Source organism: Centropristis striata, chromosome 16, assembly GCF_030273125.1.
Source record: "Centropristis striata isolate RG_2023a ecotype Rhode Island chromosome 16, C.striata_1.0, whole genome shotgun sequence".
Classification (NCBI taxonomy): domain Eukaryota; kingdom Metazoa; phylum Chordata; class Actinopteri; order Perciformes; family Serranidae; genus Centropristis; species Centropristis striata.
The window spans coordinates 31,928,957-32,041,968 of record NC_081532.1 but is presented as its reverse complement, the minus strand read 5'-3'; the positions used below and the strand labels follow the sequence as shown (position 1 = coordinate 32,041,968).

Here is a 113,012-nt window from a genome sequence, read left to right as displayed (position 1 = left end):
ATGACCACTTTGTACCACATGATGCTCTTGTTTTGTATCACATTTGATGTGTCACTTGTTGTTCTGTGGCTTGAGCACTTTTCCATCACAAATCTGTATTTTTTATGCAATCATGTACTTTAACAACCTTATTGGAAACATCCAGTCTGTTTGCTGCTTTTCTAAAAACCTCTGTACCATAGTGTGTGTGTGATCGGATTGTGTGTGTGTGCGCGCCTGTGTGTGTGTGTGTGAGAGAGAGAGAGAGCTCCTAGCTTTAACCGTAGATTCAACAAGTCCTGGAGCAGGTACATTGCGATCCAGCTGAACCGGACTCCTTACAAATTCACTGTTTGCAGTAGTTCTGGGTTTCTGTCAGCGTAAAAAGACCCAGAGAGTACAGTGAAGCTAGAGCTGATAAGGAAACTTGTCCTGTAGCTGTCAGAGATTAAACTTCATCTCACTTCTCACCTCTTGTGTGTAATGTTCTTCTATCTTTGAATCACGTCATCTTCCACAGACACGAGGTCATCAACCTTTTATTATTCCTCTCCTTCCTCCTTTTGTTTGGTCGAAAAAGGTTTATTTAATGTATTTTCCCCTCTGGCCCTATTACCAATTTATAAAAGAAACATTATCTTGAATCATTTAATTCGGGGCAATTAAATTTTGAAATGCTCCATTTATAATTCATGGGTCTCTAAGATAAAAACCCCTTTAATCCTTGAATATATTATAATAATGGGCAACGGGGTGGGCAGCGGAGAGCGAGGCATGTCCAGTATTGTTAGTAGTCACTGTGTCAGTGCTAGGAGCAGGCCTGGGACCAGCACTCCCAAGTAATCCTGTTCCATGAATTATAAACTGCCATCAATATTAATATGCAATGGCAGCAGCTATGGATGGGCCCGGCTCATTGTGGGACAGCACCTTTGCCATTCAAGTGTTTACTGGTGTTAAACTGGCCCTGCTGAACATTATTAGCATTTTAGAAGAGTTGGTGTTGAGTTCTACAATTCTACAATGTCATTTAGCTGACACTTTTATCCAAAGTGATGTACATTTTAGAGTTAATACAACACAAGCAAAGATGAAGTCAAGATACAATACAAGAGGAAGTGCAGTGGGTTAAGTTTGTGCTAACCTTAGTGCCAGCAGTTAGTCTTTTTGTTTTTTAAATTTCTTGTTCTCATCTGTGTAGATCAAGTGTGACGGTGCTCAGTAAAGAGCTGGGTCTGTTAGAGCGTAAAGCTTTTACAGCTTCTACCTCTCACCCGGGTTCTTTTTTCTAAACTTGGTCTTACAAAACAGAACACTCAGAACAAATGAATAAATTTAACCATTTATTGAAAGAATCATAGCCAAATGCAATGCTCAGCGCTGGACTCTGCCATGTGACCCCGATGGCACCACAGGACAGAGTGATTACAAAAAACCTTGATGTTACACACAGCTTCTTGGATTTTGGCGAAATCCCGTACAATGGGTGGGCTCTTTAACGCAATTGGTCAATTTGTAAATGATATACATTGGTTACCACCCCTTAACCAAGCATCTGGAGATTCAACATCTCACTGATCTTTCAAACTTTATGTGCGTGTCTGTTGTTGTTTGCTGAAGCTTCACATCCTATCCTCTGCTCCCCCATGCATACCTTTCCCTGAACTCTGACCTCTCCTAACCGTAAATGACCAGTCCTGTCAGTGAATAACCCAGGTCAGAATTTGAAGTCTCAGGCAACCTGAGTATCCCCCGCTCCCACAGGTCTTAAGTCTCTTTTTAAAGATTGATAAGGACTCAGCAGATCGGATGGAGTCTGGGAGTTCGTTCGGAGGCCTTCAGCGGCGGAGGAGCCAGGCGCCTTTCACTATAAGAGCATAGTGGGTAGGAGGGTTTGTGGAACTGAACAAGGGAGTTCAGATTTGAAGGGGGTTTGTCCGTTACTATTTTGTAGGCAAGAGACAAGGTTTTGAAGTTGAAGATGGACAGAAAAATGCATCGTTACCTGTTTTTCAACCAACTGTAGGTCCCCAACACTTCTATCAGGAAAAAAGAGATAACCACTTTCTAAAAGAAAAAGACAAAGTCTAAAAACTCCACTGGAGCCAGTCAGAGTTAAAAGAAAAAAGTTTCTTCTTGAACGGAATAGAACCTGAGCTGCTCCCAAAAGCCATCAGCCGGCTGTACACCTGCTTATGAATTGGTATGACATAATACTGCCTCCCATTTTCTGTTAAACCCCAACCCAAGATCATAAAAGTCCCTCTTTCTGCCCTGCTACAAGGTGTAATATTGTCTGAACTTAGTAAGCTCAGTCTACATGACTTTATGGGGGCTGGTTCTATTGAAAACTGAAATTCAACTCAAGAGCACAGACAGATCTCCCTCTGTCTAACAAATACAACATACAGAACTATTTCACTGTGGTTAGTACCATGGTTATTTCAGAGAAAGTGACTCCAACATAAAGTTTTGTCTTAGTATTGTTTAGGTTATTTATTCTGGTACTTTGTACTTTTAACTTACGGTCAAGAAATTCATTGTTACCTTGTAAAAAACCTAATCTGGCAAAGTAGAATGATGTTCTTTTAACTGTTGGAAACATGTACAGTATATAATTGAGTGCGAAGAGCCACTGTTTTGTCATATGTTTTGAGAAAAAAAAGTTGTATTTTTCAGGTAAAAGTAATATTTTATGTATATATATATATATATATATATATACAAAATAAAAGGAAATGCATTTTGAGAAAAGGCATAACCAGAAAAGGCATAACCATACTGCAAGAGTGTACTATGACTATACATACTATGAATACTATGACTGTACTATTTTTTTCTACAATTTTAAATTGAGATTTGAGTTACATTATTTATCCTATACAGGTAATGCTGGATAGACTCACCTTATTACGCTGCCGTGTGTTTCCAGAGTTATGCACCTACAGTCCTTCAGACAGTCTGTAAGTCAAAGACATTTCCTGCTGTTTTTATACTGATATCATCCTACAGCAGAGACTGACTGAAAAACTACAGACTCGTGCTTTTTCTCCTTATAAAATATGAAAGTTAGCCTCATGACCACTTTGAATTATGCTAATTATGTTTTATTTGGCCCCAAGTCCATTCCACAATGCTGGGTTACAGCTGAAAGAATAGGACAAATTTTGTCACATACACCATAAGAATAAACAAACACCACCCCTTTCATGAGAACACACTCATAACTAAGTTTTCTTGTGAGTTGATAACCAGTGTCGCTTAGCCTGATTGGGGTTGTTCGGTTGAGAGAAGAAACATAACAAAAGATACCCTGGGTATGTTGAACTTACTTTGTAGTAGGCTACAGGTTATTGCAAGGCTAGTGACAGAGCTCAGATTGGAAATGTTTTATTGTTTATTTTACTCCGCCCGGGGTTTGTTAAAATACAGGAGATTTACCGGAAATGATTAATACGGGAGGACGGCGAGAAAGAAGGCGAAAATACGGGACTTTCACATCCTAAACGGGATACTTGACAGGTATGGATTAGTACATCTTATCATGATTGAGCCACCTATGATGAGATCTTACAGTAGACTACACACAGACCAACTGTGCAGTTACTGTAGGGTGGTAATGGAAAAAACACAAACAAACAAACAAACTGGTAACAAAGAGATGGGTGCTATCATATTCAAGCCTGGCTTATGGATTGATAAACTGTTTTTCTCTATTGTTTTGTTGGGGATATAATGGACACCCTTCAGAGAACCTTGAACATAAAAGCTTATTTTCAGTCATTTTTTGGTTTGGCGTGGCTGTTTGGAACAGACTGTAACCCTCTTTGTTAGTACCATAAAAAGTCTTTAAAATATTGTAATGAAACCACTCAGGAAGGCAGTTTTAGCAATCGGTGAATAGGTACATGTATATTAACACAGAGCTTTACTTTAACTCTGTCACCCGTCTGTACTTCTGAAAAGACACACAGTAAGTTCACTGTAACCACACGTACAGTGCGTTTATGACTGTGGTTTAGCACCTAGCGCTTGTATAAAAGGCCCAGCTGTCAACAAATGGGAAGTGTTAGCATTAAGGTTAACAGACGAAGTTGCACATTTGTTTCAGAATGGCCTATGTGGTTTAAACCTCAGCTAATGGCCATCTCTATTGAAGAACTGTACATACTCAGGGGAGACAGTCAGGTCAGCTGCATATAGCATTTGTCTGTTTTAGCTTCTGTCCATGTCTATAAGAAAAGTGCAGGTAGTGATACTGTTCTGGTCATATTTAATCTTTCAGTTAACTGCCTTGCAAGGCCTTTTCTTAGACCCTTGAGCAGTGGTGGTTCTACACAGGGGCCTACAGGGGCCACTGCCCCTGTGAAGAAGCCTTTGGCCCCTGCTGTGGCCCCTGTGTCAAATTAATAATAAAATGTTCAATTTTTTACAATGAACCACAGAGCAATTCTTAGCTATTTTTTGTTCAAACAATGTCATTGTACACAGAAGGAACCCAGAATGTGCATATGTACATTGTACAATAGTTTAATTGTGCAATAAAAGCTTATGTAAATAAATAAAAAAGATCATTCTCACTGGACTGCACTTTCAAAATAAAAAAGTAATTGTGCACAAAAATGAGAAATGTCATTGTCATACAAAAATAACTGTTATTATTGGTTAGTCTCATTGTTTCAATCAATGTTTTTGTGTCTTCCAAATATACTTAAATTACATTTTTTGAATTACAGTTTTGAATGCTTAAAAATCATCTTTGCCGTTTTTAATGTGCCACTCTGATTAAACACTGGCCCCTCCTTGGCCCCCACAGTAAAACTGGTCTAGAACCGCCACTGCCCTTGAGGTTTCTCAAGGTTTTTGTAACTTCCAAAAACTCCCCATAAATTGTACAAATATCCCATGCATGGGTATTCATGCTAGTGGCACTAGCATGTTAGCTTGACTTCTCTGCAGAAATGCCCCAATGCTAACTGTCCCCATCTTTCCAGAGCATGACTGACTATGATTCAGTGCTCTAAGCAGTTCATAATGGAAACATCCATTTATTATTGAATGGGTGGGTGGGTGGGTGGGAGGGAGATGGAGGAGTCTCTGTTTTGGCGTGAGAGGTCTTCATCACAGAGGAAATGGGGAATGAAGTGACAAAAGATGACTGGCAGAGAATACAGAGGGAACAGAGACAGAGAAAATGACTCAAGGAGAAGGAGGAGGAGCACGGCCTTCTCCTTCAACAAACTCCTCAAGTGAGTGCTATGGTTATGAAGTGGGCAGCTGGCATTGGTTGCTTTTTTTTTTTTTTTTCCATTTATATTTTTTTCCCCCTTTTAGAACACCCCCCCCCCCCCCCCCCCCCCCCCCCCCCCCCCCCCTATCACTACTATTTATTGCAAAAAACAATAAATAGTAATGATAATGAGAAAATACAACTCTCTCCCCCTCAAAGAAAAACAGGAGGGGTAAACGGTAGCCAAATAAACAATAATAAAAAAAAAATGAAAAATAAAAGTAAAAATATACATATATACATACATACATATACATACACTTAAAACCAAACAAATAATAATAATACTAAATAAATAAATACAATAAAAAGGGACATTTAGAGGAGATATACAGAATGCTGTAACAAACAAACAAAATAGCTATAACAATTTGTATATGTTGTGCCTAGAGTTTGACCACCAAATCAGTATACTAAAAACAATTACTGGCCATTTAAAAGTTATATCAATTTATCTTAATTAGAACCATCTATGTTAATCATCTAACTCATAGACTCAATTAGGGAAAGAATGGGATTCCAAGTTTTATAAAAGTTGTCGGAGCACCCCCTAATACTGTACTTGATTTTTTCTAAGTGTAGAAATGACATTAGATCCTTTAGCCAAGAGTTAGGGGAGGGAGGATTCTTATCCTTCCAATGAAGTAAGATATGTCTGTGGGCTACCAGAGATGCAAAAGCAATTGAGTTGTTTTCCCTGTTGGTGAAGTGGGTGAGTTGCTTTTTAACTATCTAAACAGGAGAAATGATACATACAACCGCAGCAGCACTTCCAGAGGAAGGTAAAAGCACTAGGTTACTGGGGAAAGACAAGCAGAAGTTCAATGATTCACTTTATAGTGATAGCTGAGATAGTTCAGACTGGGTGCTACGAGACAGAACAAGCACAACTTTGCTTGTTCAATCAGCATCGAGCGCTGCAGTTGTCATTGCCTGCTGTGAACCATTTTAATAGACACCCGAATGAGCAGCTGACTGTGTGATACGTCTCCCTGCCAATGGTCTCATGCTATTCCTGATCAACAGTTGGTAGAAGAAATGTGCCAAGAAATGTGGCAATAGGCCAGCAAAGAAAAAGAAAACTACCAGCTTGCAAACATGAATGTGTCTTTCTAATCACATTTTAAACTCATATAATTGTAACATTTTAACCTTATTCTATCTAATTCTAACTCTCATCCTGAACTATCTTAAATCTCGGCTGTTAAAAACCAACACTTTGAAGAAGTGCGGAGCATGTTCAACACACATGAACATATACCGCAGTGCTGCATCCCAGCCCCCCAATCCAGGCTGAATCTGATCTTTCCCCTCTACAAGAAATATTTCATTTTTAATCAACTACTGGAACTAGTATTTTGCAACAGTGCAACTGCTGCATGTATAATGCATGCTGCTGTCTTGCTAATGCACAGGCAGCATAGCAGCAAAGTGACTTGATGGGGTCAGAGGTTGAAAATCAGCCCAGTAGACACAGAATTATTCTGATGTTGGTTTAGTGGAGAAAACATTGCATTATGCACATATGTTAAAGTCTGTAAATAACATGATAAGACAGGAGAGACAAGCACAAATAGAGATGATAGTACCTGAGTAGAACACACTGAACACAGATGCAAATGGCATGCTGATACAGGCACATAAAGCCTGTATATCAATGTGTGTGTGTTCTACCTAAGTGACCCCCCCACACACACACACACTCACACACTCACACACGTGCTCTCAGACCTTTATATTTAGCACACTATCTATGAACACATGAACCAGGATTTCATGCTACTATTTTGATACTTGTCCCCCTTTCTTGTCCTTTTTCTCTTCTCTTGTAATCTGACCTGTGAAGAAAAGATGGATGGAGGAAAAAAAGAGGGGAACACAGAAATGGAAAGAAGGGGAGACTGACCAGCATTATTGCCCTATCTCCATCTGATTTAAATCTTTCTTTCTTTCTTTCTTTCTTTCTTTCTTTCTTTCTTTCTTTCTTTCTTTCTTTCTTTCTTTCTTTCTTTCTTTCCCTCCATCTCTTCTCAGGGAGAGGGAACATCATTCTCTATTCTCCAGGTCAGAGAGGGAACAATTAAGTGTGGAGGGCGCTGGGAGTCGCCGACAGGTGATGAATGGCTGGGTCGGCTGCAACTGACAATATGCAGACAAGCCAGACCATTTGCAAATGGATGCGGGGAGATGGAGGATGGATAGGGTGTGTGTGTGTGTGTGTGTGTGTGTGTTGTGAAGGGGGGGGGGGGGACAAAGTCGGGGGCAGCCAAAGTGGAAGAGGAGAGTGGAGGAGAGTGAGACAGGGGTTTGAGGGGGAGGGGTTTAACCCTTTCCAGGATCATTTCTCACCAAGGAGACTAGGGGAGAGGTACGGAGATGCAGCCCCCTGCCCGGCAGAGAAGCTCATTTGTTAGAGCTGATGGAGGCTCTCAGACAGCACACTGCCCTGGGGAGTACGCTGCAGCCTGGCTAGCATGGTAGCATCGTCACATCACCGTGTTGACCAACAGCCTTGTACATAATTCACTATGACAGAATCAAAGTCGCTCCTCATGCTCACACTCTTTCAGCTCAGCTTATTATAACACAGCTCTCTTCAATATTGAATATATTGCCATTTAGTCAGTTATAAATTCTAAAACTAAAACATATTATATATTAGGAAAACGTCTGCTTACACTGTGTATGCTCCCGGTAATGTTGTGCTCCTGAGCAATATTTACTCTGGAAATCAATGTCAAAAATCACCTGATATGTGTATCTTTATCTCTGGTTTCTTCATTTTTTGCTCTTTGTACTCTGTGTCCAGTTAAATGAGCAAATGACACTTGTTTATTGAACAGACATCAGAGGAAGCATGTCAAAAGATAGCTGATTTTGTACTTGGCAATATTTACTGCATTTCCTTATTTACTTTTTTCCTTTCTGATGTATCTACTCACACACACACACACACACACACACACACACACACACACACACACACACACACACACACACACACAAACAGGTCAGGTATGCATCGGGCATCTTAAGTCTGTTAAGGCGAAGTAGCAGACAGACAATATTATCTAACCTCCTGATAGAGTCTTATCTCTAGTGATCTGAATATTCATAAAACATAAATAAAACGCTGAATAGGTTTGTAAAATGTACACATTTAGTCTGTCCGCAATTTTTTGCCATGCCGTCTCCTTCACCTTGTTAACAGATCTCTTTAACTTCTTCATAAAGCTCCTTAAGCATGATTTGTTCAGCTACTGAAAAGAACAATGCTCTTTTTTTCTTCTTTTTCAGACATTGTATCCTCTTTTCAATGATCGGCTATTCTTGACTGTGACGTGATCATTTCTCTTTTCATTTCTGTTAAGTTTATTTCTGCATCTATAGATGGACTCAGTCAAATGAATGAGCTGATCGAATGACCCCAGAGCACAAGGAAGGTCAGTTTTCACTACATTTGTGACGATGAAGTCACAGTTTATGTTACATTATTTTGGATGCAGCATCTTATCCTGTCCTTTCTTGTCTTGTCCTTTCTTGGGTTGGCCAATGGCAGGAGCTGTTTGCAGAGACATAAAGTCACAAGACATAAAATGGTTTCTTCACATATTCTGCATGGTCATTGCATCAGAGAACAGATTTGACAAGGCTCTAGTCCAGAGGTTACATGGTCAGTGAGAGGTCTGTTTTAAAGAATCGTCGCAAGAATGGAAATTTCCATCAAACCTTTTTATCTACTCCATGCATGAGCACATGCTCGATTGTCCAATCCTGGTTTGACTTAAGATATTGGCTTAATTGTGTTGATGGAATGGAGCCTTAAGTAAAGTAAAAGTCATTGTTTATTTAAACTGGGCTTTTTCAATTCAGAGTTTTCACTTGCAGCTTTGATGGAATACCCAATGGTAGTTGTAGGGCTGAGTGATGAATAAATCAATTCAGCTTGGACTGTATCATATGTGGCACTGGTCATCCTCCACACACACACACACACACACACACACACACACAGATTTCTTAATTGACCTGAGGCATGGACAGAAGCGCCACTTAGTCACCTGACATGTAGATCAATCATTTACTTGATCTCTAATACCCTTAACAAGGTGTGTCTGTACTGGAGGACATCTGAGTCACTCGCACACATGCACACATACATGCGACCACACACACACGCAAAGGTGGTGTCCTTGTTTTGCATGTGGCAGGTGTTGACTGTCTGCTTGATGGATCTGATGTGCTGCTGGTGAGGGAGGCCAGGAGCAATACTTCTTGTCATGTACTCTGTGTATGTGTGTGTTTATATATATATATATATATATATATAAATATATATCAGCTGGATAATACCAGTATGGGTCCATAGGCAAGACTCTTTATGATAACTGCCTAACTCATGAGTGATATAACCAATGCTTGAGTTACACCAGCTTGGTCGTCGCCCGGGTCAACACGGTCCACATCAGTTGCTAGGGGATCGGGGCACTCTGATGAAAAATGGGCTACTGGTACAAGACATACATGGACAATGGTGGAAAATACGGAATTGTTGTAATGCTACTCTATAAGAAGTCATCACCACCCCCACAATCTGAGAGATAGATCCACAGAGACTCAACACATGGGCAGCTGACCTGAGATGGAAGATCATGAGTAGGATGGAAACCTGAACTTCCGAACTGCCGAAGCTAAGTTGCAAGGTACCTTCAAAAGATCTGCTAGAGGATGTAAATGCTGCACTAACTACAATACCAACTGTAGCCATCACAGGGACCAACAAGCTGATACACAGTACAGCAACAGTAACCCTAGAGATGCTTGGGTACATGATAGAATTTCCAAAGATGCAACACCCTCCATAGAAGAGACGGCTAGAGGCTAACATAAGGCTAGCTAGCTGAGTTGCAGAAAGGCAACATGGTGAAGAAAGGGGCACATTAAATAAACATTAAAGAATAATAAGCCAGGAGAATATACAGAATGTTCTCCACAGAACCATCCAGAACAAATTCTTAATGGTAGAGAAGAACAACCAGGTGCAGCATATAAGGAGATGCTCTGTTCCCACTGCTGTGTTGCATAGGCCTGAACTCCATCACCCAGGTCATCACAAAGACTGGATAAACATACTATATGCCAGAAATGCCAGAAATGGACTCACTGATTCACACCACCAGGATCTATAGCAACGACGTAGGCATGTCATTAGAACAAGAGTGCGGTTAGATGGTAAAGAGAGGAAAGATGATCATGATGACCATCAACTGAAGGGGTGGAGCCACAAGAGGGCAGAGGAGATGTTCAGGACAGTGTAGTTAAAATGTACTAACTCTCTGAGTGTGAAAAGTCGATTAAAGAGCCTTTTAGAGTTCCTTTTAGTTTTCTTTATTATCAAACATCAGAATACACTGCCTAGGTACAGCGGAGGAGAACTTTGTCAAATTCAAGGCTGCTGAAAAAAGGAGGTCCCGAGTCCAGTGGAACCCTCAGTTCTCTCTGGCTTTTCTGTCTGTGTGTAAGATCATTTAATTCGAATGTTCCAGCCCATATGCAACGCAGCAGGAAGGAGCATGCTGCTAAGTCTACTTTTTAACCTTAAAGGGATACAACCTACTTGTTTATATTCAAACCAACCCGTTGTTACAGTTCTGTTCTGAACTAAAGGTCAGACTGTGGCTTCTCTAGTAAAGCAGAACTCTAAAAGTAACATAAAATATACCACTTGTAGCATAAAATATACGACAACAGCTACATATACCTTGGGATCCAACAGGTAAATGGCAATCATGAGGAGGCTACAAGGATATAAACCAAAGTTAAATACCTTCAAACGGTCCGGCAAGTCCTTAAAAGTTCTCACCGGGTACTCCGGATTCCTCCCACATTCCAAAAACATGCAGCTTAGCTTTAATTGGTGACTCTAAATTGCCCGTAGGTGTGAATGAGAGCGTGAATTGTTGTCTGTCTCTATGTGTCAGCCCTGTGATAGTCTGGGACCTGTCCAGGATGTACCCCGCCTCCCAATGTCAGCTGGGATTGGCTCCAGTCCCCTGCGACCTGAGTGCAGATAAGCGGTTAAGGATGATGAATGAATGTTAATCCCCATGGTAGCCATTCCACTAGAGTGAGACCATTTCTTGACCCCACTGTATAAAATTACCTGTTGTGACCTGTAGGATAGAGGCCCCACCCCTCATAAAGCTCATAGCAAAAAAAAGGAAAAATAAGTTGTTGGGGCTCAGGATACCATTCCAGAATCTTAGTTTAATGTAAGAAGAAATGACATCTGTTCTGAATAGTAATGACTTGGTTTATTACCAGGCCATAGAGATGCACAGAGTAATTCCCTCTCCTTCGACCTGCTACTTTCTAACCCCCAACCCCCACCTTCCCACCTCTCTGGTATTTCTCCTGGTTCCAGTGTGATGGCCTGTCAGGAGATGCCGCTGAGAGGGCCGAGAGACGACAAAATCACCTCAGATCAGACCTGATCCCCTCTCACACACATATACACAGACACACACACAGACACACAGGCATTGCGGTGTGCTGACCAGTGAGCGGTGAAGAGGCCCAGTGTCTGTGTCCCACCTCATCTTCATCAGACTTCCCAGCCCTGACCCAGAATCCTCCAGACCTGCCGCCCGGCTCCCTGTGTGTGTGTGTGTGTGTGTGTGTGCTTCCTGACCACATCCATGATTACAGTGATTGTGGCCCTGGTTGCTCAGGTGGACAGTGTGTGTGTGTGACATGATGGCTTTTGGCACAGCGTGCTCCCCTGCCCAGTAGCCTGACTGTCAGGCCAAATATCTGAAGAGAGGAGAAGAATGGAGGGATGGAAAGAAGAAGGAAAGATTGAGGAGAAAGTAAGGGAATAATTATGAGTTCACCATAAAGTCATAGAGGGCATGCTGCTCTTTAGTGTCTAAGCTCCTGGATCAGAGGACCCTGGCAACAAGACTCCTTCTTCTCCTTCATTTGGTTCATTGATGAGCCAACATGATCTCACAGAAATCTGTGGAATAGCCACAGATTCGCTCAAATTTCCGTGAAACTGACACGGATTTCGCTACAATGCAAGTTAATGACAGTCATATCCCGTGGCTATTCCAACATACAAAGTGATTATGTACATTCACTGAGTGAATATTTACAAAATAAAACATATATTTCTCGCTACAAATGTGATCAAAATCCATTTTTATGCAGAAACTAAGTCAAAATATTGATTTTTCACTAAAAATGAGAGAACTGTCCGCCATGTTTTTTGTTCTGACTGCCGGAACCTTGAAAGTCACGTGACTTGGAACAAACCAATAGCCACGGGATATGACCGTCATTAACTTGCATCGTAGCGAAATCTGTGTCAGTTTCACGGAAATTTGAGCGATTCCGTGGCTATTCCACGGATTTTGAGTTAAGCGAAATCTGTGGCTATTTCACGGATTTCTGTGAGACCATTTTGGATGAGCTGATGTGTTGCTGTCTCATGTCACTCTGAGGTTTGACTGATGTCTGTTTGTTTTCACATTCACCTCCTGAAACTCATTTTAATCTCAGTTTAACGTACCTACAGGATTTTGGGAAAACAACTAGTTTAGAAGCCAATCAGGGTCCCAACTGAAGCTTTCACAGGAGTGCCATATAGGAGTCATCAGCCCTGTTGCCAGAAATAAAATGTTGGCATTGTACTTTTTTGCATGGTTCTTTGGTTCCATAGTATAATCAGTGCCACAGTGGATGAATGGGTAGAACAGACACCAGACTTCCTCATTCAGGAGAACACAGTTCATGTAGAGTTTGTGTACCGCGTGAAAGTGAAACTTATGTCACATAATAACACAAACTCAAATCTTTTCATGAACCTAACCAAATAGTGTTTTTTTCATATCCTTGTTTAAAACTGTGACCCAGTTCATCATAAAATAACGCCAAGAGGTTCTGACAAAGCCTCAGTATGAGAATGGCTTGCTAAATGTCAAATTTCAACATATATGTGGTTTTTCAGAAATGTACAATGCCAACATTTTATTCTGGTGACTTGGAAGTCACAGACACTTAGTATGGACTTTGAGGTAGGAGACATTTGGAGTCCAGCTGTTAAACTTTTGAAATGGACAATTGCATATTCATCGATTTCAGAATTTTCCAGTGAAGGAATAAGTGAATTTAAAGAATTGTTAGCAAGGTGATTAAACTTTTTTTTAAATATCAGACACTGATAATTATTTCCATTTGTATGTTCTGAACATGTCTGGAGGGGTTCTTTAAACCTGCAATATGTTGTTTTTGCCATGTGGGAGCATCAGAAACAAGTAGTTGACATCTCATCACCTTTTTAGTTGATACGGTAAACTTATCCTCACTACATTCATTTGGAGTGGCGTAAATGTGATGCGGGTTAATCTAATATTCACTCTCTTTTAACTCTGTTTTTGGTCTCTACCAGCTCCTGAGAGAGCAATCTGCACTGTAAAAAAAACCCCGTTGTTTTTACGGTAAAAAACTGGCAGCTGTGGTTGCCATAACGTTACCGTAATAAATACGGTGCAACTTTTTTCTAATATTACGGTAAAAAGATATTGACACTGTTGATTTCACGTTTAAGATTGCATTTATTCCATTTTTTACCGTATAAATAAAAGGTTTTTCCATCAAAAGATTTGACATATAATTGACAAGAAAATACTTTATAAATGCATGTAAAAGATTTTACCATTAAATATTACAGTACATTTCTGTTAGAGATATGGTGTTTAGTACATTTAACAGTGAGAAAAAGTATTTTTACAAAAAATAAATGCAAAAATTACAGTGATGCTTTTTGTTACAAACACGGTGCCAATGTATTTTACAGTAATAGAGTAATGTTTTTTTTTATTTAAAACTTGTAAAAATACTGTTCTGGCTGATATATACATTTACAGTGTTTAATTGTTACTGAAACTGAATTAACCCATTTTTCATTTTACGGTCTTTTACTGCCATGGTTTAGCATTTTTTCACCGTAAAATCTACAGACATTTTTTACAGTGTGAATGTTTAACTGCTAAATGTTGACCAGCTAGTCTCTCACTGCGTCTGTCTGCTGTGTGCTGCTGAGTAAATAGTGTACAATGGGTTTTAGAGCTGTTTGTCTAAATAAAGATCTGACCACTGTAGCTGAAATCAACACGATGAGAGCAGTGAGAGTGAACCAGAACAAAAAGATAATGCTGGACAGCTAAACAATGAGCTGAAACTAAACCTCCGTAACACAGAAAGAAGGTGCACACTCAGCTGATTATTATATTCATTGCACTTCGTTTGCTCCTTTAACAGAATAAGCAGTGATACAGATATTGCACGGTTGGTTTTCTGACAATGTAACTGTAGACTATAAACAGGTTAAAACAAACTCTGCAAACATTATGCATGCACATGCATTATTTTTATTATTACTAAGCTTAAAGAAAAACTACAGACTAAAAATAATGAATGGAACAATAAAATTTTGTACAAATAGCTTTGTTAATGTAAATAACAATAATAGGAAATAGCAACCATGCAGCAGCAGCATAAAAGTATTATCACTGACAATAACCATTAAACACTAACACCAAACAATTTAGCAGGTAGGTGTTGAGAAATGCATTGAGGAAATCTTTAAAATTAAATTATCTGACTCCAACAGTAAATCCTCTCACCAGTTTCTTTGCGCATATCGTTTGATGGGGAATGATGAGCAGGAGACGTCCAGTTCTCAGTTTAATTCTCTGGAGTCTGAAGCTATTTTGTCCCTTTTTTGAATCCTTTTCATGTCTTTTCTTGTCTTTGTAAGTCATTTTGTGTCTTTTTTGGGGTACTTTTGTGTCTGTTTTTTTGTTATTTCTGTGTTTTTTTTTCTAATTTTGTGTCTTTTTTGGTAATTTGTGTCTTATTTGTGTCTTTTTTGGTCATTTTGCGTCTGTTGTTGTGTCTTTTTTAGCTATTTTGTGTCTTTTTTTTGTCATTTTGTGTCTTTTTTGTCATTTTGTGTCTTCTGTGGGGTTTATTTGGATATTCTGTCTTCTGATTTTGTGCCTTTTTTCATCATTTTGTGTCTTTTTTTTAAAGTCATTTTGTGCCTTTTTGTGTCTTTTTTTGGTCTGCTTTGTTTTCTAGTCTGGATGTGATGAAGAAGCCATGCTTGGGCGATTTCGGAGACTCCAGAGGGTTAACATAATTTTGTTACAATACGTCAAGAAATGTGCAATTACAGATCTCTGGGTTCAAACTACACATCCCTGACATCACATTAGGCGGGTCAGTTGATGGAGATTGGACCCCTTTCTGTCCCTGAAACCCAGTTTTATAACCTAACAATGTTTACTGAGAATGTCAGTAGAACTCTCCAGAAGGTGCGTCCCTCTTGAACCGTTGATTCGTCAGTTTTAATCAATATCAGGACACGTCATGTCACCAAGAAGAGAAGATAGTTACCTCCCCTCCTCAGCACACTGTGTCCATGACCTGGCCTGTTCCCAAAACATTCAACACAACCTCCTGCCTTGTTATGACTTGCAGAGATATTAGTGGAGACACAGATGTTGCAATGTTCACATAAAATACAAAGCATACAATATATCTTTTTGTGATGATAGAATCTTACTAAGTTTAAGCAGATGGAATAAATGTGTTTCGAGTAATCATAGTTTTAAAACAATATTGGCACATGATCATTGTATCAAAAGCATCTTACATGATTAATCTATAAATGCATAGAGAGAGAGCACACACACAGTTAGTGAATTACGCATGCACAGACAGTGACCTAGTCAATCAGATAGTGATCCCCATGCACAGAGACAGAAAATAGAGACAGAATAACAGATTGTTTCTAACAAAGGTTTGGTAGGACACATAAAGAACAGAAAATTTAGCATGTGGAATTGCAGGAGCAGAATAGTGAGGAGACAGGATGATGACAGAGTGACCAGAAGAGGGCAGCGGAGGACAGTTAATGAAGCCCAGCTGCTTAATTAACCCACACTCAGAGAGAGAGAGAGAGAGAGAGGGGGGGGATCTAGATACTCCTTACTCAGATTGTTGAGAACAGTGAATAGGTCCTCACCAATCTTAGCACAAAGCTCTATAAAGTGCTGCATACAGCTCCTGAGCAGAAATCTGCACCTCCAGCTCTGCATTGGCCTCCATAGGGACTTTGGGGGGCCTTCATAAGTCTGTGCCACATCTAGCCGCCTCACTCAATATTCTAATTCTTCAACTCTTGAACAGCTTCTTATAGAAAGCAACTACACTGTAAAAAACTGCAAAACCATGACAGTAAAAGATCGTAAACTGATAAATGGGTTAATTCAGTTTCAGTAACAATGAAACATCGTAAATGTATATAACAGCCAAAACAGTATTTTTTACATTTTTTAAAATACATTAGTCCACTGTAAAATACACTGGCACCGTGTTCGTAGCAAAAAATATACTATAATATATATACAAGCCATCATTTTTTTTGCATTTATTTTTTGTAAAAATAATTTTCCTCACTGTTAAATGTAATAAACACCATATCTCTAACAGAAATATACTGTAATATTTAATGGTAAAATCTTTAATTCATGCAGCATTTATAAAGTATTTTCTTGTCAATTATATGGCAGAACAGCGTTTCTTTTGAAGGAAAAACTTTATTTTTTACGGTAAAATATGGAATAAAAGTTGCACCATATTTATTACGGTAAAGTTCTGGCAACCACAGCTGCCGTTTTTTTACCGTAAAAACAACAGGGTTTTTTTTACAGTGTACACGCTGACAAATCTCTGCAGGCTCTTGCTGTCGGTGCTGCAGAGAATGCATGCACCTTCTCTGCACATTTTTGCAAGAGACAGGGAAACCTTTGATTGGGGACACTAATAGTCCTTGTCTGGCCAGCTCCTCTTCTATTGGGACGATTTTTTAATACATGGGGCATGTTGGAAATTGATAAAGTGTCCTTTTATGCAGCTGATTCCATATTTCTGTATTATCCCAAAATATTGTACATCACTGTTCGTCCTAGAGACAGATCACAGAATATTATAGCCAACGACTGGCTGTCCTGCCGCTCCTCTACTGAGCAACTTCATCGCATGCCAGCGTGTCACAGTTTGTCCAAGAAAAAAAGAAAGAATAAAAAGAGTTACAAAATGTGCATACTCCAACACACACTTTCAGCAGCACTCACTCCCAGCATGCACTCAGAGACAGAGGGAGGGAGAGAGAAGGAAGAGGCAGTAGAATTGGCAGGAAAAAATGTTGCTGCATGTCACAAAGCAAGAATATTTCATTGTAAAACACTTTTTCCTCCTCTTTTATTTAATTTTATGACTTACTTCTGCTGATTATATGTGACTTTTTCGCTTTGACAATACGCTTCACAAAACATCATGTCAATAAAAACAATTAAATTGAAATTGAAAATGAAGAGAGGGAGAGAAGATAGAGACAGAGAGAAGTAGAGAGACAAAGGGAGAGGCAGACAGACAGAGAGAGAGGGAGAAGGAGAGTGATGGATTGTTCTGGCTCAGGAGTTAGCTGTGGTTAAGCCTGATAACAGCCAAACACCAGTGATACACAGTCATGTTACCTCACCTGGACTGCATCTTACAGCTGTGTGTTAAACTGGATGCTTTGCTCACTAACTGACAAATTAATGTCATTAAATTGCATGTTTTCCAAAATTGAACGTCAAAATCATTTAGTGCAGGTGCAAGGGTTTAAACTGTGCTGCTTTCCTCGCCTAAACAGAATCTACGCTGTTATATCTCCTGTCATCTGTCATCTTTGTGAAATTGTGCATCTTTGTTGTTTCCACCATGATCTATGACTCAAAAGAACAAGCTTGTGTGAGTTTACATATTCAGTTTGGGCCTGTTCATAGCCTGGGATAACACTTTGACAGCCAAATCATATCCTGCTATCATCTTTCATCAATCAACCTCATTAAGCCTTCTCTCTCACAAAATCGGAGTAGACTTGTTTGTGTGATTTGGCCCTGGATATTTAGTGTATTGTTGTTTTTGTCCACAAAAGGAGAAAGTGTGGGGTGAGACAGCCAAAAGTCATATCAGCACTGAAAAAGAAAAAGGACATGAGAGCTTCTGAAACAAAAGCGTGGACTTGGCTCACCACCTCTGGGTTTAGGATGAGCGTCTGAGGACGGAGCTAATTGTGGTGAATACAGAGCTTTGGCAGCACCGGGTTCCTCTTTCAGATGCCAGCGTTTCCATGTGTGTGTGTGTGTGTGTGTGTGTGTGTGTTCTGGGCCATGCATTCCCCCACTCACTTATTTGCTCACTCTCCCCATTCCTCCAGAGACTCTGATGGAAGTAGGCCTGCCGTTCGTCTGCCAAACTAACCTGATTTAGTCATACTCCACTGCCATATTTCTTCGACAACAATTGTGTTTGGCCCGGTGGCCGCTGGCCAGTGGCCAGTCGCCTCTGGGCTCAGGGGTCATAAACTGGTCCGGGTGGACAACCTGCTTTAGATCTCATTTAGCCTGCAGGAGACAGCACTGGCCATCACAGGGCTCCTCTGTGTTTTAGCTGTTTCTGTGTGTGTCTTGATGCGGCGTAAGCTTCCAATTCAAAGTTCAGATTTTTGCTCTTAATGTCAAGAATATAGTTTGATTTACATTCTGAAGTAACTTTATCGTTACTGCATCACTGTGATAAATGTGTTAAACTGGATCTATATAGATCTATTACTATGAACAATGTTTTTTTGTTTTTTTTGTTTGAACTTCAGTCTACTCCCATTGGCTGCTAGCTACCTGCTGGCTTTGCCTTGTATTGATGAGTGCAACTTTTTTTTTCTTTTCAAACTTCTCTTTATTGGGTTTTTTTTTTCTTTCGTTCATATACAAAAATAAAGAATGTACATGTTCATTTATGCTTAAAATCAACACGAAAGAACAGAATTATAGTAGAAAAATAAAAGCAATTAAAAAAAAGCCCACAAAAAAGAAAGAAAGAAACAAAAAAACCAAAAAAAAACCTAGGTGGAGTCAAATCAAATATCAAAACAAAAATAAGGTTTACAAATAAAAAACATTTAAATATGAATACAACTCGGAGGATGTCAAGTTTTCCAAAATTTACATTTGTTCATTTTTCATGTGGTTATATTTAGTATAATAGTCCATAATTGGCTGCCATATTGTGTAAAAGGTATCTATCTTGATGAGTGCAACTTTAAGCAGACAGCACCAAGTTCACAAATCCATTGCAACATTTTGGGCAAGAGTCTATTAACCCTTAGCACTGTGTTTCTAGAAAGTCTGTCGGAGCCTGAGCTGAATCTCTTATTAATCTTCAGGATCAAGCCTTCAGATGGTGTACACCACTCATTTGGTAAATTGTATTTATAACCAGACTTGCTGAGTTTGTATGTAGTTTTTATAGTGACTTTGACTTGTGATGTTTTTAAGGGTTTTTTCTCCCCAAACTTAATGCAGTAGTGTTGGACTTTTACATTCAATTCAGTTCAATTCAATTTTATTTATGAAGCCCAGAATCACATGACTTTTTGTTTCGAATTTCAAATTTTGGACATCTCAAAATATGGTGTTTTTTTGTTATTTCTGCCAAAGTCACCCTACTACATGTATCAGCAGACTATAAACAGTCCACTTTGAGAGTATCGGGGCATTTAAAATTTTGATTTGATTTTTTCACAAAAAAATTAAAAATGCTATAGTATGAGTTTTTTTTCAAGATTTTTAGGACATATTCTAAAATTGTTGTTTTTATGATATGTTTGCATGTATTATACTATTACTATGATCAACAAGCTATTTTAAATAGTTTTTAGTCATTTTTGGACAAACAAGAGAATTTCCATATTTTCTCATATCGTCTTGTAGTCAGTCTCCTATCACACTGAGCTATAACTTTTTTATTTAACAATGTTTTTGTAGATATTATACTATTACAATGACCAACAAGCTATTTTAAATCATTTTGGGCATTTTTGGACAAACAACAGAATGATGAAATTATGATGTTATTCTGTACATTTTTGAAAAACTATACTACTACATATATCAATTGGGTGTAATAAGACCATTTTAAGAGTATCAGGGCATTTTCAAATTTTATGACTTTTTCACGAAAACTTTCAACATGCTATAGTATGACTTTTTTTTTTAATTTTAAATTTTAAAATTTTGGACATCTCAAAATATGGTGGGTTTTTTGTAATTTCTGGAAAAGCCATCCTACTACGTATCAGCAGACTATAATGAGACCATTTTGGGGTATTGGGGCATTAAAAATCATATGATTTTTTCACAAAGAAAATTTGACATCTCATAAATGAACTTCCACGGCTTTTAAGCCCTTACCAAACTAACTACTTATATGTTCGCTAGGATGTAGGGAAGGCCCGATTTGGCGTTGTAGCTGGTATGATTCAATAATTAATTCTATTACTCATATTTTTACTGCAAAGTTATTACACAGGCTTATAGATAGGAAAAGATACATAAGATCAGAAAATATTTTTGCTTTGCTTTAACAAATGTATTTCAAGTTTACATCTTAAGAACAAACTCATGAACTATTTCATAGGACTTGTGAATTTATTTATTTTCAAAATTCAAATCTCAAATCACTTTTAGCAACAGTGTGGCTCTGGGTTTCACTTAGTATATGAACACTAACATGAAGGTATGGCAGGGCCGGTCGGCTCATCTGTCGTCTCTAATTGAAGGCAAAGTTAATTAGGACGCTACACTTTGAGTTGAGAACACATCCTTTTTTCTTGTTTCCACTCTTTGCCTCATTATATGAGACTCTGAATAATGACCAACATATACATTAACCGCTGCTATAATTGTGCTGGAATTAATTATTCTGAAAATAAATCTCTTTGAAAAGAGAGGAGGAAGGAAAAAAAGAGTGTGAGAGAGTAAAAGGTCTTGAAGTGAGAGTGCACATGTGTTTGTGTGTGAGTGTCTGTGTGTGTGTATGCGTGTGTGTGTTGGTAATGAGAGCTCAGTGCTGCTGCTAACTTGCTCTAAATAAATCTATGATTAGCATTTTCTCTTTAAAAGGAATAATTTCAACTTTGATAGCCGTAATTGTGCTTAAGGGCTTCTGTGCTTCTCCGCTAGCCCTCTAACGCTCTGCTCTTCAACCCATGCAGAGACTATCACAGCAGCATTTTATTCACTTAACACTTCATTCAGAACCTGTAATAATGAGCCTCGCTGAATACTATTTTAATAAACCATTACAATCCCCAAAGAGAAGCATTTTCCAAGTTTGTGTAGCGTTGAAACCCGCTTGAAAACAGCAGATACACAGAACACACAGCAGAGCAGACGCTGGGAGTGATCCATCATCTGTAACACACATGTTTAAACAGGCTCGGGCACATAAAATAGAAAAAAATACTCGTCCACTTCACACACACACACACACACACACACACACATAGAATAATGCAAAGAGGTGCACATACACATACACAAAGTCTGAAACACAGTCCCAGTGACACTGAGGGGCTTGGTATTTGCATGTGGCAGTGGCTAACCAATAGAGGGTGGTGTTGCATTGCGGGTCTGAGTACAGAGGGTCATCATTTTCAGCTGGGAGCAAGCGCAGAGCTCATCGCATCAACACCTGCCTTTCTAATCCACTTTTCATTACTGAGAACTGGATAAAAAAAGAAAGTCACCCCTTTAATGGATGATGCTGACATTAAGATTTGATGGTTGCTGTAAAAGAGGACTTAGCCGTTCATTGATAAACAGGAGTGTTTTAAATGTGAAGGAGCTATAGCTTGAAAATAACAAGACTTGGATCCATCTTAAAACAACAAATATTGCAATATTGTTTTAAATATAATGGTATAATAACAGTTTGTAATTCTTTTACTTGGACTTCAGGCAAGAACTATTTTGTCCCTTGTTTTGAGAAAACATTCTTACCAATTTATATATATTTATATCTCTAATATATCACATGATTTCAGCTGCATTTTATGGTCTTCATCAGCAAATGGGATTTGCTAAATTTTGCAAATAAAAGTAGCTTGATTTAAAAAGTGCCTATCAGATGCATCTCTCACCAGAGTACTAAATTCTTGCCCTGGTCTAAAAAAATGTCGCTATCCTTAAAAATAGACAAAATGTAGCATCCTATAATAGCTTCTCTTCAGAATAATAAACTTGTTGTGTAGATTTGTTTCCCCCCACATCCTGCTTTATCTCCCAGCATGCATCTGAACACATAAACATTAATATTAGCAGTTTAGTGGTGAACAGTTGTGGGGAAAGTGATCTTAAAACTCTAAAGGACACCTCCACGTCCCTCTAATTAAAACTTAACCGCCCAGGCGAGGCGGTGTGTGATAGGAGGGGGGGAGGAAAAAGGCTTATTTAGCATTAACATAAAAACAAACAGCTGCATATATATGCAAATGAAGAAAGGGCAAAAGCAGGATGCTGGGAGCCATCCGCCATAACTCACACTGATGGCCTTTAAGTAAGAAATCGCCTTCAAAAAATGTCCAATAAGAAAGTGGGAATGATGCACCTGTCGCCCATCTGACTAATGAGCCAATCAAGTTGCAAGGACAAGGAGCACATCCGGTTGGTGATGCTGGCCTGGAGTGTCACTTGGCTCAGAAAGCACTCATGATTCCCCGGCAGTGAGGATCTAGGATTGTGCGATGATATAAAAATGGACCAAAAAAGCGACATTACATTTTAAACACATTAAAGCTGCAATAAGAAATGATTTACAACTTGTCGTAACATTAGCAGGACCCAAACTTATAAGAGTGTGAACCTGAAAATGTTTGTTTCCAGGCATCCCTGATTTGTGTGCCGATTGAATGTGAGCGACAATGAAGACAGCTTCTTCTTCTCTCCTTCCCTCCGTCCACCGAGCTGCTCAAAGCAGCTTTAATCCCATATCTTCATGAAAAAAAGAAAGAAACACTGGCACTGAGTCGCGCCTTCAAAATGACAATGATTTACATTTCAACATAATGCTCTCTGTCGGCTGTTATTGTGACAAAGTGCTGCATGTATCCCTCCCAAATGAAAGTGGGTGTTCTGTTATGCATGCGACAAAGACATTTGGACGAACCTGCCATCCTCTCCTTTTTCTTGTAAATGAGCATGGGAAATCTATTTATGTCCTCCTACAGTATACTGCTGAAATAAGGAGAGGCTTTTGGCTTATTGGGAGACAGCCCGAGCAGCCGAGATGAGCCCCCGTGAAGATATATAGAAGGAAAGAAAGGACGGAGGAGAGAAGCGGCAGCACTTGAGGCGATGCAGGAAAAGTAGCGAGAAGTCCAAACACAAAGCCAGGCGAATGAGGGATGGGGAAAGGCGTTCTCGCCGGATGATCTGCCGCTCTGACAACACCTGGCCCAGGAACAAACTAGAGGCTTGTCTAGATGCAAGGTAGGGAGGGATAAAAAGAACCCCGAGGCCTGCACACCCCCTTCCCCCCTTTCTATTGCAAGCCACGGGGTTGAGGATAGAGATGGAGCGACAAAGTTGAGACGCAGACATGCAGATGAACAAGGAAAAAAAATAAGGAGTGTTTTTGGAATGTGATAGCAGCTAATCCAGCTCAGATGCAGCGCTCGTAGGGATGAAGGGGTTGGCAGCCGCAGTTTCTAGTCAAGGCTGACTGGCCAGTAGTTCACACCTCTGCTTTAAAAAGCACTGATGTTCCTTTAATCTAAATCTGTGCTAGGTGGGGTTTCATCACAGAGATGCCAGTGTTCAGCTCCCACAACTCAGACATCCACTCTCACCCACTTTCTGTTTGCACACACACACACACACACACTCCCCTACATGCTTCTCTAAGTCACCAAATTTTTACTTTTGCATTTGAATCTCCTTCTCCTCTTCCACAGGCATGTGTGAGGATCAGACGTTCCCCACTGCATCTGCTCTCTTTCAGACAGTGGATACATGCTGCTGGGGAGGCAGTCATACAGAGGCGCTGCTTTCTGCCACCAAACCAGTTATACATCATCACCCCGCATCCACACAATAAAACACACTTACTGTAAGGGGATGGATGGAATTGATGTGTAGCACAGTTTTTCTCTTGTTTTAATTTTATTTTTGAAGCTCCGGTAATTAGACATAAAAATGTTTTAACTGGAAATTACTGTTCACATTAATTCCCATTTTTCATCTTCCACTTAACTTAAGGTTAACACAAGGTCACAAACCTGCCCGATGTAAAACCTAAACATCTAATACTAATTCTCTGACATTCATACCACTTATTAAATCAATAATTAATAAAATAATTCAGATAGAGGGATTAGGCATTAATACATTATTTGAATTTGAATGAATATGGGTGAAATGTGTGTGTGTGATCCATACATTTGTGCCACATCTAGGCCACCATGATGCATCAGTGAGAATGTCATATAAAAATAGAGCCAGCTATATGAATTAAACATTAAATGAAACATACAGGCCTATTAGAAGGTAAACTTGTATTTAAAAATGCGGATTTAATCAATTAGTCTATCAAAAACCATAAAATAATGTATGATTATTAATGTTTATCGCGTTAAATTGCCAATTAAATGGCAAAAAGAGTAAAAGTCTTATTAAGACGTGTAGTGTATTATATGACAGGCCTTTCCGGTGGTAAAGGTGTCAGTAACAAAGTGGTTTAAAAAGGGTCACGTTAATTAAATGCTGACTGGAGTTTAAATAATATTCAGAGGATTTTACGCACGCTATCCTGCAAATGGGAAAAGTGTGTAACGAACGGCACGAGCCTGTATGCATTTAAATTGTGAACACAGGCTCGTGCAAAGTGTCCAGCATCCCTCGGACGAGGTACGGAAGCCCCTCGGGTCACAATTTAGCCGAAATATATCCCGTTCTAATAGTGATGGGACCCCGGCGGGGATGAGCTGAGAGACTCTGACCACTGCTGCCTTGCGCGCCACACGCCCGAGTGTGTGTGATGGTGTGAGAGTGGTGTGTGTGTTTGTCTATGTGTGTGTATGTGTATGTGTGTGTGTGTGTGTGTATGTGTGTGTGTAAGTGTGTGTGAAAGCCACCACTAGTCGCCCCCAGTGCTCTTCAGTCTCCACTCTCCCTTCTCACCGCAGACTGAACGTCACGTCCGCACTTGAACTTGAGTTTTCTCCCATTGTAGAAGCCAGAGAGCCGCACAGAGCCGCACAGAGCCGCACACAGCCCGGGGATGCGGGACTCTGCAGCTGACACAAAGAGAAAAGAGGGTGGCAGTCTGTCTTCAAACCAGCACTGGGCTTTGACTTAAAGAGTTAAAGTCTAACCCGCCCGCCTGGCTGGCACTGCCAGTACAGCAGAAGAAGTGCCCACCACTTGGCGACACCCCGAGAAGTACTGAGAAGGAAATTGGATTCCTATTTTACACACTTTTAGACGTTAATTGGCGTCATTTCACCTGCTGTCTCCGGACAGGGACGCGCGGTGTCCAGAGTGGCCGGAGAGTGGACAGGTAGTGACTGTCCACCAGGAAGTGACCGCCGACCTCCCGCATCTCGCCGCGTCTCTCCTCCACTCCACTCCGCTCCTTTCTCCGCTGTCCTCTGACAGATGGTGTGAAAGCGGCGGAAGGCAGAGCCGGACTACCCCCCGCCCTCACCACCAGAAGGGAGGCGCGCCACCACTTTGGCACTGAACTCCGACCGACCGCCCGGCCGCCGGTCACCGCAGAGCGCAGGAGCCGCTGGTCGTTGGAGTGAGATCCACCGCGCAGGGGTCAGTTCGAGGGCCACATTTGGGGCCAGTGCAGAGCGGTCACTTTGGGTCGGTTTTGTGGCCAGTTTGCGGCCGGTATACAGGAGCAGCAGCAGCAGGAGGAGAGCCGACCCTTCCAGCGCCGCTCTCCGGGCGATGCCAGTGTAAATGCCAGGGCGATGTCCCGACGCAAGCAGGGGAACCCGCAGCACCTGTCCCAGAGAGAAATAACAGGTAAGTATACATACAAAAATCCACACCATCACTGAAGAGAGTTAGCTTTTTTTTCACCTCTCCGCTGTCATTCTGAGAAGTTGAGTGGATTTTCCCCCTGGATGATCGATGCGTAAAAATGAACATTCTAAGACATGGAGCAGAAAGTTTGTCGAAGTGCGTCCTGGAGGCCAGTTCTTTCCTCTCCTGGTTTACTAACAAAATTAGATAAGGCCTTAATTTACTCCATTGATTATTGAGGTCTGTAAATAGCCTGTTATTATTAGAGCAAATTTACACATCGAGCAGAGAGAGGACGGAAAGTCTTTGGCTGCGTGTTTGACTTCTCCTGTAAAAACAACTGACGGAGAAGTCGGAGATCCGTCCACACATTCTTTCTATATTATTCCGCTGTGTTGCGTTAATTAAATTACCTTAAATTATAATTTCCAACCGGCAATAAAAACAAAATTGTAACTGCATCAATTTAAATCAGTTATTACTTTTTACGCACTTTCATAAGCAGATATGGTTCTTTCACGATGAACATATTAACCAGCAGCTCTGTTATATTCATAGATAGACACACACACATACAAGCAGGCAGTCAGTTATGATTTTAAGTATTAAATTCCAACATTGTTTTAATCTTTCACTTTAAATAAAAAGGCCGAAAGTTTATCCAAACTAACACACAACAGCTGAACCAGCTGCCGTGCAGGAACATTTAGAATTAAATGAAATAAAATAGACACACATGCATGTCTGTTGTCGCACTGAGAGCCTCAGGTGTAACACGTAGAGATGACTAAATCTTTGACATTACTGCCTCGTGCCTTGTCCCTGTATTCAGATTTTATTAGTTGGTCCCGTTCATGATGTTTTTCTGCTGCATGGATGCAAAGCTTATACTGTAATATTAATGCTCGGTTTGGATTATTTAATAGTCTATCCTGCACGCCTTGACAGCTAAAAATGCCAGGGTCTCCCCCACGGCACTCTTATACAGAGTGCAATAAGTGACGGCATTTAAAGTCACAATACGTGACAGTAAAAGTATTTATATTTATATGGAGGTATTATACGAGTTCAACGGCGTTTATTAATGGAATAGGTGACAGAAAAGAAATTTGACATTTTAGAAAGAAAAACATTTTTTTGTCATAATTTCAAATCTAAATAAGACATCGCAACTGAAACGCATCACTGTCCCTCCTTATTCAAAGCAAACACTTATCTTTTGGCGCTCACACTTTGCCGCTAAACTTCCTCAGCAGTTCTGTGTTTTTCTGGCCTCAGATCAGTTGTTCAGCTGATGTGGCTGCAGCGTGCACACTGATGTGTCCTGACAGGAGCAGCAGACCTGCATGCAGGATTTTTTTTTATTTTTTTTAAAAGCACAAAATAAACACACTTACAGATAAAAATGAAGTGAATCCAGGTAAATTACTATTATCACAATGAGACTAAATCACAAAAGAGGAAGTGTGTATTAGATACTTTAAAGATGCTGATAAGTACAACAATCAGAATCAGAATCAGAAATACTTTATTGATATTGAATTGCTTTGTTGCAGTGCTATATTAGCTGAATATTACTACTTTCTTTTCGTCCAGCTAGAGGTTATTTGGGAGGACTTTGTGAAGCCTGCCAAATCAGATCACTTACTACAGTGTATCACTGTGCACTTCACTGGTTTGCTGCGTCTAATATAACACCCATATTTACAGTAGAAACTCAGCACGCTGCCTGCCTGTCTATATGTTCCTCCTCTGCTGTGAGGCCTGGCTCCATGCTTCACACCGCTAATCCACACGGCAGTACACACAGAGGCACACACACACACACCTAAAGACAATGCCTGTGTCAAATCTTCTCCTGACAAGTTGAGATTTGATTGCTTTACAGAGCTACAACTTGTGTGTGGCAGCTCGTACGCAGGCCTGCAGAGTACTCAGTGAGAAATGGGTCACATTGTGCACGCTGCATGCTTTGCTGTGACATCAGCAAAGAGCTCAGTATACATTCTCACACATAAACAGACAGGTAACAGATAGACAGTTTGCATGTGAAAAAAAGTGTGTGTGTGTGTGTGTGTGTGTGTGTGTGTGTGTAAAATGCAGTTTAGTAGTTGTGTCCACAGAGCAAGTTTGACCTGTCTGATTTATCACCATTCACCAGCACTGTGCTGTACATTCCATAATTTATGTGTAAGAGATGCTTGCCGATTTAGTATGCTTGAGCACACACACACACACACGCACACACACACACACTTATATATGTATGTAGGCTTGTATGAACATAAACACACACATATGCAAATGCACATGTGAATTGCTCTCACCTAATTCCACATAATTCTTCCAGAGCTGTCAGCTTATAAAATTTGTCTGACCTGTGCTTTATTCAGAGCATTTTTAACAAACATATTTCACAACATGGTGCAATACACAGTGCAAAATATTACATTGTGCATGAATTTTTCTAGATTTTTTGGGAGAAAGAAGAAGAGTTGCTCCACCTTTTGTTATCTTTTGATATTGAGAGGAAGTGTATGAAAGGTGAGACAGATTTTCTGAAGGCTGTTTTTGCAAAAATGCAATTTGTCAAGGCCTCAGTCGTAGCGCAATATTTTTTACACTCAGTGCTTAAAAATATTAGGGATATTAAAGCCCCAATTTGCACAATTCCAAGTTGCTTCTGTAATTCATCCACTCCCCTTTGTTTTCATCTTTTCTGTGGGGTTAGAATAAAGAGAGAAATCAATAAGAGATCATGGTTCTGACATGCAATCAACTATTCAATGCACACTAGAATTAAACAACCCCCCTTGAGAGATACACGTGGGGAAGATAAATTGGTAGAAATCTATATATTTTGGTTTGCCAGGCAGATTTGGTGTGGGTTTTGGGGTCGCCACGCCGAGACAGTTTACACCCGAAGGTGCAGACATGCCTTCTGCTTCTCATTCACTGTAAATAACCCCAGCTTTCCTCCGAGAGGCTGATTTAGTGTGAAGAGACGCAAACAGGACGAGAGCTCCCATTGTAGCCGCAAACACACACACACAAACACACACACACACACACACACACACACACAAGGAGAGAGAGAGCTGCGTGTAAATTGCAGTCGCCCACTTGAGATGCATGTTTCCCTTTGGCTTGTCAAATAGCCATGCACCCTGCTGGGGCTAAGTCTTTGTTAGAGAGAGAGGGAGAGGGAGAGAGAGAGAGAGAGAGAGAGAGAGAGAGAGAGAGAGAGAGAGACTAGTTACTCCTTTTATATGCAGTGAGGCATTCAGTAGATGAGGTGTTTTTAAAATGTCACAAATGGAACTTATTAAGTGTTGCAGCTGATTGTCATGAATACATAATGAAATCCCTAATAGTGATATCATTCATTATTTTAAATTAATATACTCTATAGTGATAATCCTCTATTTAGAGACTGTGCTGGTAAATCCTTTAAGGGTCCATTCACTCAATTTAACAGAATATGTTCCCTTGTTGTGGACAGTTTCCATTGAAACTTGAGACAGTGAGCTCTGTGCATTATACACAGTAACCAGGGCAATATTTCTTGAAAGACGCATTGCTATGAAATTTATTAAATGTCATTTTTTGATGCATTGGCCACCACAAATTACATTTCATTCACCACAATAGGTAGTAGGAATGTAAATGTTTTTGTGTAATTTGTGTGTAATGATCCTTTAAATGCCAGTTTTTGTTATTTCTTGTTTTAAGAAGAGCACAAAACTGAAAATGTTCATATAGATGCAACATAAAAAGTGTGAGAGAATATGAGTGTGTGTGTGTGTGCGTGTGTGTGTGTGTGTGTGTGTGTGTGTGTGTGTGTGTGTGTGTTTGTGTATAACAGTATGAAGGTTTCCAGTTCCCAAAGAGCATGCCTAAACTCATTTTGTTGATCAGCAAGCTGTATACTGTCTCCCACTACTGATAGCACGTTACACACTCACACACCCTGCCGTAGCTGCATACCACAGTGCTGGTTTGCTCAGCTGAGGCTCGCTGAGCTGTCTGTCTGTCTGTCGACGCTCGCCCTTCAATGGCCCGTCTTCTCTATTCTCCTCTGTCTCTCTCTATCTCTCCTTCTCTCTCTTTTGGTCTGTCTGTCTCTCTCTCTTCCTGCTAGGGGGAGCTCTCAGGCTGTCAGTGCTGCGCTGACTCTGCCAATGAGAGGGGTAGCAGAGTGCAAACATGTGTGTGTTAATCAGATGACATCAGCATCAGCGCTGAAAGACCACATTCACCTCTTAACTGTCAACACCTGCACACTCTGTACCTCGCCGTCTCTGTCACACTTTTTATTTACACCGTGTACTGTAAATTCATGACAGCGGCTGACTGACATCTATTGCATTCTTCAATGTGTGTGTGTGTGTGTGTGTGTTTGTAATCACTATACAGAGTGTTTGGACTACATTATCCCCTAATTTTAAGCTTATGTTTATCATTTTTTCTTTCGTTTTTGTGTGCATATTTTGAAGTATTTGTTTCCTAATAATAATAACAAAAAAATCTGTTTAAAATTTAACATATCAAGTCTTTTTTTCTTCTAGATTGATAACGTTTCATAAACTGCTTTTATAATATTGTACGTGTTAAAGGACAACGAGAGCATATTCAATGATCTGTAGATAAATGTATTTATTTCATTCTATTATTCATGTTTTTTTTTTATAAAGCCATATCATAAAATATGTTATACGATTGAAAAAAAGACTTAAAATACAATTACAAATCATCAGTCATTTCATACTGTTGTGAAAGGATTTGTAGGTTTGTTATCTTGGGGATGAAGCACTACAGGAAACACAGTTGCTCTGCAGTTTGGAGCTTTTTCGTGCGCTTCATTTCTACCACAGCACCTCTCGGGCAGGTGGTTACTCACACATTCCTCCCTACACCAGTCTGAACTCTCTGTATTGAATCCAGCTAATTCCACAATCAGACTGAAACAAATGTTTAGAATTATTTGCACATTTGCCTCTGATCCAAGTCTGATTGGCTTGACACAGAATAATCCTGACTTCGACCAGAGCGGGGGGATTTTCCTCGTGATGAACTTGAATTAGCTTTGAGATAAACAGGTTTTCATTTGAAATCAGGTCAAATCTGAAAATAGACTGACAGTCATAACGCTGGAATGTTTATTCTCAAACATTTCTTCTATTTCTGCTAGGATGTGAAGTCCAACACAGTTTTGGTGCTGCAGCAGCTAAAATAAATGTAGTGGAGTTATAAATGTTACTTTAGAAGTAGTAAAAGTTCTTTGGTATAAATGAGAAGACGAAACACAATACCCCCAATACTATAGTATGTAGCTATATATATATGTGTGTGTGTGTGTGTGTGTGTGTGTGTTGTATGAGTATGATGCAACATATTTTTTTTATAAATGTTGTAAATAATTACATATATTTTTTTACAAAAGCCGGCACTGGTACACACCGTGACTGATTAATAGCTCCACACACATGTAGAATAAATGACTTTAAATACTTAATAAATCATTAATACATCAAATATACTACTCAGTACTACTTCTCACCCTTAAGCCCAGAGATTCCACTTTGATGAAAAGCTACTTCCTGTTCAGACAGTGAATATTGTTATTGAAAGTGTTCTGCGTGCACATCAGCAGTCTCTGTGGCGACAGATTAGTTTGCGTTAAGAGTTTTTTAAGCACGCTTCTGATATCACCAACGTCTAGGATGCATCATTTATGCACACACTATGCAGGAGTGTGCAGCATTACTGCTACAACTGCTCAGCTCTGGAATCGGTATTTCCAAAAAATAACAGTAGTTTTCACCTCCAAAACTTAGGTGGAAAGACAAATGAGCTGTAGTGACCCACTGCAAATGTGAGTTTACGTGTGTGTGTGTGTGTGTAGTAACCGTCAGTTTCTTCAGGTTTGGAGACTTGAGGTGTGGCTGTTGCTCAGTGGGCGACGAATGACTGTGATGGTTCAGGTGTGTATGCATGCCGAGAGTGTGTGACAATTTTGATCTGTGTGGGGAAGTGTGTCTGCTGTGCAGTCTTACCCACAAACATTTAATCTTGATTCTAGCCTTTGCATGTGTGTCTGTGTGGTGCAGGGAAACAGTAAAAACACTGCAGTAAATTCTAGCTTTATAGTTTTAAATCAAGTGTTTTAGTCTCAACTGGCAGAACCTTTGTCATGCCTGCAGAATTTTGCAGGCTTCTTTCAGTCAAAATAGGGAAAGTTATGATGCTAGTAAAAAATAAATAAATAGAAAGATCATTTAAATAATCTGTTGAAGTGAGGGGAAAACAAATATTTGAGAAGCAGCTTGCTGCTATCCCATTTGTGTCTGTGAATATTATCTGACGGTTGTGTGGAGAGCGTGAAGGGTCTAGATGGATTAACAGCACATTTACAGTGATAGGCAGTGAATAGAGGAAGCCAAACCCCAGAGACGGTAGCCTGCTCACAGAAAACTTCTTCCTGACGACTGGAATATAAAGCAGCGCCTCCTCGGCCTCGACACGAGCCAAATACCTGTTGTACTGCCCTGCAGACACTGTAGAAGGGTTGTGTTATTTTTGAGCCGTTCATTTTTAGACATTTTATTTCCTTTGATTCTTTCTTTGTTCTCCTTCCGTTAACTAAAATCATATTAGCGCTGTTGCCTGACTCACCCGAGCCTTATTAGGTAAATCAGGCCAAAGTGACACTTCTTCCTTTGCATCTGTCATTCGCACACACGCTGTTGACTTAATCGGCAAGCGGTAATTATTGGCAAAGAAACCACAACCACATGCACGCATAGTTTTTTTTAACACCTCATAAAAGTGGATTTGACTGTGACAGTATAGGTGTTTACTGTATATACATTCGTGCATGCATATCTGTATTTGAGTGTACATTTCATAGTAATTCTGGTTTTAAAAGATTCGACCCTGTTCTGGTTGATCAGTGTGTATTCACTCATGCAGTAACCTGTGTATTTCAGGTTTGTCCATCACAATTTCTAATATATTATTATAATCATTCATCTCTGTGATGAAGTCAAGTTTACAGGGTCAGTGTAACTGTGGAGTGTGTTTATTCCAGGTCAGCTCACTGGCTTTTTCCTCTCTAATGTTTAGAAATACACTCTGCTGTACATGGCTGTTCATTTCAATAGCCGAGGACAGATGGCTGCTGCCTGAAGGCCACACACACACACACACACACACACATGCACCCATATGCAGTGCATACAGTATGTGTGTGTACCCATGATGTACACATGCACATACAAACATGGTACAACACACGATGCATGCAGTACAAACATGCAACAAATACACACATGCAGAAGGAGTGGCACAGTTGGTGTGTGAAAATGCGGGCTGACACTGTACACCTGCTCACACACACACACACACACACACACATACACACACACATGCATGCACACACACACACACACACACACACACACACACACACACACACACACACACACACATACACATACACATGCATGCACACACACACACACACACACACACACACACACACACACACGCATACACATACACATGCACACACATACACAAACACACACACACACACAACCACGCTTCCTGTAGCTGTAGCAAAAACCAACAACAAATAAATAAAGAATAGAATAGAAGAATTAAACCAATCTATTTTATTCAAAATTGTATTTAAATATATAATATAATATATTTATATATGTTTAATTTATTTGATTTGTGATTATGGATAGAATGATAAAGATGTGCACAAAAAGTTATGACGTTTTTGTAAAAGAGTTTGGTTAATATTGTTATTACAAAGCAAATAATGCTAATTTATTTTAATATTTCACACTCTACAGATGACCATCCTCTTCCTAACACACTGTAGTCTAAGGTTTAGCCAACATTTGTGTGTATAATATACATGGCCGCCCATAATATTGGAATAAAATATTTTTTTACCTCTTTCCATGTAATGATTGTGACAATGCGATTGTGTATATCTTCTCAGAACTTTATTAATCTATCTCTTCCAAACACATCACAATGACAATGAAAACACAATTAACAGGATTGTGTCTGAAAACAAGATTATTCTAACTTTATGGGCGACTGTGTGTGTATATATATTCTCACTGTGGCTGTGTGCCTGTTGAGGCCTGCACTGTGGCCCAGTCTGTCAGTGGGGTTGCGCAAGTAATCCAAAGTGATCAAATCATAAAGCCAAAAACCCAGGACAGGAGCTATATCCACCATAAATAAAACCCACCATGAATAAAAGGATGTCTTATCTTATCAATCAGGACATTCTTTTGCCACAAACTAGTGTGTTCCTGTAAAAATAAGTGTATTTGTAATTTTGCTAGTCGCTCTCCTGCCTAAAGATATTCCAGTGTTCATTTGGAATGTTTCTGATGGTTGTCATATGCGTTCCCCGTGTGAGAAGCAGAGGGTTTAACAGTGGTGTATTTCAAAGCAGGTATATGGTGAGGTGGGCTGCTCCATCTGGAGCCTTCATCTGCATTTGCCATCCCAAATCTGTTTGCATTTCTAATGTGAAGGCTGAGACAAATGGCCAACCTGCTGCTCATCCATCATCTTGTATTAGGGAGAGAGAGGGAGAGGTGATGATGATGATGGTGATGATGATAGTGGTGGGGATTTCTGTCTTTTCCTGTTTACCCCTGGGGTCACTTCTTCTCTCCACCCTCCTAACTTTAACAGGTGACCAGGGCTTCCTAGCCGACATTGCTTACAAAATAATAGGAAACCACTGACAAGAATAACTTAAGTTCTGCTCATATAATTCTTTTCTTGAACTCTTCTTTTGAAACTTTTGAAAATTCCTGGTTTCCTTCCTCTCCAATTCTGAATCACATGACGTTTTTAGACAACCAGACAAGCTCTTTCAAGCTTTTTTTTCTTTTCACATTCATCTCTGGAATGTCATGCGGTATTTGAGGTGAAATAAACATATATGTACATGTAAACAGTCACATATACACATACACAAATGAAAATGAACAAAAACACTGATAGAATTGTAGAAGAAAAAGAATTAAATTAGATTACAGAGTGCAGTGTAAACCCCTACCCCCCCACCCACGCCCCACCTCGGCACATCACAACCAACAAACATACTATTGATCAATTATGCAATATAAAATGCACAACAACAGTAATAGGCAGAAATTCAATCAGGTAGTACCTCCAAATTAGTGAAATAGGAAATAAAAGGTTGCCATTTGTGAAAAAATGACTGTACTTCCTCTTAATGTATATTTAATTTTTTCAAGCTTTAAAAAAAACATGGTGTCTTTAAGCCAATGGGAAATAGAAGGAGATTTAGCAGATTTCCAGTGTAACAGTAATAAACGTCTTGCAAGTAAGGATGTGAAGAGGTGAAATAAACAGATAAAAGAAGCTCCTTCACGTGTTTGGTGTCTCAATTTGGCCGGTCAAGAAATTCAAACTTTTTTTTTGCTCTAACGTGTGAATTGTTACATCATCTGACGTGTCTCTTCTGTTTTTCTCATTGGACAGCGGAGGTTGAGCATCCAGATGGCGGCCTGCTCTCCGACTCTCTATCCCTCCACACGCTCCGCCTCCCCCCTCACCCACTCGGCTTACCTCCCCACCCGTTGGACCCTAGTCTGGCCCACGCCCTGCCATCCGGCCTCCACGTCGACCACGACCTGCTGACCTGCGGCCAGTGCCAGATGACCTTCCCGCTGGGCGACATCCTCCTCTTCATCGAGCACAAAAAGAAGCAGTGCCAAACACCGCTGCTGGCCAATGGCTGCTACGACAAGATGACCGACCGGGGAGGAGGAGGAGGAGGAGGAGGGAGTCCCACTCTGCAGAACCTTCATCACCATGCACGCGGGGAGCTGAGGAAGGTGGTGGAGCCGGTGGAGATTGGCATCCAGGTGACACCGGAGGAGGAGGAGGAGGTGGAAAGACGTGAAAGGGGGGGGAGGACGCCCATCAAAGGAATTTGCCCCAAGCAGGAGAACACACCAGCAGGTAGGCATGATCAACACACACCCTTTAAACAAAAATCGTTTCTCATCACCCTAAATACATATGCCTTTTTCTGACCGGGTATTTAACTGCACATACACGCACGTAAATTACCTTTCCAGCTTTTGTGGAGGCATCCTGTTGAGACCACATCCTCTCCAGTAGGAGAGAGAGCGAGAGAGAGAGATGTTCATTTCATTAGAGAGAGAGGACAACAGAGTGAGGGAGTGAAGAGAAAGAGGGGAGAGACAGGCACAGTACCCACTCAAAGCCCTAAACCCCCTCAAGGACTCGGCTAGTTGAAACAAATTGTGCAAAACGTGACAGAGAGACTCACCCCGACTTTCATGAAGAAATCCAGCCTAAGCCATCTGCTTAAAAAGGTGAAAAGCTCATTAAAATTCAAATAAGCAAAGGAGGGGAAAAAACACGATGAGAGGAGAAGGAGGAGGAAAAAAAACAGAGAAAGAGGGATTAAAAAGAGGCTAGTTTCTCCCCCATTTAGAGGGGTAAAGAAGCAGTTTAGCAGGAGAGCAGCTGCAGGGAGAAGAGCACCAGCAGTTATCTCTCAAACCAGTGAAGATGCTCAATGAAAGCCAGAGGGAAGGAGCAGAATATTCCAGTCTGTGGCAGGAACCCCTTTCAGATGTCCTGCTTTCTTAGAGGTCACTGGTTGTAAAACCAGAATCTGCAGCTCAACAGCAGGTACTCGCCAACAACCAGCAGGTGCTGAAATCACTCACGAGTCAACGGCTAGGTACACACTCCTCAAAGATTAAAGCAGAGTGAAAATAAGTGTTCCTCTAGTTTGACATGTAATATGTTGCAGATGAGATCAACCACTGTTTCGGTTGTAAGCCAGAAGGGCTGTTTGGATATGAGCGTGCACAGTAAAGGCTACCATCATACTCATAGCTTCAAGGTTACATCAAATCTATACTTGCAAGTTTACCTGGAATTTTCTCTCATGTGTCTGATGTGAAAACTCCTCCTTGTGCATCCATCACGGAGTATGAAAGACTGCATGTTCAGAAATAGACAAAATCATGCTCGACCCTTCCTGGTCCGGGGAAACACTGCAGCCATTAAGCCTAGCAAGCCACATTTATTTGTATAGTACTAAGGCATTTTAATATGCTTTGCATAGTAAATACAAAACCTAGATGTAATAAGGCAACAAATCCAGTTTCGACCCACTACTTCTAGATATTCTGCTGTAACTGGATGATTTTCACACATTGATGATAAAGAATATATGTGGTAAAATATATATAATTATATAATATATAATTACATAATGTATATATATATATATATATATATATATATATATATATATATATAATATATATTTATACTTTTTATACACACACATGATATTCATAATTTTCTGTACAATAAATCAAACCTGGCTTTAAATATTCCAAAAATTCAAATGCACTGACTAGAAGCATTTGTAAAGACAAAAACACACAAATTTATGCATGAAATATGTTTAGCATTCCAGCTCAGCCGGTCCTGATCAGAACCCTGATCTAGACCATTTGTCTGCTGGTCTCAATTTGTGGCAGAGTTTCAAAAGTTTTCTAAAATCTGCTTAAAATCAGATTGGAAAAAAAAACCATAACTCAATTCATTAGCAGCAGTAGACTAAACTTGAAGGGAAACGTTCGCCCAAAGCCACATGAGGAAATGCACTCACAGGTAACTGAGTCTGTTTTCACATTTAGTGCTTGGGAGCAGGGCAGAGCTGCTCTGAACGTGTCAGTCTGCGGTCTGCCCTGTGCTGTAAAACACTATGTTTGGACCTGAACTTCATCAATATTTTACCAGGCTGTTACAAGTATGCTAGGCAGCCGCACGGCGCTGCTGTAGGCAGAACAGCCACCTGAACCTGTGAAAGCTCGGCACTTAGCTCTGTAACTGCGCTACAGCTTTACATTTAATGCATAACAATCTGTGCAGTCGGGGGTGCAAATAGCTCTCATACAAACCCAGAGTGTCTGCAGAGCTGCACTCAAGCATGTGGGCTAATTGATTGGCATTGGTCGCATTATTAGGTCAGCATTATTCATATTTATGTGCATAGTATATTTTTCCCCCTGTGTTAAAATGCTTGCAATATATCTAACTGTAGTCCTCCTGTGAAATCAACTCCACATGTGCAGCGATGAAAGGCTTGAAATTGTAATTGCACAATATTTCTTCATAACAGAACGTGTAATAATTTTCACATTAAAAGCAAAAACATATTAGCGGCTCAATTGGACGTGCACTGCGGCAACTGTAAACTATATTGCTGCAATAACATTTTATGTTTCAAAATTACCCTCGGTATTTCACAATTTCCACATGAAATACGACCAACTAGCACCTTATTAACACAAGAAGAGGACAGAAGGGCTTATTAATCGAGTCAGAGTTTAATTTGGAGAGAACATGCTCAGCCCTGCTCATAATCAACGGGGGATTGAAATATGGCAGGTGGAATTTTCTCTTTGCAAGTCAGACTGAGCTTTTCGTCCAATAGATTTTATACCTTTTATTAGCTGGTGAAGGGGGGAGAGCATAGAAAGAGAGAGCAAGGGGGAACGTGATTAGGGAGTTTGGATGTCAGCTTAGAACACAACTAGCGAGGACGCGTCGTAACCGGCTCGCAGCAGGTCAAACTATTGCTTCTGTAACACACATTAACACACATTAACACATGTGACGCTCTAAGAAAGTGACTCGTAGTGTCCCAGGTTAAAGCATCACTACAGTAGTGTGCATTTTTTAAATATTTTGTTACAGGGAATGATACAAATCTGTGTGCTTGGCCTTGATACATTATATTTAAACTTTCTTCGAATATGATATTGCTAGGAAACACTATTTGGCCAAGAAGAAACCAAATAGAAATTAAATTGTACCATTAACTAAAGGCTGCCAGGGTTTTTGTCATGTTTTATAAAAAAAAAAAAAAATCTATGATTATTATTTAGCAAATGTTGACTAGTAAATAGACCCTTTTTGATTTTCTTTCATGATGTTTTACTATTTTATTCCATATTTGATCCAGTATTATTGTAGTCAAAGTGGTATGTGTGTGTGTGTGTGTGTGTTTGTATGTGTGTTTGTGTGTGTGTGTGTGTGTGTGTGTGTGTGTGTGTGTGTGTGTTATGGGACTAAGTTTCAACCACAGTCTTCTCCACCTTTAATCCTGTCTCCTGGACATAAATGATAGCCATCACTTTAGTGAGAAGGCTACTGTGTGTGCATGTATCTGTACATCACCACAGGAGGGAAAATAACATGGAGAATATCTGAAAGCACCATTTTATGACACAAACACACACTTCCCTTTAGGCCATTCACAGACCCCCAAAAAGCTTTGATCTCAAAAATCCATATCTAGGGAAAAGAGTTAGCAAACAGCCTCTGCTCCTCCACCTGGAAATCCATTCAGCTCCTGCTAGTGCCATGTCAGTTTACTGTCGTCCTCCTCTCTTAGTCAGTCCACAAGTTAATAGCACGTAGGCTATTGCCATATCTTTACACAATTAAAATGCTGCATACATAAATGGATCAATACAAACATTTTTTATAATCTATTTGGAATAAATAAAACAATCTGAGTGGGTTCATTCTGCATAACGGATGCTTTTACTTTTGATTTTTTAAGTACATTTTGATGCTGATACTTTTGTATTTTTACTTCAGTAAGTTTTAAATGCAGGACTTTTACTTGTAGTGGAGTAATTTCACAGTGTGGTATTAGTACATTTACTTAAGTAAGGGATCTGAATACTTCTTCCATCACTGCTCTTGAAAATTTGACAAAACGGTCAAATTTTCAAAATGCCTAAAAATGCTTAAAATAGGTCAATTATAGTCTGTTGATACATATTAGGGCACAATATGGCCAGAAATGACAGTAAACACTATATTTTGGGATGTCCAAAACCTGAAAAAAGTCATACTATAGTATGTCGATTTTTGTCAAAAATTGTCATATTTTAAAATGGCTAAAAATGCTTCAAATGGGTCAATTATAGATGATTGATAAATATTAGAGAATAATATGGCCAGACAAAATCAATCACTTTCTCACTGGTAAAATCTGTTTTAGACTAAAACATGACAAAAATTCGAATATGACAATAGATAGGAAAAAAATCAATAAGGGCTTATTATGATATGAATGTGGTTTATTAGACCACAAATGAGGCAATAATTAACATCCCACTGTCCCTCTACCCCTCCCTGCCACCAGAGACCCACTTCAGTTAGAGGCTGTAGCAACTCAAATTCATCCAGCACAAACACCAGCACCAGGGTCTGAGCCCAGACCCAACAACTCATGACCCGATCAGTTCCACAGGTGTCACTGTGACCCAGCACTGGGGTTTGCACTGGCTGAATTTCAATTTATGCTATTCAGTAAAGGTTAACATGTAAATGTTTATTTAAGCTACCGGGTTCCTTTTTCCAGCTTCACTTCACACAGATACTCACAGCAAACAGTAAAACCGCAGTATTCTCCTAGTGAGCCGGGTCAAGTTCCCTTTGCACTGTATACCTTGTCTTTGTGTGTATGTATTTGAACAGGCAACCATTTGATCACACACTGTCCACACTCCCAGGTAACTGTCAGTCAGATTAGATAAAACTCCACAAAGTTGGCATCCTGACAGTTTAGATTCACGTCATTAGATTACACGTATCATTTTTATTTGCCCAGATTCAGAGTCGCTGAATTACTGACGGTAGTTAGCGGTGGGCAGAGCCTCAGTTTGGAGGAGCAGGCAGAGCTAGCAGCACAGGGGCTGCAGCAAAATGTACTTGTGGCCCACCTAAAAATTCCATTTGAGTTTTAGTGTATACTATATCTAGAATATTTCCAAGGCTTTATCTTGCAGTCGGACGATGTTCTTTTTTGGCTCTGTATTTTCTTAACTGTAGAACTTTTTGTATTCCAGGGATGACCCGACTGCCATCTACTGTTAGTAATACACTGACTTTGGTTAAGTACCTCATTCAACCCCACTTTAAAAAAATTCAAACGTTCCCTTTAAGGCACCAACATATATCCACGTAGTGTACAAATATCACAGAGGAGTGTTTAACACTACCTGACACAGTGCTGTGCAGCCTTTAAAGCCTTGTCAACTAGGGTTTAATTCAGACATTTAACTAAGTCTGGTTGGAGTGAAGAGGAACGCAGACACACACACACACACACACACACACACACACACACACGCATAAAGAGGCGTGTAGTTTTGACAAAGTCAAATATGATGACACCCTTTTAATCTGACAGAGCCATTTGACAGTCTGAGTGTGAGTGTGTGAGCGTGTCTGTGTGTGTGTGTGTGTGTGTGTGTGAGTGTGTGTGTGTGTGAGCGTGACTGTGTGTGTGCCAGCTGTCTAGCTCTACCTCTGCTTTTACACCACTTGCTTTTTCTGTCACTTATTCCCAGCTGACTTTTTTGTTTTTTCCAGTTCATCCTCTCTCTCTGTCTTTCAACACAAATATGTTTGCTTATACACACAGAGACCAGGCAAACAAGACACACACACACACACACACACACACACACACACACACACAGCTTTAGGTTGATAATCAGACAGAAAAATAGAATAATTATAAGGCATAATTTCAAAATGGGTTTGCGATTAGCAGAGTTAGAAATGAGGGAAAAAAATTGCAAAGAAAAGCACACAGTGTCAAAAAATTAAGAGGGCATGTTTAAATCTTATGTAAACACACACACACACACACACTCACACACGCACATCTTCAATAGTTAATGACTTAGCACAGTGGCATGTCCCTAAAATATTTACCATATGCTTATTTATCTTCCAAAGGAAACTGCACAAAGACTTAACAAAGAGCTACGGCACAGTGTCTGTTGTAAGTGTGTGTGTGAATGTGTGTGTGTTTGATATAACAGCCTGTACTTTAGAGGCATTACGGTGCCCGCTGCTCTTGTTTTTTCGCGTTGTTTCAATAAAGCTGGGAGGCCTCTCGGATGGAGCGCCGGCCTTTTTGAAGTGGTAATTACTCTGGTTTGTATTGCTGCTCACTCTCTCTCCTCGTCTCTCTGTAACTCTCTCGCCCTCTGTATCCTGTGTGCTTTTGGCTACTTTCGGTTTGGGTGTTTGTGTTTGTCTGTGTTCACACAGTACAGTCCTGATGCATTTTTAATAGGCCTGAGAGGACGTGGACGGACACACTCACACAAACGCATCGAGCACTGAGGAGACTACACTTGCCGTCTTAAACGGTGGTGAACAAGTTACATGAAAATGTTATTTATTACATTTCTTCCTATTACGTTTCTTGGTTTTTAAAATGTGCCTACCAACAACTACAAAGTGATGTAGTCGAGAGAAAAACTATGAACATTGAATGGCTTTTTTCTTAATAAGATAGCGACCAGTCTTTAGTATGTTATTCAGGCTCGTACTAGTTAATAAAAACTGCTCAGGTTTGGCATTAGAGCTTTTTAGCTTCTTCTGTGAAATGAGAATAGAGTTTATAGAGAAATGTAATATTTATTTTAACTTTCCTGTTATGTTCGTTTGTCAGGAGCATAATGTTCATGGGTCAATTTGACCCGGGACATGTTTAATCCAAAAGTGTCAGAAACTAAAAAATCCCAATAAATGATTTGCCTCTCACAGATCATGGTTCAATGACGATAATTCATAATTATAATTATTAAAAAAAAATGCATGTTAAAACTTTTTTTTAATATACATTGGAAATGCCTTCACATAAAAGACAATTGATTTTTTTTAAATTAAATTTTTACATTTTTTCTTATATCACAAAATTTCAAATAACAAAACAAAAGACTGCATTCTCGCACTTTACAGATGAGCATTTTCATTTTATGTGTTGATTTTACTTAATTAACCAAGCAGAAGATGTTTCATCCTGAAAATACTTTGTACTATTTTTTTTAATAGATTTTTTAACTTTGAAATGGGTCAGTTTGACCTGCCACATAACAGGAAGGTTAAAAAAAAGTGGTATTCTTCTGGTGTGAGTTCAGCTATTGGCACTAGTATCAAAATATTTCAAACTGTCCTAACAGTATTGAACAGTTGTAGAAATAGAAAGCAAGAGCTTGTGGTTAAACAAACAGTTTGAAGGTATTCAGTGACCTTTGCCAGCAAGCTTGGCTGTAGAAACTGCACGCAAATGGCACAGAAGCCATCCAGTTCACACAACCTCACACTTCAAATCACATGTAGGCAGGCCAGCTAAAAAAACATGTCAATTAGACAAATTTGGAGTAAAGGAAAAGGTATATTCCCCCTTTTTGTTGGAAGCAATCAGCTTCCCTATACACCTGTGTCAAGCTAACATGAACACACTGAGACTAAACTCCCAGCTCTCCTTCTTCTCTGCGTGTTTGTGAATGCTGATGGGTGTCAGCGTGTGTGCACCTCATTTTCTCCTTCCTCTCCTCCCCCCTTCTTCTAAATTCACGCTCTACCTTTCCTCTCTAAATCCAGCATCCTGGACATAAACCAGACACTTAAAGCAAAAAAAACCCTGAGACCTGAAGGCTGGAAAAGATGCAGAAAGAGCAGGGTAAAAAGACGGAGAGAGAGAGAGACTTTCTGCCATTAATAGAGCATACAAAGGCAAATCGGCATCTCATGTGCTTCTTAGCATTTTCAAAATCCCTTTTTGCGATTTTCGCCTCGTCGCCTCTCTCTGCCGTGGTAATCACTTTGCATGCACTCATTTAAATATTAAAATTGTCTTTAATCATCAAAGCCAGTGAGCATCATGCATATTCATATCATCTTACCCCCCTTCTCCCCTCCATCCCTCCATCCCCTGGATCTCAGGTTCATTACTCTGCCGTGCAGCCATTAGCCACTTCCCTAATCACACAGTTTACACACACAGACTAGCCCATGGATGCATGCACAGACACACACACACACACATATATACACACACACACGCACAGCTAGCCACCAGCGCTAACCAGTGCTAATCTGCTAACTAGACTAAAACACACAGGCATCCCTCCAGTCTAAACTGAGCGAGCAGAGTTGTCATCCATCCCGGCTGCTAGATGGCTGGAGCTGGGAGTATTTGTCAAGAGGCTCAATGAAACCCTCATTTGCATAATGACTTTGTAGTTCTGCATTAATAAAATTTGCATTTGAAGCCGTGTTAATTACTCCTGATCAGCCTTTTTTGCATTCATGCATGGTAATTTTCGGCGACTTGCGAAAATTGATGTCCTGGCGTCAGGGATGAGATTGGTGGAAGAGGCTGTGTGTGTGTGTGTGTGTGTGTGTGTGTGTGTGTGTGTGTGTGAGGATGAAGACAGGGCAGAGATGATGAAGGCGGGCTGGTGGGGGGGTTGCTGTGGTTTGTTTTTCAGGCAGCTTCTTTCTACGTCTTATAAAATATCCTGTAATTGTTGAGAGTAAAAGGAGAGGCTTTTCAGTAACCCCCCCCCCCCCCCCCCCCCCCCCCCCCCTCGTACTTTCGTTGCACACACACACACACACACACACACACACACACACATTCACATGTTCTCAGAGAGGCTGGCTGCCAGCCATTTGTGAATCTATTGTTTACTCTCAGTTCTTCATTTCAAACAGTAGAGACTTTATTTTGCTCTCAGCTTCTCAAACAGTGTTGGGTTTGATCATGACTGGAGAATATCCTCAGCATTTTATAAATGAATTTTCGTTCCAATAAGAACGTGTTTTCTACTTACAGATGCCTTTTTGTTGTTGTTGTTGTTGTTTTTCTGTGTGTGTGTGTGTGTGTGTGTGTGTGTGTTACCCATTGTGGTTCAGTAGCAGATTTATATTTGAACACCCCCCTAAATAGAGCCACATGTGATGCGGGGCCCTCGGAGGTCCCTGGACCCCACTTTGAGAACCACTTGGTTGAGCAGCTACTGAGACATGACGTCTACTTTGCTGTTTCATTTTTAATAGCTTTGGAAAATCAGCTTTTCTTTGATGAAAATGGCATCTAAGTGAGCGAAGGTTGATTTTAGAAGCTTTCCGTTTATTTAAAGCTTTTCCCTCAAGGACTGGCTCATTTGAATTCCCCACAGGGACGATCACGTTTAACAAACCTCCTGCTAAACCCAGTTAGAGTTTCTTCATGGTCCCTCCAGAGTTCAGGCATTTATTCAGATCTTTTTTTTTGGCCTTTTGCTTGTGGTTTTGGCACAGGGCTGTAAATGTATGTGTCATGTGTTAGACTTCTGCAAAGTAGAGGGCTCTGGTAAAAAGCATATAATATGTGTGTTTTTCTTGGTGGTCTCTGATTCATTCGAATGCAACGACAGAATTAAAGCCAGAAGCTGTTAGCAGCGTGGAGAGCGCGGGGTGCCGGCCAACGCAAAGACATTTCCAGCAGGATGGACATGAATCAGAGGCGGTCATGGATAAAGATTTTAATACTGAAGATTTTTCTTTTTGTTTGTTTTCTCTCAATTCTTTAGTGCGAGGTCAGGAGAGGTTTCTGTTCTGCTCTTCATGTCCCCCTGATCAGCTGTCAGTCAGAGCCAAGTCTTCTCCCTGGAACTCCTGTAGGTGCCATTTGTTTTTTGTGTTTATTAGTTCAGCCATGTGGTAGCACTTCCTTTGCTTCCTGTCATAGACTGTTGCTAAAATTGTGTAAAAAATGAACTGGCATGTGCTTTTTTTGGCCTTTCATAGGAATAAAACATGTTGTTGTGGCTAATTATCCACATTCTTAGATAAATTAGTTTATACTGCAGTGTGTGCCATCAGAATTTGAACTCCTCATGACAAAGTTTGCATACTAAAAGCTAAGCTGCCATAAATAAAGAGCAGTGTGGTAGCATTAAAATGCATTATTGTAGCTGTTTGGTTTCCACATATGCATGATATCCACCCACACTCACTTCTATTCTCATCTTTTCATCTTTTTATCTATAAACTCTACTGTATAAAATGTAAATGTATCAACTCAAGTGGCCTCTGCTATGAGGCGTATGTTCAACCTGTGAAGGTCTTGTGCTTGTTGGAAAGATATTCATTAAGCCAACAAACAGAATTAATAAAATAATGTAATTACATTTTTTTCTTGTTACAACCTAATCAAGTAAACTACAAGAGAAACTGTTTAGTATGTGTGTTCTGAACCTAGATTTCAATAATGTATAATTATAAAGATCAGAAGCTTTTTTTGTCCACTTGCTATATACATTTTTTTGTTTGTAGTTTCACTTTTGCTCTGTGGGGGATTAGGTAAACACCTAAAAATCACTTTTCTGATGAGTATGGCCTCGTTCAGCTAAATGAAATAACTTACTGAAGTGTAATTTTTAATGGCAGGAATAAAGCTATGGATCTGCTATTAAAAATAAGATAAGATAAGATATGACTTTATTTTTTCCGCAGTGAGGAAATTTAGTTGTCACAGCAGCTTAAGATACACACACATAGATATAGAAGAAAGAGAATATAAAAAATAAGACATATACATACATTCTAAACACATTATATACATACATTTCTGCTATTTGGCATTTAATATTAATATTTATTCTTTGTGTTTGTTTGTTTTCCTGAAAGTACTTTACAGATATATTGCACATTGGAGAAAATACATTTTAGCGTGTTAAATAGGTTAAATAAGTTGTTGCATGTTGTATAAACATCAATGAAAAATGAAACAGATCATTAATATTTAATTGATAAAAGGAAATGCTCACCAGAAAAACATCAAGAGTTAAAGTTCAATCGTAATGTGTGAAATCATCTGATAGAAGAACTTGGGGCATATCAACAACATTCACACTGCCACCAGAGTAATGATCGCTCAGAAGGAAATGTAATATCTGAATAAACTATATGTTCCTAGGTGAATAATCCCTCTGTCGATGGGAGAGGCTTTCATATAGCGTGTTGTCTGAGAGATCAGATCAGGCGATAAAGCGCTAGGTGTAGTTTGTTTCCAATTGTGTCCCCGAGCTAGGAGCAGTTGTCAGACAGGTAGTGTGTGAAAGGGAACAGAGAGGCTGACTGAGGCTGATTGGGAGGCTTTGTGGAGGTGACAATGGCTGGATGCAGAGCTACTCTTTCCATGACATTCATCTGGACTCACTACTGATGATATTTCAGGACGCAGGCCCTCCAGGAAAGGCTGCACCCTGCGCTCATGCAGGCTGCACCGTGTGTGTGTGTGTGTGTGTTTGTCTTCATATAGTTGTGAGGACCAACCCATGGCAGAATACCAAAATTGTGAGGACATTTGTAGTTGTGAGGACATTTTTCCCAGTCCTCACAAAGAAAATGCTAGGATAGCCTCTAAAGGCCTTAATTAATCATCTGTATGAATTTCAGGGAAGGTCCTAACAGAGATGGTAAACCCTGAAATGTGTGTGTTGGGCGAGGGGAAGTGGTGGTCCTCACAACTACACAAAGACATGTATGTGTGTGTGTGTGTGTGTGTGTGTGTGTGTGTGTGTGTGTGTGTGTGAGAGAGAGTGTATGTTTAAAAAGAAATTGTGCCTGCTGCTTCCTGTGTGTGTGCGGGAGTTTTTTTGTTTATACACACCTTTATTTTGTGTCAATTTGGAACATATGCATGTGTGTGTTAACAAATTTGTAATTCACGTTGTATTGTTTCTGGGCAAGTGGGTTTATTTGTGTGTGTGGGGGTGTGTGTACTTTGCAATTTGTGCAGGTGAAATATCTGAAGATGTGTTGTTTTTCTGTAAGAAGTGGGCTGATTTGTGAAAATCTCTTCGGAGGCACAGCAGTTTTTGTGTTTGCAGACTGATGCAGTATTTTTAATCGTGACAGACACTCCATCTGAGCTCCATATGATTTGTTCTTACAACAACCCAACACATTTACCCACTGAACTTCAACTTGCCTTCCCAACACACTTGAAGTTTTATGCTTAATAACAGAATGAAGGTGGGAGTCACATCCTGGCATATCGAGAAAACATCCCATCTGTAATTAAAGTAGTAACTCACAATATTTATATGAAAATAAATGTATGTTTCCCTGCACACAGCACAACCTAACCAATATCAAGTATAATATCAGCTTTTTTGGTGATGTTCAATTTAGAATTGGATAAATTAAAGGAGAACTGGGTGGTTAACATAAGATATGGCATGCACAGGGTCTGAGGAGTTTGCACCAAAGATGGAGACAAAAGAAATTTAAAAAATCTTCACTTTCCAAGAATAGGATTGCATTTGTATTGGTGCAGGTGTAAACTTGGCTGCACACTGTGCCCTGTATAAATTAGGGTGCAAAGAGTGACAGCGTTCCACAGTAAGAAATCACATCCACGCTATCTTCCTACCACAGTGGGGGAATAAACTTGACAGTCATCTGGCTCTGGTTTGGCTATAAAAAATGTTTGGCACGCTGGTCATCGCCAATTCTCTCTCTAGCAGCTCTTTCTTCTCTTGCCTTTTGTTATCGCCTGAAAATATCTCCTGCTTTTCGAGCGTAACACCCTGCCATCGCACACTTCTCTGAATTTACTCCTGAATTGCACTCGGACTAAGACCAAATCGCAGGGATTTTCCGTTGCGGAGTTCTCCCTGCTGAGTCTCAGAGACGATGCTGTGCTTTGTCTTCTCTCCTCCTGCCAGAGCAGTCTGCTCTTTAATACATACAAAGTTTAATTTTGTAATTTTGGAGATAGCAGAACAAGGGAGGACTGCAAAACAGACACACACACACACACTCAGAAACACCTATACGGTCAGCCTTCGTAGCCAAGCTGACATGTTGATGCTTCAAATCCTCTTTGGACAAAACAGACAGAGACATACGTAGCTCTTGAGTAAAAATAACTTGACAATATTGTCACTGCACAATAGCAGCCAGCAGCATGCGGCCAGCCCGGCCACACGGACAGGATGGGATTACCACAGTGTTTTGCTGCGTTGAGAGGACTCATTACTGCCCCTCTCCTCTACAATGGGCTGTTGGCGTTTAGCACCGGCCAAATCACCACTTAACAAAAGCTAATTTCTCACTTGGTTAAACTGGGAGGGATTAGGGGCCCTGTGACGGTGCAATCCATGTTTGGTGAAGAGTGAGGGATGGAGGGATGTTAGGAAAGGATTTAAACCTCAATTACAAGGGACTGAGGGCTTTTGTGTGTCCGTGGCGAAGGTGGGACGCTGAGGTTTAGCGACTTCGCTGGAAATGTTTGCTGCCTTGTCGTGCACGTTTGTGGGTGTGTGTTTATGTATGTGCATGCAACCGAGGGTGGCATAGCCTGACAAATACATGTTGATCCTCTTGTTTAGGAGGGTTTAAGTCTCCCTAGTTTCACATACTAACACCACTCGGGCTACACATGAGGAGGGACGACTCACAAGCGAAGCTTATGACACAACAGCAATTTAAACCCTTCCTGTTTGTGTCATGTCATGGAAACAGCAGATGGTTTGGTGTTACAGTCTGGCTGGTGTAGGTTCCATCTGTGAAAACCCTTAAAAAGGCCTTCTTATTAAGCTTAAAACCACAAAGAGGGGAGCACCATGTATACTGTACCTAAACCTCTTTACTCAAACTTAATGACTTAATGCGTCAGTATGCATCAGATTATTTATATATATATTTTTTATATTGTCTAATAGTGTTAACCTCCCACAGCAACACCTTTCCAACGTTTAATTTATGGACATTTGGTATGTCACCATGGTTACAGAGGATGCTATTGGAGTCTCCATAAATATATAATCAAAATTATTATTATGATAATTATATATCTGTGTAAAATAGTCATTTTTGAGATATCTTCATCAAATTTGAGCTGGGATTAGGTAATATTTTATACTTTGACCCCATTGTGTTTTCCAGCAAATACGTCCCAGCTATAATGATCTGCAATAAAATACTCAATTTTCACTGTGTTTCAACTTCCATCACTCAATAACAGCAGCACTTACAATTATTATGACTCTTTGGGAATAAACTCGAGAGTGTTACCTTTCAAATTTGATCAAAACCACAAATTTACTCCAAACTATTCAAGAACAACTTTCAATTTACGTTTTCATTGTAGGTGTTTTAAGGTTAATTTGCCGGAACACTAAGGGGTTAAAATGGTCTTTTGTGGTTGTATGGTACAGCTATAAACACTTTTGCCCTTAGACATGTTTGGAATATCCTTGGTCTGTTTCACGCATACCTCTTAGCACCTCCTTCAGCATCCTCAAAACAAAGTTGTAGCACACAATAGGAATCCAGTAGCATCCCATAGCACTGCGTAGAGCCCTTTACCACCTCATAAAAACTTTTAGCACAAGCCCTTACACTACGACAGCCCAACCAACATTTACTGGCTTTTCCTTTCACCCAATATTTAGCAGATGTTGCTGTCTTCAGCAGTCATATTCATCTATTTATTTGGTATGAGGGACATTCTTGGTAGCGGTGCAGTAAAACCAGAGCAGCGGTCTCCCTCCATCTTTCACCCAGAACCAGATTTTTAGCTGCTTTCAGCATCTCTCATCTCCTCAAGACTTTTGAGAGAAGAAGAGCAGGATAAGGAGGGGGTTAGATTTCCCCCCTGAACACCAAACCCTTTCGCTTGTATCAAAGCTTCGCCTCACCCCCGCTGACACCCCTGAATTATTCACTTAGAGGAAAAGATAAACAAAGCTTGCTAGCTACAGTTGTTCTATTGATTTCTCTGGGCAACATCACAGATAACAAAAAGAGGGCCGGTGGAGAGGAGCTGGGCTGCTGCCATCTCTGTTTTTTTTTCATCTGTAAATAAATCAATAACATGCATAGTTTTTCTCCTGAGAAAGCAACCTGTGTCCTGTTTCCCAGGAAAGCAAATAATGCATTTAAATTATATCTACTTTGTTACTGAGGTAGTTAGAGGATGTGTCTATGGATCGGGGGGCCTAGCCATGTGGGAACAGTCTTTTCTACCTGTTGGTTAGGCTGCAATTGCCCATCACTGAGGTAATTTGCCATTCGGAACGAGGTTGGGGGTAAACAATGCTGGCTGAGAGCCAACAACTGGCAGCACAACCCCTCTGATTAGAAACAGGCAGATCCTCTCTCTTCCTTTGCTCTCCTTTATGCACGGGGAAAGATGGAGCAAGAATATTAAAATAAAAGCTGCTCATAGTCTGTACATGCATGTATTTAGGTTTAGAAAAGGGTTATAGTTAGAGGTGTGAACCAGCAGAGGCCCCACGATACGATTTTATCCCGATACTTGAGCCACGATTCCATATTATTGTGATTTTAAGCACTTTTCGATATGGTTTGTATTGCGATACAATATATTGCGATTTAACTATTTAACTGCATTTTGTGTCCACAAATTTAAATTCAATAAATAATTGTTTTGTCAAAAAAACAATTATTAAAAAAATTTAAATTCTCAGTTCTGAATTGGGAGGCAGCCATGTATGTACAGAGGAGACTTGTGAGAACCAGACAGCCTATTTTCAGGAGTAGCATGATGCCAGAGGTCACATGTCTGCTTTGAAAATCACGATTAAACATAAAAAAAATAGCCTAACTTTGCAGCATTATTTTGACAACTCCCCAACACGATATCCTAACGCACGGTGCCTATAGATTCCTTGGATCTTCTCGTTTCATATGATACCAGTATGTCCAGTATATTCCTAAAAGTGAGCCCGATGTGGCCTCCGGAGCGGCGAGAACAGCGGGCCATCGTAACGCTAAATATCGATACTTGCCGGCAATTAATCCATATAATATTGCCAGGTAAAGTATCGTGATACTATGCTGAATCGATTTTTTCCCCCACCTCTAGTGATAGTAGTCCTACACAGCTTCCACAGTGCTGTGTCAGTGCAGGAGGACGTTCTGCAATCGAAGAAAAAAACACTCTGGCTTGTTTGTATTTCTTTGAACCAATCACAATCAACCTGGGTGATGCTAAGCCCTGGATGCAGCAATGTCCTCCCTGCAAGATAGTTACTAGATAGTGGGAGGGGATGAGATGTGAGAGAGGTGACAATGGCAGGCCTTTACCCACAGTCTACTTCCAGTAGACAATCAGTTACACTGATTACAGAAACAGCATCACATGGCTGACCAGGAATGCTCGTGTGCTATGTCAAAGTGTCTGCACACACATTTTTCCCTTTGCATGACACACTGCTAAATTTTTGGCCCGTTTAGCGACACTCCCGGCCAACCACAGGATCCCTTAACTGCCCCTTTGGCACCACTTGAAGGCTTGCAGATAAAAAGCATACCTGGGAGGAAATTGCAGGTTGGCGGGCGCATGTTTTCTCTCTCCCTGTCTAAGGTTTGCTTAATCACCAGAGGGTTCCTACATTGTTTTTGGTCCCCCTGCCCCACAGCACATTATTATGTCATCAAGATGCTTAGGTACACTGCAGTACTACACGGCCACCCATGAAGGTATTTACAACAACCGCAGGATCCGAAATGTTTTCTTCCTATGCCCAGCTGTGATTGGTCAGTGGATAAAGTGTGACCGGCCGCCAGTGGGCCTCAGCCCTCGGCGGGCCTCCCGTCATGGCTGCCAGCACAGCACTGCCATCTGCCTGGCTGTGGTGAGGAGTCTCGCTAGCAAGGGAAATCAGATCAGTGCATCCAGGGTAGCTTGACATGAGCTCTACTGCAACAGCTAGACAAAAAAACACTCACACGCACAGAAACACTCAGATGAGAAGATCCATAGACCTAAATGGTCAGTACAAATACAAACTTACACCTCAAATAGATCCCCAACAAGGAGCCCTAGGAGCAAAGCTCAAGAACTAAAAGTCCTTCACTGCATTTCAGCTTTTATTCCTGAGGAACCACACATTTAAGGCAAATTAAACTAATCATGGTCAGTGATAAGCTCCATGTACCCCTGTGGTGTCAGGGCTGACTCTCGACCATATTAATTATGATTGGAGTAACGGCAGAAGTCAGGTGACGTAGTATAAAGGGGGCAACTTTCACCTAGGAGACCACTGTGCCTGAAAAAAAGTTAAAGTCAGCGTTCTTATTTTACCTTTTAAGTTCCTCAGTTTCTGCAATGAAATATGGCTGCAAGAGATAAACACACAAACATATCAGGCTTTATTTCTCTGTGCCAAAATACCCCGTTAACTTATTTCTAAGAGATTTTAGACTTAAAAGCATTCTTTCCCCACACCACACTTTTCTGTTCACATCTTTGTTGTGTTTGGCTGCTGTACGGCTGCTGAGTTATGACCGAGGCTCTATCGCGCTCTCTTGTTCCAGGCCTCTCAGACAGTCATGTCCTCATACGACAAAGAAGTTTTTCCAGTTTGTCTAGTTCCACTTAACTCCTACCTTTTGCAGCCTTCACATTTTTGCTCATTATGCTCCTTTTTTTTCTCCAAACTTGCACAGCAAATGTCCTATTGTGTATCAGAGCATGTCAGAGGTTGTTGCAGCAGCCTTTGGCCTCATGGCATCATGTTGCAGCATGTCCCAGCATGTTAGAGATGGTAGCATGTCACAGGATGTGGCTGCATGTTGTATGTTACAGCTGCAGGATGTGGTGTATGTCTTACAGTTTGCACAGTTATCCAGGTACATTAGCTGTAATATTTGTATGGGTCACATAAGACTTTTCATAGGCTGACTAACGTACTGGTCTACTCATTATGTGACAATGGAGTTGTTGTCTAAAACAGAAAAAAACTATGTATTTCACTTAAATAGATGGGGCAGCCTTACTGAACTATTCTTCAGACTCTCTCTCTCTCTCTCTCTCTGTGTGTGTCTGTGTGTGTGTGTGTGTGTGTGTGTGTGTGTGTGTGTGTGTGATGGTATGAGGCTTGGCAAATGAAAACAGATTTGAGTGGTTATAGAAGCAGGCCTGCTTCCAGTTAATGTGGAGACAGCGCGAATACAAGGAGCTCCTTTTCTTTCTTCTCTCTCTCACACACACACATAGTATTTATATAGGCGTATACGCTATAGTGTTAAAGTTATTTTTTGGCAAATATTTGATAGTTATGGAGAGTGAAAGGAGGAGACAGAGGGGAAGACACGCCTGCTCACAAGGACTAAGCCTTAATGGTATGCGCTCTGCCCGTGTGCCTATTCTTTACCTTTATTTGTATCAGCTATTATGTCTATTTCTGTGTAAAGTCAGGCATCTATCCGTCTATCTTTATATATTTATGGCAAGTCAAGTCTTTGGTATCTTGCTCTATTTATACAAACAGTGCAAATAAATACATATAGATGTCCATCTACTGATCATACAGCATGTGGGATTTATATTGACAGCAACAGATGATGTGTACATATTTAAAACTGGTCCACTTTGAATCAGTGGATGTTTTGCTGTTACTATGTTATTGACAGTGTGTATGAATAGTTTAACTGTTGATCAGTGGGGGCCTGTGCTAGTTTTGCCTTACAGTGCTCACAGGTTGTAGGCTAAGTCTGACACCAAGTTGATATTTTTAAGGAATCCCACTGTTGGAATTGTACTGTAGCAGAATCAGAATCAGAGTCAGAATGGCCTTTATTGTCATTGCACAGAGTAACAAGTACTAGGACAATGAAATTAGCCATCAACCCGTCCAAACATATACCTAACATACATACAATATGACAAAGGGGTGGACAGGACAGGGAGACAGGGATGAAAGAAAGAAATACAGCATAACGTGAGGAGAAAAAAACATGAAAATGAAAAATTCACTATAATACGCTGTTATAGGGAGCTACATATTTCATAGAAGTCAAAATAGATACCTAAATATTGAAAAGGTATCTCTGAAAGATGTCATCTTAGTGTAAGACTTTGCTCTGTGTGATAAACCAAACAGCCAATGGTCAGTGGTTTTCATCCAGGAGTCACTGTCCAATATACAAAGCCTCAAAAATTCAGCCCTGTGCTTGCAAGACCACATTTGTGCATGCAGAGCAGAAATGCTCCCTCACCAGGACACTTCTCTGCCTGCAGTCACTGCTCTGTCCACTCGTACCACACGCATGCACCTGTTTTTTATGTGCATGTGTATTGAAACTCCATAAAATATCTCCAGTCAGTGATCCTAACTGTGGCAATGACCACGAACACAAGTACACTTTGACAGAAGTCATACCTTGATGAACGTCATGAAGGATTATCAGGGCTGAAGCTACCGGGATGACACTGAGGTCATCTCACTGTTTTTATATTTATTAAAAGTGGTCAGGTAAAAAAAAATACTGGTCAAACTAGTGGTGATATTGCTTTCTTATCTAAAGGAATTTATAAAAGCTATTCTCCATCAGAAAAACATTTTACTCAGCAATTAATTATCTGGGATATCTGGGAATGTGGTAACATTACTTAGAAGTCAGACACGGCAGGTCAGGTGATGAGATGAGTTAAGCCAAACTTTGAAATTAAGAAAACTGACTTTGACCTCTTGGACTTGTCTGAGTTGTGTACACACTACTTTTCCTATACAATGATAGATTATTACTTATATTTTATATGCACTTAATTGACATTTATTTGGTTTAGATAGCCTAAAGATACTGTTGGCTTGTTAACAACCTGTCTGATCATTTTACGATTATTTTTTGTTGTATGTTTCTGGCCAGATCTTAATAATAATAATAATAATAATAATAATCCATTTTATTTATAAGCACCTTTCAGAACACCCAAGGTTACTTTACAAAAAAGCATAAAATAATTCAAAAACAGTGGCAACAAAATAAAACATCGAACAGTATTGAGATGGTGAGTGGTTGACGAGGTGGTGTATGCTTGTCTGAACAGATGAGTTTTGAGTCTTAATGATCTCTAGATTGTGCTTCAGCACAATGTTAGGAAAGCTGCATAAAATTAGTATGAAAGAACGATGATCCCACAGGATAATGCCTGATTATATGATTTTAAAAATATGGTTGACTCTACAAACTCAGTTGAAGTGCTTCCCTCTGTCCCTGCCTGCAGGTATATATTTTTGCTGTGGCTCTGCTGCCTTCTCCAGTCACACAGGCCTTATAAGGGCCTCCAGCACAGACCTGTCCCCTCCATCCCTCCCTTCATTCATCCCTCCATCCATGCCCTCCTCTAACCTCCATCTGGTCTGGATCTGCTCTTGTCCTCGACCTGCCCCCCTCCAACCGCCTCTCCCTCCCTGCTCCTACTTCTCGCTGCCATTTCTGTATAAACAAGTGGAGTCTGACCATAACAGTCAGACCCCAGGCTACACTCACGCTTTTCAACCCCCTCTCCCCCTGCTTTACCTCTTTTTCCATCTCAGCAAACCGTTTCTTTCTACATCTGTCTCCATGGCTGAAGCTAGTCGACTCCAATATGTCCCCCCTGTATTCTGCCGTTAGGGAAGAACATATTTAAATAGCCGTTAAAGGTTACATTTACAAGAAAAGATCTGCTCTTAAAAGTTTAAAGAATGAAGCTGATCAGAAGGCATAATGTTGGAGTCATAACCTGGGATTTCACTCTGTCTGGTCCACTTGTCAAGAGAGAGAGAGCGAGGTGCAGGAACAGCAGGAAAAGAAAGAGAGACATCTTTTCTTCTTGACACCAGTGTCAGGCAGCGCTGTAATATGTCTTTATTCAGACAGGAGGGGCACTGCTACATCATAGTCTGGGATGGGGCTCTGGCATGTATGTGTGTGTGTGCTGTGTTCCAGGAGACTCCCTCTTGGCAGTGTGCAATTTGGACGAGCTTTATGGAAGGGAGAGGATTGGATGGGACAGGCGACCAGGAGACGTAGAAGAGAGAGAAAGAGAGGGATCCAAAAATGTGTTGGAGCTCTGTCCCGGTCAAATCAGGCTCATGGCAGAGATTCTCTATTGTGGCTACAGAGACCAAGCCAACTCTTCACCTGACAAGATGTCAATGACTAAACCTCGAAAGACAAAAACAGGTTCAGTCTCCACGGCGGAGCAGTCGCTGCAGGATAGTAAACATTGAAAATCTGCCTCAGTACACTCAATAAGGGATTCATCATCTCATTTTATAGCAGTGTTTGCTGCTCCCTCGCTACCACAACTGAGGTTCCCTGAAGCAGAGCTCTTAACCCCAACTCCTCCTGTGGAGCTGCTCAGTGGCCATCAGACTGTAGTGGTACTGTACTGTAAATGTGTTTAGCTTTGTGACTGTGACAACATGATCTCACAGAAATCCGTGGAATAGCCACGGATTTCGCTCAAATTTCCGTGAAACTGACACGGATTTCGCTACAATGCAAGTTAATGACATATCCCGTGGCTATTCCAACATACAAAGTGATTATGTACATTCACTGAGTGAATATTTAGAAAATAAAACATATATTTCTCGCTACAAATGTGATCAAAATCCATTTCTATGCAGAAACTAAGTCAAAATATTGATTTTTCACTAAAAATGAGAGAACTGTCCGCCATGTTTTTTGTTCTGACCGCTGGGACCTTGAAAGTCACGTGACTTGGAACAAACCAATAGCCACGGGATATGACTGTCATTAACTTGCATTGCGAAATCCGTGGCTATTTCACGGATTTCTGTGAGACCAGGTTGGACTGTGATCAGGACATTCCTCAGTACAACCTCCCTGAATGAAAAGAGATGAAAAATTACATTCTGCCATTAAAATACATTCTAATTTGTTGCCACTAAATGCTTTCTTCCACAGTGGCTATATAGTATTGTATAGATAGTTTTTCATTTTAAAAACTTTAAAACTTAAAGAGTCCATTATCCAGACAGGATTTTGGTTAATTTAATTTCCAGTTCAAAGCAAAAAAAAACATTTCATGCTGCCTCCCTTTGCTCTGGTAAAAAAAACGATTTCCCTTCTGGTGCATTACCTTTCACTAGCACTTGCTACCTTCATCAATGCCCAATACTTGTTTGGTCTGGTGCTTAGTGCCCCTAGTGTACACAAAATAAACAATAATAATATAATAATCAAACTAATGAAATAGCTCCTACACATGGTACCTTCATCAAAGGGCCTATGTGGCTAGTAGTGGTTAACATCAATGAGTCATGCATCTTACATGAAATTTATAATTCAAAATATATGTTTGTCAAAAAAAGTATTTCTAATGCACTTCAGACATTTATCCCATTCTTTCTATTTCCAGTTCTCCCAAAATATGTAGAAGTATATTTATGTTGATCAAGCCAACAGTGGACGACATAGTTTAAGAAACAGTATACATTCTTGTCCATCAGTACTTTACTAAGGCCTTTCCCCCAGATGTTTGAACCTGGCTGTAGATATTTTCTCTCATTTATCCACGAGAGTATCCTTGTGTTGCCCAACACTGATGATGGGGGTTAAGGTCCGGCTCACAGTCCACATCATCCCAAAGGCGTTAGATTGGGTTGAGGTCAGGGGTCTGTATCGGCCAGTCAAGTTCTTTCACACCGAGATTAGAAAATATTCTTTTCAGTGGAAGTAAATGGCCTCACCAGCTCCAGCAGCACATAGTGCCAATACATAGGCAATTACCCCTTAAATTAATTATGTAATTACCTCTAACTCAGCTTGCAAAGTGCTATCGACTCTGACCTGTATTGTTTGTACAACTTCATACACACTTGACCTTTTTACACCCTGTAAGCTTCTCATTTTAGTAACTTTACTTTTACTGAAAAACGTATTTTAAAAAAACATCTTAAACTGTAAGAAAAAACTTTCTTTGTTTCTTGTAATATTATCAATATTATAAAAATACACACACACTAGAGCTTCCCTGTTTCATCATCAACAACAACACACACACTGACATTTATCATCTACACTCTGTTCTTGTACTTCCTACTTAGTGAGGACCGGAACACATTTTTTACCAACAGAGTGAGGATATTTTTGTGAACTGAGGACAATTCAGCCTGTCCTCACTTCTTTAAAGGCTTGTTTGAGAGTTCAGACTTTGTTTTAGGGTTAAGGTTACAATTAGATTTATGTTATGGTCAGGGTTATGGTTAGGGTAAGGGGCTAGGGAATTCACTATTCTAGTGAGGGGCCTAACCCTCTCAAAGATAGAAGTACAAGGATGGGTGTGTATGTGTGTGTGTGTGTGTGTGTGTCGTGTCGCTGTGTCCAGGATTAGGGGCACCACTGGCACCAGGGGGTGTGTTTGGGGGAGGACGATGCCCCTACAGAGTCCTTTCTGCAACCACACCCCTCACACACACACACACACACACACACACACACACACACACACACACACACTCCCCAGGTGCAGTGGTGCGGGCCAGTGTGTGGGATTAGCTGGTATGCTCTGGCACTCTCTTCTGGTAATCCCTCTAATTTGTGAACAGGGCACACACATACACACTCACTGCGGTAGTTTGTTTTGGGTTGCATCTCAACTCCTAATTTTGACTACATCACTAAGGACTTGTATTTTTTAATGTTGTGTCAGATGGGGTACCTCTTCTTTCTTCCTCTTGCTGCTGCTAAAAGCTTATTTTATCAGCTATAATCAGCTGAGCCTACTTAAATCGTCCGTACACGACATTCAGAACATTAATGTAGCAGTAAACAACTGCTTTCTATGTAAAGATATAGTGAAGTCACACTCCCTCTGTGAGTTTTATCCAAGCTTCTCTTGTCTTTGTTGGGAACAAACCACAACAAATTGGTGTGGTAGCCAGTCCGGCCTTGCATGCATGTTAGTTAGTGCATGTGAGTGTGTGTGTGTTTGCCTCTCTGCTCTCCTGCAGCGGTTATCACGACCCTCTGCGTTTTTGCGGCAGCATACCGGCCACCCGTCAGTTCCCCCTCAGGTTACACCATTAGCTCCGGCCCCTCTGTTGCTGTTTTTAGGACTGTTTGTGGTTGCATTGGCACTGTTAGCATAGCCACCGCCATGTTGAGAGCCGTGTGCAGGCAATCGATACGCCTCTTTTTCGACCTCCCTCTCTTTCTTGTCTTGTCTGGACTGATGGGGTTTATTCACATACACATTGCAGTATGATAATCCCTTGATATGAAAGAAGGGTAGAGAACAGAGAGTTACAGGGAGAAGGTCAATAAAAATAAACACAACTCAGGTCTTGAGATACGACCTGTTCACCTTTTTATCTGAGTTAGTCCTATTGAGATCAACTAGCTCTGCTGGAGCAACACTTGTTTTGTTTTCTACCTAACTTTCTAGTTAGTTTTATGAAAACCTTTTGAGACATTGTGAGTTAAATGCCAGATGGTTTGCTTGCATAGATCACAAAACCATCTGAGAAACCTACATTGGAAACTGTTTGTAAAAGGGCAGGCAGTTTAAAAAAAAAATACTTGGCTGTTGATTGAATGGACAATCTGAGTTTTTTCCATCGAGAAAAGGCTTCAGTACAGTTCTCTGCTCTTCTTTCAATCAGAAAAATACTCTCCAGTTCTGATATAGTAATTCATGCCATTGCAACATCTACACTAACCTCTTTAGTAAGTGCCATTATTGTTTTGAATGAACAGTTTTTTTTATGTCATCACACAGACATAAATCACAGCCATTAGCTCCTCACAGGACGGGGATTGGTCCAAACCTATGGAACGAACCTGTGGTTCGTATGAAAAAAAAGCCTGAAGCCTGACAAGATGGATTTTTTTGCATGATCTCACACAATGTAATGGACATCGAAATGTCACAAATTATGTTTTAGGGTTTGAAATTTGAGTAATTTGGGTTAAAGTAAGTTTCCCTCTTTCTGGAACAGAGAAGTTCTCTGTCCGCCACTTTTCATGTGGTAGATTCTTCTTAAAAAAAATAAAAGAGAGAAAGAAAACAATCCCCACTTTAAAATTAGCATATATTGTTCAAAAACCAAATATTACATTTTCCATTCAGCTTTCTACACATCATAATTCACAAAAAAGATTTTTTTTTAAAAAGCCCTTGGATGGGTACCCAGCTCGTGGCATGTAGGCTGACAGTAACAGCCTGTATAGCAGCAAGTGTTTGGGGTTTGCCTCTTGGTCTTTAGCCAACAGCATCTGTGGCAAACTGAGCTCAGAGATGACTCAGTTTCCCCAGAAGGAGTTTTAAGTCTGGCCGAGCGAAGCTTCAGGAGCCGTGAAGTAGCTGTAGTGAATCAGTGAGTCAGACTCAGGAGATAAAGCATATAGTGACTCTGTTGATTCTCATTTCCATACAGTTAGGACGATTTAATTAAAGCTGGTGCTGTGTGGTCCTGTAGTGATTTTAGTCTCGAACTATTAAAGCCAATTTAAAAAGCCAGTTGGATGATGTTAAAACCCTGCTCTCAAACCACTTCATTCAGACTGTTAAAGAATACTGGGAACTTGGCGCCAACGAGCTCTGCTTTTTGAAAATTATCTCATTAAAGGGAGACACGCACAGACTAAAGACTTCTTAACACTACACAAGCCAAAAAGAAAAATGTCCCTCTAGTTTTTACTGGAGCAAGGATGCATGTACAGTGTGTACACATGTAGGAGAGTGTACTGACATGGAAACACACACACACACACACGCACAAACATCTGATTTGCATGTATTTGTTGCAGTGTTATGATGATAAACAAGGCATTAGCCATGCAAGATGAGGATTGGAGCTTTGGTTTGTGTGTGTGTGTGTGTGTGTGTGTGTGTGTGTGTACATGTCTGTATCTGGGTTGGGGTGAGGCTGGGGGGGCACCTCCAGATCATATGCATGTTAATGACACTGCTAGCTTAATAATGCAAAAAAAAAAAAAAAATGACAGGAAACTTTTTACAAGCGCAACGAAAGGCCAAGAGGGGAACACACACACACACACACACACACACACAAAGAGAGAGACACTGTACCCTTGGCTCATGTCAGCTTTGTTCTGTATGTAAATGCCTCAGTGCTGACATCTTTCCCCTTACATCAAGACCTACTCTGCCACTGCACTTCCTGTATGCAAACCAGCTCAGGTCTCTAATCCACTTTTGATTGGACGGAGGGAGCGGGAGCTACTGTACAGCACAGCACAGTGCTGGTAAGCCTTCTTGATTAAGAGATCAAGGTTAGTGTACTGTACTAAACTAGCCAGGGGGAGGAAATATAATGCAGACAGATAGGGACAAAGAAAGGGGAAGCTGGGTGAAACAGTCTTGTGGCCACTGTATAAATAAACAATATTATAGTCTGAAGGTGACTTGCAGAACAGAAGCATTTATAGATGAGCGGTTTGAAATGATCACATGTGATCTTCATTTTCATCACCCCTTTATTAACCCCTATATCCCCCTGTCTTTGTGCAATGTGTACAGTTTTTATAGACATGTCTCCCTTTGAAAAAACGTCAACATACATGCAGCAAATACAAGTACATTTACGTTTTCTTGCAGACGTAGGAGTAGTAGTAGTAGTAATAATAATAATATTAATAAACTTTTTAATTTGTAGAGCACTTTTCAAAACACATGTTACAAAGTGCTTTGCAAAGACAAGTTAAGAACAGACATAAAACAACAGATAAAAGTAATGCAATTAAAAGACAGTTCAAGGAAAGTGGGTAGAACAAACAGAGGACCCTGGAGAACGTGGTTGGTGTCCCATATGAGAACAAAAGTAAATAACTTTTTACATAACTTAGGTTTTTTACGTCACTTCCGTGGCTCACATCACTCCGTATCTAGCCTACCTAAACCTAGGTCAGTGGTTTTGTAGCCTAAATTCACAGAAACTGCAGTTTTTTCTTCCTACCGCAAACCGTACGTGTATGTATAATGACGTGTGTGCTATTTATTGAACATTTTCTTCATCATTTAAACTAAAGCTCATATGTGTCGTTATGGTTGGTATTGACAAACAGTCTATTCTGTCGTTTAGGTTTAGGTTAGGTTGAAGATCTTCCTGTTTTCTACGATATAATACTAGCAAAATTTGCTGTGTGGTTGATTCAACAGAAACAATAGAGGTCTTTATGCACTGTAAAAAATGTTTGTAGAAATGACAGTAAAACTCTGTCAAATTACATCACAAATAGGGCGTAAATTGTGTATCACTGTAGTAGACACTTTTAATTACTGTAAATCAAAGAATAGCACAAAACTTTAACTTTTACTGTTATAAACTGTAGAAAACACACAGTTTTGCTGTAAAAATATAACATTACCATGTAAAATGAATGGAGAAATGCCATGATGTCACAATGACACAATGACCCTAAAAATAACAGGATTATTCATTCTAAATTACAGGTTTTGCTGATTTTTACATTTAAATTTACAGTAGAAAACCCACTCACTGTATTTTTTACGGCAAAGTTCTGGCAACGACAGCTGCCGGTATTTTACCGTAAATTAAAGAGATTATTTTTTACAGTGTGCAGAGACACTCTTTAGGTAATAAAGCAAGACCTAACTTCATACTGTGCTTGAATGGCACAAATTCCCATAATCATTTTCAAATAAATTTGCCTAACCACTGAGCATGGGGTTATCTGGGCCCCTTGAGTCCACTCAACCACTTTGAGCTGTTGATCCTGTTGTCTTGTCTCATATTGACAGTGGCACACAGTTCAGTATGTAGGAAATGTCCCTGTCAATACTGTAGTAGTGATTTCAGCTACATCACTTAGCACTATCCTAGAAAAAGTAGTATGAAGGATCCATTCAAAGGAGAGCACATGAAGTGATTCTGAGAGAAAATCTTTTGCATTTTTAAGTCAATCCCTTAACTTCAGGTGCTTCATTCAGCGAGCCACACATGTATCTCTCCACTTGAGCCGGGATTGCCTCTACACTTAAGGACGCGAATCATTTAGTCAAACCTAGGGTAAAATATTTTTAACTCAAGGATGCAAGTAAATGAACCCTGAGTCAAGTATGTTTTACTATAGATATGTAAAAGTTATTGAATTGAACAAGAAGTTTCCCAGTTGAATGTATTAGGACGTTTTGATAAAGTACTTTTACTATTGATACTTTAAGTACATTTTGATGCTGATATTTTTGTACTTTTTCTTCAGTAAGTTTTGAATGCAGGACTTTTACTCATAGTGGAGTCATTTTACGGTGTGGTATTAGTACTTTTAGTGCAGTAAGGCATCTGAATACTTCTTCCACCACTGCATAACAGTATTACCATGTTCCATGTGATGATATTCAGTTTACAGTTTGTCTGTAAAATGAAAAAACAAATATGTCAGAAGAAGAGCCCCAGATTAAGGGGGTACTAAATGAAGAGTGGAAAGAAGATGGGGGTGACCCTGTGAACTGAACATAAAGGCCTCCATGTAAGTGGAGTTAGGGGATAAAGATGAGCGGGTGTCGCTCTCTCAGTGTTTGTCTTCTCCTCGGCCGCTGGCCACACAGAAAAATGATGTATGTAATAATTTGACACAATAATACGACGGCGCTCCTGCGACACTCACTACATTAATCGCACACTTTGCAGCAATCTGCACTTCCTCCATAATTGCACAGATCTGACTCCCTCTCTAATCCTCTCTCTGTCTCTCTCTTCCTCCCTCTGTCATCTGTAATAGCTGTGATTTAATTTAGCTATTTAACCTGTAATTCCAGCAATATTTATTGAGAGGGGGGAGGGGGTGGGGGATTTGGGCCATTAGCCACCCCAGATGAATACACTGGGATGAAAATGAACACCACTAACTGCCAGTTGACCTTTGAACCTATTTCTAGCCGTTCCCTCTCTTCCCTTTTTTATTAGCAGCAGCCGCAGTAATTACGGCAAATTGAATCATAGTGAAAACTGGAATCACTCGGTAATGAGAGTTTTATACTGTGTGAAACCGAACCAGGCAGGAGGAGCACTGAGGATGGAGCCGGTGTGTTTGCTGCTGCATGCTTGCTTGTCGGAGGCTTCCTGTCCACATGGCTGCTGCTGGAGGACTCTCTCAGGCTGTGCAACAGACTTTTTTTTATTTATTTTTTTATACTTATATTTTTATTAGTTTTTATGTCAGGAATAGTCAAACATGACAACATCACAGTACATTCAAATGAAAAATAACATAGCCAGGCAATTGGATCACTTGAGGACGATCAACATATAAAATTTTGCACTACTCAGTCCAAACAATATATGTACCTTGGAATGTATCTGGCGGTTATACACCACGTCAAACAGAGCATTAGCAAGACAATAAAATAAAAGTAGAAGGGTTCGTTCGTTCGTTTGTCAAGAACGCCGTCCATTTTTTCTGTGCAACAGACTTTTGTTCGTTAGGAGTCAAATAAGAATGAGTAGCATTCATACATTCAGATTCTTACACACTGTGACTCCATGTTATTGCATTTTTTCTTCAGAAATGACCTGATTTCTGCTGTCAAAATGTGTGTTTGTGTGTCCATAAAATTGTCTACCCTTTTCAAGAAATAAAGAAAAATATATAATAATACAACTTTAGCTAACCCCAATAGAACACATTTTCCTTTTTCTCTCAAATAGGTTGTGCTGCCAGTGTGTAAGTGTGTGTTTGTGTTCATGTGTGTGCTGTATGAGTGAGAATGTGAGCCAAGCTAAACACAGGCAGAGGGCCAGGCTTTAAGCAGCAGTCAGGAGAGAGTGGACTGATGTTATTTCATTTTATTTTGTCTCAACAATGACTTTGATATCTGGGACACTGGCTGTGTGGGTTTACTGTACCGGTCAACCGAAATGCATTATTTGATTATTTTAAATCATGTAATTGGATCATGGATTTGTGCAATTTATATCAATTTTAAAGCAGTTGAAGGTGTCTATATTTACAGTATTTCCATGAACTAAGATGCTAGGAAAGAGTAAGCCATCTATAATAATGATAAAAAATAATACAATAACAATATTAATAGTAGTAGTAGTAATAATAATAATAATAATAACAACATTTGTTTAACCAAGAAATTCCCATTGAAATTAAGAACCTCTTTTTCAAGGGAGACCTGGCCAAGATAGGCAGCAGCAAATACAAAATAGTTACAAAATGACACAGTTTAAACACAAACCAAGGACAAACAAAAAAGCAAAGAAGGTTACATTTACAAACAGATTAGGAAAAACATGTACATGTTATAGAGTCATCCTCAAGTACTTTATGTTTAGATTTAAAAGTTTTAAAATCGAAAAGAAAGGACTTCTCTGCGTAATTAGGGTACAAATATAAATATATATATAATATACATATAAAAGTAAACCAATGACTGATCCTTAGAGCCACCCGAGAGTATAACTCACAATGATGTGTCAAAGCTTTCAACTATATTGTGTTTAAAAATGGAAACATTTGACAATATTACATAACAAATGATGCGTAAATTAGCATTGGTAGAGGGATATTTAATGCTTGTGTCAAAAAAAAGCTCACAACTGCTTACAAATGCTTTGTTACCACTAATCCCTGAAGCCACAGGCTAAACTCTGGACTGAATATTAGATTTCCTTGTAATCCCTCAGTAGCAGATAGCGAGATACAATTTCACTAATATTGGCACAGAAAACATATACTGGATCTGTTTTGATCAAACATTTTGTCAGCAATGTTAAAAGACTACATGTTGCAAGTATATAAATACATGTATTATTCTGACTCTAAACTAGCAAGACTTTTTATTAGTATCGATGAGCTAATTTTAATATCTGTTTGTTTCTTAATTTCACTTTTGACTATTTGAAATTGATTTAAATCTACACTCTGCAGTGATAGCTTCCCATAACTGTAATGTTAGCATAGTTTAATTACATTTTTGCTTGCAATATTTTTGTTGTATTCTATCCTTTTTTTGCATTTAATTACACATATTTGCAAGAACAGAATTCTTAGCAGAGCAGAGCATAGGAGTTGTAACCATAACTTGGGCGTGTGAATGGAAAAGCTCCATTATTAGTGTTATGATTGAAACCTTTTCTTTTGCCTTTCTTAAGTGTCTGTGGGAAAAGGCTTATTCATTTGGGCAAAGAAAGAGTGACAGAGTTGAGAAAAAGGGATTTTTATGCAGGTTTTAAAAGGACACAAAATGTTATGTGCTTGCAGGTATACATGCTTGCTAGTAATCTGTTTCCACACATTGGAATTACACTATACTGTGCAGTGTAAGGGAGAGCATTGATATTTCTATAGAGAGAAATCTGCACGTCAGGAACAGAAAGTGAACTGATATAACCTTTACAGAGTCAACGAGGGCCCGTATCCTTCTCTCTCTCTCTCTCTTTCACACACACACACACACACACACACACACACACACACACACACACACAGAAACACAGACACACTTACTATAAATACACATACAGTAGGTCATAATTCAACTTTATGTTTGTGTGTGTGTCTGTGTGTGCGTGCTTGTGAGGAAGAAACACAGAGAGAGAGATAGAGAGAGATAGAGAGAGAGAGAGAGAGAGAGAGAGAGAGAGAGAGAGAGAGAGAGAGAGAGAGAGAGAGAGAGAGAGAGAGGAGGAGGAGGAGGAGAAAGTATCTGTGCAGATGTCGGAGAGGGAGAGTGTTTTTTCATTCAGTCTCACACACACACACACACACACACACACAGACACACACCACGCACTCCATAAAACATGGGTGTCTGCATTCTACCAAATCAAGTGATGAGCAGCTCGCTCTCTTTCTCTCTCTCTCTCTCTCTCTCTCTTTCTCTCTCTGTGTTTTTTTCATATGGAAATAGGAAATAATGGGGTGATTAAATAGAGTCGTATATTAAAGTACAGCTGACATTAGAATTAGCATAATGTGCTCTCGCCTCAGGCTGCATACTTTATTTGCCATCTGCGTTGGACTCCCTTCCCCCGGGAGGGCGCACGCATACGCATACACACACACACACACACACACACACACACATATACACACACACTTACCCCAAACAAAAACCATGACCCACTCCTTCCACTACGGCCGGAGAGAAATGGCTTTTCACTACAGAAACACACACTCTACCCCTCACACTAACACACACACACACCCCTCTACTCTTAATTGTATGGCAGAAATGAACATGGACTACACCCACCCAATGACTTCTGTGATCAGACGAGAAGTTCAGCTGAAAGACGGACGATAGAGGACGGATCTTCTCTCTCTCTGTGTATCTGTCAGCAGCTTGTGTGTGTGTGAAAGCACAGAGAAAGAAAGGTTCAGACAAAAGCTGAGACATGGGGAGCTGTTATTTGCATGGTGTGTGTGTGTGTGTGTGTGTGTGTGTGTGCGTGTGTGCGTGTGATTGTGAATGTGCTGTCCACTATAATTAAGTCAAAAGGCTCAAAAGGACTGCGGAGGTGAACAGCTGTTCCGCCTCTCGCCTGTCCTCCTTAACACACACACACACACACACACACACACACGAGAGGGAGGAGAGATGTTTCCATGTGAAGACGTAACGTGTAAAAGTTTCATGTCAGAGAGAAATTACATGACTGAATCCTTGAGTGGTGAATTATTCTTAAGGACCATTTGGGAGCTTTTTTTTCTGCAGATTTAAAATAGAAATAGATGAAATGTAACTCTGATGCGTTCCTTATTTTAAAACATGTATTTAAACATCATTATTATTAAAGCAAACATTGGTCGGCCTTCAAATATGCTACATACATCTTTAATAAACACACAATTTATTGATTTAAATTCTGCATTATACATGCATTTAATTTCAATGCAAATTTTCAGACGGGCCACTTAAGGGAATAAAAGTGGATACTTATATGTATGCAAAAATTAAATTAAATAGAATTTGTTCCCAATAGCTGTGCATTTTAATATAAACACGTGTACAAATATAACCATGAAATACAGCATACGTTTATGTATTTATGTCTGTGTGTGTGTGTGTGTGTGTGTGTGAGCCCCGGCCATGTACACACATACACACACAAATAAGTGAAACAATTACAGCAGCATATGTTTCCCCTAGTATCTGAAATTAGTGTACTAGGTCAAGACAACGAGCTTTCATTTAATAAATACGACAGCGAGAACAAGAGCACAATTACCATTATCTGTATGTGTGTGTGTGTATGTGTATGTGTTTGTGTGTGTGTGTATGTGTGGAGGGGTGTGTAATTCCTGCAGGAAAGCTCTTCAGCTTGTTTAGTTCCCTTTAGTCGTGGATCTGGTTTGGTTGCGCCGCGGTAGTAACAAGTCCCTTTTGAATTGCGAGAACCTGGGTGTATTACATAAAAGCACTGGAATTAATTATAACATTAGAGCATTAGTTGCTCTCCCAAAATGATTTTTCTGGGAAAATAAAAACTTTTTTTCAGCCTGCATTATATAAATTGTGTCTTGTTTATATATAGCTGCTTTTCTATGTTAATCATTTAAAAAATTAATATATGCAATGATCATCACTTTGCTTCCTTTCGTAACTCTATACTGCCTGTGTGCACTGGAGCCAATTTTTATTATTTGCATTCATTTTATTTTCCATGTTTTAAAATTAAAGTAATAGAAGAAGAAGTCATAGAAGAGCAACAAAAGAAACAAAAGGACAAAAAAAAGACGAAGAAATACCTGAAGACATGAAATTACCAAAAATAACCCTAAAACTCATTAAAAAAAAAGCAACAAAAGACATATAATATATATAAAAAAAACAACTAAAAAATCTAAAAATGACTTAAAGGGAGCAACAAAAGACAAAAAATGACCAAAAAGACATAAAAATGTAAAAAAAAAAAAAAAAAATTACAAAAAAGAAACAAAGTTAAAGTTATTCCCCCAAAGAGCTGAGACCTTTTTTTGCTGGCGTGTAATTAGTCTTCCTTACATCATTCTTGAACCTGTACATCCTCCATTTTTTTCCAGTATGAGTTTGGCATCTCTAACTCTCAGAGCAAACATTACAGACTACTTGGAGGGATTCCCAGCTTTTTAAAATAACTTCAGCACACACACTTACATACATCTACCCTCACGCTTACTGTATGTGTAAGCCCAGATGAAGACAAGCACAGATTTTGCACACTGTGATAATTCATCTGTCTGCAGTGGGAGAGTCACTCTGTACTGTGTGAGAGATTAAGCACCTCTTAAAACATGCATCCAGTGTCTGCCAATCCAGTGACTGGGATAATGCAATTGTCAAAAGTGTGATAAGTACGTAGCATTTATGTGACAACATGATGAGCCGAGGCCACGAGGAGTATTAGGCAGCACGTAAAGCATACACACTCATCTCACTGCAGAGTTTACGTACTGCAAATAAGATGTTATTTAAAAACAATATTCTAAATGACGAATTGATTCATGAATGAAATAGATTTTACTTCCCAATACGTTTCAAAAAGGTATCCCATATTTCATTTTGCACTTGATGAATGTTTCAGATGAGCTTGAGCATGATCTGAGTTAGTTCTCTGCTGAAATATTGAATGTGTTTCTTTCTCTTTGTGTTGCAGGTGGTAGGGATGAGCCTTCCAGCTACATATGTACCACATGTAAGCAGCCCTTCCCCAGCGCCTGGTTCCTGCTGCAGCATGCCCAGAACACCCATGACATCCGCATATACCTGGAGTCCAACCCCTCCAGCACCGCTCTCACCCCACGCATCTCTATGCCTCCACCCATGGGCAACGACTCCATCCCGCAGTCCCCTCTCACCAACTTCATGGGGGACAACAACCCCTTCCACCTCCTGAGGATGACGGGCCCCCTGCTCAGGGAGCCTCCTCCAGGTTTCATGGAGAACCGGCTCCCTAACACGCCTCCGTTCATCAGCCCGCCTCCCCGCCACCACCTGGACCCCCATCGGCTAGAACGCCTTAGCGCAGAGGAAATGGGCCTCATCTCACAGCACCCCAGTGCCTTTGAGAGGGTGATGCGGCTAACACCCATGGCCATGGAGTCGCAGTCCATGGACTTCTCCAGGCGGTTACGTGAGCTCGCGGGGAACAACAACAGCACCACACCACCGTTGTCACCCAGCAGGGCCAACCCTATGCACCGACTACTAAACCCCAACCCCTTCCAGCCTGGGCCAAAATCGCCCTTTCTGAGCACCCCTCCCTTACCGCCGATGCCCCCAAACAGCACCACCCCTCCCCAAACACAGAACAAGGTCAAGTCCTGTGAGTTTTGCGGTAAGACCTTCAAGTTTCAGAGCAACTTGGTGGTGCATCGGCGCAGCCATACTGGAGAAAAACCATACAAGTGCCAGCTGTGTGACCACGCCTGCTCTCAGGCAAGCAAGCTGAAACGCCACATGAAGACCCACATGCACAAGGCTGGATCCCTGACAGGGCGCTCAGACGATGGACTGTCCACCACAAGCTCCCCAGAGCCAGGCACCAGCGATGTCACAGGTGAGGGCATGAAGAATCGTGATGGGGACTTCCAGGGGGAAGGCAATGAGGAAGAGGAGGAAGAGGAGGAAGAAGAGGAACTTGAAAATGAGAGTCGACCAGAATCCAACTTTAGCATGGAGTCTGAATTCTACCGAAACAGGGAGAATGGCGCGAAATTGCCCTCAGAGGAGAAGTCATCACTAGTCCTTGAAAAGATGGTGGAAGGGGGGGGGCTCAACTCTATACAGCAGTACAATAATTTAATAGTTGACAATCGTAAACGGATGCCCTTCTCCAAGAGGGGCTCGGATGGCCAGCGGGACACTGGGGATGAGGACTCAGTGGTTGGGGAGATGGGCCACCACCAGCGGGAAGAGAGGACAACCATTAACGGCCGGAACTGTGGCTCCGGTGATTCTTTCTCAGGCCTGTTTCCCCGTAAGCCCACCCCTATCACCAGCCCCAGCCTGTCCAACTCCTCAAATAAGAGGATCAAGATTGAGAAGGACTTGGACATTCCCCCAGCACCCCATATTCCCTCTGAGAACGTCTACTCCCAATGGTTGGTGGGCTACGCTGCCTCACGCCACTTCATCAAAGACCCTTTCCTAGGCTTCACTGATTCCAGACAATCTCCTTTTGCCACGTCCTCCGAGCACTCGTCCGAAAACGGCAGCCTGCGGTTCTCGACGCCTCCGGGCGACCTGCTGGATGGAGGCCTGTCAGGCCGCAGCGGCACCGCCAGCGGAGGCAGCACGCCTCATCTCGGGGGAGGCCGGCCGAGCTCCAAGGATAGCAGGAGGTGCGACACCTGCGAATACTGTGGCAAGGTGTTCAAGAACTGTAGCAACCTGACGGTGCACCGGCGCAGCCACACTGGCGAGAGGCCCTACAAGTGTGAGCTGTGCAACTATGCCTGCGCCCAGAGCTCCAAGCTCACGCGCCACATGAAGACACATGGCCAGCATGGTAAGGAGGTCTACCGCTGTGACATTTGCCAAATGCCCTTCAGCGTGTACAGCACTCTGGAAAAACATATGAAAAAATGGCACGGAGAACATTTGATGACAAATGAGGTCAAAATTGAACAAGCAGAGAGAACCTAAAGCAGGTTCTCAGTTTCCATACGCTGCACCACACTTTGACTTTAAAAAATAAACAAAATGGGGTAGCTGGATACTCTTTTTCTGAAATATTAATTTTGGGTTAATTTTGTGTTTTTAAGAAACTGCCAACTGAGAAAAAAAGTGAAAACAGAGATTTTAACACCAATTGAAGCTGTCCAAACTGCCTCACTTGGGGTTCCTTTTTAAACAATCAGTCAGTTGAGTTATAACATATGTGGAGCCTTTAACTGTGCAATAATTTCTGTATTTATTGGATTTTGGATTTTGGCATGTGCAGGTACATTATTATTTTGGCATTTTTAAAAAAAATGTTTTACTTTGATTTTGCATTATTCTGTTGTTTTTTGTTGTTGTTTTTTTTTAACCCACATGATATCCTGAGAGTTTTTTAGAGGACAAAAGTCAATTTTAAGTAATCTTTTTTGGCCGCTGCTTGTAGGAAATTGTATATTAAGCTAAACGTGTGATTTCTTGAAGAGAAACTGAATTCAATCTTCAATTTGAAAGTGGCGTTAACTGAGAATGCTAGAATTAGTCTATTTTGTGTGAAGATGATACGCGGACAACAATCCTTTGGCACTGTAGCATGAACTGAGTCAAAACATGTCAATGTAATTGGATATGTAGCACTGAGCGTCATATTTGACAGTAAATCTAAAATCAAAGAGGATCCCAAGGTTCATAAACTCCTGAGAGCATCATTACCAACCAGAAGAAACATTCTAGATAAGGCAGCTGCTGACTGGTCGGTAGTACCGAGCCCTGACAACGCTACGACAACAATCCCTCATCTCTTCTGCTTTACACCTCCCACTCCACCACCCCTCCTACATCTTACCTACATTTTTACACTCATGTATTATATTTAGCATGAAGCCATATGATCTAGGCTATATTATTTATTTGGACTAAACTGAGCATGAAGCCATGCAATATGCGTAGATATAGATAGAAGAAAGAGACAAGAAAGTGATTACAGGGACATCTCAGGGTGAGCTATTCTACTTTTCTTGATTTGCCCATTCATTCCTATGCGTCCAGAAACATTCCCATTTCATCACATGCAGAAATAACTAGGGGCAGCCCAAACTTGATCCTCAGTGGTTAGACTCATTTACACAGCTTCATTGAAGTAGTGCAGATGCCACTACTCAGCTAGATTTCTGCAGAAAATTTTAGTCTCACATTTTATTGTCGAGATTTATACAAATCAACAGCCCTATGCATTTCTTTGTTACAAATTGTTAAAAAGAAATACAGTTAATTTTGACTTGTATTGTTAAAGTGATTCTATAATTGTATAATCTGAATAATGAAGTCACCTCTCCAGGAATAGGAAGTTTTACTGTTGACTGTGGGACAGTTTTGTGTAGAAGAGGAAATATATATATAAGTGTGTGCTGAAGTAGTGAGACTAATATAGAGACAAGCAGCATCAGTTCACTCCATTCCTTTTTGTTCTGTTATATGCCATAACCCCAGTTTTCTTTAGGGGCCCATCCATCTCCATAGTGGCACTTTTTGTTCTTTTTAATTCAGATCTGATTTGAATGTTGTCAATGTAAAATTCAGAGCTCTTAACAACAGACCCACACTTTATGATTTTTCCATGTGACACACACACAGAGTTGGAAAGAAAAGGTACTAAAGGGTCTAGAGCTTGGGATCTCCTGACGCTAAAGTGCCCAGGGTTGTTAGGCTAGGCTTTCCCAATGCTGGCACTATAAAATTTAAATGAATGAATAAATAAATAAATACTTTATTTGGGACAGTTTTTATACTGCCATTCAAATTTGACATGAGTGTGCCTTGAATAATGATCTTCCTATTTATTGTCTCAGACAAATGCAACACTTTTTATGAAGCAGCAAATTGAACAAGAGAAAAAAAAATGCAAAATTGTGTTCACTTTAACTTGTAATTTGACATTTCAACAGAAATGTTTAAATCAGTACAAATGAAACAATGCTGAGTATAGATTTGGGAGTACCCAGCACAATATCAATGTGTCTGTGTGTGTATATATGTATGCATATGTACATATAAAGGCACAAACCTATATATAGATATATATCAAATTCCTCACTCATAGGACAAGAGTCTGTCCCACAACAGAAAAATTCCAGGAGTGGACAAAAGCCTCACAAAAAGTCAAGGAAGAGACTCGACAAAAATCAGGAAATGCAGAACCTAAAAAAAAAAGAATTTAGTGCACTCTGTCTTAAAATAAGTTTACAGTATTGAAACAAGTACAAGGGTAAAATAATATTTGTGTGTATGTGTGTTTTAAACAATTGAGTATTTTTTTTCCAGGTTTGCTTACAAGGTTTCTCTGAATGCCATAGTGGCGATGTGTATATTGTTTCTTTTTCTTTTTCTTTTCTTTCTTTTTTTTTTTTTTGGTGACGGGGTTTTAGTATATATATATAAATATATATGAATATATATTACATTTTTCTTGTTTACTGTAAAAGTATACCAGTATTTGTAATATTGGACAATGCCTGGGCATTTTACAAAAATAGAAAAAATGTTGTTTTTTATTTTTATTTTGCAGTCCAATTTAAATTGTGGGTCTCTTAAACTGTTTTTGTCACTGTAACTGTAAAAGTCTTAAGTTTTAGTAACTTTTATTCTGCCTTGGGTGTAATGAAATAAAAAATAAACAAATTAAAAAATGACTGAGCTGTAACAAACTTGGATTTGGTGGTGGGATGGCTGTAGGGGTGAGTGTGGGGTGGGGGGTGGATGGGTTTTCTCCCTTAGAAACAACAGAACGTTGGTTCTGCTTTTCAGGAAAAACACACTGAGAATCCTGACTTGTAACTATTTTTCTTCTTCTAGAATGGATTATTCTTCATGGATGGTTTGAAATACATGTGTAGGCACTTGCTGTATTTCCTAAGAAGCTTGTCTTTTTTAACTTGTAGGCTATGTGCATCCTTTTGTGAATAGGGTACTCTGAGTACCTCAGGATGTCCTGGTGCAGGGGGAGAGAGACTTCATGCCAATGACAAGATACAACTCACAGCCTGCCACAAGCTATTTTTCCTCTCATTGGGCAGAATACATAACCTGATGAATTTGTATTGTTGTAATGAATCACGATGTACAGAAGGGGATCAAAAGGTTGTTTTAACGGCCTTTTAGTGACAAAAACACGAGTCAATGTTTTGTTTACTGCTCCATTGGTTGTACATAGTTTTCTATGACTACGCTGTTTTCCTTTGTTTGACCTTTTTTTTCCCTTTTTATTTGTTTGTGATTTCTAACTAGCACTGGCAGTGACTTCCTGTGTCTGGGGTGGGGTTGGTGGGTTATTCTGTTTGACCTTTGTGACCTCCATGTCAGTTTTCAGGCACATGCCTCCTCCGTTGATATTTCCAGGCATGAGAACAGAGCACAAATACAAGCTGTTACAATTCTTCATCCTCTGCTTGTTTGTCTCATTTTCTTTGAGCTGGTTTAACAGAAAAGGGACCATGGTTGACACACACCAGTGGACATAAACCTGATATCATTCAGAAACTCTAAATAATGCCTAAAACCTCAAGCAGAATTTGAGAGTCCTGAAAACATATTAACTTCTAAAAACACATTTGCTGCTGCTGCTGCTGCTGGCACTGACCACAATCATGTGAACATCTGCAAATCAAAGTTGCAGAAAAGGTGGAGAAGAAAACTGTATATTCCATTCCTTTCATGCTTTTTTATAAAACACATAGAAAATGGTTCGTGCTTAGATAAATACTCCCAAAGCTACGGATTTTTTCCTATGAACAGCACCTCTCTAAAAGAAGTATAAGCTCATCCAGAAAGGCCATAAGTCAATTTCATATGACAGCAGACTTTTATTGTCAGCCACTTCCTGATACTTTCCTTCTTTCCTGTTTTCATTGGCTCTCCCACCCAATAAAAATCAATCCCACACTCCATATTGTCAGCTTACTTAACTTTATTTCCTCATGTTTGTATTTAAAACAATAGAAATAAAAAGCAGCATTGAGATGAAGTTGAAAAAAATGTCATTTTTTGATATGTAATAATGTGGGAGGGGCTTAGAGTGGGCTTCTGATTAGAGATGTAATGCTGTTTGTGATGTCATTTGATTTGAATACATGAACTGACTTACCAGCTGCGGCTTGTGTTGTCTATGATGTCACTGAGATGAGGCCAAGGACTCCGTTGGCTGGTTACAGTTAAAAATCATGACATTTAGACTCCCGCTGTCTACTCTTTTTTTTTAAGTGCACGGCAGCACAAAATGATTGTGCATTAGCAGCACATGGAGCACATAAATGCATCGAAATAAACACTTAAATCCACAGCAAAGAGTTCATTGAGTACTTCAGATAGTCATGACCAGTCTAAGCAATTCAGCACTAGTCCTGTTCTGTTAAGGATTACATTGTATTATCTGCATGGTGCATTACCAGGATACTTTATAGATACATAAAGTATACTTTTTTAGTATACTTACATTTTAATTGAGAGTCTATAATTAAATCTGAAATATTTCTTATACCCCTTTTCTATTTTTAAATTGTATATAGAGTTGTTTTAAAGCATGTAAAGTAACTGTAGCACATCATGGTACCTTTGCTGGGTAGTTACTAACACAATAGTTTTACACTTTGACTTTGAATATTCTAACTCTTTTTGAGTGTCTGAAATTAAATCTGAATCCTTCAGTTAAAACATTTCTAATGCTTCAGTTCATTTATCGTTTCCTTCTGACCGGTCTAAACTTGAGGTACGGGGGAAAATCGATACAGCATTGTATCGCAATATTTTGCATGGCAATATTACATCGATTTATGGCCGCCATGTATCGATATTTAGGATTTTCGCCATTTTTTCCGGAGGCTGTAGTAGGCTCAATGTTAGGAATATACTGGAGATACTCGTATCATATGAAATTAGAAGATCTAAGAATAGGCACCATGTGTCAAGTTGTCAAAATACCGCTGCAAATTTATGGCTTCTTTAATGTTTTATTTAAAAAAAATTCAAAGCAGTGAAGCTTAAATTTGAGGAAAGTTTGAGAAACTGCTGCAGTTGTTGTCATCCACACATGTTTGATATCAGTTCAGTTCAGTTTGACTGAATACTTTGTTGGTCAGTCTGTGGGTTTGACTCTCATTGTGGAGAAATAAAAAGACTGAAGTGAGATGAATAGACTGAGAATTTTCTCTTATATGACTAAACAATTCTTGATTGAATGTAACAGTTAAATCACAATATATTGTATGGCAATACTCACCATATTGCAAAATGCTTAAAATCACAATAATATCGTATTCTTGACTCAAGTATCGTATCATGAGGCCTCTGGTGATTCAACCCTCTAGTCTAAACCATGTGCAGTTAACTGTAAGAGACTTCATGTCACAGTGCATTCCTTAACAGGATACTTTATACCAATACTGTAAGTATATTTTAATTCCTTTAAAAGTAAAAGCTTCACTTTTGACCTGTGTAAATCATGTACAGTGAAGTTCAAAAGTTAAACCTTGAGTTATACAGTTAATAACTTCATTTACAGTACACTTAAAAATACTACAGGAAGCATCTACAATAAACCTGACACCTTCAGTTATAACTTTTCTAACATATTTATCTATCAGAAAGTTACAACCAGAACAGCGAACTTCAACATATCAACATGATCTATTATTTTATAATGTTGTTAGGCAGTACTTGTTGTCTAGTCATTATTTGGATAGATGTACCTTAATTCCCTTTGAGCCCATTTAGACTTTTTCTGACACCAGCACTGGAAACAAACTAAACAAATTATAACCCTCCACTTTAATGATCAGAACGTTTTAAACAGGAACACACCACAATTTGCTGTTATTCTTATATTATAATTAAATCTTAGACTTAAAAAAAAAATTCCAATTCTCTAATCAAGTACTTGTGACCTATTTAAACCAGGTTAAGTATACCTCAACACATCACACTTACAGCCCTACTATATGATACAATCATCTAATGAAATTATTGTAGAAGTTACAGGAAAGTAGAGATGGACAACATCTATCTCTGACAACATGAAGGTATGTCTTTTATGTCACTAAAACTTACTCAACTGAACTACCATTAAAGCAGTCACAACGAACACGCTAGTTACAATAGTTAAGCATTGATGCTTTTAAGGGTCTGGGTACAACTCACTGTAAATGTGAAAAAAATAACATAGCTACCTGTGCGTATCTACAGATTATGGTGAATTATGTCCTTAAAGTCCACTACACATGCCCTCCCAGAATTCACCATAACAGAGAGAGAACAACAATTAACGTTGAGGGGGATGGATGGCCTGGACAGAAGTAGGGGCTGATTTCCGCAGAAAAGTCTTGTGGGCCCTATGGGAGGCTGGGGGCAGAGTAGGGGGACCTCCTTGTCACGGGATCATGCAAGTCCAGGTGAGTCTGTTTGAGGCAGTCTACAGAAACCTGCCCCGGTTTACCACCGACATCCACCACAAAGTTCTTTTGCCCAATCTCCAGAACATGGTGGGCATGAACATGTAGGGGTCCACGGTGGGCGTGAACAAAATCCCCTTGGACCCACAGAGGTTGACCAAATACCAGTTCGGCAGATGTGGACTGGAAGTCCTCTTTCGGGACAGTCCAGGTGCCAAGAATGACCCATCGAAGTCTTTCGACCCAGCTGCTGTCCTTCAGGTTGGCCTGAGAAGCTGCCTTCAGTGATCATTGAAACTGCTCACATTAGCCCATTAGCCTGCAGGTTGCAGAGCTCTGATGTGAACTGTGGATCCCTGTCTGAAGAGAGGTCAGATGGGGCGTTAAACTGAGCGGCCCATGTCCCAATGAACACCCTCGGTGGACGTAGTTGATGACAGCGGGACAGCTTCCAGCCATCGTGTCACCCATCACCACCATCGTGAGCAGGTGTGTGAAACCATGGGAGGGGGGCGGGGGACCCACCAGGTGCACGTAAACGTGGTCAAACCTCCTTTCAGGCATCAAGAACTGCTGCAGGCAGGCTTTGATGTGGCGATACAGTTTGTCAGCCCAGTCTCTCACACCTTTGAAGGCGTGCCACCAGTTTTTGAGAGGGTTCTCTGCCCGGGTGAGAGAGGCTGTGGACAGCCTCAAAAGCCTGCCAACTACACCCCATTGGGAGTGTGGTTGTAGCTGTAAAATGTAAGTGGCATGTGGTCCACAAACGCAGTGAACTGTTGAGCCGCCAATAGGAAGCGGAAGTGTAATTCCGTCCATTGATGTGCAACTGCCAGCTGAAGAAAAGCAAGTGGTTGCCAGGCACCATTCACCTACTGCTAGTGCACTGCACCAACAGAAACATTCAAAACGTTGGTGGTGATGAAATAGGAGCCTTTGGTGATCAGTGTTCCAGCATTGTTTCGCTAGCCAAAGCATTTTAGCATCTTTGAATGCCTTGTCCCTCTCCATAGACCAGTCCACGGCATGCTTAGGGGCTTTACCTTCATAGAGGAGCTGCATGAGTTGAGCAGCCCTGGGGATAAAACAGTGGTAGAAGTTAACGATGCCCAGGAACTCCTGCAGAGACTTGACTGTGATAGACAGGGGAACTTTGTGACAGGAGGGGAACTGCCCCTTCTTTGGTGACACATTGTCGAAGGAAGGCAATGGTAGACCAAACTGGCACTTGGCTGGGTTGACGATCAGCCCATGCTGGATGAACAGCTTGAAGTGTGTCTGGAGGAGGGACATATGTCCCACTTTGGATGTGGGCAACAAGAATGTCTTCCAGACAGACAAAAAGAAAGGGTAGGTCCTGAAGCACAGAGTCCATGAGGCACTGGAAGGTATGCACTGTGTTCTTGAGACTGATCAACATGCTCAGGAACTCAAACAGTTCAAATGGTGTGATCACAGCATTTTTGGGAATGTCCAGTGGGTACATGGGCACTTGGTGGTATCCACGAACGAGGTCCACTTTGGAAAATATGACTTTTCTATTCAGGCGGGCAAAAGTGTGTGTGTGGGACTGGGCACTGGTCAGGTGTTGTTGCATTATTGAGGGAGTCGCAACATGGGGGCCCAGTCTATTTCTTAGCTGGGACTTTGGCAAACACCTCCTTGCAGACAGTGTAGAGTAGGATATTTGTTACCACCCAGGACTGGGCAGCACAGATAACTTTTTTAAAAACAGTCTATATTATTACACGATGGATCAAACAAAGTTTTGAGATATGTTGAGATCTGATCACAGTCACTCACTGCAGTTTAAAATCTAGATACATTGAACAGAGGTTAAAATCTTAGGAATCTAGAAAAAACTTTTGATAAAAACCAAATGTAGATGTAGACAGTAAGGCCTGCCTGCGAGAAAAACCACATCACAATCCGTTTTGGCACAATGGGAGTTGAAGCTGTGTAAGATTAAATTGTGTGTTCACAACTGTAAAAAACAAAACTGTAGTAGTAACACAAAACAGACAGAACAAATAATTTATTTTTTTGAATCTCACAAAGTTCTGCTTCTATGATTTTAAATGAAGTGGACAGGGCAGACCAGCACCAAGGCCGACATCTGCATTCATTATGAACCATTAAATGGGAAACATCACACATATTTATTTTATATTTGGGAAAACCAGAAAAACACTTGACTGAAATAACAGAAGTCATTATATAGCACAATTTAAAAACAAATGCATGATGACAAAAGTCCTCAAAGCTACTGGGAGACTCGCACAGGTCAAACAAAAACAGAACAACTGAACCACCAAGAAATGCAAAAAGGTAAGTGAAGTGTAATTTATATTTAACTTGTGTCATGAATTTAGCAGCTTTAGAGAGTTTTATTGAGAAAAAAGTTATGGTAACTTTTATGGTATCGTTTAGTCCACATTGACGTCTGTTCTGTGGACTGTGAAGTTTTGTCAAAGTGAACTTTGTATTGAGAAATATGTTTTGTGAAAAAAATAAAAAATAAATAATAATAATAATAATAATAATATATATATATATATATATATATATATATATATATATATATATATATATATATATATATATATTGTATATACATGAAGGAAAACCAGCACCTTAAAATAAGGTCAGTAACTCTCTCATCACCACTTTAAAATTTCAGATTTTTCTATTTTATTTTGATATAATTTAATTTTTCCATTTTCACAGCAGAGAAAGAAATCCAGATCCACAATTAGTCTGAGGGATGCAAGAGTGCCGAGTCAGACGGAGCAGGGCGATTTGGCTTGAGTTTCAAGGCAATGGGTAATTAAGGCTTTTCCTTGGCCGTCCTATACTTTGAAGTCCCTTACATGGGGGATTATCGCAGCCAAGAGAAAGAAAGAGAGAAAAGAGTGAGAGCAATGTAATGAGGCTGAATAAGAGAGAAAGATATTGAGAAAGCATGGAGTGAAGCCCTGCCCAAAAAAAAGATATCCAAAATCCCAAGTAATTTATTTTAAAATAGCTAAAATGATTAATCATGGACAGATTTGTGTCACAGTTAGAACATCCCAAAACAAATCATCGTTTTGATAGTTATTTGCAGTGATGGAAAGTAATTAAGTACATTTGCTAAAGTACTGTACTTAAGTACAATTTTGATGTACTTGTACTTTGCTTGAGTATTTCCACGTATGTAACATTATACTTCTACTTCACTACATTTTGAGGCAAATATTGTACTTTTTACTCCACTACATTTAGCTGACAGCTTTAGTTACTATTTACTTTTTGGGTCAAGATTTAACATGATAAATTTAAAGTGATTAGACATTTTAAATGATACCTCATAACAATATATTAAGTAGTTAAATGAGCCCTGCTTACATAGATCCATCAATACAAATAATCCAATAATATATTTAGAATATATAAAATAATCTGAGTGGGTCCATTCTGCATAACGAGTACTTTTACTTTTGATACTTTAAGTACATTTTGATGCTGATACTTTTGTGCTTTTACTTTAGTAAGTTCTGAATGCAGGACTTTTACTTGTAGTGGAGTAATTCTGCAGTGTGGTATTATTACTTTTACTTAAGTATGAGATCTGAATACCTTTTCCACCACTGGTTATTAGTATACATTTGTTAAAAATAAACAGAATGTCTTTTGTTTTTAGTCAGACAAAACACATTCCGTAGCGGCATCTTGTACATTTTTCAGACCAAATGATTAATCAATATATAAATTAATAATCTACCAAGCACACTGGAGCCAATGTGGCTACCGGGACGGCCAATCGACAGCAGATGCCCTGGCACACGTCCTCCACACCACACTCACAAGAAAGGCAGCTCTGTGAAACACCTCAGTGTGCATGTGGATCCCTGACTTCCTCGCAGGCAGACCCCAGGTGGTGAAGGTGGGCGGACACACTTCCTACACCCTCATCCCTAACACCGGATACACCGATACTGAGTCTGTGGTGAGAAAAGCACCCCTATCTCCCCCCTCGCCCCACACACACGCTAACACATAACACATTGCATGTAAGAAATAAAATAGATTTGTTTGTTTGTTTGTTTGATTGATCAATTGATTGATTGACATCCAATTTTAATGCAATGCAAGTTCAGTATTATGTTATTAAAATAAATCAACATTTTAGTGACAGCAATACTGCAGTACTTTTTTTCAATTGTAATTAAGGATGAGGATGTCCTCCTTTCTGCCACCACAGCCTCATTATTAGCCCTGCAACCTGCTTTTATTTCCACTACTAAAGGTGTGTGTGTGTGTGTGTGTGTGTGTGTGTGTGTGTGTGTTGGGGTGGGGGTGGGGGGTGGATTAAGTCAGACAGACACCTCTGGTTATTCAGAGGTATGGAATTATTTCAAGTCCCTGACTGGCTGTCAGCGCTCGCTGCGCCTCCTCCCCTCCTCATTAAAAAAAGAAGCAACTTCAAATGACTTAAGCCGCTGGTCGTCAGCGCCAAAGCCACACTGTTGACAGGTACAGTAGGGTCTTAAGCCTTCAAGATCAACGCCGCTATTCTCCCTGACAAAATCCCCCCGCAGGGCTCCTCCCTGACTGGATGGCAGAGGAATGAAGGAGGGAGGAGGAGGAGGGGGTTCGGAGGAGAAAGAGAGAAGGGGTCAGACGAGGAAGTGTCACAATGTCAGGAGGTAAAGCTGTGAGGAAAAGGGATAGAAGGGGCTAGTGCCGGGGCGTTTCATTAATGCAGAGGTTTCACGGCCAATCAGGGAGGAGTCCCTCGGCATGGCTGGTAATTATTAACATTATCATTCACCAGCCTTGTCCCTGTCCAATTGATTGACATGGCTGTTTCATGGCTCTTTCCAAAAAAGCAGCTATCACGCTTCTCGGTCTCTGCCTCATTTCCACTGTCAATTTCCCCCAGCAAATGAATCCTCATCAGACTTTTACTGGGCTCAATTTGATCCCCGAGAGCAGCGCTGCACACAAATAAGAGGAAGAACCGGCACTGCCTCCTCTTCAGATCCCAAATAAAGGAATACAAGGTAACTGATTGTTAGTTAAATGCTCCATACATGTAGTGACTTGACTCAACTCTTTGTTTCTCTTTGAATCCGCATATTGTTTCCCCACAAAGCCTCATATTGCCGTTTCTGAAATAAATACATCTCTGTGACAAAGCAGAAGCCATCGATTTATTTCAACACACAATCGCAGCCACTTAGACAATTACACAGATGTAGCTTGTTATTATCTGAATGAATCAAAGCTTTCATATGTGGAAGAAAACAAGAAAAACAATAAAGAGAAAGTTAAATGCAACAGTAATTTCTGCTCGGCAACAAACTTAAGATTGTGGCATCTTATGTGTTTTATTCCTTTTTTTTAATGCGAGTGAAGTGACAAGCAGGGTCCTTTGAAAGGAGACAGAGAGAAAGAAAGAGAAGGAGATAGAGAGAAGTAGTGCGTTAGTGGTGGAAGTACCGAAGGCGCCATATAAGAGGTGCGTGGCGTCTTTTTGATATTCAGATTCGCCTGCCTACACACGGCATTATGACACATTTGGATGATCGCATTGTAGGATTAACGGGCCTGCCTTGTCATTTTCAACAACAATGCCACGATTTAGGGATGCTATTTCTCACACGGCGCTCCGCATTAACGCCCAGCCCAAAGATTTACATAAATCTTTGTCTTAAGATGAAAGCGGAGTGGGGCTTGAGACAATGAAGTTAAGCTTTGGAAATAGGAGAGAGAAGAGAGGAAGGAGAGCCGTCACCAGGCGTTGGTGGCGGAGGGATGAAGAGATGGAGAGAGGGAGGGAGGGAGAAAAGTTTGAGGATAAATCAACCAGTAGTCATGCCGATTTGAAGAAACACTGTGCTTCCTCCCATCCTTGCTGGCGTCCATATGCTAGAAATAATTAAAAAAAGAGAGAAGTGAATAAGGAAGGAGGAGGGAAATTTGCATTTCTATATCTAAGAGCAGTTGTGAATGTGGTGGTTTGCGAGGGTGGGGGGATGGCAAATGGACGTGAAGGTGATGAATATATATGTGATTTAGTGTTGTTTTGCTGAATGAAAGGCTTCTTCTTCATCGTAGAAATCCTGGCTTTCTAACCCCCCCTCCCTCCTTTTCCGTCTCACTCTCTCTGTCCTCTAATCTCTTGGCCTGCAGCAGTCATTGGGAAAAGTGCCCTAGATTGTTGCGCCTCCCCCTTCGCCTTGATTGGATTCATCCTGGCTGATTGGGAATCTGCTTACATTAAAGCCAGCACAAAAAAAGATAAGATCAGATAGATCTGACCACTAAAGGCAATTTTTTCTTCTCCTTGCTTTGAAATAGAGAGGAGGTTACAGGGGGAAAACAGAAATTATAGGCCAAGAGAGAATGTGAGGAAGAGGTGAAGCATGAGTGACACTATCAGTCCCATTATCACTCTGCTCCAGCCTTGTTTCAGAGCCTTTATTTCACACACTGCCAGTGATTCTAGAGATGAAGCCTTCCACCACAGAGCATGCCATGATGTTACAAGTCCTTTAAATCAAATTTGAAAGTCTTATAATAATGATCACATAACAATCATTTGTCAGTAAAATATTAGACAGAATTACTAGATTCAGCAGAGAGGGAATACGGGTCCCAACCGCTCAACGTATTATATGGCAAATGTATTTCCTTTTACCCCATCCTCAGTTACTTTCCACCACTGGTGGTTTGTAAGTGGATGTTTTCTAAGTACATTTACTTAGCTACTTTACTTAAGTACACTTTTGAGGAGACTGGTCTCCGCTCAAAAATGTCAAGATAAGCCCTTTGTACAGACAGCAGAATACCACTCATATTTACATTTAAGACTGTCCTCCATCAAGAGTTTAAATGTCGGATGTCACATTCAGGGAGGGAAGGGGAGGAGGATGGGTCGAACAAAAAGGCGGATTTTCATTTAACAGAACAGGGTTTGTGTCCTGTGTGAAAACAAAAGTAAAAAACTTTTACATAACTTCCGTTTTTTACGTAACTTCCGTTTTTTTACGTAACTTCCGTGGCTCACGTCACCCTCGTAACTACTTCACTTCCGGCATGTATAATATATGTATAATATGTATAATGATGTGTGTGCTATTTTTAGAACGAGCTGTGAAACGCTCATTTTGACAAATGGTGGAATTGACAAACGGTGTATTCTGTCGGTTAGGTTGGAGATCTTGTTGCTTTCGAGGAACTTTTTGTATTTTCTTTTTATGCAACTATTTTCTTCTTTAGGGAAATATTGTACAATTTACTTTTAAAGGTAAAGTTATGAGCTATTTTGCAGATTAAAGCTGATGCAAAATAATGCACTTCTTAAAAAAAAAATCTCTGTATTACCTCTGCGTGGTAGAAATTGTCAGACAACAGATTAAATATAGGGATTAACAGCAGTTCAGCTTCCACCTCAACCTTAAACCTCAACACCTTTGACACTTTGTATAAGGTAAGCTGTAATGTTGCTCAATAGAAATATATGGAGAAATGGACAGTCAACCCACAGTATGATTTCCCTCTGGCTGGTCAACCTTCTGGAAAACTCATACAGCTGTGGATATGGTTTTCCCTCCACTGGTGAGAACCTTGTAGTTGTAGTTACTGAGGTGAAGTGTCTGAGCAAGTTTAATTCAATGAAGAAGTTAATGAGATATAGTCTGAAGGTTAAGAAAATTGTTGGTAATATTATTGAAATCAGATCTGCATATTGTGAAAAATGTAATAAAAGTAAGTCTTTTACATTCTCTCCTTTATCATTTTCTGTTTCTACATCACAGACTTAATCTTTGGTGTTTTTTATGCAGTGCAGGTAAAGCAAGACCACATCAACACACCAACATCACACGCATACATACACACACACACACACCTTCTCATGTCAATAACTGTCACCCTCCTTTTCTTTTTCCAGACCCATGTGTCTCTTTTAGATTGCTTCTTTCTATCATTCTGCATTATTTCTCTCCCGCTCTCCCTCTGTTTCTGCTAATCTCTCTCACCCATCTCCATCCTTCCTGTCTCAGTCCCACTATGGAAGAAATGTTCTCGTCCCTCTTGTAGCCCCACACCCCCTCCCCGTGCACCCTATACTCCTACCCTGTCTTTTACACCCCCACTTCTTCCCCACAACACCACCACCACCACCACCACCTCCAGCCTTTCTGTGGTAATAAAATAAACTAATGGAGTTGGAGTGACGTCCCACCTTGAACCAGCGGGGAGGTTATTTACATCAGGAGGGGATGGGGGGTTGTGGGGTGACAACAGCGATTGGCCGCCTCTATCAGTCAGCTATGACGGGCCGAGCGAGGCTCATCAGATAACAGAGAGAGAGAGAGAGAGAGAGAGAGAGAGAGAGAGAGAGAGAGAGAAGACATACCAAGGTAGCTGGGGAGAGTGATTTGAAGTCTTTTCTGTTGTTTGGTTGTTGTTGTGTCCTTTCCTCTCCTCTCCTGCGATTCCCACTTGTCTCCTTTCCTTTGATTACCCCTCCTCCTTTCCTCCTCCTGTCTCCTTTCTTTTCATCTCCTCATCTTGTCTTCTCTCATCTCTTTTCTTTTCATTTTGAATCACCTCTGCCTTGCTTTTAATTCTGCCACCTCAGCTTTCCCTTCCTTTCCTTTCCTTCCCCTCCTTTCCTTTCCTTACATTTCCCAACATTTCCTTACCATTCCTTACTTTTCCCTCCTTTCCTTTCTGTTCCTTTCCTAGTCTTTCATAGCCAATCCCATCCTAAGAGTGTAGTGTCTGGTTAAACCCATTATCAGTCTCCTATAAGGGGAAAAAACGCTGCAGCTTGTTTGGCATTCTTCAAACTAATCACAATCATCTTGGGCATCTCTATGTCCCTTGCCCCTGAAAGATAGATGGCAGAGACAGCGGAAGAAGAAGGAGAATACCATGTATGAGACTCAAGCAGTCAGATTTTCCTAATGTCACTTGTCTTCTTTCCCTTTCCTTCCTTTCTTTTCATCATGTCCCCTCTCTTTTTTCCCTTGCTTTTCATGTCCTCTCATCTTCTTATGTCCCGCTTCTTGCCGAACCTTTACTCTCGCCACCTCAAGTACTTTCCTGTCTCCTCTTGCCCTCCTTGTACACACTATAAAGACGATGAAACTGTAATGTGTCCGGGCAGATAGTGTCTACGTTAACAAATAGAGATGATTGCTTTTGGGGCGACCTGTTCCTCCTCCAGTAATTAAGACAAAGTAGCTCCTTGCGTCCTCCAAGAGGGATTTACTCATGTTACACCTCTCAACAATAAAACACACAAAAAATGTGTGTTTTATTTTATTTAGACTCATAAACCTGATTTACATTCCATCCAGGAAGAAATTTAATTTTTCTTCACCAGCACAACAGAGATAATCTACATTTTCAATTCAAAAGAGAAAAGAGAGAGATGGAATTTTTAACATGTTTACTACCCCTATGGCTGCAGAACCTAAACACACACTTTTTGCTGTGCTTTAGACTGGAGAAAGGAGTGTGTGTGTATCCGTGTATGCTAGGAAGGCAAAGGTGGTGTGAGAAAGAGGGCGAAAAAGAACATAATGTGGGATCACTTAAAATGAGAGCAGGGGTTTCAAAAGGTCTTTTGTCATGTTTTTCTCAGGGTCCAGACCTTTGAGCCACTAGAGTTGAGCTGTGTACAATAGACCATGTTCATCATACACACACACACACACACACACACAGACCAGAGAGCACAAAGCGGTTTCTCTTCGAGTTGGTCTTATGGATGGACTTTCCACCTGGAAAGGGGAATTTAAACAATTATAATCAATCAGTGAAAGCATTTCAGAATGTGAATGTGGGTCTAAGTATCACATTTGCTTTGTGTCTATGTGCAAAGTCAAAACAAATGGTGAAGGCCAGCTCCATAAACACACACACACACGCAAACGCACACACGCACACACACACACTGTAACACACACACAGACATATTTTTTCCTTGTGGGCTTCATCAGCAGCTATGTTTATTTGTGAACTGATAAGACAATATGAAAGGCTGTACAAAGGCCTTAGCCTGCCAGCTGGACACATACAATATGCACACACACAGACAGACACACACAATACATGCTACTGTCTATCCAATTCCCGTCTTTAGTGCCAGCCAAGCCCCCGTGGCAAAACACACACGGGCATGTGTGTGTGTGTGTGTGAGTTTGTGCATATTCACTTATGTTAATGGCAAATAGATTATTGTGCCCTTGATTGGTGTTACAGCACATGTTTGTATGGAGTACAGGCAGACAGAGAGACAGGCAGACAGGCAGATGGAGCTGCAGGGTTATCCAGGTTGTACATCTCTGTTCATTAGGATCACACTGACCATACCTTGTGTTTTCATCATGATTAAAAGGACAAATTGGCAGGCTTTCTTTAGGCTGTAAATGGAAATATTACAAACATATAGAGAGCAAACAAAATTATGTATTTTTGTAGGCCAACAGAGACGTAGCATCACCATGGGGTCTATTGCAGAAAATAAGCTACATATCTGATGCTCACTGATTTGTTCAGCAGGATAATCTTCACAAATGAACGCCATTTTATTATGTTTGAAGCGTTAACGCAGCCGACGATAGCGCATGTTATGCTATAGTAAACTACATCAAGGTCCCATGAATTCTGCGTCACTACCATCAGCCGGTCTCTGACAAGCTAACCAGTGGTTTTGACAAGCTAGCTAAACCGTAGCCTAATAAATTGTTTATCTACATAATTTAGAATCTACAAGATTTTACAAGAGCACTGAAAAACACGACAAGAGACTGTGAGGCGCACTAGAAAGAGAGCTCCCATCCGTGTCTGGTGCGAGGACATTTAATGTCCCCGACAACCACTGTAGTCTCATTTGGCCACTTGTTAGCAACCGGACACATAAAAACTCACAAGTGAGGGCATTTGCTAACGTATTTTATGTCATACAACAAAACACGAACATCAACCAAAGCTTGTGTTAACCACGGACCTTATTTCAGGCATCTAACCAAAAACATATTCAGAATCCTCATTGAGTTCGAAAGGTTAGACCCCATAGCGCTAAAATGCTAACTTACTTAGCCTACTTAACTAGAGTGACCTTAGACTTAGAGTTGATGTGCTTAACTTTCTGTTTCAGATGCCATAAAATAAAAAGTAAAGAACCTTCAGTACAATGAAAGTGGTTGACATAAAACTACTCTGCAACTTAAAAACTGCACTGATTGACCTAATGAGGGCGCTCTGATTAAATGTCACAGTTTTTAACGCAAATGTGATCTCAGGCTGCTGCCTAGATTTGGACTAAACTGGGACTGATGGTATATTTTGGCACGGTTGCTCTGACGTTGCACTGATTGGCCTAGCAGGGGGCGCCTTAATTAAAGGTCAAAGAATTTAACTTTCAAAGGCCATAGATGCTGCGCCACCAGTCCGATCTGGAGAAACTTAAAGAGATGATACATCTTGATTGGCCCACAGGGTGCCTGCATCATCTGAGAAAAATTAAGTTCTTCAAACTTCAGACATATAAACACAATGGGTGCTTCCAACACATACACATTTTAATAACACATATAATAAGGAAAAGGTGTGTTTAATATTAGTTATTGTCAAGTAATTCATCTTTCTACTCAAAGGTGTTCATTATTTTTATTTCAGATTGATGGATCTACTCTGAAAAACCTGTATTTTAGTCATTTTATGTAAAGTGACAGTAACAATAACACTTACTATGTTGCACTACAGAACCACAGCAACGTGTTGACCTACAAGACAAAGACTGATGGTTTTTCCCCTCGAGAGATAAGAGAATCTGTGGATTACACAACCTGTTTATAATCCACTTCACCTGCTTGTCTACAAACACACACACAGAGCAGACAGAGAATTTCAGTACCACTATCACCTGGTAATCCCTAACAGCAGATTTCCATACATATGAATGGGCAGAGAGTACAAGAGGTTCTATTTGCAAACCTAACATGAAAATACGTGCACACAGATGACAGAAATCATGTGATGTATATATAGTTATGTCTTTGGTCTTAGCTTAGCTCCAATCACCTGACAGTCGTTGAGGTGCACGTAACACTAATGTGCAAGCACCAAAATTCATTGAAGACATTGGAGGAGTGTGTGCATCAGTTTGTGTTAACACTGCTGGTTTTAAATATTATCATTTGTTAGTGGCCCTGTACCGCAGGTTAGAAGAGGGGTCGAGGGAACCAGCAGGTTGTCTGCTTGAAACACCTGTCTGCTGTACAAGAAGTATTACATATCTTAGGGCAGATGGAATTTGACTCAACAAATCAGGTGTAAAATTCTTCATATCTAAACTATTTGATTACATCCTGCATCATCCATCTGTTCCTTGTAAGGACAAATGACAAAAGGAATAAAAAGTACAACATGACATGATACAGCACGCCACAAACCTTGAAACAAAGCCACCTAACCCCTTGCAAGAGAGTTTCCTTACCACCCTCTCCCCCTCCTCTCCTCTCCTGGAGTTCATTGACTAAAGAACGGGCGCTGCTAGAGCCAAACTTACCCCTCGTCCACTCCCTTGCCCTCCTAACGTTTCATCTCCCCTAATTCCCCCTCTAGGTCCTCAATACCAGCTATTCTCAACCTTGGGGTCCTGACCCCAGTTGGGGTCGTGAGATGATTTCTGGGGGTCGCCAAATCATTTTGGAAGTCAGCCCTGTCTCCACTGTGTTAAAGTGTATAAGGGGTAATGTGTTTTAGTCTTTTTGGTCATTTAATGTCTTTTTTTTGGGGTCATTTTGTGTCTCTTTTGATCATTTTGTGTCTTTTTTTAATCATTTTGTGGTCAGTTTCTGTCTTTTTTTGTCATTTTGTTTCCTTTTTTAGTAATTTTGTGTCTTTTTTCAGTAATTTTGTGTCTTTCTTTGGTCATTTTGTTTCTTTTTTGGGTCATTTTGTTTCTTTTTTGGGTCCTTTTGTGTCTTTTTTGGTCATTTTGTGTCCTTTATGTTCATTTTGTGCCTGTTTTGGTCATTTTGTGTCTTTTTTGATCATTTTGTGGTCAATTTGTGTCTTTTTTGGTAATTTTGTGTCTTTTTTTGATGATTTTGTTTCCTTTTTTTGGTCATTTTGTGTCTCTTTTTTTGTAATTTTGTGTCTTCTTTTGGTCATTTTGTTTCTTTTTTGTATGATCTGAACTGTGCGTGTGAGATTCTGTTGAGTGGGTGAGTGAGTGGGTGTCGCGGACAACATGCATGTTAAATTGGGGGTCGTGACCATAGGTCGTGACTCAAAAAAGGTTGAGAACTACTGCTCTATACAATCAACATATTACTGCCCATACTTACATTTGTTGTGTATAGGTTACAGCCTTTAGAATAGAGTCAGATAAGCTGGTGCAGACAAGGGTTGGACATAGATAAGGGAGGTGGGTAATTTGGGACAGGTAAAAACAATCAGGGACATAAAATAAACTAAAAATAAAAAAAACCATGACCTTAACCACATGATGTTGCACGATGTTGTTTTATGTGTTAATTGTTTTAATTTTTTCATTCATCCATCCGCCAGTGTGCTGCCAGAAAATGACGACCATTGTTAATATAGGCAGGCTATTCTAACCACTGCATGTGTATGCACGAATGGTCCTGTACACAGAATCCATCTAACAGTAGGTAGCTCAGGACAAGGCGGTGATTGTATTGTTGGCTCCAACAGATCATGTCATGCACCCACCATCTTGCTCGCTCTATGGCTGTCAGTTGAGAGGTGACACGCTAATTTGGGGCCAAACTTTTTCATTGTTCATGGTGAAAATAACATCAAACAAACTTTTTGGGTAATTTTGTGTTTTTTTGGTCATTTTGTATCTTTTTTGGTCATTTTGTATCTTTGTTGGTCATTTTGTGTCCTTTATGTTCATTTTGTGTCTTTTTTGGTCATTTTGTTTATAAACAAAATATAGTAGCCCAAATAGAATATTGGGGGGAGTATCACTAGTCTATCATACAGAAGAGTCAAAGAAATAAAACTGAGAAGATGAAGTGCTCACCAGTGCTGTGTGCTCACCTAACCCTATGTCTCCAATTATTTTTTAACATCTATAAATTAGTTTTTCACAATTATTATTGGGTTAACAGCAATGTGGGGTTTCATATTCTGTAGTAAAGAGTAGTTGACAAATGTTATATTTCATTGGTTATTTGCTTGTCATTTCACATTCAAGAGAACATTACATTTGTGAGATAAAAACAAGAAAAACTACTCCAATGATATCAATAAAACTAACACATATTGCACCTCTATTGTGGCTCTTTTTTTCTCAATGTCATTTCTTGATGTGTTTTTCATCTGCAGTGTCTCAGGAAGATGACGAGCGCCTTCTAATTAGTTGCTAATTTACAACCGAATGGATCTGCATCCAGGAGGTTAATGTGGCCTGATTCCACAGGAAATAACTGGCCCAGCTCCAAACAGGAGCGCAGGCCGAAGCATCACATCTTCCCTCCCCAAGGAGAAGCGGTAACATTAGTAATTACCTCGCGGACCACGGGGCCAGATATCTGACCACCTTTTTATGAAGTCCACAAATTGAGGTCAGTCTGGGATGGAGAAACACCGCAAGGTGTACGCCACTGGTTAGACAGTTTTATTGTTGAAAATGCAGATGCAGCGAGTAAATGTCCTCAATTAAAATATTGCATTTCAAGCTTCCCCTCTCTTTCCGTTTGTAATCTTGGATATGTGTTATGCTGTGGTGAAACTGCTTCAATTATCCACAGGAGGCCTGAGGGTTGGGGACGGCGACACTATCGTTGGGCCTGATGGGAAAGACAGAACAGGCACATGAGAAATACACCTTCATGACTTATTTTACTGCAAGGTTGACTGTCTGCTGTTGACAAGCATCACACCAGCCTGCAACCAACACAATAAAGCTAGTGGCAGACATCTTCCTGGCATCTTCCAGCCGGTTCAGCCTGCTTACACCTACCACCCTGCCAATGAAAGAAAAAAAAAAAAAAAACACCAATCACAGGGATACTCAGTTTCATTTTGTAACAACCACATTTGGCTACTGAACTGCTTTTCACTGGCAACCAGCCAGGACCTGAGGACATGGTAGCAGAGAACACAGTGTACAGTCAGTGGTCTGCAGGTAGCAGCAGGTACAGTGTGAAGCTACTGCCATGAAATTGTGAAAAGAAAGAGCTTAAAAATTTGATGGACAGTTGACAGTTTTCTGACTTAAGGGTACAGCCACAGCCATTGAGTGGTCATTCACCGCTTCAAAAACAGCCTGCGTAAAACACAATACGCAGTTCATGTAGCCTTGAACTACTTCACATCAACATTACGTCTCAACTGGGGAACCAGATCAACAATCAATCAATCAATCAAAGGGTCTCAGACATGGACAACGACAGACTGATTGTTGAAGTGGAACAGCATACAATCATTTATGACATAACACATTCTTTTTATAAGGATAGATGGTCAGATCAACAGATCTTCCAGTTCAGAGAAGCAAACTAAGCTGTTTGTTGTTGTTGTTTACTTTATACACACAGTTTATCACGGGATCTCGCGGTCTCCTGTACGTTCAGGATTATCGCGTGTTCTCGTTATCTTGCACGTATACGGCTGGCTCGCTACGCTGTCGTTCCGCACCCGGTGTGAATTGACGCCCGGCAGAGGATGGAGAAAAAAACGATACGCTGCCGTTCCGCCCAGTGGACATCCCCAGTAAGTTTCATCAGTCCACAAAACATTTTCCTAGTAGCGTTGGGGAGTGTCAAGGTGCTCTTTGGCAAACTTCAGGCGTGCAGTGATGATTTTTTGGAAAATAGGTTGCTTCCTTTGTAGGGTCCTGCCATGGACACCATGCCTGTTAGACCTTCTGTGAGTGGTAGACTAGAGATGTTAACCAGTTCCAATGATTCCTTCAAGTCTTTAGCCGTTACTCTAGGGTTCCTTTTTTATCTCACTGCATTGGGCCTTTGGAGTCAACCTGTAAGTCCTCAAAAATCCAAACATTTAAAAGCGAGACTAAAGTTTATGCGTTTGTTTTAAATAAAAGTAACGTTAATATATTTTAAATACCTTTCAAAATCGTATTTTAGACATTTTATTATATGTTAAGATAATTTTAGATATTTAAGGCCTTAAATTCAAATGATTGTATTTTTTAGACTTTTTAAGACCCCGCGGATTCCCTGTGCATATTTTCCAGCCTCCCTTTGCCTCCCTCCCTCTCCTTGCTTTTATTCACAGATGAGTTGACCTTTAGTAAAATCTGGGCCGGTGATCAGATTTAGCCCTTATTGCAATATCCCTGTGTAGTGAGATTAAAAGAAAAAGGGCAGTTTGGCGAATGCTTTGTGGTATTTGTACATACTGAACATGTTATCAGAGGGAAAATTCCCTCAAGCTTTTCTCTCTCTTACTCCATCTCTCTCACTGAGAGTGCCGCGTGCCTTCAAGTCTGGTTGTAACCGCCACATTCCAGCCCAACAAGACCAGACAGTCTTCAGGTTGATTTAAGGGCAGCTTTCTTTCCTGGAGGGGAAATAGTTTGACGACAGCTCTGACCAATTTGCCAGAATCATCTCCTTTTTTTTTTTAATCTGTGTCCCATAAATCCTATGTAGAAGTCTGCAGAATTAAATATCAAAATGAAGTGAGACATTGTTTCGACTGTACATTATATGACTCATGTTTGTCCTTCATTAAAACAAACATTAAAAAATATAAAAATAAAATAGAATTTGAAAATTAAAAATTAATTTGTCATGTTAATGCTTGAAAATGCATAATTACAGTAAAATTAAAAATAATATTTAACTTGTAAGCATTAATTTTAACCAAGAAGATGGACAGCATTACTTGTTTTTACACACACATATATATATATATATATATATATAAAATATAAATTTTTAAACAATAAAAAATAACTTTTTATATTTATTTATTTTTAATTCATTGTAATTGTACTGACATATCATGGACAATATTCATAAAACAAATATTTGTATCAACTTATGGGTACACATTCAAATTTTTTCTTAAAAATGTTTTCAATGCAAAATTATACTGTATGAGGAAGAAGTGAAGTTGAATAAGACTGATGAGATTCATCCGAAGAGAACCAAAACTACATTTGTCTGTTATTATTTGATGTTTGGGCAGCAAATCAAAAGATCCTGCAAATCTCATGTGTTAAACCAGTGGAATCATTATTCAAAGTGTGCCTATCTTTCCTTCATATTCTCCTCCCTGGTGCACAGTGGGTTAAAAATCTGGTGTCTGATATTGAAATCTGAGAAGGTTGCCCTGCAGTGGTCCAGCTCGTCTGAGAGCTGTTCTGTTCAAAAGAGGCCACAGAGATGAGAGAGGTCTGAGCAACCCAGATATTGGAAAAGAGGTTTACTCGCATCCACTATTAGTCTCTCTAATAAAATGCCTCCCCCCTTCTCTCCTTTTTCTATTAATATTCAGTGCAACCGGCCAGAGCCTTCTCCCTGACTCAGACCATTCCACTATGTACCGGGGCCTCTGATCTGTCTCTCATAATTAGACTGATAAATAGTCCTCCTCCTCCTGGTCTCATCTTTTATCCTCTTCTTCCTCTCTTCTTCTACATATTCATTATCTGTTCATCCTCTTCTTGCATGTATATATTTGCGTTAAATTCTGTCCTTATGTGCTCACTTCTGAAGGTGAGATAACTCCAACACAAGGTTTGGACAGCTGTTTGTCTGAACACACAAGTAACTGTGTGGTAAACCTGAGATAGGTGTCTGTTACATCATTCATTCATCAGGTAATCCACTTTAGTTTATGAATATATTGGCCAACACATTTACTAGCAAACTGGCAAACTGGTTGTTACAGTCCAATTAGCTTAATATGTTTTAATTAGGTCCATGTCTTGGTGTGTACACAACCTCAGTTGTGTGAGAGTTTGATCTTGAAGGCATTGGCAGTGGGACTGTGTCCATCTCTGATTTAAAACATGCTAGTTGGGTTAAGTCATGGATGTAGCAGAAGTTGAATGCACTTATTGTAAGTCGCTTTGGACAAAAGCGTCTGCTAAATCACATGTAATGTAATGTAATGTACTCTACGGCTTATAGAGGTGTGAATCAGCAGAGGCCCCACAATACAATTTCATTCCGATACTTGAGTCATGATACGATATTATTGCGATTTTAAGCATTTTGTGATATGGTGAGTATTGATACAATATACTGCATTTTGTGTCCACAAAATTAAATTCAATCAAGAATTGTTTTGTCAAATAAAAGTCAATGAGTCAAACCCACAGACTGACCAACAAAGTATTCAGTCAAACTGAACTGATATCAAACATGTATGGATGACAACAACTGCAGCATTTTATCAAATTTTCCTCAATTTTAAGCTTCACTGCTCTGATTTTTTTTTGAATGAAACAAAAAAAGCCTAACTTTGCAGCGTATATTCCTAAAAGTGAGCCCGCTACGGCCTCAGGGGGGAAAAAACGGCGAAAATACTGACAGCCTGCCAACCATCGGAACACTAAATATCGATACTTAGCGGCCATGAATATTTTCGATATTATATTGCCACGCAAAATATCATGATAGCATGCTGTATCGATTTTTCCCCTCACCTCTAAAAGCTTATGTGGTGAGTGTCATCAGTATGGTGAACCCAGTGAGTAGAGCTTTTGTTTGGGAGCATTATAGCTTCCCAGTACATTCCAGTGACACTCGACAAACAGTGGTGGATAGGACGAAAACTTTTTGCAAACATTGTTGAATTAGAGTTTGGTTTGTCTCACAAGACAGAAATAAAAGCTAACAAAAGTTAACATAATTTACTGAAAACACAATTTTTAAGCCTTGACACTGCTATAAAGATCTTTCAAATGTGCCTCAATCAGTCAGTCCATAGTGCCAACCAAGTATCAACAAAGCCCAAGCTGCAGTCAAAGAGGAATAATCCACTGCCTGTTTCATCAGATCTCATGCATGGAGCTGACAATATGGAACCAAATGTGAGCTTTAACAAATTCATCTAGAAACTGTAAGAAGTGGCAGGTTGAAAACCAGGCAGCAACCTCCCGGTCTGACCAGTGAAGCAAACCCAGAAGTGCCTTAAGCCTGCAAGCTTTCAAAAAATTCCACAGATACACTCGTCCTTGTGCCTCCCAGTCCAAAATTGGTCCCTCCCGGTTCCAAAAAATGCTCCAAATGGGCAGTCCAAAAAACAATTGGTGACGTCACGGTGACTATGTCCATTATTTATCTACAGTCTATGGTTGAAACAAACTGAATGAAAGCACTCTTTACAGTCATGACTATAGTAGGAAGCTTGGACTTTTTTTTTTTTTTTTTTTTAATCGTGGGCCAAATTGCCAGTCACTGAGCCGAGAGATTGGACATGTTTTCGACCATCAGCTTCAAACTTTCATGTAGTTAATGAATCCACAGAGTCCGTGTTAGTGGCCATTATCAGTGTGGAAGCTTTATATTCGATACATAAATATAATCAAAGAGTCCCCTTGTTGGCTTAGGGGCCCTTAGCTGCAGCTGCTTCAACAGTTTTTATCTTGGGCATTTGGGCAATTCCACTGTTTTTCTAAGACTATCTGATACAGTAAAAGTTTGATGGAATCTGTTCTTCCTACAGTGCAAACTGGTTTGATCAAGTCTCCAAATCTCTGATGCAGTGTTGATGTTGGAAGATGTGTGTGTGTTGGGGGTGGGGGTTGCTGAGGAGTACCATTGCCCCAGAGGACATGCTACTGTGTCAGACATGCAGAAGAAGAGGTTTCATTTGCATTCATCGTAGTAAAATCCATGCCTGTCCCAAGGGTTAGCTGCATGCCAGAGAGACAGACCAACAGAGAGAGATGAGCTTTAATATTGATGCATGTCTTCAGATAGAGTGTGTAAGACAGGGAGAGCACACGTTCAGCAGCTAGAGCGATTGTGTGTGTGTTGCATCGTGCATCTGCCTTCCACGCCGTCCTGGGCAACAGGATGGTTTCCCTTCTCTCTCTCCCCCCATTACACCCAGTTCGGGAAGCCTCACATCCTCTGCAGCAGATCTGATAACCGCCATACTGGATAACATCTAGCCGCACTTGTTTCTAAGAAGTCCTTCCCCAGGGTACAACTGCCAGTGCCGATCTCAGCATTAAAATATAATTTTGATGGTCATTATTAAGATAAGCATCGTGTTCGTCTGGCAGAAGATTACACTGATAGCGTCAGAGCTTAGAACAACTGTCCTTTCGAGGGACTCTCTTGTTCAAAGTTATTAGATGAAAAGAGTCCCTCTTGGCCAATCATAGGGCTTGTTACCAGGGGCAAATGTGGGCATACTATGGTAATACTTAATGTGGTGTTTCCAGGACTCTCCCTCATCTGTACTTGCTCTTTGCAGTTTTATTAAAACAATGCACTTGCCAGAAAACGTCTGTCAGACACACATCATTGGTTAAATGTTGAAATTCAAGTATAAGCTTCTGTGTTTGGAATGACAGCTACCTTGTCTTCTTTTCTTCCAAAGAAACTGGAGACAAAAAAATATTTACTGTGCTTTTTCCAAGTAAGACCTTCCTACAGTTTCTTTTCTATCTGGGCTGAAAATCATCCAACTGCCAAATATATTCAGTTTTTTTAAATAGTAGGGAGATATCGGAGCATTGTGAAACAGAGGGCAGGAGAATGTAGCAGTCAGAAGATCAGATATAATCAGATATAGATATAAATAAACCCCCAGGCTTATTTGATGATTAGGAAAAGAACACAAGAATAAATGTTTATGTTTTCCAACTTAATGCTTCAATTATGACCTACTATACGTAGCGTAATTGTGCAGACTCAAACAATTTTCCAGAGTGTTGCAGGTATTAGTCTTCTTTCAAAATCTACTGACTTTGAGACAAGCAAACCCTCCCACGCTCTACATTCTACCGGGGAAACTGTCAGGTGACAAGAAGCGGTCTGCTAACTCCTCATGTCATGGAGGAAGCATGAGTCCAGTTCAGGGCTCTCCCCAGACTGACAGAGACGAGGTGGCGCCCAGGATCATGATATAGGCAACTGGGTGATAAATAAATGGGTTACAAAATTGTGGGATAAGAAAAAAAAAAAAAAAAAAGGCCTTTGGTTAACACAAGCTGGCGATTGCATTTACGCTTTAGAAATCATAAAAGTGTTGCTGATTACTGATTTTCATTCAAAGCGTGTGAGTACCATAAACTTTTGTGAAATTAAAACAACTTCTTTTGACCAGTGGACTTTCACCCAGGAGAGCGGGGTCTCGTGTAAAAAACAAGAGTAGATTATTTTTAACTTTAGTTGCGTTGTTCACATAGGTTACATGATTCACGTTGTAACGTAACTTACGTTTTTTACGTAACTTGCGGTAGTCACGTGACCCTTGTAACTACTTCACTTCCTGCATCTGGCTAATTTCCCAGATGTGAGAGGACGTTGGCGCTGCTTGTTCGCCACTTCTCCATCCAAAGTTTTGTTTATTTCTCTATTGCCTGTTAAGCGTGTTTAGAAAAGCGCTAAATGAAATGTATTGTTATAAAGGGTCAACAAAGCTTTCTAAAATCTCCAAATGTGATCAAGTAATGTGTCCTTTGTGGTCTTTAATGACAAAGTTTGGTGCTAATCCATCACTTGTCTCTTTGACAATAGATGTGGAAGACGTGAATCTTTAGATTCAGTTGGATGGACCTGGACCTCTTTTATTGGGCGTGCCCTATAGACCTGTGCACCAACAGAACAAACAACTATACAGGTATTAAAGCTGACCTCTGTTTCTTCACAAGGATTACCATTATTTCTATAATTGTAAAATTAATATATTGAATTTTCTATTTCTATGCACGTCACTTGTTAAGATTTCCTGTGGTTATTTTCTTTGCCATAAGGCTGACAGTGATGAGCAGAAGTTATTTTGTTCTCTGTCTGCCATTTCCAATTGGTGGTAATCATTCTGGTGGAGGTTAGGGGAGACAACACAAAAGGCAAAAAAATAAATTAAATTATTCCGCAGATATTTACACAACCTGACAGAAATCAAGAGAATGGAGTGTGAGAATGCAGCAGGACGTAGCATGTAGCACCAGCAGATACAAGGAATGCTAATCACATGGATTAGCTCTTTGCTAATTGCATTCTCTGGATGTTAACATGCATGCATTACGGTATTTTGTTCCTGTTGTGTGGTTTATCCCGAGGAGACAATTAATATTTAAAAAGCTCAAACTTTTTATAACTTCACACAGGTTAGCAGACTAACAGGACTGGCTCTTTTAAATCTCCTCAAAATTGATTAGTAGCTGCTTTAAATCAGATGTGCTTGGTGCTAACATACAGGGATTTAAAAGTCTTGTTCCTAAAGAATTACATTAATTTTACATGAGTGCGAACTGCATGAAATTTGCTCGTACCATTTGCTCACTCAACCCTATTAACTCCGGTGGTAATTGACACCCCCATTCCCCATGAATCCACATCTCATCAAATCACTCTTAATACATGTTAACACACCATAGAGGGAGTAATAGTCAGAGGCAACATTATCCAAATCATTCTCATGAATAATGTAAATACATGTAAGGCTGCTTGGTTACCCTGCTAAAAGGTCCATTTTACAACATGCAGCAGCATTAGCTCTGATTAATCTGAGATGCATTTAAATGAATTCTCAAAGTAAATTCACCATGATTCTGAAGAAATTAAAGAGAGTACAGGTCATTTGAATACCACTGATACCTGACAGTGCACTGTTATGCTTTTTTAAAATTGCTTGGGTAAATATTGCTTATGGACCACTTTAATTAATTCACAGATTGAGCAATTATTCCCTCAGGCTTTTCCTGCCAGCACCCACATAATACTTAATGGACCTGAGCTTTCATAAACCTCCAATAAGTAATCTGATCATGACAGCATGAATTTGCTGGGTTCCACTGCACAGGGACAAACACAGGTGCATGCAGTGTAGGTTACTATACACCTGTTTAAATGTAATCCCAACTCAGTTGATAAAAAAAGTAACGGATCTGCAGCCTAAAAGACTTCAAGTTGTTTGTGAAATAGACATGTCCTGCCATGAACTGCCTCACAGATCAGAAAAAAGGAAGGAGAGCACCCAAAACAGTGGAGGTGCATATATTGAATTAAGTCATTTACCAAAAAAACAAACAAACCTCTGGCTCCTCCGCCGATGAAGGGCTCTACATCTATACATCGAACCAGACTCTTCTGGTCTGTAGTTCCCCGGTGGTGGAAAGAACTCCCAAACTCCATCCGATCTGCTGAGTCCTGATCAATCTTTAGGAAGAGACTGAAGACCAGCTCTTTACTGAACACCTTCACACTTAATCTACACAGATGACAACGATAATTATCGCACTGACCGCTCGTACGACCTAAAAACACTTGTGACCTAATGGACTCAATCTTAACACATAGCACTTCCATCTGCAATGGATGCGTATCTCCGCAGTCCGTCAACACACACCGGATCCGTCTGTGATTCCCACTGTTGCGGACAGCGGAGTCCTGAGGATGCATGAGATCTTGCGAATTCACGCGTAATCAAGTGATAACTGGATTTTCTACATGTATAACTAGAGAACGTCTCATTTAATGTACAAGAACAGATAATTTGCTTTCAAACAACATTTATTGGACCATATTAGTAACTTACCATCCACTCCCATTACTCCTGCAATGGTTTTCCAAGCCACTTCCTTTTTATGATTGTCTTTATATAAAGGATGTGACGGGTCATAGATAATTATATGATTTTGGACCTCCAGAATCAACATCTCCTCATCCATGGTGTCAGAGGGGTGAAAAGACGAGTGAAAACCTCTAACCTGTTGACTTCAGGTCTGTCCCCGCCCACCATCAAGTCTTCAAGTTGTGAAATACGATCTGCCGTGAACCTGAGGTACTTTATTTTGAAAATATACCGGATGTTTTATTTTGTGTCTGTGCACAATGAACGATCTGCTCTGTGCTGAATTGATGAGTCGTCCATCAAATAGAAGCTCCGCACAAGTGTTGCGAGGGCCATGCGACGACGGACTCACTTTGCAGCGGATACGGAGTCGGTGGAAACTAACACATTATAATGAATGCGTATCGGCCCCCCCAGACGGATCTGCAGCCGTTACGCATTCAGTGGAATCTAGGGGTTAGTCTTGTGTTGTTTCTTGACTTCAACTTTGCTTTTGTTGTATGACCTCTCAAATGTACGTCACTTTGGATGAAAGCGCAAAAATGACATTGTAGAAAATCATTCAGATATGTACAATCAGAGCCTTGAGATAGTCTGTTGACCTGTCCAGGGTGTAACCCTCTCACCTAAGGTCAGCTGGGATCAGCTCCAGCGCCCTTTGACCTAAGGTCGGATAAGTGGTTAAGGTATGATAATGAATGAACAATCAGTAACATCAGCAATGTGTGGGAGTGTCAAGGCAATTGGAAAATATAATAAGTAGATGTTGCTTGTTAAAAGAAAAAAACAAAGAAAACAAACCAGGAAATCATGGGGGAGCAGAGAGAGAGACCAAGGCAGACTTGGCTGGCCAGGTTTAGGCTCTGTATGTGGGTGACTTTTATGAAACACATTAACATTAATGCTTGATTGATCATAAAAAGCCTAAAAATGACCAAAGCTGAAAGGGATTATACTGTGAAAAAACATGCAATTATTTTGATCTATATTGCAATTGTTATGTGATTCACTATATTGGAGGGTTGTTGTTGGGTTTTTTTTGCGTCTTTGTTCAAATTAGTAAGTACCAATGTGTGTTTTTTTTCCTTTTGCAAGGATCTATATCAAACAACATATTTGTATGTTGTAAGTTTGTAAAATATTATTAGTAGGATAGCACATTTGGCACAACATATTTAGCCTTTAACAAATAGCGCACCTCCTGTAATTTGGGAATTGCATTTTGCAGTCTCAGTGTGTGTGTGTGTGCGCTGTGCTTTTATTCTGTGAAGAGGATAGAAGGAGACCTACATATGGCCATACAGACCCGTGATGAATGTGTGGGTATTGTTATCTACACACATACCGTGAGAAAAAAAAAGGTCCTGACCTGCACCCTCATCTCCTTTACCTGCATTCAAACAGAAGCAATGGCCGGCAAATCAGTGAAGAAAGTGGGTAGTGGTGTGTGTGTATGTGTGTGGTGTGTTGTTGATGGGGGAGTGGGCCAGGGGGTCTAATTGGCCTTTTCCTGGTCCTCAGATTCACTCTAATTAAGGCCTTGAGAGCCAGGGTCCGGGCATCTGGACACCAGCGTTTTGCCGCCACTGCCGCACCAGTGCCGGGGGAAGACAATGATAGCTAATTATCCCTTTTATTCAGCCAAAGGAGGCCTTAGCAGGTCATCATTAAGGCATATGGAGGGGGTAAGGGTAGGAGGAGGGGGGTCAGTGTACAGGGGGATAGCAGACAGTGGGGGTTGGGGGCAGTAAGGTGGTGTTTGCTTGTATGTAAGTGTGTGTGGACAGAGCTAGCCTTGTGATGACTTCCATTGGTTAAGTTAATTCTCACTGTGTGTGTGTGTGTGTGTGTGTGTGTGGGTGGGTGTGTGTGTGTTTAAAGTTGGCTTAAATTCAGGTTTAGAATGTAAAAAAAATAAATCCTGAAGGTTAAATGAGAAAAACTTCAGTTGGCAAATAAATACAAGTGAAATACAATTTACATGTGACTCACATTAGAACAGAATTAACATATAATGAAGGCACATGTGGTTGTTTGACATTTGTGCATCATCTGATACATTTACATCAAGGCATTTTGTGGATTTCTAACATTCTCACACAAACTCCAGCAGTCTTTGACCAGTAGAAAATCAACAATAAAGGAGAACTTTGAGACACAATTTAGACCTACATGTTCAGAAACCTGGTTTAGAGAAACATTGTTGAACAGTCATCCTATTTAACAATATAATTTTGAGCAACTCTCCAATATTTTATCTTGTGCGTATCTATCGGAACATGGTGACTTTTCTCCCTTCAGAATTACAACAAGCCCAGGTGATAAACCAGACCAACAAGGTGACGAATGTTAGTGTCTGTATTCAGTTTAGTAAGAGTTGTAGGTTCAATTCCTATTGCTTCACCAAGGTTGCATATCCTACCTGTTTTTACCTCAAGACTTTAAACTGTCCATAGTTTTCACCCCATGGTGAATCGGTCTGTTCATCTTTAAGCCTTTAACCCAAAGCATCCGGCAATACATTTACATCTGCTTCTCAACACTAAAATAGGACAACAGTACCCTTTTTTTGTATGTAATATCTTCAATTTCACTGGTGTTTGATATTTCTTAGAAGTACTTGATGGGAGTAGTAGAAGTGCTGCTGATTTAATATGCATCACAGCTGGGAACATCTGCATTTCCAGCAGCCCTTCAAAACAAGACATTCACAGAAACTCAAAGATGTTCATGATATTATGAGAAACCAGACACAAGACCAAAAATGATCTAGGGCAATGATCCTCAATGGCTTAACCTGAGGATATTTTGTGATTGAAATAAGGTCCGTATACATTATTTATGCAGAATCTTTAATACAAAACGCAGGTCAAAGTGTCTAACACTTTGTACAGAACTGCAGAAAGCAGGTTCATAGGACCCCTTTACTCCGTTTATGCAAAAGAGAGACTTAATTCCAACTGAACATTAAAAAATACAAGGACAGGAATCTTAAAATCTACCCTTAAACTAATTGGTACTGTTCAAATGAGCAGTCACCTGGTTTGGATGTTATCAAACGATAGAATGGGCTTTATCACTGGCTATCATTCCCAAACAGGACTTGGAAGGGAAATCAAAAGCAGATCCCAATAACTTGCAGTGATTTGGTTTATTTAAAAAGAAAAAACAGGACAGTCCAGAAGGCAAAACAGAGCCCAGGAACAGGCAGTGTTCTATAACCGAACAAAAACTTTCCAAAATCACTCTAATATAAACTTTGACTAAAATGTAGTATTCTCAACTGAAAAGACAGGGCTTAAATACTTACACTGATTGTTCACCTGTCTCTCATTTGGGCCAGAGAAAAAGGCGGGAAAAGAACAAAGGCAGGAAATACCAAACAAGGACAAGGGTGAGGCCCCGGTCACATGACTAAAACACATGGCTGTGTAGGGGGAGACAACACTAATTGTCCAAGTGGGAATCCTGACACTCTCACACAGGAGACTGGGGTTCGAGTCCCAGTTGAAAACATTCAACTATGTTATTTCAAAACAAAACTGCAACCTTTAACTAAACATAACTGCTTAGGTTTCAGTGATCGGCCACTGAATGGGCTTATAAAAACCAACTGGGCCTACTAGAAGGTGGAACAGGCACCTACTCGCGGAACAGTTAAATTGCAATATATTGTATCGCAATACTCACCATATCGCAAAATGCTTAAAATTGCAATTATATCGTATTGTGACTCAAATATCGGGATAAAATCGTATTGTGGGGCCTCTGCTGATTCACACCTCTAATATATTATATATACTGTGTATACAGATTGTAGATCATCTGTTGTTGGCTTACAGGCCAGACTTTGGGTATCTCTGATCTATGAGAATACAACATACCTATGCATGTTTAATTTTCTCATTTATGGTGACTATTTAAACTGAATTCAAATTTAAAAAGCTAGCACTGGAGTAACAGCTACTATGTATAATATATGGCTCTCATAATACACACGTGTAAATGACAGTGAGAACAAAGGAATTGAAGAAAAACCTTTCGTTAAAAAGGTAAAAAGCAGGAAATGTGTCTCAGAGGGTCTGAATGACAGACTGGCTGTGATAATGTTCCTTATTTTAATCATGATCAAGGCCCAGATGTTTGGTTATGTAATGCACAAGCAAATGTTAATCTGGTTTAAAGGTGCCATCCTCGCTGGACTGCCTCTGATAACAAATTAAAGTGGCAGTGCCATGGCGACGAGCGTGACACCTGTATGCATGCTAAGAAACTCCAGCACACACGCTCAAATAAAAAAAACACTTTCCCTGTATTTCTTCTACATGGTGACCCATTCAACTGATCAAGATACCTTAAGTGTAAGGTTTTTTTGTGACTGGAAAATGGAAAATAGTGCATATCACAGTGCTGAATGGCCAAGATTTATAAGGCTAAAATAACTTTGGGTTTCCTGTGTATGCAAGGACATTTTGTCCTGATTGGGGCACAGAAGATATTCACTGAAATCATTAAGATCCATCCATTAGAGACAAACACAGCCACTGTAAATTTCAGGGAAACCTCCCTATATTTTATTTATAGGGATTATTATTTAATTTTTGTATATTAAAAATGGATCAATTAACCAAATATAATGTGAAAAGGGTTACTCATCCTGTTGAGACCGGCAGATAATTATGATCCACCTCTCAAAATTTTGATCCTTTTTCCAGCAGCAACCCACTGCACACAACGTCTTTAGCAGCAAACAGCAGACAGACACAGAGACCAGCTAGTGGAGCATTCAGCAGTTCATAAAACCAAAACAGCTAAAAAAAAAAAAAAAAGTCGAATATTTGACTTTGTTCAGAGACATACATTGAAATCAAGTAAGTGTAAGTTGCAGCTAACATTAGCCAACCTAAATTACTCAATGACCCAGTGTATTGAACAGAGCAAGAAGCTACTTTATACAACATGTGTTATACTTTGTTTACTGATCGTATCTTTAAATGGAAATTAAATTTGCTAGTGCTGGAAGAAAGGTCAACCATCAACTCTCCAGTAGCACCGGTTTACCTTCCGACCGCACCCTGCAGCCTCCACACACTGGACTGGACTCAACAGGAGGGTGAGGTGAGATTTTATTGCTTTAAAGATGCAAAACCAGAACTCCTTATTCACTTAACCCATTGACGCCGGGAAAGCATTACTGCATTTCTACCATTAAAACCGGGAGCGCTGTTGCATCACTCTACCATTAAGGCCGGGACAGCGGATATGTCATTTTGTAGTATTTGTATATTTTTCCACCTATTTTCGGTCTCTTGGCCGATGAAATGCATCAGAATCATGATCAGAATCCATGTGGGAGTGTCGCAATGCAACATTGGACTTTTCCAGAACTTTGAAATCATGGTGGAAGACGACTATAGCGGAGGAGCTCAGCAGGAAGTGACGGAAGAGATCTGATGAAGCGTCGTTGAGTACCCTAAAAAGTGCAATATATAAAATGTATTATTATTATTATTATTATTATTATTATTATCTTTTTTTTTTATTACAGTAGGCTAATGAGAACTATGTCTATTTCTTCCAATGGTCATATCATGTTTGCATCTTGCTAATGGGCATGTATTAGTATTATGCATAGGATTTTTTATTCAGACAAATGTAACATTTGCTGAGTTTGTTGATTTTTTAAAAAACTTTATTGAAGGTTTGGACAAATAAACTCAACTTTGTATGAAAGCCACAGGTATAAGCTCTCAAATACTTTTTTAATTGCATTTTTATCTGCTACAGAGGCTGAAAAATCTATTATTTAGTAGGTGTTGAATTTCCAGAAAAACTTCCACAGAAAAACAGAAAAGCACCCATAGGTTTTCCAGGCATTTTTTTCCAGGCGCTTTAGGCCTTAATGGGTTAACAGCATCCAGACAGAGAGTGATGCATAACCCTTTCACCTCCTGCAAACTGGAACACTCACTCATACATGATGGGGGTAGATGAGTGTTGATTATGTTCATCACATTACCTTTAAGATCACTGGTCTCCCTCCATCCAGAGCCTCTAGTTAGACAGATACTATGGCGCTGGATGGTTGGGGCCCACTGCTTGCACATGAAGGCACAGTATACACTGTCACTCAGTTGCAGGATGTGGCTTATGAACCAATGTCTTCATGTGCTCTGCACTCCTTTTGTCTTTTTATTTGTTAGAACTAAACATCCTGTGTTGACAAACCACACCTAACCCAAACCAAACTGGCAACAAGTTGCCAAAAGGAGCACCTGTGCTAACGGTTCATTACTGGCAGGGCTTTGACTTTGCAGCAGTGTTCCTCTTTCTATCTTTCAGTTTGACTGAATGCTAATCTTTTCCAGATCTCAACCTGTAGGCTGAGAGGATAACTGTTAAAAAAAAAGAAAAGAAGTGTCTAGTTTCCCATTGAAGGATAACAGCAACTTCGGCCAGCTTGGCAGTTCATAGGGAATGGGACTTGTAACTGGAGGGTCGCCTGTTCGAATCCCAGGAGTTGTAGGACACCTGGGTCAAAGTCTGGGTCTTGAACGTATCGAGGAAGGAGACGCGTAGAGCCTTGCGCTATTTATATTATGCCATTAACTCAAATTGTATTATATTGCCATGAATGAGTTTACATTACAGTAGACAGAAATCCTGGTGTGTAAAAAAATAATTACTGACTTTCCTGCATTTTTCACCCTTTGCAAAGTCATAATGAGGGCAAAATTGAAGCCTTCGACTGGTTGGTTCTGGCCCACGGGCTGTATGCTTGACACCCTGAATTAGATGGTGCAGCAGTTATTATTATAGCTTCCTCTATTTTGACCTCTCCATTCCTTCATAAGTCAGCACTGTTGTTCTCACTGTCATCAAATAGATTTGTGTGTCCAAGTTCACCAAAGTTTAACTCTGTGTGAGATGCTACAAATCAAAGGCTACAACATTGTTTTATGCATTGATCCAGGTGAACAAAATGCATTTTTATAATCAAAATACCACTGGCAAAATATTAAGACCATCAGTGTGCACTACATCTCACCTAAAAATAAATATGATTGGGGTGATATTCATTTGAAACAGTTTTCTATGCAATAGTTAGCTACCCTAATTGGCTTTAAATGATGACTACTTATGTATCTACTATGTGCAGGTAATACATTCTCATCCTGGGCAGGCGTGATATTCGTTCCCATTCATGTTGTAGTTTGGCGTCGGAATGAGGTGGTAGGAGATGACAGTGACGTGAAACAGAGCAGCAGCTATGCTGCACAGTAGCATTGTGCTATTAGGCTGCACAGTTAGCGCTGTAGCATACAGTCTGTATGTGCTGCAGCAGATGTGTTCACTTAGCGACATCCGTTTGTTTACAACAAGCACCGGACACTGTCCACAGATAGTGGTGTCGTTTTTTATGATCAGCGGCGGACACTTTGTGTACAGTTAGCGATACCGGTTTGTTTACAATAAGCGGCGGACTAGCGAGGGCGGCCACAGTTGTTGTGCAGTTGCTGAACAGTGGTTCGATGACTATCAGACCAAGTGGGAGGTGCGTGTTAGACGTCACATGTGACGTCAAATATTCCACCTTGCCATAGTCGTCCCGCTTCCAACAGTCCTACCAATTTCCCGCCTCTGTGACTACCTCTGAAGACGGAAAATTAGTGGGATAACTTGATCCCCGGATTCGCTTGTGGCGCTTTCAAAGTGCAGGCGAGACATTACGGAGCCGTAAATGTTGCAGCATTAAACGGCACTATGAAAGGGGCTATAAACACATAGATTCAAATTCGCACATTCATAAGTTTGCCAGTTAACCTCACTGACCTGCTTGTTCATGCATTGTGTGAGGAAACTGGAGCTTCCAGAGGTAACCCACTTCGGCACAGGTGGAAAATGTAACACAGAACCTTCTTCATGTCTATCACAACTGATTCAACCACTGAAAAACATAACAGAATAAGTGTATGAATAAATGTGGAACAAACAAACAACAACAATGATGACTACATACTTGATAATTAACAAAAGTAAAATCAATAACAACATCCATGTCAGAAACCGAGTCATATAAGAGCTCCAACAGCTGCAGGTAAAGAGGTAAATCACCATATGACCTGAGGTTAAACAGAGTTCCTTCTCAACTAACTCCTTGTCTGTTTTGTCATAACTGTAATCCAATCAGACATGAATTATCCTAATACGATTAATGAAAGTGAAAGTTAGAGAACAGTGAGGCAGTGAAAGAGAAAAAACAGCTTTAACACACAGCAGACTGCACTCATCCAAGCCTCTCTGGTGTTTATGTAAATGACACTAATAGTCCACATCCAATAATCACCATTTCACCATCAGCTGATCCTCTCCATGCAGCATCCTGCTCTGTGGCTTGTTGAAGTTCCTCTCTAAAACTTTGCTTCAGTGTTAATAGGAGGGAACAGCAACTGGCTGCTGATGTTCTGCGGGTTGGGCGGATTTGAAAGAATATCATGATAAAGCCTCGCTAATCTTCCATTCCAATCTGATTCTCAGTAGGATATATCTCTTATTTCTATACTTAGGTGAACCAAGCTGCTTCTTTTGTGGATGTTCGGTTCCGCGGGATCAGTGGGAAATTGGAAAGAGATGTAGTGTGCGCGTGCCACCTCAAATTGGATTGCATGGCGTCTTAAATGAAAGCAAATAATTTCACGCCTAATGGGCTTAATTTCAGGAAATAGTTCCACATTTCCACAGTTGGCTATTTTGCATGTGATGTCTGCAGAGGGCTTGCCACTTTTATGGATGTTGTTTTTTAATGTCTTCATTTAATGTATTGGAATTAGAGAGCAGAATGATGCTGTTAAATCTGATCACTTTTAGTGAAGTTGATCAAATGTCTGACTCTTTGACCGCTTTCCTTTGAGCTCCCACTAGTTGCTGTAGGTGGTGATAGGACTAGTGCTGCTGTTCTCTCCCGGCTTTCATTCACCGCGGACGGAACAGAGGAACAAAGTTATTACCAAAAAAAGGATAAAAGAAAGGAAAAAAACTGACATAAACAAGAAGTAAAAATGTGATTGCCAACAAAGAAGTGATTAAGCCTCACAAAAATTCTTCAGTGGTTAAATAAATAAAGAAATAGCTGTAATTAAATAATGAATGAAGGAATCAGTCCATAAAGCGTTGATTGATGTCCAGGAAAGGGGGTCTTTCTAATGGAGGCTGGCTGACAGTGATTGCGAAGGCCCATTTACCAGCTGATGTTTTGTTATGATTGGACATGTCAGTCTTCCTCCTCTGATTAAAAAGAGAGGGGAAAAAAAGCCTAAATGCGCCCCGCGTCCTTTCCTTTATGTTTTTTTTTCTATTCTCTTTCCATCCGCAGGAATAAAGCGATGGGTGCATATTATTTTGTCAATCCGCTGGAACGGGTGACATTCAGAGGTTTGTAAAGATGCCAACTGCCCTTTACGTGTTACCTTGAAGACGCCACTTTCTCGGAGGAACTTAGTCATGTAATAGGTGTTTGTGCTGTTCGGGGCAAACAGCTTTCAAATGGATTGTTTTGTTTTCATACTAAAAAGATGGAACAGCTTGTGTGAACGGGTTTTCATAGTAGAACACCTTAAGATACATCCGCTTGAATAATGCATACAGCACCTGACCACTGGGTCAAACACAAGCCAATGCATTTTGTTCTAATGCTGAATTCTTGAATTCTTTTAGTGTTATGTGCGGTTTGTTATCCAGAATGTGCTGGGATGCACGATGAACACAATTCTGTCTTTTTATTATGACTCATTCGTCACTAGTGGAGGAGAACCTGAACAAAAAATGTTCCTGAGGGGGGTAGAACATACAGGACACTGAGGTCTTGTCTCTGGTACTACAGGTGCATCTCAATACATTATAATATGATGGAAAAATCCATTTTCAGTAGTTCAGGTCAAATAGCCCCAACCAAGTATTGAGTGCATATATGTAGCCGGTCTGGTCTAATACCTGGGTCTGCTACAATCTCTGCGTTGTGTTTGTGTATGATGAGGAATGAGATGCTTACAACTGCTGCTCTGCTTGACTGCGGCATATTTATTCTGTGTAAAACACATAAAAATCAGTACAGCAACATCTCATGACCAGTCTCCAAATGCACACCTCTCCTCTGCAGGGCTAAAAGCAGAGTGAGGAAAAATACCAGGAAACAA

General features: G+C 40.2%; 1 protein-coding gene across 2 annotated transcripts; it reads left to right on the top strand.

The window, feature by feature from the left end:
• Window positions 1-24,798: 24,798 nt before the first annotated feature.
• Window positions 24,799-76,042, top strand: bcl11ba (BCL11 transcription factor B a). 2 transcript variants are annotated; one of them, XM_059352888.1, is made up of 4 exons: window positions 24,799-26,259; window positions 35,809-36,291; window positions 45,783-45,869; window positions 70,602-76,042. In XM_059352888.1, the coding sequence occupies exons 1-4, from the start codon at window positions 26,205-26,207 to the stop codon at window positions 72,590-72,592; spliced, it is 2,616 nt and encodes an 871-aa protein (XP_059208871.1). In that variant the 5' UTR covers window positions 24,799-26,204; the 3' UTR covers window positions 72,593-76,042. The 2 variants fall into 2 exon arrangements, with proteins under 2 accessions (XP_059208871.1, XP_059208873.1); XM_059352890.1 differs by lacking the exon at window positions 45,783-45,869.
• Window positions 76,043-113,012: the final 36,970 nt, after the last annotated feature.

Coding starts and splice junctions, on each gene's coding strand:
- bcl11ba (XM_059352888.1), top strand. CDS start 26,205: ATGTCCCGACGCAAGCAGGGGAACCCGCAGCACCTGTCCCAGAGAGAA. Junction 26,260..35,808: donor GTCCCAGAGAGAAATAACAG/GTAAGTATACAT, acceptor CTCATTGGACAG/CGGAGGTTGAGCATCCAGAT. Junction 45,870..70,601: donor GTCTTCTCCCTGGAACTCCT/GTAGGTGCCATT, acceptor TTTGTGTTGCAG/GTGGTAGGGATGAGCCTTCC.